The 144,179-nt window shown below is 38.9% G+C and overlaps 2 protein-coding genes and 1 pseudogene across 4 annotated transcripts in view; 1 reads left to right on the top strand and 2 right to left on the bottom strand.

Moving 5' to 3' along the window:
- Positions 1 to 55,409, bottom strand: part of HSPBAP1 (HSPB1 associated protein 1) — a 57,414-nt gene extending 2,005 nt beyond the window's left edge. The window contains exons 1-6 of one of the 2 annotated variants that reach the window (XM_032869519.1): positions 55,103 to 55,409; positions 41,519 to 41,704; positions 30,937 to 31,118; positions 16,226 to 16,362; positions 11,917 to 12,088; positions 8,919 to 9,002 (exon numbers count right to left, since the gene is read on the bottom strand). In XM_032869519.1, the coding sequence (XP_032725410.1) occupies positions 8,919 to 9,002; positions 11,917 to 12,088; positions 16,226 to 16,362; positions 30,937 to 31,118; positions 41,519 to 41,704; positions 55,103 to 55,166 (825 nt within the window). In that variant the 5' untranslated portion in view covers positions 55,167 to 55,409. Of the gene's footprint in view, positions 1 to 8,918; positions 9,003 to 11,916; positions 12,089 to 16,225; positions 16,363 to 30,936; positions 31,119 to 41,518; positions 41,705 to 50,757; positions 50,925 to 55,102 lie in introns of those variants that run through there. The other variant, XM_032869518.1, reaches the window with a different exon arrangement.
- On the bottom strand, positions 31,916 to 32,013 carry LOC116874809 (annotated as a pseudogene).
- Positions 55,410 to 56,243: 834 nt separating the features above from the next.
- On the top strand, positions 56,244 to 123,510 carry SLC49A4 (solute carrier family 49 member 4). 2 transcript variants are annotated; one of them, XM_032869513.1, is made up of 9 exons: positions 56,248 to 57,020; positions 64,819 to 64,912; positions 81,781 to 82,046; positions 88,279 to 88,408; positions 93,241 to 93,349; positions 99,793 to 99,860; positions 103,266 to 103,393; positions 115,981 to 116,163; positions 123,195 to 123,510. In XM_032869513.1, exons 1-9 carry the CDS (start codon positions 56,678 to 56,680, stop codon positions 123,308 to 123,310), a joined length of 1,437 nt encoding a protein of 478 aa, XP_032725404.1. In that variant the 5' UTR covers positions 56,248 to 56,677; the 3' UTR covers positions 123,311 to 123,510. The 2 variants fall into 2 exon arrangements, with proteins under 2 accessions (XP_032725405.1, XP_032725404.1); XM_032869514.1 differs by lacking the exons at positions 115,981 to 116,163; positions 123,195 to 123,510 and adding an exon at positions 107,002 to 107,036 and having other exon boundaries at positions 56,244 to 57,020.
- Positions 123,511 to 144,179: the final 20,669 nt, after the last annotated feature.

The raw sequence follows: 144,179 nt of genomic DNA, 5'->3' as shown, positions 1-144,179 counted from the left end.
ATCTCTGTCTGTCAAATAAATAAATAAAAATCTTAAAATAAAAACATGAAAATATGTTTAACCTCATGAATAATCAGGGAAATGCTAATTGAGAAACTGGTGAAATTGGCAAAAGAGAGTCTGATAATTCCAAGTGGTAGAAAAATGTTCATTGACAGACTCACTGATGGTGGGAGTGCAAACTGGTATGGCCATCTGGAAAACATGTTGGTGTTATCTTGTAAACTTGGGTATTATACCCCCTGCAGACCAGAATTTCTGCACCCAGAGAAATACATACTTTTTAAAAAAGATTTTATTAATTTATTTGGGAGAGAGAGAGAGAGCATGAGAGGAAAGAGGTCAGAGTGAGAAGCAGACTCCCTGCCGAGCAGGGAGCCTGATGTGGGACTCAATCCCAGGACTCCAGGATCACGACCTGAGGCGAAGGCAGTCACTCATCCAACTGAGCCAAGAAATATATATTCTTTAGAGAAACTCTTGCACATGTGTACAAGAATATCCTATTTATAAAAGCAAAAAATTGGAAACAACTCAATTATCCATCAACAGAACAGAGAACCAATAAAATGGTGTACACTGATATAAGAGAATATCATACCACAGTGAAAATGAATGAAATCTCCATGATAAGACACCACTCCACACTAGTATGGCTATCATAAAAAAGACAGATAATAACAAGTGTTGATGAGGATGTGGAGAAATCAGAATAGTCACACATTGCTGGTCAGAATGTAAATGGCTTTAGAAATAGCCTGGCAGTTCCTCAAAAGGCTAAACACAGAGTTGCCAAATGTGGTGGTTAATTTTATTAGTTAACTTGGTTAGGCTAGTTGTTTGGTCAAACCCTAGTCTAAATGTTGCTGTGAAAATACTTTGAAGATGATTAACCTTTAAAATCAGTTGACTTTAGGTAAAGGAAATTATCCTCAATAATGTAGGTGGAACTCAGGTGAAGGCCTTAAAAGCAAAAACTAAGGTTTCCTAGAGAATAAGGTATTGTGCCTCAAGATTCTAACAGAAATCCTGAATGAATGGGTTTCTAGTCTGTTAGCCAACCTACAGATTTCAGACTCCAGACTGAAACTCAGACCAGAGTCTTTACGATCCATTATACCAAAGGATCCAGAAATTCCACTCCTAAATGTACATGCAAGATAATGAAAACATATGGTCACATAAAAACTTGTACATAAATGTTAATAATAGCATTATTCGTAACTGCAAAAAGTAGACACAACCCACATGTCCACCAGCTGATGAGTAGATAAACAAAATGTGTATATCCATTCAATGGATTATTCAGCCATAAAAAGGAATCAAGTACTGATACATGCTATAACAAAGATGAATACTGAAAACATGTAATACTGAGTGAAAGATGCTGGCCACAAAAAAACCATGTATTACATGACTCCAGAACTGACAAATCTAGAGAGACAGAAAATAGGTTGGTGATCACTTAAGGCTTACAGAGGAAAATCAGAGAGCAAATACTCATATATACAGGGTTTCTTTTTAGGTTGATGAAAATGTTCAAAAATTGATTATGGTAGTATTGCATAATTCCTGACTATACATAAAATTTCTGAACTGTACACTTCACTGTTTTTCCACTGAGTATTCAAATGTATTTATTTGGGAACCTAAAGTCCATTTTCTTCTTAACAGGATTTTAGAAAGCTGCATTTGTTTAAAGCAAGTGAAATTTTAAAGAAGTAAAACTCCTAGAAGCTCTCAGAACCTCTAAGAATTTTTTTTAATTGAAATATAATCAACACAGTGTTACATTCCTTTCAAGTGTATGACATCAGGATTCAACAGCTCTATAGGCTTTGCTGTGCTCACAAGCATAGGTACCATCTGTCACCATCCAACATTCCTACAACACCTCTGACTAGATTCCCCATGCTGCACCTGTCATCCCTGTGACTTACTCATTCCGTAACTGGAGGGCTGTACCTCCACTCCCCTGCATCTAGAAAGGAGGGGGGTGGTGAGCAAAATTACACCACTACAAATATGTTACCTACATATTATTTTATAGGTATAAATACAATGAAAGACATAATAATGGAAAAATTATTAGAGCAAGAGGAAAGCCTTTAAAAATTAACAAAAATATTTTTTTAAGTTTGGAAAAAGTACCAATAAAATAAATTCATTTCAATACTAAAAGAATAAGGAGGAATACTGAAAGAAAAGGATTAAAAAAGGCACAATTGAGGGGCACCTGAGTGGCTCAGTGGGTTAAGGCCTCTGCCTTCGGCTCGGGTCATGATCCCAAGGTCCTGGGATCGAGCCCCGCATCAGGCTCTCTGCTCGGCGGGGGGCCTGCTTCCTCCTCTCTGTCTGCCTGCCTCTCTGCCTACTTGTGATCTCTATCTGTCAAATAAATAAATAAAATCTTTTTTTTTTAAAGGCACAATTGAGAAGAACTGAGAATATACTTTATCCTTTGCAATACATTAAGATAGAATCTGTACCACTTTAACAGAGAAAAAGAGAAGAGATGAATATTGCGCCAGCTGGACAGAACTAGAATTTCTACTTTTTTCCCAAATCTATGACTTGTGACAAGAATACTAGAGTCAGGATTTAGCTTGAGTTATTATGTGGAATATGGTTGGTTTTAAAACCTAAGGGTTTTTGGAGTTAAATTTGGCAACAAGAAAAAATTATGGTTCAGTGCTTGAAGAGACAAGGATCAAAGCAACACGTGACAGAGGAAAATATAGTCATTTAGATCCTAGTCTGCATTCCAGTTATTTAAGGAAGAATGAATGTCTTCAAACTGTGATGTACGCAGAAGTTAAAGGAGGAACGAGAGTCCTGGTTTGGTGAAGGACAGAAATCATCCACTTTAATTCAGCATCGAGTCCTTGGGCACCAAACTGGTAAGTACTACCTCATGACTTGTTTATACTCATTGACACCAATCCTTTGGAAAATTCTGTGAGAAACATAAAACAAGCTTCTAATAAGACCATAGTGAAGGCTTTCAGACTCTTGAGGCCAGGTAAATTCAAATCTAAATAAAATATGAACAAGTGGCATTCTACAGTACATTAAGAAATGATATATCGGGGTGTCTGGGTGGCTCAGTGGGTTAAAGCCTCTGCCTTCAGCTCCGGTCATGATCCCAGGGTCCTGTGATTGAGCCCCGCATTGGGCTCTCTGCTCAGTGGGGAGCCTGCTTCCTCCTCTCTCTCTGCCTGCTTCTCTGCCTACTTGTGAACTCCGTCTGTCAAATAAATAAATAAAATCTTAAAAAAAAAAAAAAGAAATGATACATCACAACCAAATGGGATTTGTTCCAGAAATTAAGGATGGCTCAATCAATACTAAGAAATCCACTGATTTAATTTACTCAAATACCAGATATTTACTAAAGAGGAATATTATATGATCATCTCCATCAATGCTTAAAAGGCATTCAATAATATTTAACATCTTTTCTGGATTAAAAAAAAACAAAAACCAAAAAAATAATGAATTGAAAGATACTTAACATGGTAAAATATATATACAATTCACCCCAAAATCCAGCATTTTACTTAAAGAAAAATCACTAGAGAATTCTCTCTAAAATCAGAAAAAGACAAAGATGCCCACTATCTCCATTATTATTTATTACTGATTTAGAAGTATCAGCTAATGTAATTAGACAAGGGAAAATAAGATACAGGAAAATAAATTGGAAAGGAAGAGGTAAAAGTATCTTAATTTTCAGATAATAGGAGAGAAACCTGAAAAACCAAGGAAGTCAATAAAAAATCACCACACTCAAGAAAATAATTCAAATTAACACAAAAATCAATAGCTTTCATATATACAAACAATATCTACTCAGATGATATAATGGAAGAGAAGACGCACCTCACTTAACCACAGCAGCCAAAAAAGAGGAAATGCCCGGGAATAAACCTTTTTTTAAAGAAATGTCCAAATCCAGTGTGAAGAAAACTTTAAAACACTCCTGGAACAAAGACAACTAGACTTGGACAAAAAGAAAGGTATCTCATTACTGGTTAGGACAATTCAACACCATACAGCTCATATTAAATTTAATATAAATGGAATAAAAATATCAATTGTTTTTTCCCTGAAGGTGGATGTATTGATCCTAAAGATCATAAAAAAAAAAAAATTCAATAAGAGCCAGGAAAACACTGCAAAAGAAAAGGTTTCTTGCCCTACAGACACTAAAAATATCCTATAAGACCCCTCTAAGTTAAAAAGGGTAGAAGTGTTGAACCAATGTGAAGAAAGGCCAGTGGAAGAAACAGACCCAAGTACACAGAGATATCTGGTATATGATTAAGGTAATATTTCAAATCATCACAGAAAAGACAGACTTTAAAATAAATGATGTCCCTGACAATTCTATTGTCATTTGGTAAAAAATAATAGATCTCAACCTTACACATACACTAGTAAAAACCTTGAAATGGATGAGAGACCCAAACATAAAAAAATGAAACAATCCAAACTAAAAGAGAGCATTGGTGAATTCCTTTACGACCTGGAAGAGGGAAAGGTTTTTTCCAGCTATGATTCAAAAATCAGAAGTAAAAAAGTTCAACAGTACATCCTGTTGGTGAGGCTGTGAAGAAAAGAAGCTTCCTTAAATGCTACTGATAGAAAGGCAAAATGGCACAAGCACTGTCAAATTTGGCAAAATTTGGCAAAGGCTAACAAAATTAAAGCTGGCTCACTTTTAAGACTCTCCCCAAAGACACTCTTCCAGCAAATATAAAACAACATATGCACAATGCTATTCACTAGCATTATTTCTAATTATAAAAGACTGGAAAGAACACAAACATCCAACCACATCGGAACCAGGAAGTGAACAATGGTGCACCCATACAGTGGGATACTACACAGCTGTTGGAAAGAAAGTGAAAATTGCTCTGTACTATGATTCACCAAATTCAGAATAGTATTGTAATGTGAAAAAAGCAGGGTGCAGAACACTAGTTTATTACTTTCTGTGTAAGAAAGGAGAGGAAATATGAGTATGTGTGAATAAGCACATGAAACATAAAAAAGTTTCTATTCTTATTCACATATAAAGTCATACATGAATATATTTATTCATTTACTTAATTATTTACATATATGTTTACAAAGAAGACACACTAGAATGATGAACTAAAAGAATAGAAACAGAGCCCTGTGGTGGGGGGTAGTGGGGAGAGAGGGATGGAGTGGAGGGGACAGAGATGAAGAGAAAACTTCTCTATATAAAGGAGACTTTTAATATCATTTTAACAATTTAATGTTTTACATATTCAAAATATTAAATGAAGTCAAATTATGAAAAAAAGTAAATCCTAATGCTGAAAACAAAATGAAACAAACAAACCTACCAAAAATTAGTAACATAGCCACAAGTGAAAAGAATCCCTTCACAATGAATTCTGAACGCAGTACTTTGTAGCCACTTAGTGGGATATGGTCTAATCATAAAAAGGATTAAAAAGAAATCCTAAATTTTATTTGCAAGTTTTATTATTAGTAATAATAATATTGGAATTTTTAAATTGTAAATGTAACATCTTAAAAAATATATGGATGGACAAATGTTTATAGCAGCAATGTCCACAATAGCCAAACTATGGAAAGAACCTAGATGTCCATCAACAGATGAATGGATAAAGAAGATGTGGTGTATATATATATGTATATATGTATATATGTATATGTATATGTATATATATATATACGTATATATGTATATATATATATATACATATATACGTATATATATATATATAGGAATACTATGCAGCCATCAAAAGAAATGAAATCTTGCCATTTGCGACAATGTGGATGGAACTAGAGGGTTATTATGCTTAGTGAAATAAGTCAATCGGAGAAAGACAACTATCATATGACCTCCCTGATATGAGGAAGTTGAGAGGCAACGTGGGGGGTTTGGGGGGTAGGAAGGGAATAAATGAAACAAGATGGGATTGGGAGGGAGACAAACCATAAGAGACTCTTAATCTCACAAAACAAACTGAGGTTTGCCGGGAGTAGGGGGCTAGGGAGAGGGTGGTTGGGTTATGGACACTGCGGAAGGTATGTGCTATGGTGAGTGCTGTGAAGTGTAAACCTGGCGATTCACAGACCTGTACCCCTGGGGCTAATAATACATTATATGTTAATAAAAAATTTTAAAAATTAAAAATTAAAAAGGAAAAAAAAATATATGGGTGGGGCACCTGGGTGGATCAGTTGGTCAAGCATTCAACTCTTGATTTCAGCTCAGGTCATGTTCTCAGGGTTATGAAACTGAGCCTCATGACAGGTTCTGTACTGGGCATGGAGCCTGCTTATGATTCTCTCTCACTCTCTGCCCTCCCATCCAAGGGGGGGGGATATATATATACACACATATATTTATATTATATATTTATATATATATTTATATTATATGTTTATATATATATATTTATGTGTGTGTATATATATATATACATAAATATGTATCAAATAAGTAGATGTTAACTGTTAGGATTGATCTTGATTTTCAGTTTAAGAGAAGAGATAAAAATACAGAAACAAACAAGAAAAAATCTATATTAACCTTAAATTAGAATTATAAATATGCCCATATCTATCTATCTATCTATCTATCTATCTATATCACATTCTGGTTTTATTATTTAAAGGTCTAGAAACAGCAACATGCCAATAGTAATGAACAACAGCTTTAGAGCCCCAATCTCAGTTTCTAAATACCATTCCCCACTAAAAGGAACCATGACCACTTGGAGAAATTATCAGCTTCCAAGTTGGAGGCAGGGAAAGTCCAAGGCAATCCTGGGGTATCCTCTTGTACCAGAGAGCAAAGATACATTCCAAGACAAATGATGACATATCAAAAGGGCACAGGCCCGCTTGAAGGAGTTTACCAAAAACACAGAAGAGAATCAAATTCAGAATGACCTTGGCAAGCTGGAATGCACACCCCAAAGAACACAGTATAAGCTGAGGGAGGGGAGTGTGAAGTGTGGGATGTGGGTTTAAAGAACCAGCTTTAACAGCTTCACGAAGGAGGGCAACCTGACACGGGAGCTGACTGGGTGGCAAAAAGCAGGGATACTCTCGAGCTGAGTATGAACCCAAAGCTAGATCAGATTCCTAAAAAAGCTACTGCAATATTATAAGCAGCAAAAAGAAATTGAGGATCTAAGTCATGCGAGGGAGAAACCTTTATTCCATGAACTGAGGCCTCCTGGTATTTATACATTAAGAGGGATGCTCTTGACATAATAGTTCTTCCTCTTCATAGTAGTTTCCGTTTTTAAACACTTCTCATGTGGCAGGCGCTGGATTAGATGCCTCTGGAGTGCGGAATCCCTGTTCTGCAGGTGCAGAGACCTAGGCTAGATGAGATGAACTGATCATCCAGGTTACACAGCTAACAAAGGCAGACCTATAACTTAAACCTGCATTTAGTTCTGAAGTCTATGATCAAAATGGTGAAAAGTCTGAAAAAAAATTTAAGAAGTCATATAAAAAACATCATTAAAGAAACTGAAGGTTTTGGGGCACCTGGGTGGCTCAGGGGGTTAAGCCTCTGCCTTCGGCTCAGGTCATGGTCTCAGGGTCCTAGGATCAAGCCCTGAATTGGGCTCTCTGCTCAACAGGGAGCCTGCTTCTCCCTCTCTCTCTGCCTGCTGCTCTGCCTACTTGTGATCTCTCTCTCTGTTAAAACAAAACAAAACAAAACAAAACAAAACAAAACAAAACCAAACCAAAAAACAGAGGTTTTGAGTCTGGGAAAGAAAAGTTTAAAGGGACACATGGCAGGTATCATCAAATATTTAAAAAAACAAAAACAAAAAAATTCTGTATAGTTTCAGAAATAATGAGTATAGTTACAAGCAGGCAGGTGATTCTAACAACGAAAAGAGCCACCTTGAGAAGCGAAGTACTGTCAGGACTACTGTAGACGTGACTTTGGACTAGGACTGGACTGTATCTTGACATTTGTTCCGACTATAATTCAGCATGCTACCAGCAGCTAAGTAACTAACCAGCTGAGTCCACTGATCTCCCACCACACTGCTCATCTAACCCACAAAGGCCACACCTCTTCTCTAAGCCCAGACAGTGCAGCTTCCTGTCACAGTCTCCCTGAGGCTCCACCTATGCCAAAGCCCTCCCCAGTACCCACGGATAAGGAGAGCCCAAGGGGAGGAGGCAGCAGCCACACGGAGAAGAGAGATGCAATCAGGATTTGGGTACAGGACAGTAAGATGCCACCGAAGCCTCTGCCATCAAAGCCTCTGGTTAAAGAGGCACAGATGCAGAGAAAGCCTTGGTTCAGCCTCACTGGGCAGCCATGTTAATTGTCAAGTAGAGCAGGCAACCAGGATTACACAAAGTGTATTGTAGGGAAAAGGCCTCCTTCATTTCCCAGCAGAAATGAAACGATAAAATCCTAGCATTCAAAGACTCTTCTATGAGAAAAGGCAGAAGCCAGGACTGAGAATTGTGCAATTAGTAACAAAGGCCCTGAGCCAAGAAGCAGTTATCTTCAGCCCATCTGGATGTGGACAGAACCAGCAATGTGGGACAGACACGGCAAATCCGGACAGCCCCACACCGCTCTCCTAACACCACCAGCTAAAGGAGAAGACTGCACACCAGCATAAGGGCCCACTGTGCACCCTTAAAAGAAAGAGAATAATGCATCACTGAAAACCCTAATTCCGACCTAAATACCCATTAACAGAGCACTGAATACATAAATTGTAGCATATCAAACCAAAATAGTATTGGAGTGTTGGTTAAATTTAATCACTAACTTTTACAGATAGGATATATATATATACATATATATATATATATCGTAAAAGCAGGGATTACATTTATTAAAAAAAAAAAAAAAGTACCAGCTCAATCCATGAGTTTATACTGACAGTGACAGGATCAATGGATTCTACGTAATGCCACCAGTGTCTGGGAACAAACAGAACCTGAAAAGCAAACAAAAAGTAAGTTAGCACAAGAACAGCACATTTTGTTTTAATGTCAGAATCAGACCCTAATCGACAACGCTAGGAATACATATGAATTCATAGCAATATTTCTGTTGGAAAGGGAAATAAGGAAAAAAACCCCACAACCCCTTTCTTTTTTTAATCAGCAAGTTCATGTGTTCCATAAAGGATGTTATTGCCAGCTTCCCCAACTTCTACTCTCCTTAATCCTGGGCCTGCACTGCCTGCATCTAAATCTTAGTAAAGGACACAGGTTCTAATTTTTCCGCCTTTCCACTGCAAAACAGTTGCATGCATTCTGAGAAAGGGTATAGGGGAAACCAGAGGAAGTAGTTTCTGTCTTCTCACAGCGTAAAATCTAGCCACTGAAGAAACAACATGTAGAAAGGGGGCACTAGGTAGATGACTCAAAGGAGCCAAATCTGGTGCCAGGGAGCCTCAGAAGTGGGAGACATCGGCATGAACCACGGATGGCAGGGGCAGCCTGGTGTGCATGAAGTGTGGTCTGAACCAGGGTTAGGGGACGATGTAGAGACAGCAAAGAATGAGGACACACCAGAAGGGAGAGGTAGTGCCAGCAAGGGAGGTGGGACTGCTGAGGGAGAGCAAGTAGGTCGGTCTTACTGTGGCAGACGGGGCAATGGGAGATAAGTTGAGAGGGTTAGGTTAGGGCCAGAGGAGGGCCCTGAATTCAGAATAAAGAATCTCCATTTTATTCTGTAAGTATTAAGGAACTGCTAAGTAATTTTTTGGGGGGCGGGGTGCAGAGGGAGAGAGAGAATCTTAAGCAGGCTCCACACTCAGCATAAAACCTGATACAGGGGGCAATCTCTTGAACCTGAGATCACGACGTGAGCTGAAATCAAGACTCAGATGCTTAACCGACTGAATGACCCAGGTGCCTCACTAAGAAATTTTTAGTAGGGGGATAGTTAAAATAGCAGTATCATGGGAGAGTCTGGGAAGGACAGGAGATTCTTACAGTGGTCCAACTAGTAAGTATTAAGATCTAAACAGGAAGGTATAGAAAATAAAAGCAACAGCCAGAGTCAAGAAGGACTGCATTTGTCCAGACTCAGTATGAGATTAGTACCCATGGAAGTTTGAGCAGAGCAGACAGGCTGATCCAAGGCTTTGGGGCTTCAGATTTGGAAAATGGGTGGCACTTGCTTTGAGCAAGGTGAAGCTAGGAGATAGGAAGAGTGCACCTTTTAGGAGAACGGAGCTCTAAGAAGGGCACTGCACTTAAGTCATTAGGAGTTCATGTATGTTTCGTCTGATAAGACAGTGGTAAGAGACGGATCCAGTTGTCGGTAGATTAAAGAACAAGCAGGATGTAAGGAACACTGATACCACAGACAGAACCACGTGTTCAAATCTGGCTATTAAAATAGAAGAAAAAATGAATTACCAAGCATGTCACATCCACCAGAATGGCTATGATAATAACAGGAATAATGGAAAAGAACAAGTGTTGGTGAGGAGGTGAAGAAATCAGAGCCTTCACACATTATTTCGTGGGAATGTAAAATGGTGTAGCTGCCATGGAAAACAGCTGGGCAATTCCTCAAAAAGTTACCACAGGACCCAGCAATTTCGCTCCAAAGTATATAACCAAGGGAGCTGAAAATACACCTTTACCCAAAAACTGCTTTTCCAATGTCTACAGCAACATTCTTCATAATAGCTAAAAAGTAGAAACAACTCAAATGTCTATCAACAGATGAATGGATAAGCAAAAATATATGTGTAACAATGTAATATGTTCAGCCATAAGAAGGAATGAAGTACTGATAATATTCTGTTAGGATTATATTATATGAAAGAAGGCGGATAGAGAAGGCCACTTGTATGACTGCATGTAAGTGAAATGTCCAGATTAGTTAAATCTGTTGAGATATAAAATAGATGAGGGGTTGTTAGATGCTGGGGGACAGGTGCCTGGGGAGCAACAGCTAATAGGCTGAAGCAAGTTGCTCAAGTCAAATGATTTGAGTTGGAGTATTCACACGGGAAGGGAGCCAGAAAAGGGCCAGTGAGAAGGGGGTAAAGGAAAATAGGCAGGGAATAATTGAGGGAATAAAATCTCCTTAAGAGACTAAGAAAACCTTTCATGTCATTAATAAAATATCAGACAGCAAATGCCAATGTTGTAGAGGTGGTTTTCCCTACTGGACAGCAGCACTAAGAACAAAATCTTTGGAAATGTTTCAGACACAGTCCTTTATAAAAGGACCATCTATGCTTGCCTAAAGCAAATCAATCTCAGTTCATTCTGCCTTTGTTGTCTCACCACCTGGATGCATTCCCAACTGCATTTTATGTGTCTGGGTTCTGGTATAGCTGAAAAGATAATAACTGTGAATAGACGTTCCAGGGGTGTTCAAGTACCCATGCCTTGACACTTTCTCTTAACCTGGTTAAAAATGACTGTGAAGGGCACCTAGGTGGCTCAGGCAGTTAAAGGTCTGTCTTTGGCTCAGGTCATGATTTCAAGGTCCTGGGATCTGGCTGTGTCTGGGATCCCTGCTCAGGGGGGAGTCTCGTCTCCTATCCCTGGCCGCACCCTGCCACTGGCTCATGCTCTCTCTAGCACTCTCTTTCAAATAAATAAATAAAATCTTAAAAAAAAAAAAAGATTGTGAGTCCTTGTTTTCCTCCAAAGTCATTATCCTCTTCACCAGTAGAAAGAGCTATATTCCCTCTTCCCATAGTTCCATGACCTGCGAAGCTGAGAAGTTTGTGTCCGAAGCCTCCTAACAGCAGAGAGCAGCAGGGAAGAAAATAATTTTCATTCATGTTGGTGGGAGGCATATGGTATAAGGACATGAAAGAAGTTCTAGCTGAGGCACGCACTGACAGGCAATCAGTGTTTTAAGGCCCCCATTACCTGTCCTGGGTTTAGTGTAACCGTATGTCTTCGAGCTTTGCGGAACTGAGGAAAACGTTTTAAATCAGGATTGACAACATTGATTTTACTGAACACACTAGATTCTTCATAAGGGATTCTAGTTGGATAAAGGAAAGGAGTGTCTTCAGGAGGAAAGAGATGCCATCTTTTCCTAATTAAAAAAAAAAAATAAGGTAAGAGTTAGTACTCTGAACTTGAGACAAAACATCTAAGAAGGCAGGAGCTAAGTCTCCATTTTCATTCAGTCCATAAAGGAATACAGGGGAAATCTCAGGGGTCACTTGGCCCATCTCTCAGTAGCGGAATCTCCTAGGCAGACGCCCAGTGGAGATAAGGCGGCAGCCAGTGGATTATCTCCTAATGCCCTGAGGCAACCTTATTGCTGGGACAGGATATGGTTTGTAAGATCATTTTTTAAAAAACATTATTTTAGTTAAATTCAATTAGTTAACATATAGTGTATCATTAGTTTCTAATGTAGAGTACAGCTATGCATCTGTTGTGTATAATAGCCAGTGCTCCTTAATGTCCATCACCCAGTTACCCCATCGCTGCACCCATCCCTCCACTCCAGCAACCCTCAGTTTGTTTCCTATGGTTAAGAGTCTTTTATAGTTTGTCTCCCCTCTCTAATTTCATCTTATTTTATTTTCTCCTCCCTTCCCCTATGATCCTCTGTTTTGCTTCTTGAATTCCTCAAATCAGTGAGATCATATGATAAATGTCTTTCTCTGATTGACTTATTTCACTTAGCATAATACCCTCTAGTTCCATCCACCTTGTTGCAAATGGCAAGATTTCATTTTCTTTGATGGCTGAGTGGTATTTCATTGTATGTACCACATCCTCTTTATCCTTTCATTTGCCTATGGACATCTGGGCTCTTTCCATAGTTTGGCTGTTGTGGACATTGCTGCTATAAACACTGGGGTGCAGGTGCCCCTTCCGATCATTCCTTCTTATCTCAAATCAAAGTCTACCTCTCATAAGTTGTTTCTGTCCCTGATTCTAGGGCTATCCTGAATGATCCCTCCCTTTCAAATATCTGTGTTCTTATCTTCTGCAGAGCAGCGCCCATACTGCTAGCCACCAAAGAGTTTCCAGACTCTTCTCCCAGTTTGGATTGTAAATTCCTTAAGTCAAACTTGTGTTAAGTTAATCCACAAGGAAGAAAGAGGCACACATGATGCCACCCAACTAAAAAGTGGTAAAATATTAGAATTTTCAAAAAGAGAAAACTATAAAATGTTTCAGTACTTAAAATTTTTTGAAAACTTGAGGTGGATAAATCTTGAATCACAAGACACCAGACACGCCCATACTTTAAGTCAACAGAGGGGGGACATCTGAGGCAAGGAAGGGGAAGTGTGAAAAAGGAAGACACACAGACAAAAATACACAGCTGGGGAAGTGGAGAGAGAGAGAAAGAGAAAGAGAGAGGGGGACAAGGAGGGGAACGGGGCAGGGAAAGGGAGAGGGAGAGATCTAGTTCTGAGGAAAGGCTTAAAGCTCTCTCATGACCCCTTGCAGTCACAGTGGGACCACTGTCTGCCTTTCAGTTGGCTGCTATTTTCAAACGAAGAAATAGACACTAAAGTCTTACTTTGCCTTAGAGATAACGCTGCCCCATTTCACCGTAGTTACGACCAGTTTGGGAGATTCTTGGCATTTACTGTGTTTAGAATGTCAGAGCTGGAATCTCAAGAGATCATCAGGCTAATTCTATCTCCAAAGTAGTGGGAAAGGGACCCAGTGCTGGTTCAGTGTCATTCACTGGACTAGTGTTAGTGGTGGGCCCGGAACTATGTTGCAGAGCTCCTGACCTCTTCAGATCCCAGCTCCTACCTCTACCTCATGGCTGTGTTCCTAGAGGAACACATGATAGATGTGAAGATAACAATCGCATACAATTTGTTTTGCTCCACTTAAAATATAATATACAGTCAACCCTTCAACAACAAGGGGTTTGAATTGCATGGGTCCACATACATGTAGATGTTTTTTCATAAATACAATACAGTACTGTATACAGTACTGTACTGTATTTCTTATGATTTTCTTAATAACATTTTCTTATCTCTAGCTTACTTTTTCTCTTTTAGGATTTTGTTTATTTATTTATTTGAGAGAGAGAGAGAATAAGTGAGCATGTGAACAAACAGAGGGGCAGGAGAGAGAGAAGAAAGAATCTCAAGCAGACTCTGGGCTGAGCACTGAGTCTGATGCAGGGCTGGATTCCATGACCCTGAGACCACGACCTGAGCCAAACCAAGAGTCAGATGCTCAACCGACTAAGCCACCTAGGAGCCTCTCACTTCCTTTATTGTAACAATATAGTATATAATACATATGACATACAGAATATGTGTTAATCAACTATTTATGCTATTGGTAAGGCTTCCAGTCAACAGTAGGCTATTAGTGGTTAAGTTCTTAGGGAGCCAAAATTTATATGCAGATTTTCAACTGTGCAGGGGTCAGTACCCCTAGCCCCCTCATTACTCAAGTGTCAACTGCATATGCATCCTTCTCTTATTAATCAGAAAAGGTGGTCAATCACAAGGTCATCCCCTGATCAAAAAACGTTTCATTGTCCTGCATGCTGAAAAGAGAGTAAGAGGTTATTTGCCTGAAAGTAAACTTCTGACTCCAACCTCCCTTTCCTACCTAACCCCTTTGTTTCCAATGCACAACTTACACTGGACAATTCACAGGGTGCTTTCTCTATACACCACATCCTTTTCTAGGGCTCTGCTCTCCCATGTCTTGACCATTCACCCATCTTTCAAAGCCCATCACAAATGGCAGCTCCTCTCTGAAATCTTCCTTAATCTTTCTAGCAGGAACGATATCTCTCCTACTTTTCAGTCCCACAGCTCTATGAAACCTTCCTCAAGAGTGTGTTCATTCTGCCTTCTATCACACTGCCTGTGGGCTTGCCTGTACTCTAACTACAAACTCCCTCCAGGCAGAGAAGTGTCTTACTCATTCAACTCCATTCCCCCTGTAACACATGGTGCCTACTCCATGAGTATTTACTGAGGAATTATTTTACTATTCCAGAGCTTATGAGACCAGAAAATATGCTCTATTATACAGTTAAAATACAGCTATATTGATTTTATGGCACAGAAAGAACCCAGGTATTTTTTGGTAATGTTTTCCCAACTGAATTTCTTTCCCAATTCAGAACACATCGGAAACAGCTGCTTGCAATGATACCTCTCTTACCAAGTTTAAGGTTCAGACTATCAACTTCCTAAGGGCAAGGACCAGGTACTTGTGGATCACTGCGGCATCCACAACACATTGTGTACCTGAAATAATGTACCCGAAATGTCCTAGATCCTTTAATAAGGACTTGATGAATTCAGAAGTGGACTGTCTTACACTATTTTATAGTTTTCAAAATACATCACCTACGAAATCTATTCACACACTTATTCACTGTTTCTTTTGGATCCACTCATAATCCTTTTCATGTCTCAAGGGTCTGAGAACTTAGAAATGGCCATTTCTCCTTTTCCCTCTGTACTGTCCTATAAATGTTCCAAAAGGCCAGGAAAGGAGACTCGAGCATCACTAATTGGGAGAAAATAAGCTACACTATAACATTCTGAGTAGATCCTCCAACTAGCAGAAACATGTAAATTCTCATGGAAATCCTGGAACCAGGGACTATCAGAAGTATGCCTGACAGATGGAGAAGAACTTACCTAAAGTAATAACGTACTGCATTGTGTCAACATGTAGGCACAGACTAAAATTTGGACTTGCAAGGGGCCATAAATACCATCTTATTCAGTGGTTCCCAAACCAGGCCCCCTAGCATCTCCTCAGTGGCCTGAAGGTAGCAGCAAAGCCTCTTTCTTTCAACAAACTGCTCCACTCTTGTTTATTTAGATTTGAAGAAAGGGTCTTCCTGCTTTTAAATAGAATTTTGAAAACTACAAATGCAGATTCTTACATAACAGAGCTAAGCAGACAGCTGTCTAGCTGGACTGAGAGTGGAATTCTGGAGCTCTAGGATCAGGATTCTGAAGGTAATCCTGATCATAATTGAGAGACACACATGGAAACCATCATTTGACCTGTTCCCCTTACTTCAAAAGGGAGGAAACTGAACCAGAGGCCAACAGATTGGTCTTGGTCATGAGGCAGGCTGACAGGGTGGAGCTGCGACTAAACCTTGGGGTCTGCCACCTGTCTGATCCTCATTCCTCTTCCCGTGCAACACACACACACACACACACACACACACACACTCACGCATTCACCGGTGCATTACCTTCCTTGGACCTGGAATACTAAGTTGCAACCATAGGAGTCCAGATGACAGGGTGTATGGGCCCCCATGGAGCCGATCCACAATGTACTCTCCCGTCCATTTCTTCCAGGAAACCCGAAGTCAGACCATATCACATCCTGTTTTGAAAATAAAGTTACAGTCTGTCAAGAACCAACTAAATGTGCTGTATGGTAGTGTTACACATTTGTACTTGCACATTTGGTTTTTGGCAGTTGGAATACTCTTTTATAGAAAATGCTATAGACAGAGGAGGTTAGGCTTCCAGAGGAATCCAATAAATCTTTTAAAGCAATAGATTTAAACCAATAGAAGTACCTCACCATGAGTAGTTTTTCAACAAATACTGACTGTTCTAGAATCTTGTGATGAATCAGTGAATAAGAAAGACAAATATGTCCAGCCAAGCGAAGCTTACATTTTAGAGGTTGGAGAGAGAAAATAAACAACAGACATAATTATGCCTATATCTAGAGGAAGAATGTTTCACTCAGGCAGCAGGAACAACAGTGCAATGGAAACAGAAGTTTTTTTAAAGTCTCTGATGACACAAATAGAATGTTATGTCATGTATCCTAAAAGTTAAAATGTAACTCATTAAGGAGTGCATTTGCATGAGCTTCTGGGGATGTATGGATTTACTAAAGCACTATATATTGTACACTTGAAACTCATATTACACGTATGTTACCTAACTAGAATTTAAATAAAAACTTAAAAAGATGTAAAAAAATAAAAATATAAAAGTTTCTGAAGCTCAACTCAGGAAGCTGGAAAGCCGTACTTTCTCAAAGCAGTGCAGATATTTCTAGGTGTAACTAGTGTATTAACTTTTTACAGTCTAGACATTAAGCCTTCTCCTAGGTTAATGGAGTTATTTAAAACTATAGATGCTGGAACCTTATTTCACACCTACTAAACCAGAGCCTCCAGGTAGGGTCTGCATATCTTTTGAAATATATATCCATAGATGACTTTTGCTATGCTCCCCAAAATCACGAACTCCTTAAGTGAAATGAACTTTAAAATAGATAGCACAGTGCTCCCAACTTGGCTCTCCTTATGCCTGGTTCTGTGGACAAATCATGCCCTAGTCAACTACTGACCTATAAATACCATCTAGTCCAACAGTTCTTAAACCTGGATCCTTGGCATCCCCTTAGGGGCCAAGAGGTAGCAGCAAAGCTTCTTGCTTTCAACAAACTGCTGTGTTCTTCTTTAGGTTGGAATAAGGCGCTACCTGCTCGTTTGTGGTTGTTGTTGTTGTTGTTAAGATTTTACTTATTCATTTGAGAGAAATAGACAGAGAGAGAACATGACCAGAGCGGAGGGGAAGAGCGAGAAGCAGACTCCGTGCTGAGCAAGGAGCCTGATGTGATGCAGGGCTTGATCCCAGGACGCTGAGATCATGACTTGAGCCACCAAGGAGTCCCTATTTGTTTTTTTAAATTGTGAATTTTTCCTATTGAGTTTTAAAAAATAATACAAAACAAAAAACACTTCCATGTGCAGAACCTGGGCCTAAATGCTGACACTTCTTTTATCAGTATCTTCCATCTACCTCTTCTATTTTTAGAGACAAACCATTAACAGCCCTAGTCAAAGAGAAAGAGGATTTTAGAGTTTTGAGGAAGACAAGAAAAAGCATTTTCATTTTTGTTTTGAGTAATGAAAGTAGTGGATGACGGGCATATTACTAATGTCTGTTACAGAGGGGGAGTTCTTACAAGGTCAGTGCTGTTGTAAATGCATTCACATATGACTCCCACACAGCTGCTCCAAGGAGTGGCAAAGATCCTGGCCCTCTTGATAGAGCCCATAAGCTCCGCGCAGGGAGCTCACCTCTGTATTCCCCATGCCTAACATAATACCTGTCTCAGAGTAAGTGCTTAAAACATTTGTTCCTTGGCACGGAAAGAAGAATCTGTTGGCTTATTATGGGTAATGGTTCTGGTCTTGGTATGATGTTCAGTGTTTAGAATACATAAACTAACACAACACAGGGCTATCTTTCAAATCTAGTAATAGAAGACAGTCCCATAAATCACATAATGTGGCAAGTGCTCTGACAGAAGTGAGCAGAAGGTGCTCTACAGTCACTAATGAAAGGCTCTTGGTCCAAGCAGGGAACTTAGAAGAGGCTTCCAATTAATTCTGGCCCTTGCTGAACAATCCACTGGGCCTCAGTTTGGAATTTAACTAAAGGTAGCAGAAAGACTTGCAATATAGAAACAAAAAAACCCCAGATATTTGCCTTACTTAAGAAGAGCCTTGTGGAAGTGATTCTTAATCTTAGAGATAAACTCCTTTAGGAAACTAATGAGTGGTAACACCCCTCTCCTCAGAGAAATGCACACATATACACAATTCACATATACTGAGGGAGTCACTTGGAAGACACTCTGTGAGAAACTCTGCTCTAGAGCACTGCTTTAGAAAGAATCACAGAAGAAGATTTACCTATGGGGGATAGGGGATGTGAGAAATTGGCAAGAGGCTTTGACTGACAGCAATGACAAAAAAGGAAAAATTATTTGGGAATGATTAGATCAGGGTGACCTAAACTACCTAAAATTCAGCTGCAGATTGGTCGGGAAAACCAAAGGCTGAAAAAAAAGGAAATTTGACAGAAAATAGCATTTAGTGTACCTATTTTGTGCCTCCACTCCTAGACTCTTAAGAGCTGAGGCTTTTCTGCCAATTGTGTTCAGCTACTTATAGAGTCAAATATCTGAAATCAAAGTGGGCACAGAAGGAATCTACCTTGAGTCTTGCTGGAAACAGTGAAATGAATAAAGGTGATTGGTGGGGTGATCTACCCTGGAGTCTATTCCCACATCCACCTCAACAGTTGGAAAAGCCTAGAAATCATCTATATCCATAAAATTCTATTTGACACCATCGCTGAAAAGAACAATCAAGTGTCTGGTTGACTGTGTTAAAAAGAAAACTGCAGACTAAGGATGGAGTTACTTGCATAAGTGATAGGCCAAGTCACCAAACCAGGGCTTAATATTTAACTGTAGTTCAACCTCTCCCAGAAATGGGGTCTTAACTAGTAGGTCAGGAATTTTCTGGTCAGCACCAATGAGGTAATCCATCACATGGGCCGTCTCCACACCCACCCCCACAGGAAGCTGAGGTAATCTGCTTGATAAAACTCCATGCGCCCTTTCCACTAAGGGGTGTTCTTACCTGAATCAACCCTTTTTTAACCTTTGCTAATAACTTCTTGTCCCACCCTTCTTTCTATAAAAACCTTACATCTTGTAGCTCTCCCCTACTTGCTAGATGGGATGCTGTCTTGATTTCTTCAACAAAGCCAATGTGGGGGTGCCTGGGTGGCTCAGTGGGTTAAGCCTCTGCCTTCAGCTCAGGTCATGATCTCAGGGTCCTGGGATCGAGCCCCACATCGGGCTCTCTGCTCAGCAGGGGGCCTGCTTCTCCCTTCTCTCTGCCTGCCTCTCTGTCTACTTGTGATCTCTCTCTCTGTCAAAAAAAAAAAAAAAAAAAAAAAGCAAAGCCAATGGGCTCTTCGAATCTACTTGGTTGAATTTTTTAAACAACTGCTCACTATAAAATATCTGCTTTCATGTAACTCACAGAAGGTTGTAGATTTGCTTTCTATAGACAAGTTTATTTTCTCTTCTGCCAAAAATTGCTGTCTTTAAATTATCTGAAAAACTGTCATGCCTCTTCTTTTTTTTAATACCTAAACTCAGTAGCATTAACTTTCCCCTCCAGTTGTTATCTTCTCAACTACCTTTGTCAACAGCACTCTTAAGCCTGACTCCCCAACCCCAGACACAGCCTACATGAAACCCTGTCTACGGGCAGCACTGCATGACCTGGACATTATACCATTCATGTACCGTCAGACAGTTTCAGCAACGGAATTATGCCATAGCTCATCTTGGCTTGCCTGCCTTTTTCTTATGGAACGGTGGCCTAGCTATACTAGCCATATCTCTTCAACCTTGACTTACTAACATGGTTAGTAGGAAAAAGCCATGGGATTCTACATTTATCCCTCTTTTTTAAAAAAATATTTTATTTATTTATTTGACAGAGATAGATCACAAGTAGGCAGAGAGGCAGGCAGAGAGAGAGAGGGAGAAGCAGGCTCCCTGCTGAGCAGAGAGCCTGATGCGGGGCTTGATCCCAGGACCCTGAGATCATGACCCGAGCCGAAGGCAGAGGCTTAACCCTCTGAGCCACCCAGGTGCCCCTACATTTATCCCTCTTAAACTAAATCTTATTTCATTTCTGCCTGGCATTTTACAATGTTTAAATCAACTTGTCTACAAGACTCCGAGACCTTATCCCAAGTCCTAACTTCTCTCCTATTTAAGACCAGACCCACCATTTCAATTGCTAACAGGTTATCACCACCTGGTTACTGAATTTTTATAGCAGGCCAGACCCCAGTACTAACATTTCATGTGTATTATCTCTTTTAATCCTTATGAGATTGAAGGTCGATATACCCATTTAACTCATTTTTCTATGTGGAACCCAAGGGATGTAACTGTCCTTTTGACAGTACTGTTAAAAAAAAAAATGCATAAATTCTTGTCTGTCATAACAAGTGGGAGGAGGGTGCTACTGGTATTCAGTGGACAGAGGTCAGGAAGCAGCTCAACACAACAAAGAAAGGTTCTGTATCTTGCACAATTTTCATACTGCTGAAAAATTTGATTTTAATTCCCTGAAAGTAGGACTCCAACTCCACTTCACATATCATCAAAAGATCTTTGGCATGGTTTTCATATATACTGAGTTTTCCTGAAACAAAAATACTCAGTAAGTCAAGAGAGGACTATGCTTTGTGTTCTGTGCAGCTTTACTGGGAGTTGCTCACCATTTTGAAAACCAGACCACCAACAGCACTGCAACGCATAGCTTTTGGGCCAGCAATATATCCACCGAGATCGGTCTGTGCCTATATTGTCTCATAGTAGTGACTCTACAAGTATAGAAACAAATATACTTATTTAGCCTCATTTAAAAATGTTAAGTATACAATTTTGGAAATATTCTGTGGGACTTCATCTTAATTCTTCAAAATTGAACCTTTCCTTGTAGGTCACAAGTAGGTACAAGCATCTGATTAGTTCATTATGACTCCTAGTATAGTCAGGCTTGAATAAATACACATTAAATCATATATTTCCGCTTAAATTCTCCTGTATTTTATAGCAGGGGCATTTCAATTGTTTTTAAAAATTATGTGTGAAGCTATGTGTGAAATGCTGCAAATGGCATTCCGGAACAGTGAAGGGGACGCAAGCTCTGGTAGGAGACCCCTGCCTCACCATCTCTATGGCTCTCCTGGTATAGACCACACACCTCCCTGCCTTTGCTTCTGCTGTTCCCTCTGCCAGCAGCTCTCCCACACCCCAGTTCACATTTCTCTTTGAAGACCCAATGTAAATGCCACTTCTTTAAATACTTCCACTCCCCCTCATGCAACCGCGTCATTCTCTCTTGGTCTCTTCCTTCCAAAGAACTTTGACTCTTTTTGCCTCTGACCCAGTCTCCTCACTACAGCAAGAGCAATATTTTAAAAATGTTAAGACCTGTCACTCCCTTGCTTTACATTTAGAATTAGGTCCAAATGCCCTCAGTCATGGGCCTGTATGACGAGGCCCCTCTTACCTTTCTGATGCCTTCTACCCTCTGCATATCTCATTGGCCAGGCTTCAGTCACAATGGCCTTTTTTTTTTTCTTTTGCCCCCAAAAGGGTAAATTTTCCCTTCTTCAAGCCTTTGCATATGCTATTCACTCTGCTTAGAAAGCTCCTGACCCTCCCTTCACAGGCTAGCTTCTCATTTTTTAGGAATCAGCTTAAATTTATCATCTCCTTGGAGAAAGCTTCCCAATATACCCTATGTAAAGGAAGTCCCTCTCCTGTTGTTCTTAATTTGGGCCCATTTTTGTTTACTTCATAACACTTAGGACAATTGACCATTACTGGTTAGAGTCACTGGTCTGTCTTCTCCACTAGAATACGAGCTCACTGAGGAAAGGGGACCAGGGCTCTCTGCGACTATCTAGCCTAGCACAGTACCTGAAAAACAGGCATTTGTAGAATGAATAACCACTCACATTTTACAGTCTTTTTCTGTCTTTTCATCACTTAACATACCTCACTAGTTTCAGCAACTGGCAGAGTCCAACATAGCAGAACCTAAATCTAGTTTCCGCATTTAGTTATCCTTACCTTTGGTACTTTAATGTTTTTTACTGGCTGGCACACTTATTACTCTGTTTTGCTCTGGAATTTTTTTTTCCCCTTGGGCGAATATAAATCTGGTAGGTATGGTCCTGGGATTCCTTCAACATTCCAGGCCAGTGCCCAAGTCTAAACAATTCTAACACAAAGCAAATGACAATAGTCCTTTGGGGCAGCCTCACCTAGAACTTAGCAAGCTCCTTCACAGTCTGCAATATCAGAAAAGGAGCATCGCAGACCAGTGTGTGTCAGCATTGGCCCTGGTTTCTGGAGTAAATGGAATGTGGTATCCATTCAAAAGGATGGCATATGGCTTTGGAGGTGAGGAGGAGGAGGAGGAGGAGGAGAAACCAAATAAATAAATAAATACAAATTTTAATGAAACCTGTCTTTCCCCAATAATCCTATTCTGTAAGAGACTTTTTCCCAGGTTTGTAGTTGGCTAGTCCTAAACCCCGTATCACAGAAATGCATTACTGAAAACATATTCTTAAAGACATTTTGGGGTGGGAGTAGGGAGAGTTCTACGAACTGCTTTGAGTAGATTATAAATTTAGTAGGCTTCCCCAGGCTGGCCTGGAGAGCTAACCGCCAAGATCAGCATCATTTCTCCAGGGAAAAAGAGAAAAAAAAATGTTCTCAGTCCAAATAATTGATATACAAGTAAAATGCATAGATCATAAGCAATGAAAATGACAAAAGACAATAAAACAAAGAGTCAAAAGGTCTAGATCATCAACTCTTTAATTAAAGAGGAAGATTAGATTTACTACAGAAGTGCTAATATAGGCCTGTTATAATTTGGTAGTTTGTTAGATACTCTAGTGGGGAGGGTCAGTTCTAGAAGAAAATCATATCACATTTTACCCCGGCACTTAAAAGAAGTTAACCAGGAATCCAGTCTTGCTTTTTTATCCTCCTCCAACCCCAGGTAATCAGCCCCGATTCCCAGCTGCTTCTCAGAATCTATCTAGGAAGTTATTGGCAGTTAAAAGATGCCTTAAGAGAAACAGGTGGAAATAACACATTATAGTGTTTCAGGATAAGAATAAATGTAGCACAGCTTCTGTAGAGAATGAGCATTATAAGCAAAATTTATTGTTCACTGGTAGTTGAAAACTGGCTGACCAACAAAAATGAACTTTGTTTATAACACAAAAGTAGGGCAGGTACTTTATTCTCCTCTTTCCTTCAGGTGGCCCTGCCTTGTGATGTAAATATAACAGCGATGGGGATCAGTTTTGAAAATTGTTTAATTAAAAATGTCCCCAACACTTTAAATAGGAGGCTTTAAAGCTCTGGTTGAATTAAAAAAAAAATTTCAAAATGTATACACTTCAATATTCTAGATGATGCATAATATTCTAGAACTATTAGTATGTTTAAGTGATAAAATAATGTTAGGAACAATACTGAATTCTAATAGCACATTTTATACTGTTCTATCCTAAGGTTTGATTTCTGCATTCTACTTCAAAGTCCCATGGGAGGCCAGTCTTATTTTATTTAGGTTAGTGTCTCCAGGGCCTCACACAATGAGTACAACAAATGCTCAAAAATTGCTGAGTTACTGGGGTGCCTGGGTAGCTCAGTCGTTAAGCATCTGCCTTCAGCTCAGGTCATGATCCCAGGGTCCTGGGATCGAGTCCCACATCGAGCCCCACATGGAGCCCTGCATCAAGCCCCACACTGAGCTCTGAACCCTGCTCCCTGCTCAGCAGGAAGCCTGCTTCTCCCTCTCCCACTCCCCTAGCTTGTGTTCCCTCTCTCGCTGGGTCGCACTCTGTCAAATAAATAAAGTCTTTGTTAAAAAAAATTTGCTGAGTTACTGGTCTAGGTAACTAGATCTGTTTTTATGCTGAACTTGAGTAACTCCTAAATCTGTTTCAATTAACAAGTTAAATAATTATTCCAGGATCAAACACCATCTTGAAAATGTTGTACAAGTAACCAAGTCTGCCATAATTTTAGCTTTAATCAAAGAACTGAAGAAAACTAGTAAATGCTTATAACACGGAATAGCGGCTTTTTTTTTTTTTTTTTTTTTTTTAGCTCACCATGTAAACACTGCCAAAAAATAATCTATTCTTAAACTGTTTCATTCTACAAGAAGGTATGTTTTGAGTTAGGGTACTCTCAGAGCCCAGATTCGGTATGAGCTAGTTAGTGCAAGCTCTAGGCTCTGAGAACACTCCAACTCAAAACTATTTTTTCTTTTACCTATAAATGCTGTTTGGGTGATTCATAGTCATGGTTAATTTGATTCTATTTGTCACATAAAAAGTTGTCTCATTCTATTAATTCTCCATGCCTAGATAAAAAAATACAGAAAAACTGATTATACATAATTCCATAATGAGTCTTTTTGCCTTAAAAAAGGCACGATATTGGTTAAAACAACAAAAATGCAACTTTAAAACAGTACAATTAATTATAATTACAATAAAACTTTTAAAGGATAAATACTTCAGTTTAAGTTTTAAACAGACCCTTAAATGTACATTATAAATTACTAAGTACTTAGGCTCTTTCTTCCTTAGGAAACAACCTTAGGGTAACATAAACAGAAAAGAGGTAGTTTAGCTTTCTACACACAGATAGGCTTGGATAAACACCCAAATTCTTATACTCCAATTTGCCTCATCAGAAAGCATCACTGACCATCAAACCCTTTTAATCATTACTAAACCACCTGGCTCAATTTCAAGATACTCTCATAACTACGTTATAAAGTCCAAGACAGGTCAGAACTAATCTTCCAAGTATTGCATTTTGCACAATTCTGTGTCCTGGTGACTTAACATGGCTCCTGACTCACAGCAGCCAATCTGAATCACAACACTAAATGGAACCTATCTGGGAAACATTCTCAGGGCAAAATCCTTTTTGATATAGGTTGATTCTAATAGCTTCAATTATGATAATTCTTATTGATAATTACAAAAGGTAAGACCTATTATTCTTATCTAATGAGTGAAAGAAATTTTATGTGGTATTGTCACAAATACCCTACCTTTCTTGGGAAGTAGAGAACAAAATGTTCCAAATTAAGTTTTATTTAGATTTGTCAATGATGTGATAGACAACTAAAAAATAATGGGACTAATTTCATTTGCCAAACATGAAAGCCAGTTAAGTGTCAAAATCACAATTGTTGGCCCCCTCTAAGGCTATACGATATTTTTTAATCATATCAGTATATTTACCAGTGTATTTACCAGTATATATAAATCTTATATATTTATAAGCAGATAATTTTAATTTGTGGAAGAAAAGGGTTAATAGATGGAAATTTTAGAGTTTATAAGTAAAAAACTTATAAAACTAGTAGAAACCTAAAGAGAGCTAAGAAATTCTTATCAAGATTGACAAATGCTATGATTAACTAAAAGCCACAGAAAATTTGACAAAGGTGAAACTAGGGGTATAAATTAAAGCATTCCTTGAAAGATGCTAAGAACCAAAGAACTATCAAAACAAGAAATGGTAAGATAGGACAAAAATTCTCTTCTGTAACCATTCAAGTACCTATTATGTATTCAGCACCATGTTAGCAGTTTAGGGGAATAAAAAGTTATAAAACATAGTCCCTGTTCCCAAGGAGCTAATATTGTTAGAGAAACAAGACACATAAATTCTATGCCATGCATCATTTAAATAACAATTCAAATAAAACATACAGACATGAAGGCAAGGGATGGAAAGCCATGGGTACGGTGGTTGAGAAGGCTTCATAGCCAAGACTGAATCTGAGCCAGACCCTAAGAAGTAGAATTTTAAGAGACAGATGTTGAGAAGAGCATAGACCCTAAGAAGTAGAATTTTAAGAGACAGATGTTGAGAAGAGCATGAGCAAAGGTCAGAAGATGAGACAAGACAAAGTGGTCCAGCCCTCAGCAAGGAGACAATAGGGACATACGCCTAGGGGACAGGTCACATCAGTCATATTGGGGAGAGTTTTAAATGCTATTCTTATACAATTTTAAGTCATGAAATTTTAGTGAACATGATTAATATATTTCAAAATTTAATTTGTAGCATGACTTAGCATGTATCTTCATGAGAAACTGTTCTAGAATTGATTGAAGGAGGAGTCAGAACTGGAGAAATAGTAATATCAGAAGTGATGTTGTAAACCAGAAGTTCTCAAGGTGGTCCGTGGACCCCCCTGGGAGTCAATGAGACCCTTTCAAAGGATCTGCGAGGTTGAAATTATGTTCATAATACTATTAAGATGATATTTGCCTATTTCACTGTGTTGACATTTGCATTGATGGCACAAAAAACAATGGTGAATGAAACCACTGGTGTCAAGACGCTGGAACCAAAATGTACCAGGCAGCATTGTATTCTTTTGTTTTTAAAACAGCTTTATTGAGGTATAACTGATATTTAAAGTGTACAATTTTGGTGAATTTTTTACATATATAGACATGGGAGAAACTATCACTATAATCAAGATTGCAACATTTTGATCATGTCCAAGTTTCCCTGTGATCCTTAGTAACCCCTCTCCCCCTTGATATCTTTTGGTCACTATACATTTATTTGCAAGTCTACAATTTTATATAAATGGAATCATATAGTAAGTATTCCTTTTTCATGCTAACACTAACCAAAGGCAACCTAAACAAAGTAGACTTCAGAACAAGGAAAAACCCAGGAGAAAGAGGATCATTTCATCATGATATAAGATTGATGATTAAGAGGACATAATAATCCTAAATGTATATGAACCTAATAACAGTTTCAAAATACATGATACAAAAACTGACCAACCTAAGCTGAAAAAGAAACATATATACAGTTATAATTGGGAAATTTTCATACCTTTCTCTATACGATGGGCAGAACAAGCATACAGAAAATTAGTAGGAATGCAAGAGACTTAAACCATTGACTTTAGTGACATTTATAAAACACAACAACAGCAGCATATGTATTACTTTCAAGTACACCTGGAACATTCATCAAGAATGACTATATTCTGGACAGTAAACAATAAATTTCAAAGGACTGGAATCATATAAAATATGTTCTCTAACCACAGTGGATTTAATTTAATTTAACAGAAACCAACAACAGAAGATAGCTGGAAAATCCCCAAATATTTGGAAACTAAACATTATACTTCTAAATAATCCATAAGTCAAACAACACATCACAAGGGGAATTAGAAAATATTTGAACAGAATAAAAATGATTTTGGATATTGGTATCAAGAAACACAAGAGCTTGAAAGCTTCTTAATACTTAAAATACTTCCCTAATGAGAATGGTGACATTAACAAATGTCACTTTTTTTTTTAAATGAAGTATATGGAAATGTGTCAACATTTGGAAGATCTATATAACTCAGCAAACCAGTATTTTCCAAATGGCCAATGAGAGGCATTACAAAAGAGCCATTCTATGCAAGATGGACCAATGGATTTTATTGTAAAAGTACAAAGAGTTCATTGATTATGCATTCAGATTCTGTATTGCAACAAATAAGCCTTTAAGAAACTACCTCTTGTCAAGTTTGGTGGAGTATTTCTTTTTTAAAGATTTTATTTATTTGAAAGAGAGAGAACGAGAGAGCAAGACCATGAGTGGGGGAGGGGCAGAGGGAGAAGCAGACTCCCTAATGCAGGACTTGATCACTGGACTCCAAGATCATGACCTGAGCCAAAGGCAGTTGCTTAACCAACTAAGCCACTTAGGCATCCCAAGTTTGGTGGAGTATTAAAAAAAAATTCACAATTATCTTAAAAAGTTTCTAAAATAGTCCTATTTTTTTCAGCTGCATATGTGTGTGAGGCAACATATTCCTCATATACTTCAAACAAACCAACAAATTTTAACAGACTATACAAGGAAGCAGATAGACTATAGCTGTTTTCTATGAAGCCAGACATTAACAAGTCTTGCAAAAATGTAAAAACAATGCCAGTCCTCTCAAAACAAATTTTAAAAAAATTTGAATATAGTTATTTTCATAAAAATGTTATGTTCACATATAATGATTTTATTGAGCCTGGTGGTGGGTATTGTGGAGGGCACGTATTGTATGGAGCACTGGGTGTGGTGTATAAACAGTGAATTTTGGAACACTGGAAAGAAATAAAACAAAATGAAATGAAAAACAAAAACAAAACAGAACAAAACAAAAATAAATGAATTAATAAAAATTCATCTGTTTTAATGTTTAACTACCCACCATTTTATACCAGATGGAAGAAAGCTTAAAACAGGAAAGTAATAAGACTAGGTGAATGAATGAATTATGGTGGTGAAAGGAAAACGTCTTAGGTACCTGTGATGTAAGACTTGGTGCTCAGAAATCTCTGAGATAAAAAATGATATAATCGTAATAAATTGTGTTATTCATAGAAGAGTTCCCTGTTCTAATCCAGTGGATTAATCACCATAATGTGAGCTGACAGAAAACTCATTCAAATGAAAACACCAGGTTGTATAAGGGCTCAATTAGAATTCCGGCACACTACCAAAAGGCACTTACTGGACAGGACACATACCTGCCCCATGCTGTCATGCCTGGGCTGAGATGAAGTGACTGAGAGTCAGGGAGTCAGATGGGAGATTCAACCAAGGCAGAGCGAGCCCAGACTCGGCTGACATGGAAGTCCTTACCCCCAGCTGCGGGGTCCCTAAAGAACTGGATGTCTTCAGACCCTGTGTATGCATACAGTGCGGCAGTTAAAGCTCACAGGACAGACTGCTTGGGTCACTCTTTACTTAGCTGCAGAATTTCAGAAAAGGTTTACTTCTTTGTGCCTCTTTTCTCTTACAACAGGGATAATTATTATATCATATGGTTACTTGATGATTATAAATGTAAAGCACTTAGAAAAATACCAAGGATAAGAAGTACTTAATAAATATGACTATTACACAATGTTTTACCTGAAACATGGAATACAAAAGTACTAGTCTAATCTACAGGATAGGTGAGAGTACAAGAAATATAATAAAAGACTCTAAAAGTTAACTATGATATCTACAAGTTCCAGAGTTAAAGACTCATAAAGTGGTCACAGATAATGTTATAAGAAAAAAAATTATCTCAAAAGTATCATTTAAAAATGAGTAAATAGGTTTGGTATAGACTTTGGATTCAGAAAGCATCTACAGAATGTTTTCAAAACTGATGCATTCTTTCACAGTTACAAGAAGAATATATATTCAACTAACAATTCTGAGACAAGTGATACATTTTTCCTCTTTTTTTTAATAAAAAGGAAAATTTAAGTAAGCATTTAAAAAAATTTTTAAAGCTACAAATTATTGATCATTGTATTATAATAACTACGTAAACCTCATCATCTATACCTTGACTTGAAGTGAAAACAGAAAAACACAGGCTGAATGGAAAAGGAAATGGGTGATGTGGATTAAGGAGTGCTAGGCAGTGGGCGATCTATGCGATGCTGAATCACTATGTTGTACACCTGAAACATTACAATGCATGTTAACAAACTGGAATTTAAATAAAAACTTAAAAACAATTTTTTTGGACTGGCAGCCTATGTGAGAGGGAAGTCCAGCGAGGGGGTGATGGTGACGAGCAGGAGGAGAGCAGTCCAGGGGGCTCGGTTCTGGCAGCACAACAGCCTGCAGTGATGGCAGAATACTTCTCTGGACAAAGGGTCAGGGGCAGGATAAAGGACTCTGGAGCCCTGACCTGATTGTGGGTAAGGCAGAGTCATCCAAACAGCTTCCTGGAACTACTCCCATTCCTGCCTCATGCCTAAGACACACACAGAAACCATAACAGGGAGTTTGCGAAATCACCTCATAAAATAAGCTGGCAGTTTGGGGTAGAAAACATTTAAAAGAGGATATGGTGGTGTGCAAACTCTGCTGTCAGTTGTGTCAACACATGACAAAGAGTTTCCACATTCTTACTTTTGCAAGCACTCCCATACTTCTGCAGGACTTCTGCAATCAAACACCAGGAGCCCAGCACTCTCTGCCTCAGGCCATTAACCTGTACTAACCCCTCAGAGCAGGAAGGGATGGCAGCAGCAGCCTGGAATGCTTCCAGGATTTCGCCAATGCTTCTTCAAGTAATAATCAGTGCTGTACTTCTTCCATCTGCCTCACTAACAGAATAAAAACATATATGCAGGTCAGGAGGAAATAAAGTTCTATACACAATCTACGCTTCCATATTCATATACTCCAAGCCGGGCACTGTTTAAAGGTGAACGAGGGAGTGTGTAAGAAGTTTGGTGTGTAGGAAAACAGTGACAAAGCTGCTCATCCGTGTGAACCAAACATTACACTTCACCTGGGCAAATCTTTTAGCTTGAAATAAAATACTTAAGACTCACAGTGACTACTTTTGAGAGAAGATGACAGTGAAAGAATAAGGTACCAGAGAAGTTCTAATTTGTGATCTTTTCTCAAGAATAAATTATGACCATGATTAAAAGGAATGCATTGACTTACCTGGAAAATATCTGCCTTGTCGTCAAATAGGCTGACAAAATATTTATAGTCGGCATAAGCCCAGAATTTGGAATGAACATAATCTCTAAATGGTCCAGACATAGTAGGCTGGCCACAGTTCCAGGTCAGGAACTCTTCAAGTGTAGCTTCCACATAATTACATGTTGTTTCAAACTGCGGAACTGCAATGGAGAAGAACCCAATTTTAAATGTACACTGAACACAATTTCCAAATACTGTTTTTTTAAATGAAGATAATTTCAACCAAAAAGATGTTCACTATCATTTAACATAAATTAAAAATTAATTTTGTGCTTGCTATATAATTAGAACCGTCTACAACACTCACAATACAAAATGATTTAACATAAAGGTAAAAAACAAGGTTTTAACTTGACAATTAAACAGTACCCTTAGTATAGCCTGATTCAGTAATCCAGCAGTATATTTAACTTTTTAAAAAGATTTTATTTATTCATTTGACAGAGAGAGAGAGACAGAGAGAACAAGTATGGAGAGGGACAGAGGGAGAGGGGAAAGCAGACTCTCCGCTGAACAGAGCAAGACATGGGACTCCATCCCAGGACCTTGGGATCATGACCTGAGCTGAAGGCAGATGCTTAATTGTTTGAGCCACCCAGGTACCCCAGTGGTATACTTTAGATTATTAATTTTCCAAGACATTTTCAGAGGTCTGTGAGATCTAAACTGTTTTCACAATCATACTCTCATGTTTTTCATTCTCATTCTCTTATGAGTGTACAGTGGAGTTTACCAGAAGCTACATGACATTAGTTGATGTCACTGCTGTGACTGCTAGTAGAATACGTATTCATGTACTTGTATTTTAATGATGTCTCAGTTTTAATTTACAATATGGTAAGCATCGCTAGATAGACTCCACACTGACAAAAGCTCATTGGGAAACTCAGTAACTTTTTTTAAAGGTATAGCATTTATTGCATTTCCAAATACTACAGAAAATATGGAATGCTGCATTAAGTTGTATGTCATCCCTGTGCAGGGGCCATGCTAGTCTTCTCTGTACTGGGAACTCAATAATTTTTAAGTGCAAAACGATCCTGAGACCAAAATTTTGAGAGCTACTTCTTCAGATTAAGAAGGAAAAAAAGCAAAGACCTCTTCTGAAAATTTTCTGACTTTATATTGCACACATACCATAAAAGCTCCTCAGAATCATTAAGTGGCCAATGGCAACCTAAAGTCTGTTCATTTTTTTAAAAGATTTTATTTACTTATTTATTTGACAGAGAGAGAGAGACAGCGAGAGAGGGAACACTAGCAAGGGGAGTGGGAGAGGGAGAAGCAGGCTTCCTGCTGAGCAAGGACCACGATGCAGGGCTGGATCCCAGGGTCCAGGGACCATGACCTGAGCCGAAGGCAGACACATAATGACTGAGCCACCCAGGAGCCCCTAAAGTCTGTTCATTTATTCATTAACTCATTTATTTCAGAATTGTTTATAAAGTACTTAACTGGTAACTAGCACTGTGCTCAGGCTTGTAGGAACATAAAAGAGAGATGTAAGAATCTTGGGTCGAGAACATATTTAGACAAAGATAAAGCTTTAGCTAGAATAATAGGAAATTTGAGGCATTACTTAATTAAATGCAAAATTTTGTGCCACAGACACATAGGAAAGGCAAAGACCCAGAGAAGAGGGTTGATCAGGAAAGCTTAGAGAGAAGACTACCGTCTATCCAGAATGGTTCGTTACTATGGATATGACTCATTTATGTAAGAATTGTTCTTCCAAATAGTGATAAAATGAATTTTTTTTGGTAAAAAGCAGAATATTTTCAATGCACACTCACTGGGAGGTTAATATTCAAGAAATCTGATTATGATCAGCATGAAATCCTCTTAGGAGATATAGATGTTCTGCATGTAAATCAGTTAGCACAATACCTGATACACAGCAGATGCTCAATAACAATTAGGCACTAATTCTAATCCTTACATTTACTTTAAAAGTTAGTTGAGTTAGTAGCAAGAGGAGAAAGGTATTCAAACTCTTCTTTCAACAGCTTTTATCTTTTCCCTCCATTTCTGCCTGAACTGCCTAGGATTATCTTGACCATCTTTCCCCCACTCCTCTCTTTTTCCTGTAACTCAGAATGGCAGAGAAGTAACAGAGGGGAGGGTGTATGTCAGAGAGTCATCCTAACTCATCTACTTCATCAACTTGTCATCTGACTTTGAGAAGCAGGAAGATTTTACAGGAGTACTTTTATCTAAAAGATAAAAATCTGCAATATTTAAAAACGATTTAAATTTGACAATTTTTGAGAAGCACTCAGAACAGTGCCTACCACTCAGTAACCCATCTCTCTCTCTCTCTCTCTCTCTCTCTATATATATATATATATATATATATATTCTTAATATTATCAACATCATCGTTAAGAATTTACCCCACCAACAGGGGCGCCTGGGTGGTTCAGTTGGTTCAATGTCTGCCTTCGGCTCAGGTCATGATCCCGGGACCCTAGGATCGAGCCCTGCGTTGGGCTCCCTGCTCAGCCGGCAGCCTGCTTCTGCCTCTGCCTTTGCCTCTCCCCTCCACTTGGACCCTCTCTCAAATAAATAAAATCTTAGGGGAAAAAAAAAAAAAGAATTTACCCCAACAATATAGGAATACACAGTTTTTTTTTTTTTTTTTTAAACAAACAAAAACCCATGTGGCAAGAAAGCTGCGTGGTTCTGGGAAACAGGAGTCATTTTATAGTCATTTCAGTAAGCTCCAATGGAAGCCTGAAGTCATTACACTGTCTTAAGAGTTTTCACTTCATAAAATTCAATCCAACTGATGGAACTGAATACTAAAGCCATTACTTGAGACATTTGTCCCTGGGGGGTACAGTAGTAGGCCAGTTTTCACAGGCATGTCTGCATTGCAGCCTTATCAGGAGACTTTGTATTCTGTCACAGCAAGTTCTGTACTTTAAAAAATGAAAATCTAAAAGGGCAAAAATTACATGTGAGAACTTTAACTGTCAGGAGAAAATTACAATGAATGGAATGAATGGAAATGACAGACTTCTTTACATTTACATAGTGATTTCAAAATATAATCTTGAATTTTTCCTTCCTGGAAGTAGCAGCACCAAAGGTACTGTTTTCATTCTGTTATCATGACAATTTCTTTCTGGGTAGTACAGTTGTTCTTAGTTTATTTCTTGCAATGCAATTATTCCTTTCTAACTTCATTATTATTGTTCTTTCATTTAACATTGAAGTAGCCTAGGCAGCTACAATTTTCATCCCACTTACTGTCAAAGTGTTAGGTAAGAAGAAGCTCAACCGAGCTCAGGATTTGGAAGTTGTGTTTAAGTATAAGTTGAGTTTGCTTCTAACTCTCATAAAAGGGAGTTCTAAAGTGGGTTTTCCAGAGTAGGGAAACAAATATTTCTCCATTTTGTTAGACTTCATCATTTTATTTTATTTTAATTTTTTAAAGATTTTATTTGTTTATTTGACAGAGAGAGAGCACAAACAGGGGGAGCAGCAGGCAGGGGGAGAAGCAGGCTCTCTGCTGAGCAGGAAGCCCGATGTGGGACTCTATCCCAGGACCTGGGGAACATGACCTGAACCATAGGCAGCCCCTAAATCAACTGAGCCACTCAGGTAACCCTAGACTTCATCATTTTACAAGCAAGAAACACTGCATGGAAGGCAGGTGTGCTTTTGACCATCCCTGCACCCCCATCTACAAATGCTTTAGGTTATGTCTACCCCTATTTTTCCCAAATTACTGCCATGTCACTGGGCCCATATGATCCAAATGAATTTGATCCAGAATCATCTCAAAGAGGTGTGAGATGTTATCTGCTTCCAAAAATAAACTAAGAGATACATATAATTCAAACAGTATAATTACTAATACTATTATCTCAAGCATTCTAGAAAAACTCAAGCCAAGATACAAAACAAAAATAAGAAATACATTCAATAGGAAGGAAACAAGGTTATCACTAATTGTAAGATCAGATGCCTGTCTTCCTAGAAAACCCAAAAGAATAAACTAAAAAATTACATACACTAATAAATAGTGGGATAAAAAATAAACATACAGAAAATGGCTTTTAAAAATCTAGTCATCACAACTAGTTAGAAAAATATAATAGGTAAAAATATTTTTACTATTAAGTGACGGGGTGTGGACCTATTCTTATTGATTTTGAGGGCGGTTTCTGCACCTCCTGGAGTTTGATGCTTGTTCCCTTTGCCATATTAGGGAAATTCTCTCCAATAATTCTCTCCAATATACCTTCTGCTCCCCTCTCTCTTTCTTCTTCTGAAATCCCAATTATTCTAATGTTGTTTCGTATTATGGTTTCACTTATCTCTCGAATTCTCCCCTCGTGGTCCAGTAGCTGTTTGTCCCTCTTTTGCTCAGCTTCTTTATTCTCTGTCATTTGGTGTTCTATATCACTAATTCTTTCTTCTGGCTCATTTATCCTAGCAGTGAGAGCCTCCATTTTTTATTGCACCTCATTAATAGCTTTTTTGATTTCAACTTGGTTAGATTTTAGTTCTTTTATTTCTCCAGAAAGGGCTTTTATATCTCCCGAGAGGGTTTCTCTAATATCTTCCATGCCTTTTTCGAGCCTGGCTAGAACCTTGAGAATCGTCATTCTGAACTCTAGATCTGACATATTTTCCTTTATACCAGCTATAAAAAGTTTATATTTATAATTAATATTTTAAGAAATTTGGAATATGAAAACCCCAAATATTTTCACTGAGAGATGAAATGGACTTTCTAGGTGATAATGACATGTTCTAGCATAGGCAGATAACAGTATTATCACAAGGTAGATTCTTTCTGAATTAGCTTACAGCACTTATTGAATTTTCACTTAAAATCCCAACAGGATTTGTTTAATATGAGTACATTATTTAACTCTAAAATTCATTTAGAGGAATAAAATTCAATAACATTCAAGAAAATACTGAGAAAGAAGGGTAATTAGGGAGGATGAGTTGGTCTTTCAAATATTAAAATACGTATCAGTTGCTAAAATAGTATTTAAATAATGTTTTACTGGCTTCCAAAATGATAGCTCAATACATAATCCAAAAACAGATGTTGGAATCCGTAAGAATACAGTAATATAATAAAGATGATTTCAAACTCAGTAGGGGGAAAAAAGAATTATTCAGTATATGGAACTGAAATAAAAGGTATTGTTATTTCCAACTTAACCTAAAAAAGTCAGTGAATACCATACAATAAAATAAACATGGAAAGGATAAAGAGCAAATGTAAAGGGGAAATCAAGCTATTAGGAGAAAATATTTGAATATTTGCCTATTTTTAAGATACAGAAAGAATTTCTAAGTAAACAAAATAAGAATAAAATGTTAATGAGAATGGACTATATATAAATACCAGTCCTTCTTTTTTCCCCAAAGGATGAATCTCAGCTTGAGGAAAGGAGTGGCAAAACAGGCACCCTCACATGTTTTGACAGGGGAGTACATTTAAACCACATTCTGCGAAGCACTTTGCCATATGCACCAAAGGCCTTTCATTCTTTTATTCCACAAATATCTGAGTGTCCATCTGGTGCTCAGCCCATGGTGAGGGCTGACCTTGACCCTCACGAAGGTGGCCTTCTTGGAGGGGAGGAGAGACTTGAAAGAGTTAATTACTTACACACTAACCACGTGATTCTAAGCAAAGTGCTCCTGGGAAATACAAGGTGCTGGGAGACAACTGAGTGGCTGCCCCTGATTTGGGAGGCAGAGGTGCTGTGTGATCAGGAAAGACTTCCAGGAAATGACATTTGAGCTAAGATCTGAAGGAAGAAGAGGAGTTAACTAGGGAAAGCTGCAGTAAGGGGAAAAGGGAAAGGAGAAAAGAATGGCTGGACTCTATATGCAAAGGCCTTGAACAAAGGAGAAGCAAACTTCTGGAAATACAAAAGCTGAAAAAAAAGATGCTTGTTTGGACCGAGTTCAGGGAGAGGGATAAAGCTGATGAAGCAAAGAGAGACTTCTACACCACACAAAAATTTTGGCCTTTGGCATAAGGGTTAAGCCACCTAAGCGTTTTAAGCAGAAAAAAAGGATGAGACTTGTTTTTTTAAAAAACTGTCTCTGGTTTCAATACAAAAAATGGGCCGGAACGGGGGCAGAGCGACCAGGGATGAGACTACTGCAGCGGGTTGGTGAGAGAGAGCAGGGCAACCCTGCCTAGAGGATGGCCATGGGGCATGAGAGAAGCAGGTGGATATGCTACATACTTAGGGTTAAGTCACAGGGTCACCAGACACTACTTGGAGGGGCAATCATATGACTCAGAGGTTTCTGGGTAAGAAGGCTCATGCATAGTGCTGCTACTCGTGATAACATTCACACCCTTTGACCCAGTCATTCTTCTTCTAGGAATCTATCCCTGGGAAATATTCAGAAACCTGAACAAGATTTATTTTCAATGATGCTCACTACAGTCTTATTTATAAATTTGAAACTTCTAAGCAATCTAAATAATCAAAACAGGAAAAAAATTCAAATTCATTATGATACTAGCATACAACAGAGTATTAGCCATTTAAAAATCACATTTAACATGAAGAGAAACTGCTCAGGACATGTGAAGGGAATAAAAAAGCAGGCTGTGAAAATTAATATAACTTTATTTTTAAAATACAAAAAGCCTGTGTAACTAGTGTATTTTTAAAATACAAAAAAGCCTGTGTAACTGGTGGTCCTCTCTTGGTAACAGGACAAAGTGTTTTTAAATTTATTTGGATCTTCCCATTTTTTTAATGTTCTCTACAATGAAGAAGTCATACTTTTATTTCTTAATTATTGTTATTTCTAAATAATATTTGTTAAGCATTTACAATGTGCTAGGCACTGTCCTACATGTTTTATGCATACCAACACACTTAATCTTGAAAACATTCCTAAGATACAGAGAAGTAAAGTAACTTGCCCAAAGTCACATGGTAAGCCAAAATATGAACCCAGGCAAGCTGATTCAGGAGTTAGTACTCTTATACCACTACCCTCTACTGCTTGTGGAAGTACTGCAATTGTACTGAAAGAAATAAATTTAAAGAGAACAATTAAGACACCCACAGAATAGAAGAAAATATTTAAAAGTCCTAAGTCTGATAAGCATATCCAGAATATATCTAATATCCAGAATATATACAGTCTCCTACTTACAGTGGTTCAACATAACGCTTTCTCGACTTTATGGAGTGAAAGTGATACATATTCCGTAGGAACCATTCTTCAAATTTTGAATTTTGACCATCTCCCTGGCTAGTGATATGTACTGATACTCTCTTATGATGCTGGACTGTGGCAACAAGCAACAGCTAGCTCCCAGCCAGACCATTACAAGGATAAACAACAGATACACCTACAACAATTCTGTATCCATATCATCATTCTGTTTTTCACTTTTACTACCATATTCAATAAATCACATGAGTCACCCAATACTTTATCATAAAAAAAGGCTTTGTGTTAGATGATTTTGCTCAACTGTAAGCTAGTAAGTGTTCGGAGCACATGTAAGGTAGGCTGGCCAAGCTATAATGTTTAGTAAACTAGATGTATCCTTTTATTTTAGATTTTATTTATTTATTAGAGAGAGAGAGCTTGAGCGGGGGTGGGAGGGGGGCAGAGGGAGAAGGAGACTCCCTGCTGAGCAGGGAGCCCGATGTGGGGCTCCATCCCAGGACTCTGTAATCATGACCTGAGCCTAAGGCAGACGCTTAACCAACTAAGCCACCCATGTGTCCAGTTAGGTGTATTAAATGCCGTTTTGGCTTGAGATATTTTCAACTTATGATGGGTTTATCGGGACATCATTAGTTGAGAAAGACCTGTAAAGATCTCTTTTAAACTACAGAACAATGACTCTTAGAACACTACATCAAAAACTAATGATGTACTGTATGGTGACTAACAGAACATAATAAAAAAACAACAGCAACAAAAAAAAACCAAAACACTCCACCACAGCAAGACCAAACCTACCCTCCCCCATAAACCAAAAAACACCTCAATTAGAAAATGGGCAGGGCACCTGGGTGGCTCAGTTGGTTAAGCCTCTACCTTCGGCTCAGGTCATGATACCAGCATCCTGGGATCTTATCTGGTATGCGGCTCCCTGCTCAGCGGGGAGTCTGCTTTTCTCTCTCCTCCTCCCCCTCCACTTGTGTGCTTGCACTCTCTCTGCTCTCTCTCTCTTTCTCACAAAAATAAACAAATAAAATCTTAGAAAATGGGCAAAGAAGTTGAATAGATTTTTTTCAAAAAAAGATACAAATGGTCAATCAACGCATGAAAAGATGCTCAACATTATTAGTCATTAGGGAAATGCATATAAAAACCATAATGAGATAACACTTCATACTCCACCAGGACGGTTGGAATAAAAAATAGGGTAAATATTGACAAAGATGTAGAGAAATTAAAACCCTCATACAGTGGGATAGGAACATAAAATGGTTCAGCTGCTTTGGAAAACGTTTTGGCAGTTCCTCAAAATGTTAAACACAGAGTTACCATATGACTCAGCAATTCCCTTTCTAGGTATAGACTCAAAAGCAATAAAAACATATACCGACATAAAAACTTGTACATAAATGTTCATAGTAGCATTATTCATAATAGCCAAAAAGTGGAAACAACCCAAATGTCCATCAACGGATGGATGGATAAACAAAATGTGGTATATATGTATAACGGAATCTATTCAGCAAAAAAAAAAAAAAAAAAAAGAAATGGAATACAGACATATGCCACAACCTCGATGAATCTTGAAAACATGCTACCGGAAAGAAGCTAGACACAAAAGGCTATGTATTGAATGATTCCATTTACTTATTGATACCATTTATTTAATGAATAAATGATATATAATGATATGATATATAAACGATACCATTTATTTATTGAAATGTCCCAAATAGGCAAATCTATAAAAACAGCAGACTAGTGGTTGCCAGGGGCTGGGGTAAAGTAGAATGGGAAGTGACCTGACTGCTTAAAGAGTACTGGGCTTCTTTAGGAAGTGATAAAATGTCTGGAATTAGACAGTGATGATGGTTGCACAACATCGTGCATATGTTAAAACCACTGAACTGTATACTTTAAAATGATAAATTTAATGTTATGTGAATTGTATCTAAATTTTTTAAAAAATCAGTAAAAACAGAGCAGTTGCTCACAACCGCAGAGACCTTTCCCTCTATCTTTAATGCTTAAGTATTAGCTTGAAAGTGTCAAATCACTGTGCCTCATCTACAAAATAGGCTTATAATAGTACCATTCAAAGAGGGTTTGAAGAAGAATAAGAGAATTAATATGTATAAAGCACTCAGAAGTGTGCCTAACACAAAAGCTCTCAGTAACTGTTAGCAATTAGGGGTCGTATTTTATTTGGAGTCTAACCAGGTGTGTGAAAAAAATTACAGTTCCTCTTTATCTCCAAATTGTCTAATAACCTCAGAGGATGGGAGATTTATTTGACTAAAACTGAGAAAGAAAAAGCACAAGCTAAACTTTTACGTGCCTTTTGCTCATCTAGCACTTAATTTTAAAGCACCGTAAACATTTTGGTCTGTGATTAGAATGAGATGCTAAAGAGTGCTAGCTATTAAGCCTCCTCTACCTGCTGTGAGTATAAGGGGGTTCTAGACACCAAAAACCAAGTAACTCTTGAAAAATGTACAAGAAGGTCAACATGAGAAAAAGTTTAGAGAAGCTAGTAGGGAAATGGGGTAATTTTCTAGCTCCTTCTGAGTTATTAATAGATACTCATAGAGCCACTTCACAGCAATGCTTCAAACATTATGAAATTCTAGACTACCAAACTCTAGACACCAAATTACAAAATAGAAGTTAAACACATTCTAAAGCCAGAAAATGGTTATAGACCCCCTCAGATCAAAAACAGCACTCTTTCTTTTAAATTAATTATATTTAGAGTTAACAGTAACTACATTATCTGACTACAAGGCAAAATATCAAAATGTTACAAGTCTCCAGGGAAGAAGAAGAGGCTGGCAAAATCTAACTGCTTAAGAGGGTAAGAAAGAGCTTTACACATTTTCATATTTATGCAGTACCACAGAGGTCAGGCAGCTGATAGAGGAGAGAGATAAAATTACAACCAAGAGTAAACACTATAAATATAATGCCTCAAGCCACAAACAAAAGGACACATTCTATATGAGTCAAAAGTAGAAGGGACCATAAACTTAGTGATCATCTTTCTCAGTCCCAGGGGAACATAGATAATAACACACTCACAAATATTAAGTATCTACCACATTCAGTGAACCATGATACCTGAACAAATACAACTTATAAGGTTATCAACAACTATAGAAGGTTATCAACTATAGGCTTAGTCTGAAAAAAAATCTTAACACAGACTGTCCTTCTAAAACTTCCAATAAAACTTTCCATCTGCAAATGGCCAAAAACAGTATTAGAAACAAAGGGTTCTCTAGAGTTAAAGAAACTACTGCTAAGAACATGGGAATGCTACTGAAGACACACTATGATGACTACTTGTAGTCCTAACCTGTATCTGTTCTTTTCATTCCCATCCTGAATCGTATCTGCTTGCCAGGAAGGACTTCAGAAAGGTGTTTAACAGTCCAGTGTTGGGCTGGCCAATCGAAAGCCATGTTACAGAAGACTGCAGGTTGTTGTAAAGACATTAGAATTTCTTTTGCTTTCTCTGGTGTAAAAGGTTTGACACGTTCACCTAGGGGGAGAGAGAGAGAGAGAGAGAGAACTATAAAGTTATTTCATATAACACGAAGGAAAAATAGCCAATATCATTCCTATTACAATAAATCTTTCTAAGCAATGATACTACCTTTTACACTTCATTTACTACTATTTACATAAATATTTGACCTCAACAACCGTAATTCTTAAGTGATTTTTCTCATATTACATTTTAAATGTTGGAAAATATTTACAATTTTCAACATCAAAAAATTCTTTTAGAAAAAGCTTTCCAACTATATTTAAATATTAAAAGACACAATTTTTTTGAAAATTGTATTTCCTAAATAGAGGGTTATATATGAAATACTGATGGGAACTACTCTAGAACTAGAGTTGCCGGAGTCAGGAATAATTCCACTTGCCATGTCATGTGTTTACCCAAAAAGACTATTGAATTCATACATCAGTCAAAGGGGTAAAGGGGGGATTATTTTCATTTCAAGATTTTAAAAGGTAAAAGATGTACTAGGGTGGGTATCAGTGTTAATCCTTGACTTCAATTGCATTACAAACAGTATAAGGGATATGGGATATATACAAATACTGTGATTTACTGATTATTTCAATAAATTTCACAGAATCATAGACAGTAAATCCTGGATAGGATGGTAATGATAAGTACGTGCTAAATAAAAGAACAGGTAAGTTTCTCCTTAAAGACATCTTAAAATGAAAGTTTTTGGGAAAGTAAAAAAATGCTTCATACTCTGAATCCAGATATATATGTATAGCATCAGCAAATACTCATGATTCTCTAGATTTGATTCTCTAGAATAGTCAGCTAAACCCTCTAATTCATTATCTGTTTTACAATTACACTTAATTCAAAAAAATAAAAGCTCATAAATAATCCAAATTCTCCCATCATCCAACTTTCTTCTAAACTTTTTGATAAAAGGAAGAGGGATGGGGAGGGTGCCATCAAGGAACTTGAGTAATTTGTACTTGTCTGAATGTAACCCTTGTTTTTTTTGTTCTTTTTTGTGTTTTTAATTTGAAAGACAGAGATCACAAGTAGGCAGAGAGGCAGGCAGAGAGAGAGGTAGGGAAACAGGCTCCCCGCTGAGCAGAGAACCTGATGCGGGGCTCGATCCCAGGACCCTGGGATCATGACCTGAGCAGAAGGCAGAGGCTTTAACCCACTGAGCCACCCAGGTGCCCCATAAGGCTTATTTTTAAAGAAATGAAAATTTAAGTCAATTTAGCTCCTTTTCTCAAACAAGGGCAAACACTCAGAATCATTCCGTAAACCCTTGATGAAAGTAAGCAAGACGTGTGAGGCCAGCCTGTCACTGTCTACACAGTCAGGGCTCCCAAGTGAGCAGACAAAGGGGGGGACACTCAGAGGGGAAAGGCAGTAGAAGAGCTGGGGGCTGTGTGGGAGCTGTGTGGGGGCTGTGAGGGGGTAGGGAGAGAGAAGGCACCCTTGGGTATCTCCAAGTAAACGAAGCCCCAAGCTCATCTTTAAGTGCTGAAGAGCCTATAAATGAAATAGGACCAGGAACAAAATTTTCTATCTTTCCTTGAGATTCTTGCTTTCCACTTGTTTGATAAATTCACATTAGGGGTATTGACCCGTACTCGCCTATAAATAGAAGTACAAGGTTACCTGGATCACGACCCACCAAATCTTCCTAGACTTGGAGTGCCCGGATTCTGTATACATGAAAAATGGACAAGCTGAGTTTTTTATTATATATCTTTTAAGTTTTGCTAGACTGTGAGAAGCTGCAATACATTCATGATAATCCTCTGTTGTTTGTGGCACATAAATTAGTACTATCCTTTGGCAAACAACTGTAAAAATGAAGCAGAAGTCTCAAACAACCACCCATTAACTTAGTAACTCATATTATAGGAATTTGCTTTTAACAAAGTAATCACCAGCTATATGCATATTCATTTATATTATATATGTATACACATACATCTAAAATATCTACAACCATAATATAAAATATCTACTACCATAATATAAAAACTGAAAATATAAACAGCCTAATGTCTAAAAGTAGAAAAATATTTACTGAATATTACTAAATACTATGTAAATTTTTCCCATGGTACATTATATCCATTAGCAATAAAAATGAGGGCTATGCAGAAATGTGTGGAGATGTAGAAACTGGAATTGACTCAGAGAGCTACTGTATTAGCCCAGTAAGAAGTGTTACTGTAAGGCCCTGAACAACAAGGTGGGGGCAGTAAGGAGGACAGAGAAGGCAGAGATATAGAAATACTAAGAGAATAATATCAAAGACTATTACAACCAAAGACGTGGGATGGGAGGTATATGCAGCCATAAAGGAGACTGAGGTTTCCAGATGCTGTGACTTGAGACTTGACATTTAAAAAAAAAGTAAGGAGCAGCAGCTCATTCCGGTGAGAAGATGGAGTTTGGTTTTCAACATCATCACCATAATAATACATTTCCTCATATGTTGCTTTACTATTTGCCGTGTACTTTTGTATATGTTAAAACTGCTCATCTGATCCTCTAAGAAACCTACAAAACACAGGCAGAAAAGGCATTTTGTTTCCATTATCCAAAGGAAGAACAGGAAGCTCAGATATCGAAGTCCAACACACCAGTGATGAACTCAACTACTAGGTCAGGTTCCCTGATTCTAAGAGCAGTGCTCTTTCACTGTACCATCCTATTTCCAGAGAATTCAAACTGGGGGACCTACACAAACACTGCAAATTCAGGAGAGAGTATAATCTGAAAAGAGAAATTAGTTTCGGAAAGCTGAAGACCCAATTCATGGATAAGAAGTCCATGTGCACTATCAGGGAGAGAGGAATATTTTGCTTTGTGCCTCTGTGGGCAGTGGGTCGTAGGATAATACCTGTAGTACAGACTTGCTATTACCAACCTTATCCCATACCCACTCTCTCCTTCTTACTAACAGAACTCTGCACAGTGGGTGTGGCTGATAATTACAATTCCTAGCCTCCTGTGCAGACAGAGTGGCCAGAGATATATCTGGAAGTTGCCCAGTCAGCCTCTTTGCCCTTAGCCTTCTCTCCTACGTTTCGTCTGGAAAACAGACATAATGGTTAGTCACCTTGCAAGATCAAAGAAAGGCCCAGGGGATGCCTGAATGGCTCAGAGGGTAGAGCACTTAACTCTTGATCTTGGAGTCATGAGTTCAAGCCCCACATTGTGCTTTAAAAAAAAAAAAAAAAGGCCCAGGAAATCGCAAACCTTAGGTGAAAGAATGCAAAAATGTCCATCTTTGTGCCACTAAACCAGTATCAGCAAAATTCTACCTCCTAAAGCCCTTCACATAGAAAATTAATTCTTATAGTCAAGACTGGTACTAGTTCATAACTGCTTTAACACCTGGCCTTCTGAGGCTATTGTTTTCAAGGACTACTATATTCTCTCTATAAAATATCTGTGACTTACACTGAATGAATCATGGCTGGTCTGACCCTGCAGCACTCTTTCAGTTCTATAGTTTTAAAATATCCAAGCTTTGAAAACTTTGTTTCTAGAATTTTAAAGGGCAGAGAATAAGAGAAGCACCAGTCCTTCTGGGGTAGGGATTTATTTATTCTGCTTATTTTAATCAGAGCCAATAGAACTGGCTTTGAACATTCCCCAAAGAATTCTCATACTTGGGTAAAATATATCTTGCCACCCTTCCATCAATAAATACATGGTCATTAATAACACATGAGTAGTGTTTTCACACTACTTTTCGAATAGCTTCAAAGAAATATTTTTTCCTCTAACATGATGCCTTTTAAAAATGTATTTAATGATCTGATTTAAAAATCCCAGACATCCCAGAAGTTATTTAATAAGAGACCCTAAAAACTAAAATTTGCTGAGAAAGCACCTGGCCCAGTGATTGGCATACAGTAAATGCTCAAACATTTGCTAAATGAATAAAAAGTACTATAAAGTGTATGCATAAGAGAGCAGCAGGATGCTCACCATAAAAGAAATTAGCATATTTACAGAATCTCATACCTACGAGTGAAATAAAACAATCAGCTGGTTGTGAGATAAAAGTAATTTGGTTTCTGATAGCTTAATCAACAATGAACTGGGCCATTAAATTAACAAATTTAAGTGTTACAACTTTCTTTAAAGAAGAATGCAATCTACATTGTATTAATTAAATAGCCTAAGGAAGTACTCAGTCACTCCAAGCCAGGAATGTTTGCAAAGAGCTATAAAAATTCTGAAGCAACCTTGACAGCCTTTAAAGAATAAGTGTATTTATTTAGGTCTAAACTTGCAGCAAGGAACAATTTCTAATGAAATGACTTAGAAATTGCTGAAAAAAAAGATTAGTGATCTAGGTGTTGCAAAATAGTCTTTTCTCTCTCTAAATGTAGCATGTTATTCACACAATTTATTACCAGCTTTGGTTTCAACTAATTCTTTGGAAATTGTGAAACATGATTAAAAAGCAAACTGCCTTTTTCTCGGCAAGTTTTTTCTTTAATTAATGCAAGCTACAAGATAATTTGAAACCTAATTTCTCTGAATTTGTTTGCAATCTGCCTTCTGTCAATTAATACCTGGCTTGGATTTGTATTTGAGATTTAGAATCCAAGATAATAATAAGGAAAACTTACTAAGTTTACAGAATTCATTCCTAATACGGATAGAATACAACAATGATCCTGAAACTGAAAATAACTCATCTTGCATGTCAGGTATAATTTTAATAGAAATATTAATAAGTATAAAATTTCAATTAAATTTCACTAATTTTATTAAAATCTTATTTAAAAGTTTTAAGAAGGGGACAGAAGAGCAGGTTACGTGGTAAGCTAAATTATTTCTAAATATATACATGTAAGCCTATGGTGGTTTCATCAATCTTAACAACTCTATATACACATAAAAGAAATTTTAAAACTTCTGGAATGGACAAACCATAAGAGACTCTTAATGTCACAAAAAAAACTGAGGGTGGCAGTGGGGAGGAGGGGTAGGGAATGGGTGGTGGAGTTATGGACATTGGGGAGGGTATGTGCTATGGTGAGTGCTGTGAAGTGTGTAAACCTGGCGATTCACAGACCTGTACCCCTGGGGCTAATAATACATTATATGTTTATAAAAAAATAAAAATAAATAAAAATAAAGCCAGTTAGAGCTGGGGGAAAAAAAAAATAACTTCTGGAATGGTAGATATTAGGGTTAAAAATAATGAACATCTGGGCCATATCAGGAAAACACTGATGGAATTATGCAAGTCCTACTTAACAAAATGACTATATTCATACTGAAGACTGCGTGGTAAAACTTACACCAATGATAATTTTCATTTTATACTCATTGTTTAAAAAAAGTCAATATACACCAAGAAAATTCTTCTGAAAGTTAATATAATGCTTAAGTAAAACGATAATTAGTCATAAACCCTTTGAATTTGAAGGTCTGGGAGGTGGTGTGACTGATGAAAGAAACCATAAACAGAAGTGTTGAGGCTGTTATGACATAATCTTTCCAATACCAACGCTTGAGTGACAGTGAACACCCAAGCAGGTTCAGGTTGGGAACAGGAGACAGTTATGTGCTAGACACTTCACATCCTCTTCTTCCCATCTTCTTACATTTTTAACCCTTGCCCAGTCAAGCCAGAAAATTATCTTCTCCTCCTCAGTTTAATCCATTTATACCAGAACTCATAAATAGTACTTATAGTATTTACAGTACTTAGTTCAAAAGAAATACTGGTCCTAAACTTAAAGTAAAGAAAAGTAAATCTATATTTCAAGTCAAGTTAAAACTAGAAAGAATAGCGGTGTCTGGGGTTTCAGTCGGTTGGGCGTCTGCCTCCAGTTCAGGTCATGATCCCTCAGTCCTGGGATCAAGCCCTGCATTGGGCTTCCTGCCTAGCATGGAGTCTCCTTCTCTCTCTCCCCCTCACCCCCCTCGTGCTCTCTCTCTCTCTCTCTCACTCTCTCTCTCAAATAAAATATTTACAAAAAAAAAAAACTAGAAAGAATAGTGTCTCAAAGACTAAAGTTCTTTAAAATTAAGGCTCTAAACTATCTTCAAAATTTCTACCAAAATGTTTCCATTTAGCTCTTCAGAATTCCACTAGGAAAATTTTCTGTATTTCAAAATAAAATAGCTATTTAATCTAAGCATTTATCAAAAAATTCAACAGCAGTCTTAAAAAGATATTTGCACACTCATATTCATAGCCACATATTTATAATAGCCAAAAATGGAAGCAAGCCAAATGTCTACTGACATCATACAATGGAATATCATTCAGCCTTAAAAAGGAAGGAAATCCTGTCATATGCTACATGAATGAATCTTGAAGACATTATGCTAAGTGAAAAAAGGCAGTCACATAAAGACATATACTGTATTATTCCACTTGCATGATGTATCTAAAATAGTGGAATTCATAGAAACAAAGTAGGATGGCAGTTACCAGCGGATGAGGGGAGAGAGAAAAGAATTGTTGTTTACTGAGTACAGAGTTTCAGATTTGCAAGATGAAAAAGTTCTAGAAATCTGTTTCACAACAATGTGAATATACTTAACACTACTGAGTGCTTTTTTTTTTTTTTTAAGATTTTATTTATTTATTTGACAGGGAGAGAGATCACAAGTAGGCGAGTGGCAGAAAGAGAGATGGGGGGAAGTAGGCTCCCTGCTGCGGAGAGCCCGATGCAGGGCTCGATCTCAGAGACCATGACCTGAGACCATGACCTAAGCCGAAGGCAGAGGTCCAACCCACTGAGCCATCCAGGTTCCCCACCTACTGAGTACTCTTAAAAATGGTTAAGATGATAAATTTTACATTACTTGGTTTTTACTGCAGTTAAAATAATTCAACAGTATATTTTTTCTGTTATTTGTCCTTATCAAATACAAAGTATTTAGCTATACATGATTAAATATACACTCTAACATGGAAACTGTGGAAACTGTTTATACAGGATTTTGCTTTTCTTTAAACGCCCCTGCCTCCTTCTGCCATTTTTTTTTAATGGGAAAAAAAATGACATATAGAGTATGGCGTCTCCAACTGAGGAGGAGTAAATCCAGTCATATAGAAATGTCAGCTCTTTAAGAAACTCAAGTCCCTACAACTCTGGGATGAGATTCTTTTTCCTTAGGATTGTCAACCTTAAAACAGCCAGTTATTTTACCACCAAAATGCACTTATTTGGGAATAGCAGGGTAATTACAATTCAGGACAAGCACACTGTGGTTAGGAGGGAATTGGGAAGTTTTAAACAAAAGTTCATTGGAAAAAAACAAGAGTTGGAAGTTGTGGCGGTTTCTCATCGGCCGCAAGGGGTGGTTAGTACGTTGTTGCTGGGGCAAGGAGGGAGCTTCCTTCTCTCAAAAGTAGGAGATAAATTCCTATAAGAAAACTGTCCTCCCTTATCAAGTTACTTCTTATTGGCCTTCTTCATGCTGATGATAATGTTCACTCATTTCGAGAAAGACTAGAAGAAGAGTCACTAAGAGTACATTCTTCTCTTCATAAAGACATAAACCTGGCTACAATTAAAACCAGAGACCAAGATAAAGAAATATAACCTCAGTCTGAAAGGCAGAATCAGATTCAAAGAATTGCAACTTTTAATTTCACTGACAAGCTTCAAACAATGTGTGATCCTCTAACATCTTACACTCAGAATTTAAGTTGATTCTTAACATTAAGTAGTTTCCTGTTTGTTGGTTGGTTTTTTAAGTTTTAGAGTAGTGCTAAGTTTATAACAAAAATGAGAAGGTAAAGATTTCTCCTTCCCACATATGCAAAGGCTCCCCCATTATCAATGTCATTCACAGGAATGATAATTTTTTTTTAACCAGGATAAACCTAAACTGACGCATCATAATCACCCAAGTCCATAGTTTATCTTAGAGTTCAGTGTTAATGTTGTACATTCTACGGATTTGGACCAAAATATAATGACATAGATTCATCATTATATCATACAGAGTATTTTCATTGCCCTAAAATCCTCTGTGCTCTAACTACTAATCAGGACCTGAGCTGAAATCAATAACCAGATGCTCAACTGGCTGAGCCACCCCAGTGCCAAGGAAACAGAGCATCTTTATTAAATAATAAAATATAATGAACTTTAAGCTGTAATAGCAATAACATGGTTTATTTTGCATTTTTAAGGTCCCGTTTATTTTCTTTTTTTATATAAGTACTTTTTAAAAAAGATTTTATTTATTTGAGAGAGAGAGGGAGTAAGAGAGCAGGGGGAGGAGCAGAGAGAGAAGGAGAGGTTGATTCCCTGATGAGCAGAGAGCCCCTACACAGGGCTCAATCCCAGGACCCTGGGATCATGACCTAAGCCAAAGGCAGACACTTAACCAACAGAGCCACCCAGGTACCTGTAGGTCCACTTTATTTTCAAATAAGGATTCTAATATATTTGATTATCAATATGATCATGTTTTGCTTTTAATAATTTTCAAGCTGTTACTTCAAACAAAAAATACCTCATTCTTGAAGGCAAGATAATTCCTTTTCTATCCCTAGAGCTTAGCACAATGTTTGGCATAAAATGACGTTAAATAAATGTTTTCTGAATTCATACCTCATTTTTAGCAAAATATACAAAATATTGAAGCTTTATTAAAACTAACCACTTGCATTTGCTACTACTGCATAATGTGCACTTGAGCACAATCAGAAACCATCTCAAGACAAAGGAATCCATAATGGAACAAAGGTCCACAGTTTTATGCTCACCTCTACCGGTCCCTTTCCTACTTTCAGCATGTTAGTTATCACCAGTTGATTCCTAATCACCCTTGCCCCTACAGCAACCATTCTAAAGCTTCTTCAGTCTCAAATCCCCAATACCTCTCTCCACTTCCTCACTCTTTAAGGTGACCTTGCTCTATTTTTCTTAGAAAACTAAAACCCATGATTTCCCTCTTCTTCACTTCATTTCTGGTTGACCTTGCTCTTGTTTAGTTTTTCAAAGTACACCATCTTCCTTCTTTTCACCTGCATTCTCTGCTACCAATTCTACTCTAGTAGAACCAGTCTGTCTCCTCACCTTCCTCCGCGCCTTCTGGCCCTTATGTGACTCAGGCTTTTCTCCATTCACTTCTACTCCGAGCCTTGACGGCCAGAAATGGCCTCTTCCATTCATCTCCATGTTCAAACTATTCCACACTTTCAAATTACTCCAGGAAGTACAGACCAATTCAATTTTCATTAGTTCTTTCTTCTCTCAGCCCTAAAGCACTGAAGGTGTATAATATTTACTTTCTTTTTTTTTTAATTTTTTAATTTTTTTTAATATTTACTTTCTAATTAATTTCTTCCTAGTTGTGGTTATGTCTTATACTATAACTCTTTATCTATATCTTTTCCCCCCAAACTATATTGTAAACTATAGTTACAAGCTATTTTAAGGCAAGAGCTATCTTCTCACTGTATAAAATAGTCTTCTGTTTCTAATATACATTCCAATATTTTTTGATAATGGAATGGTAATAAGTTTGCTCAAAAACTAACTTTCCTATGACTCCCACAATATTCATCATTATCCTGAATATACTGACCCTTTCACATCATGTATTTAATGTACGCACTGTTTTTTTCCTACCCTTTGTTCACATAAGCCTTATGTAATTTAAAGCAAAGCCTTCTCTTCTGGTAGGATTTTCTCTATTTAACTTACTTTGTAATGGTAATAAACAGTCACCCCAAACTGGTGATTCTGGGGAGGATGACAGCTTAAAATTTAATTGAAAGTTCCACAGATAGGATACTGAGAATCTAATACAAAAATACGAAGTCACCTGCAAAAATGTATATGCATGCTGAATTTTTCAGGGGAGCAAATCCACATTTTCATTCAGATTTTTTCCCCTCCTTAGGACTTCTAGATTAAGAATCACCAGTTTCCTCTGGGGCACCTGGGTGGCTCAGTCAGGTTAAGTGCCCAACTCTTTATTGTGGATTGGGTCATGAGCTTGAGCCCTGCATGGGGCTCCATGCTGGGCAAGGAGCCTGCTTAAGATTCTCTCTCTCCCTCTCCACCCTCCCTCACCCATGCTTATGTTCTCTTAAAAAAAAAAATTCACCAGTTTCTTCAAAAAGTTAAATACAGAATTATCTTACGACCTAGAAATTCCAATTTTAGATACATGCCCAAGAAAACTGAAAACATGCTAACACATAATTGTGCATATGAATATTCACAGCAACATTATAGCCAAAAAGTGCAAACAACTCAAATGCCATCAACTGATAAATGGATAAACAAATGTGGTATTACTATACCATGGGAGAGCACTAGGCCATAAGAAGGAATGAAGTATTGATACATGCTAAAACACAGATGAACCTTGAAAAGTGTTATGCAGGGGCGCCTGGGTGGCTCAGTCATCAAGCGTCTGCCTTCGGCTCAGGTCATGATCCCAGGGTCCTGGGACTGAGCCCCACAACGGGCTTCCTGCTTCGTGGGGAGCCTGCTTCTCCCTCTCCCACTCCCACTGCTTGTGTTCCCTCCTCACTGTGTCTCCTTCTGTTGGAAGGAAGGAAGGGAGAAAAGGAGGAAGGAAATATTATGCAACGTGAAAGAAGCCAGACACAATAAGCCCCATATCATATGATTCCATTTATGTGGAACATCCAGAGTAGGCAAATATCCACAGAGACAGAGTAGATGAGTGACTGCCAGAGGCTGGGGAGAGGGTCTAATTGAGAGTGGTTTAATTTCAGTGTGATGAAAATGCTCTGGATTTAGAGTGCTAATGGTGGTATAGTGGTATAGTGGTATAGTGGTAATGGCTGCACAATTTTGTGAACATACTAAAAACCAATGAATTGTATATGTTAAAAGGGTGAATTTATGGAAAGTGAATACTAAATCTAAAAAACCCTCCTCTTACCCAGCTGCATGCTCGATATCTTTTGCATCATATTTCCCTACCTAAACTTTACACATTCACATATTACTCTGAACCACCTCCTTTTCTTTAGGTTCCTAATTTACATGTAGTTTCTCAGGCTGGAAAATTCCAGAGTTCTTTCTAATTTTTTTTCTCTCAGTTTCAATATCCATCAGTCACCAATGCCAGGCCTTTGTATTAATAATAAAAATGGTTGCCACTAATGAACATGTAATTCCTGCCAGACACTACACTAGATGATCCACAATTATCTTTAACTCTCACAATCATCATACATTTTACAGAGGACAAAAAGCGAGGCTTAAAGGGTTCCTGTTCTTTAGTCTTTCTCCCTCCCATCTATCCTCTACCCTTCAGGCAGTGATCCTCCTAAAATAAATCTGATCATATTACTCTCTTACCTAAAGCTCTTTAAAGACCTCCTACTGTCATAAACTCCAGACTCCTTTGCTTGGTATAAAGTGCCCTTCACTATCCCACTTCCCTCACCACTTCTAATGCCAGCTTCTTTTGGTCCCTGGACCATGCCATGCTCTTTCTCCTCCTGCCTTTGAATTGGCAGAATTCCCTTATTCATTCACTCAACAAATATGTATTAAGTGTCCACTTTGTGTCTGGGCATTGTACTTGCTGCTTGAGCACATGTGGTGAACAAAACAGATATAGGTCCTGCCCTCACAGTACTTAAGTTCAAGTGAAGGAAACAAAAATTAACAAGTAATTTCAGACTTTGCAGTAAGTGCAATGAAGGAAGCAGGAATATCCCTGGTAAGGAGTCAGGGGAAAACTAAAATGAGTTTTAGTTGTTGGTCTGGTAAGAACTCAAGTGATGACATACTGTGAAAGCTGAAGATTAAGAAACCAAGTACGTGAAAAATAGACAAGAGGAGAGGGAAGTGAGTGACAACAGATGCTCCTGGGGATATCAGCAGAGCCCAGACCAAGGATTTCTATAGGCCATGGTTAAGAGTTTGGATTTTATACTAAGTGCAATGGAATTCACTGAAGCATTTTAAGTAAGGGAGTGTCAATTTTGAGGAATGGAGAAGGGATTGGAGGGCCACAAGATACAAACAGGATCGCATGGCCTAAAGATATAGCAGTGGTTTAGCTGAGAAATGTGGATGATTTGGACAAGGGCCTGATAGTTAAGGAGGGAAAAAGTAGACAAATGAGATGCAGAATTGAGCTGACTTGCAAGTCATCCACTGAAAGTGAGAAAGAGATGAAGAGAGGATATACAGAGTTTAGGGAACTGTCATTGGAGGAAGTAAGCTTACCAAGGAAACAGCAGCAGAGGATCTCAGGCCCATGCTGACTGAATATTCAAGAGGTTGATCATTTTCATTTTATACTGTCATCAATTTGCCCAGGACGTTTTCCAGCAAAATTCAGCCATATAAGTGCAGGTGCAAAGGGGACAAAAGGTTGGGTCCATCAAGAGTATGAGTTCTGCCAGAAGAATAAAAGGCAGGGAAGGACAAGGAAATGGTGCATCTTCAAGGGAGAGACCATAAAATAGAACATGCATTATAAACTGGATAAGGGGGTACAGATGGACAGAAAATGTAAGACTCCACGGATGGGAGGTATAGATGAAGTTCAAGAATTGTATCCTTGGGGTTCATAAGGGAGTTTATGTGGTCAGACACAACCAAGTTATAATTGTTTCTTCAACTGGGATTGGTCATTTCCTGCTCTAGACAAACATGACTATTTGATCTCCAACCACAGCCATCCTGTTTTTCTGCTCCTTGTCTTCCCATAACCTCCCAGCACTATCATCTAAGTTCCTTATGAACTCATTCAGTCTTAAAGGCTCACCTCCAACTACTCCTTCCTTGAAGCATTTATGTTTTCCCCAGGGGGATCTCTCCTCCTGGTGACAGCCCTCACCCAACCTGTACTGCTGGTATTATTCATGCTACCAGGTATTAACCATTCTTTTCCTTTCTAGGCCCCTTTGCTCAACTGGGAAAAGACATTATTATAAACACTCAAAAGTCTCTAGATCTCTGGCAGCAGTACCCAGAACTGTGCCAAACCCGGAGCAATCACTCAATAAATGCTGAGGTCTCTGGTATCTGGGCCACCCAATCTCACTGGTGACCTAAGGCAGGATTCCACCAAAATCTAACAAAAGCTCATAATCTCCGTTCATAAAAGCCCCAGATACTTCCATTTACCTCAAGAGTGGGCTCCACCTTCACAAATTTAATTTTAACCCATTCAAACCACCCTCTTGCGTTAATCAGCCCCGGTAGGATGGGAGGATACAGGGCCTGAACGATGACTGGAAACCTGGATGCCCCAATTTGAGAAAAGCCACGTTCACTAAAAAATAACAATTTTCTTCAGAGTTTAATGCAGTGCAGGAAAGACGTGAAATAAGAGCTAGACCAAATGGCCTCAGGAGAGTTGCCAGGAATGAACTGGCACAGGGTTGTACTCATGGTCTGACTTCAGCCTGGCGCCTACCTTTCACCTCTCCAGCTCCAGCCGCAGGGGCCGTTTCAGTGGTCGCCCCCGGGGTGGCTGCCATGGCTAGCTCCGCCCCAACCCAAAAGGGGAGTGGAGTGGGAGTGGGTTCAGAGGACCGCCAAAATCCCGACTTTGGAGTCGCAGGGTAGGAAGCAGCCGCGGTAGCAACTCCGGGTCTCCCCCGGAAGCACCACGCACCGTCGGTCACGTGACAGGCGCCGGGCGGGGCCACGCAGGTTTGTTTTGATTCCCCGGTTGTTGAAATGTCAGCACGTGGTCTCGGCTGTAGCGCTTTGCATCTTCCCCAGACTTTAACCTTCTTTCATCGTAGTCTTTTCTAGGATTAGTTTCTGCTCCCCGTCTTTTTGCAGGCAGGTCGTTCCTCTCTGCCTTGCCACTTTCCTACACCCAACAATATTGGAGTTTTAGGGGATGGTTTGCATAATGTGGGGCTAGCGGCTGTGGAATGGGGCTCTGCCTCCGCTAACTCTGCAGCCGCGCTTACAAGGAGAGCTCGGGCTTCTCTTCCACCCTTCTTGCCCTTCTGGCAGCCACCTGACTCCATCTGGTTTTTGTGGCTTCTGGGGAATACGAACTTCAAGCAAACGTCCTTTAACTGTGTTCTCTGTGACTCATTTTCCGACCCACACAGCCAAATCGTTTGACCTATGGTTTCAAGGACAGTAACCGACAGCTGTCAGGCGTCTGGATTTATATAATGAAATAAACAACCGGCTGCCTGATTAAGAGGCCAACAGCCCCCCACCCTTCTCACTTACTTTTCGTCTGGTCAAAATTGTAATGACTGGAGATGGATCTAAGTCGTTAGGGGCAGAAATCTCTTAGCCTTAACGTATTAATATATTAACATATGCCTATTAATGACAGGCAGGGGGTAGAAAGATAGCTATATCTTTTTTTATATACATACGAATGTCATTGACTAGTTTATTATCTCATTGGGTATGTAAGACAAAATGTAGCTCATAAAACTAGGCAGTACTCACTGTCTGTGAAAAATAAATTATTTTTAAGGGTCAAATCCAACAGCTCAATCTTATCCTATCTCCCCCTTTAATTTCTAAAGTTAACAATCCAACAGAAATAATAAATGCAATATAAAAGCAAGCAACAGCTTAAGTGACCAGAGGTATCCGAGTTGTTTATTGGACACGTGATGTAAACTTAGGCACTTCCTCCAGCAATCCCAACCTCCTCTTAGCACAGCCCTTTTGGGAGTTTCCTTTTCCAGGGCTTAGTCGCGCTCCTCCCGCCTTTTTGGTTCTTCTTCGTCCTCCCTCAGAGACTGGGGTCTCCCGCCTCAGTTTCTTCTCCAGTACCCGCGAGGTGGGTGCCCCAGTGCGGTACCCCAGCCTCTTCCCAGCTCGCGGCACCTGCCCCGCCTTCCAGCCCCGGGCCGGCTCGCGCGGCGCAGGCGCACCGGCCGCGGCCCTGAGGCCGAGCGCGACCTCAGCAGCTTCTGCCTCCGCCTCCTGCAACCGTATCCGCGCGGGGCTAGTCGGCGGTCACCGAGACCGCGCTGGGCAGAGGCCCCGCGGGCCGCGCGTCGCCATGGGCGCGGGCTGGAGCAGCGAGGAGGAGCGGCAGCCCCTGCTGGGGCCCGGGCTCGGGCCTGCGCCCGGGGCTGTCTGGAGAAGCCGGGAGGCGGCGGCGGCGGCGCTGCCCGCGGCGGCCCCGGGGCCCGGGCGGGTGTACGGGCGCCGCTGGCTGGTGCTGCTGCTCTTCTCGTTGCTGGGCTTCGCTCAGGGCCTGGTCTGGAACACCTGGGGCCCCATCCAGAACTCGGCGCGCCAGGCCTATGGCTTCTCCAGCTGGGACATCGCGCTGCTCGTGCTGTGGGGACCCATTGGCTTCCTGCCCTGCTTCGCGTTCATGTGGCTCCTGGACAAGAGAGGTGAGGGGCTCCGGGCAGTGCAGGCCAGTGCGGTAACTCCCCCGGCGAGCCAGAGACCGCCAGCCGCCGCCCTCGGTTTCGTCTTAAGGGTTATGTGAGGTGACCGAGTGTTGCTGGTATCCCATTCCAGACCAGGAACCCTCCGTCCCCAAAGCGACAGACATGGGGAGGCTTCTTTGCAGATACTGTATTTATGTTTACATCACTGTTGCCCATTATGCAACAGCAGAGATTAAGTGATCTCTAAATGTTCATGTTTTTGCACGATGTGGACATGAGAGCATTCCCGGGCACGTGCTATTTATGATTTTTACACCCGACCAAAATGACTGATGCTTTGACTTCAGAGGGATTTGGAGGTGTTGAGGGTGAAAGGTCAGAAAATAGACTGATGATGCCCAGATATGAGGAAGTATTGAGTTGGCTTTGCATAATAGATGACTCCAGCCCAGGGCTTTCGGGGAAACTATATCTGAGTGATTTGATTTCTCTAAAATGGTGCATGGCAGCTTTAGAGTGTGTGTTTATGACTAGGTCGTTGTGTCCGTTGAGATTTATGACTCTCAGATAAAGCGTGCCAGGTGAATGAAGACTCTCTGAGGAATAATGTTGGCAGACGTTTCTCCCTTTACCACTTGCCAGTGCGATTCTGTTAGGAGAAAAAAGAGGTCACACAACTAAATGATAAGGCATTGAAGTGTATCACACAGGTATGGGTAAATGATTCATGATCACTGTGATGTAGCTGCTTGAAAAGGAGGACAGTCTGAGGCATAGAAGTACAGCATCAACCAGAAAGAGTTTGATATACTCTAGTGTTTAGTCTGAGCATCAATTTTAAGACCATTGATGAGCTGGAGCACATTAAAAGTTGTGTGACAGGAATAATGACATAAAAATCATAATGTGTAAGATTAAGGGAAACAGGGTGTGTCAACCTTCACAAAAAGACTTGAGGCAGAATATGAAATATGCGAAGGCCGAGTAAAAGAGGAATTAGACTTACTGTGTGTAGTTCTAGAAGGAAGAACTAAATTGAGTGAAGCTACAAAAGGATGTAACTCAAAGCAATAAAGGAAGAACCTTCTAAGAACAAAAAGGTGTCGAGCCGTGGAAGGTATGTCTCGACTGGCATAGAACTTCCAGATAGAGTAAGTACTTTTGCAGAAGATGTGTGCTAGATGCTGAGGAAAGTTTTCTTGTACTGAATGGAAGTTTTCTTTTCTTTTTCTTTTTTTTTTTTTTTGAATTTTTTAAACGTTATTTATTTATTTATTTATTTGAGACAGAGCAAGAGAGAGAGTATGAACAGAGGGAAAGGCAGGGGGAGAGGCAGAGGGAGAGGGAGAAGCAGACTCCGTGCTGGCTCCATCCCAGAAACCAGGTATCATGACCTGAGCCGAAGGCAACTGGTTAACTGTCTGAGCCACCCAGAAGCCCCCAGATTGGAGGTTTTTTGTTTGCTTTTAAGCTGAATTATAGATGGTATTTGGATTTCACCAGTTTTTCCACTAATATCTTCCTCCCACCCCCGTTCCAGGATTCAGTGTAGGGTTCCAAACTGCATTTAGTTATGATTTCTACTTAATCTTCTCCAGTCTGTGACAGTTCCTCTGTCATTCCTTACAAAGTTGGCTAAATTTAGGGGAAAATGTTATTTTGTTCTTTCTTTTTATTTACATTTTTGCCAGGAGCATTTTCCAATATTATTTTCTAAATTTAACCAACCTTGTTTTTATGGTAGAAGAATGTTAATTTTTACCTTTTTTATTATAATTGTATGAACTATCTGGCTAAATTAGGGACTACCTGTTCACTTTATAAAATAAGTTACTTTAGGAGTTCTTCAATAGTTCCTATAGCCACATAGGGAATTCAATTTTATATTCACCATTGGTTGAAGCAAAGGAAAAGAAATTTTAAAATTCTCTTTTAAGAAGTGGTTTTCCTTTTCAGTAGGAGAAAGCTAATATACTTTCATATATTGGCTGTCCTGCTGCAGATGTCCTGTCTGCATACATAGAAAGTAAGTTCCAACATTTTAAAAGATCTTGCTCCCCAGAGGGTAGATAGTTGTCTGGTCTTCCTGCTGTCATGGGTCCCAGCCAGCTTAGCATAGAAGACTGGTTATTTCCCTAAGATGGGTTTTGTGCCCTCTTACCCATTTTCATTTTTCAGCAGAGATTAAAAAAAAAAAAAAGAAGACTAGCTAGTGAGATAATAGGAGAGCCAAGAGCAAGTGAGCCCTAGAAGCCAAGTGAAGAAAGTTTCAGGGAGATAGTACCTAAATGTGTACTAAGTACTGGGAAGATAGATTTCACAGAACCTATATTCTAATGAGGAGATCTAGGCAACAAACAAAATTAAATATTTAGTATGTCAGATGGTGATAAATACTATGGAGGACTATAAAACAAGGCAAGAGAGAAAGAGAGGAGGTCATGATTGAAGAATGGAATGCTTGAAATTGAGATTGTCGTGGATGCAGTCATAGTAAAGACAAGGTCAGACTATGAACAAGAGAACAGACTACTGAGGTATAGAGTAGAGGACATAATCATAGAACAAGAAGTCAGGACTGGGAGGTAGGGATGTTGAACTGATCATCTAGTGGATATCAGGTTTATGAAAAAGTAGTGTCATAGGGTAGAATAACGAGCCACAACATTTGCAAGTGGTGAGGGTGAATACCCTGGAGATAGATGTGTGGTAGTTTCTAGACAGCTGCAGCAAGGACTTTTGAGTATGAGAATTAAATATAATTAGATCGATGGCTGTTCTGGCCATGATGGAATATTGGGAACTGGATTTCAGTGTAATTTTCAACTAAAAACAAAAAATTAAAGTATATGAAAGTATATGAAACAAAGTTTTCAGACATTGGACAACAGGCAGGATAGGTTGGTGATCCCTATGAATGTTTCAGCCGACTACCTGGAGAGAATTTCCAGGTATCAATGTAGAGATGGGAAGCCTAGACTGAGTATTACAGTTTCCCTAGGTTGAGGAGACACTTAAGAATTGCAAGAGACCAACTTAACTAGAATACTTAGGGTGGAATACCAGAGAGGGAAGAAAGCTTTACAGAAAGCTCTGGATCTATACAGAGTTTCTCTTGAGTCTTCAGCCGATAACTGGTCGGCAGATACTTGTGAGCAAAAAAGAACAGGTGGAACAATTCCCAAAGTTCACACAAGGCTTGGAATAGTTCACAATCCCAAGACCAGAAAGGGAGAAACCTCAAAATGTGTAAGAGGTTGGGTTGAATACTCATAGGGGCATTGCCTCAGTAGTAAAGACAAAAGAACCCTGGGCTAAAGAATGCTCTGGTTTCACCTAATAAAGTGTAAAACTATGCCTCAGAAAGATCAAAAGTAACTCAGCTATATCTCACAATATCATTCACAAACGTTTGAAAAAGTGCAAAAAAAAAAAAAAAAACCATCATCCAACGAGGTAAAATTCAGAATTCCTGACATTGAAATAAAAATTTACAAGCATGCAAAGAAGCAGGAAAATACAACTCATAAAGAGGAGAAAAAGCAATGAATACAAACAGATCCCAAAATGACACAAATGATAAGTTAGTAGACAGAAACATGAAAACAACTACTTTAGATATTCTATGTATGTTCAAGAAGATAGATGAAAGCATGAACATGTTAAGGAGAGACACAGGAAACATAAAAAGACCAGCATTAAAAGACCAACATTACGTTTCTATAGATGGAAATGCAATATGACAAAAAAAAAAAAAAAAAGGTGTACTGGACAGGATTTAATAGCAGATCAGACATTGCAGAAGAAGAGATTAGTGAACTTGAAGACAGCAATAAATACTATCCAGAATGGAAGCGAGTGGGGCAAAAAAGATTACAAAGAAACAAACAAAAACTCCACCAGCATCAGTGAGCTGTGGGACTGTTTTAAGTGACCTAATATACATGTAATTAGGAATCTAGAAGAGAAGAGAAAAGGGAAGGGCATAGAGTAAGATGAGGGTGGGTTCCTCAAATTGGAGAAATAATGGCAAAAAAATTCTGTATTTATAAACCCACAACTCTAAGAAATACAAGAATTCTAGCAGAAGAAACATGAGGAAAACTACACTGAAGCACATCATAACCATATTGCTTAAAACCAGAGAAAATCTTAAAAGCACTGAGAAAAGAGACCAAGGGAGCAGAGAGCTACAGTGATCTGGAAATGCTGGGGAAGCAGGGTCATGGGCGGGGGGGGGGGGGGGGGGGGGGAGTTTTGGTGGGATTAAGAAGGTGAAGAGAACTTTTGGAGAAGGGCTTGAGAATGTAGGGATTCCACTGATTCACTGATTGTGAGCCTTCCAGGAGGCACAGTGGCAAGGTTTCAGGAGTTGGGGAAGCTGTAGAGATGAGTTCAGATTAGGGGACATATGAAGCCACATTTGTACAGGGATGACCTGTGAATCTTGGGTCTCCCACGACTGATGTAGATGGGAAAAACAGGCACAATGTTATTGTTTCTGATGGTTTCCAAAGCAGTTTGGGGTGGCAAGGCTGTGGCTTTTGGGGATATGGAGACTAGAGGTCTCCTCACCAAGAACAAATAAGAGCTTGTCTTCTTTCTGATTGATGGAAGAGCCTGAGAACAGTCTTACCAGATGAACTTTATAGCTATAATTAATTTCCTATGCATCCAGTATGGATTTGTGTGTGTGTGTATGTGTCTCTCTCTCTCTCTCTCTGTGTGTGTGTGTGTGTTCCAGTTAACTTTGCATCCTGATTTTTTAGACAAACCTGTTATAGCAATGCCATTCCTGTGCCAAATATGTTCCCAGCAAAAGGAATTATTTCATCCATGGGAAGGAAGCTTCCTGCAGTGTCTGTGCCTTATTCTTTTATTTTTTATTTTATTTTTATTTATTTATTTGACAGAGAGAGATCACAAGTAGGCAGAGAGGCAGGCAGAGAGAGAAGAAGGGAAGCAGGCTCCCTGCTGAGCAGAGAGCCCAATGTGGGGCTCCATCCCAGGACCCCGGGATCATGACCTGAGCCGAAGGCAGAGGCTTAACCCACTGAGCCACCCAGGCGCCCCTGTGTCTCTGCCTTATTTGAATAGAATTTATTTTTATTTTCAATCATGTTTGGTTTTCTGAAATTGTTCTAATACCTTTTATCAGATGGTTTTTTGCATTCACATCCTAATACTGTAATCACTTGGGATCTATTTATTTACATAAAAGTACTAGATGTCTCATAGGCTTATTTTCCTGGAGTCCTCCTACCCCTCCTTCCTAAAGTCAGTTGATTTTATTTTGATTACATGAAATTATAGAGTCCTGCCTTGTTGAGATTCAAATGAGATAAAACATTTTATTTAGAATTGAGCATCATCTGGGGTGGGTTAAGTAATAATTGGCAACAATTAAAAATAAGCAAGAAAGCCACAAGCTGTAACTGTGAGGCTGCTTTAATAATCAGCTTTTCAGAACTTCTTTATTATGAAATGTATATATTTAGCTGTTATATTATCATTTATTTGATAAAAACTATAATTGCATAGAAAAGTGTGCCAGCCTTAAGCAGTAATAATAGAAAACTGGGTTATTTGGACTATATGGTCATAAACAATGCCTCACTGCTTACTTAGTGATTGCTTACCTTAATTATAAACCAAATTCTTAGGAAAAAAATAAATATCATGTAGAGGGTAAAGCCTTATAGTCCCAAATCTATAACCTTTTAATCAGTATCTCATAGGACACCCCATATACCCTTATAAGAATAACATTTTGCGAGTTTAGCATATTTATGACCATGGAGTATACTTTTTATTAATTATACTCTATTTCCCATGGCTATAATGTGGGTTTAAAATTTGCATTCTGTTAGTAGAAGCAGTAAATGAGCAGTATGTATGCATTACTTCTTACTGAGAAGCACAATTTTCTATGATATTCCTTCTGCCAAATTCTATTAATCATATCAAATCATATAAGAATATTATAAAGCTAACTCAGTTCGTATCACAAATTACCCTCAATGTGGCATGTGTGTGCCTGATCCAGATCCCGAGTTTATTTTCCTTGCTATGTTTAATCTGCATAATTATAGTTTTGTTGACTTTCAATTTCCTTGGTTAAGAAACAGAATTCAGCTGAGTGAATTTAAAGTTCTTACTGGCTTTATTCAACGATTCACAAATCGGGCAGGATCTCCTCTAGCATAAAGAAAGGAGTTCCGGGGCGCCTGGGTGGCTCAGTGGGTTAAAGCCTCTGCCTTCGGCTCAGGTCATGATCCCGGGGTCCTGGGATCGAGCCCCACAGGGGGCTCTCTGCTCAGCAGGGAGCCTGCTTCCCTCCCCACGCCCCGCCCCCGCCTGCCTCTGTGCCTGCTTGTCATCTCTGTCAAATAAATAAATAAAATCTTAAAAAAAAAAAAAAAAAGAAAGAAAGAAAGAAAGGAGTTCCAAGGGCTGTACAAAATGAAAGACTTTTACAGGCAGAAGGGACCGGGAACAAGAATGTTATGCTAGCAAAAAGTAGACTGTTGGGGCAAAGTCATTTTCCTTTAGGGGCTTGGAGGGAGTCTATCAAGCAGATCGCCTCACTAGCACTGATTGATTAGAATAGTGTTCCATTTCTGGGAGAACCAAACCTGTAATTAAGTCAAGGCAGTTTGGTGGCATGAGGCTTAGCATGAGCAATTCCATTTTGGGCCTGTTGTCTTATTTTAACACCTTCAAGTAAAAAAGCCCTTTGAAAACCAAAGTGCTTAACTATCTCCCCTCTGTCAAAAAGAGCCCTGGGGAAAAAAGAATAATTTAGATTTAAAAATTTGCATTCAGTCTATTCACTATGAAATGGTTTCAAGGAGGCATTGAATTTGGGAGAAACTGGAAGAAATGTTGCCGCTTTTCCCACATGCTCAGCATGAGCCACCTGTGTGATGTGACTGCCGCAAATAGATGGCATTAGTGTAGTAGTGACAGAGGCGTGGCTTTCCAGCAAGTAGGAATGTATAATCCCATTATATTACTCTGCCATAGCTAGAATATTGTGTCTAATTTTGATTACCTTATTTTAGTATTTTTATATTTTTTACCTTGTTATCCATGTGACCGACCACTGGCACACATTTTTAAAATAATTGATTATATCTGGGACAGAAAGGGAAACGCTACTTGATCCATATTATACAGTCCTAAGCCATGCCTTTTTTTTTTTAACAGTATCATTCTATAAATTGAAAGCCATCTGGTAAGTCAAGAAAAATAAGAAGACCATTGTTGTATTCATAACCAAAGGTTTCTAAAGGACCACCTCATATAACAAGCATTAGCTTGTCCTGATTATTAGATAAAATACAAAATTGGCCAATTGTCATTTTTCAAGAAAATTGAAAGCCATGACCTTTCTACCTTAAACTATCTAGGGGCACTTTAGAGTTTTTGCAGCTTGCATTTGAAAATAGGAAATTTCATATTGGAAGTATTAAACTAAAATACCTAGTCCTTTAAAATTATTTTTTGTATTTTTTACTGTTATATGTGAACAAAACATTGTAGCCATTCATTTTGAAAAACTGCACCTAATGGAGCTTCTTTCTTGATGTGATCATTCAAGTTTTCTATTAATGTTAGAATCATTTCATTTTCAGCATGGAGAATTTTTTTCCCTATGTGTGAATTTTTAGCAAAAAGTTAAAATATTAGAATATAATATAACTGTAATTGAGTAAAAAAAATCCTTGCTCTTAACACTGGACTTCATAGGAAAAGAATATAAAAATTACCCAGATTTTTTTTTGTTTCCCTCTAGGTCTTCGGGTAACTGTGCTTCTGACATCCTTCCTTATGGTTTTGGGAACTGGTCTAAGATGCATACCTGTATCAGACTTAATGCTTAAAAGAAGGTAAATCCTATAAATAACTTACGTTTTTCCCCACGTTTTTCTTCTTTTGTTATGAGTATATATGTTTGGTTATAAGCTTTTAGTAAATGGTTCTATTTTTTTAAATAATATTTTTAAAGATTTTATTTATTTGAGAAAAAGAGAGAGAGCACACAAACAGGAGAGGGGGGAGCAGGCTCCCGGCTGAGCAGGGAGCCTGACACGGTGCTGGATCCTGGGACCCTGGGACCATGACCTGAGCCAAAGGCAGACGCTCAGCTGACTGAGCCACCCAGGTGCCCCTAAACGGTTCCATTTTTAAGAGGATCAGTAGAGGGTCATAGTTATATTAGCATTTATTTTTTCCCTACATGATTAAATCAGTGGACATTTCTTAACTGTCATATGGAAGATGACTGCACTAGTTTCTGTGTAAATAAAAAAAGAGCAAGTTAATCTTCATGCTATATAGGAGCTGTAATAACCACAGGAAAATAATGGTATAACATAAGGAAGAATGATGTAGCTAATGCAGCAGAAGAGGTACAAAATTGTCCTGAGAGACTGAGAGAAGTTTTGGTGGAGGGTATCAGAAAGAGTTTATGAAGGAGGTGATAATTAAAGTAGGCACTGAAGGAAGAATAGACCTGGGATTTGATAACAATAGGGAAAAAATATTGCAGAGTAGAGGAATAACAGGAACAAAGACATGGAGGCGGGTAAGCATAGGCCTCTTTGGGATAGTTAGCTAGCTGCATTTGTGTACAGTTGCATGTCCACTCCTGGGTCTGTGGATTTATTCTCAGAGGCTACAAGGTATACAAAGATTTTAAAGTTTTGTTTTCCTTTCAGTTAGAATATTAAAAATCATTTTACCACTAATAATCTGTAATTAAAAGATACTTTTATTGACCAGAATGTCATTTTCTTACATTAGTGTTTCTCAAACTGGGTCCTTGGATGTGATCTTGAAGGTCATTGAAAAGTTTTTCCTCTTTTAAAAAGACCCATAAATTATTCAGGTTTGGGAGACACTCATCTATAGGTTAAGGTATAAAAATGGGATGTAAATAGATGAGTTTAGAAAAGGTTATCCAGATTATGAGGGATCTTGATGCCATTAAGATGTAGAATTGTGATTCTGCGTGTATCTTGATGTAGAATTGTGTTTTCCTCACAGGGTAGTTGTGAGCCACTTAATTTTTAAGTGGCTCACAGCAGCAATAGGCTCTAACCTGTGTTGGGTAAATTACTGGTTTGAGGTATGTGGGATTGATTACAGAAAGTGGAGGTAGCTGGGAGGAGACTAGGAAAGAAGTGAGAGCCCAGACTGGAATCATTTTCTGTTTATTCATTTATCAGTTCACTTGCTCAACAAAATTCACTGAGCTCCTACTGTGTGCCAAGCTCTCTTCTGGACATGGGGAACACAGCAGAGAATACCGAAGACAGATCCTTGCCTCTTGGAGTTTACATTCTGGTTGGGGAGACTGGCACTAAACTAGATAAATAAATAAAATATGTACTGTGTTATGGAGGAAAAAATAAAATAAGAAAGAAAGATCTGAAATGTCAGGGGAAGGATGGTGAAATTTCAGAAAGAATGGCCAAAAATGAACAACCAACCAAAACAAAAAAACACCTTACTGGGAAGATAACTTTCGGGGGTAAGAACCCAGAGGAGTGGACCATGCATTATCTGGGGGCCAAGCATTCCAGGCAGAACAGCAAATGTAAAGTGCTGGAAGGAAAGAGCTCTCCTGGTAGGCAGGCTGGTGCGCCTGGAGCCAAGTGAGACATGAGAGGCTTCGTGGGAAGGGTGATAGGAAATGAGATCAGCACAGTTATGGGTGGTGGTGGGAGTGTGAGACAAGATCCTTGAAGACCTTAGCTATTTCTGAGCTAGGAAACCACTGGTGATTTTGAGCTGAGGAGAACCCTGGTCACAAGCTGCTTTGTGGAGAATAGATTGAAGCTGGAGGTCAAGGGCAGGAGTAAGAAGACCAGTTGGGGAGCCAGTGCAATAAATCAAGTGAGAGATGACGAGTTTCTGGAAAGCTAGTCTTCATCTCCTATCCTTTTGAGTGAGGTTTTAACAGGTAAGTTTCATTATTGTGTTTGAGATGTTCTTAATTTTTCAAACATATGGCAACCAGTTTTAAAATACAAATTTCAGTAAGCTTAACTTTAATAATGCATTCCTTTAAAAAGCCCATTAATGTTTTTATTAGCTCTTCTTCTGTTTTGAGCCATCCATACCGTTCTCTCTAGTCTTATTTCCCTTTATATCCTTTCCAGATATAAAACTCCAACAGTACTAAAGAATTGAGTCACCATCTTAGTGAAGAAGGTGATATGGAAAAGAAATAGAGCTCATAAAGAAATGTAAACAAAGATAGAGTAGATGAAAGAGAATTGCTAAAATAAAGAGTTCAGAGAGATTGAATCTTTGATAAAAAGAGGGTATAAATTTAATTTTCAATCTTTGCGTGTTTGTCTGCACGGAATGTAGGAATGTAGGAATATTATCCCTTTAAAATGAGGCTTCGGGGGCACCTGGGTGGCTCAGAGGGTTAAAAGCCTCTGCCTTCGGCTCAGGTCATGATCCCAGGGTCCTGGGATCAAGCTCCGCATCAGTCTCTCTGCTCCATGGGGAGCCTGCTTCCTCCTCTCTCTCTGTCTGCCTCTCTGCCTACTACTTGTGATCTCTGTCTGTCAAATAAATAAATAAAATCTTTAAAAATAAATAAATAAATAAATAAAATAAAAAAATTAAATGAGGCTTCGTTTTATGTCCATGCAGTATTTCTTTTAAGCAGTAGTATTAACAATGCATATGCAGCTGTTAAAATGAAAATGCTACAATTAAAATCTGTGTTTTTGACTAGTAGGTTCAATAGATCACCACTTTTAGGTTTCCATCTCCATCTGATAATCAGCGGGAAGGGCTAAAGACCTGTAACATCCATTTGGCCAGCATTGAAAAGTATTTGGCAATCTGCGTTTTTGTGCCCCTGTTTTGCTTGGCACTTTTTGAGCCTCAGACCCAGCCTTCTGGAATAGTGTCCCTGCACCCTTGGCTTCCTGTATTTTAGCTTCAGTGGGTCTCCAGACATGAGAAAAGCAGCTTCTGACGGGCTCTTTCCTCAACCAAGACTCTTTTCACCACCTCTTAATGGTGTTCTATCACTGCATGGTATCAGTATTTCTTTTACCTGCATAGTACCAGTAAAAATTCAGGAAATTTTCTTTTCTTTTTCTTTTCTTTTCTTTTCAGATTTTTATTTATTTGACACAGAGAGAGAGCCCACAAATAGTGGGGGCAGCAGGCAGAGGGAGAGGGAAAAGCAGGGAGGCCGATGCAGGACTTGATCCCAGGACCCTGGGATCATGACCTGAGCCAAAGTCAGCCGCTTAACCAACTGAGCCACCCAGGCACCCCAGGAAAATTATTTTCTACTTCTAGTAACATCATGGATGAATCAGGAACTCAGACTAATGGACTATAAGGCATTTCTTCTATGATCAAGAAACAAATCATACCAAAAGTATTTCAGATGGCATTGCTGTATAGCACTGCATGACATGGCTCTGTAGCATGAAGTATGATATTGCATGTCCAGTAAACCATTTAAAGATATCTGGAAGGTGAACTTGCAGTAAGTTTTATCTGCTTTTAATTGTAGATGTATCCAGTGATCCCTGTAACACATGCCATGTTATCTTCTAATTAGATGTAATTTTCATTAATATAAATAATAGGTAACATTTACTAATGTGTTATATAGTTAAATAGGATGGTTCTAGTAAACATAGATTTTTTTTTTATTAAGAGATATATTCCACTGTGAAAAGCTTGCAGCTGACAAAATTACATTTAAAATGACCAACCATACCGGGGGGGGGGCTGGCTAGTGCAGTCAATGGAGCATGCAACTCTTCATCTCATGGTTGTGGGTTCGAGCCCCATGTTGGGTGTAGAACTCCTGAAATAAAATCTTTTTAAATTAATTAATTAATTTTAAAAATGACCAGAAAAATTTGTTTAATCAATGGTTTTATGATAATTGCTTAGCTATCTGGGAACAAAAAAATGAAGAAAAACCTTAAATCTTTTCTTACCACTTAAGTAAATTCCAGATGGATCAAAAATTTAAATGTGAAAAATGAACAATTAAAGTATTAGGTAATGAGGCTACTTTTTAATAATCTTAGAATGAGGAAGACCTTCCTACTAAAAGACAAGTCCCAGAAGCTATTAAAGAAAGGTTTCATACATTTAACTAAATAAAAATTTAGAATATCTGCATGATTAAATATACTATAAAACAAAGTCAAAAGACAAGTTAAAAGCTGGGAAATATTTGCAGCAATAAAACAAATGGGTAATTTCCTTAGTTGAAAAGAATTTCTTCAAATCAATTAAAAAAAGCAACTTAGTAGGAAAATGAGTGACAGATATGAGTAAGTAATTACAGAAATTAAAATACATATGTCATAAACTTAGGGAAAGATGCTCAACTCTCCATCATAATTAAAGAAATGAAAATGAAAATAGCATGTAGATGTCTTTTTTTTTTTTTTTTAAAGATTTTATTTATTTATTTGAGAGAGAATGAGTGAGAGAGAGCATGAGAGAGGAGAAGGTCAGAGGGAGAAGCAGACTCCCCAAAGAGCTGGGATCCTGATGCGGGACTCGATCCTGGAAGTCTGGGATCATGACCTGAGCCGAAGGCAGTTGCCCAACCAACTGAGCCACCCAGGCGCCCGCATGTAGATGTCTTTATTGGCAAAGATAAGAAAGTGTGATAACATATGTTGCTTGGGGTAGGAAAAAAGAGGTCCGTTGATGTGTGAGTAGTTTGGGACATTCCTATTTGGAGGACATTTTGGCAGTATTTATTAGATTCAAAATGCAGTGTCCTTTAACCCAGTATTTGCACTTTGAGAAAATTAGCCCATATATGAAGTTCTACCAGTTTGCAGGGATAACCATGTTTGTGCAGCCTTGCTTGTAATAGTAGAAGGCTATTGTCAGAAGGCCAGTGTCTTTGGGACGTCTGGATGGCTCAGTTGGTTAAGCATCTGACTCTTGATTTCGGCTCAGGTTGTGATCCCATGGGTCCTGCGATGGAGCCCTATGGCAGGCTCTGCATTCAGTGGGGAGTCTGCTTGAAGATTCTCTCTCCCTCTCCCTCTACCCTTCCCCCCAATTCTCATTCTTTCTTTCTTTCTTTCTCTCAAATAAATAAATAAACTTTAAAAAAAAAAAAAAAGGAAGAAGGCCAGTCTCTTCATCAGAGGACTGGTCATGGCAAAATGTACAGTGAAATAGTATGCAGCTATGAAAAGGAAGTAAAAGTTCTGTACATGCTGCATGGAAATATCTCCAAGATATATTGTCCGGTTTCATAAGAAGGCAGTGTACATATAATGTAACATGTTTAAAATGTTCCTATTAAAAAAAAAAGTAGGAGGGATCTATGTATGTGCCAGTATATGGCAAGGACTGTTTCTGAAAGAAACCATTACCATTAGTTGTTTCTGAGGTCTGGGGAACTAGAAGTCAGGGGTGGAAAGGAGATTTACTTTTTATTTTGTACTCTTTCCTACTCTTGGGAATATTTTTACCATGTGCATATATTACCTTTTTGACTGAAGACATTGGTTAAGTGAAACTAAAATGATCATGTGAGAGTTTCAGTAATGAGAACAAGAGAAGGAAAGGCAAGGGTTATACGCAGATTTCTCCAGTGTAGAAATAGAAAGCTTATGACGTAAAAGTGAACAGTTGGTAGATTTCAAAACTAAGACTCTTCTTTGTAAAATACATTAAGATTCAGATTTTCCTAGGTCAGTGTTTTTTTAAAGTATGGTCTGCACACTACCTACTTACTAAAAATACAGATCCTGGGCACCCCCCTTCCCCACCTCACAGTTCCACTTATGTAGTCTCTGGAATGAATCTCCAGAATCAACAATCTTAATAAGCTCCTTTAGTTAATTTTATGCTTGTTTAAGTTGGAGAACTACTGCCCTAAGTACTAGCATCCTAACTTTAAATGGTAACTGATTAAGCAAATTGCATTGTGCTTGCCCATCCTACAGTATAATCATATAATATACTTAATGTCTTAAAGCAAGATTAAGATTTAGCCTTTATGGGGCGCCTCGGTGGCTTAGTGGGTTGAGCCTCTGCCTTCGGCTCGGGTCATGATCTCGGGGTCCTGGGATCGAGCCCTGCATCGGGCTCTCTGCTCAGCGGGGAGCCTGCTTCCCCCCCACCTGCCTGCCTCTCTGCCTACTTGTGATCTCTCTCTCTGTCAAATAAATAAATAAAATCTTAAAAAAAAAAAGATTTAGCCTTTATTCGATAATTTTATTTGCCCTAATTTGACTCTTAAATGTCAGGGGTCAAGTTTCACAACTATTTCTGCATGGTGGTAATATGGGCTTCACATGAAAAAGATTGGTAGGGGGGATAACTCATCTTGATTAGCATTAAACAGAGTTATAAAAGGGAGTAGAAAGGTATAGAAAATACTTTTTTCCCTTTTTGGTTGTCCTTAGGATATAGTTATTTCTGAGACATTTCTTTCAAGGGCCCATGCAGTAGCTATATGAATGTTTTTATTTACTTTGTTTAGATTGAATATTATATTCATATAGAAAGTACATAAACATAGACGTATACTTCAGGAAAATAATCATAAAGCAGGCAAACATGTACCCATTACCCAATTTAGAATTCTAGAACTCCCCATGGGTCCCTCCCTGATCATACCCCTCTCCTTCCCTACTGTACATAATTATAATCACACATGTTGATAGGGTTTTCGAAGTAGGTGGAGTTGGAAGTTAGGAAGAATATGTTCAAAGTCTATCGCAAATCTCTTTTTCTCCCAAATAAAGATTTGCTCTACATTTTTTTTCTCTTAATACCAAAAAGAACAAACAATTAAAACCTTATTTTATCTGCATCAAAATCATCATACAAAATAGGCTAGAAGTAGACGTTGATAATAATTTAGTGTAATTAAAAACATGTAAGTTAGTCAGATTGTTAAATCATATTTTATTAAATAGGTTTATCTAATATGTGTTTGGGAAAATCATTTAGCTATTTGGTTGCTTTACATGCATCAAAATATATTCCAGATGGATTGATGAGCTGTGCATTTAAAAATGAGACCATATAAGAGAAAATTAATCTTATCCCTAAAGAGATTACTTTTTTCCCAGCATAAAAATAATGAAAGACATCACAGAGGGAAAAGCTGATAGGTTTGACTCCATAAACATTTGAACCTTTAGGCTTCAAAACAAATTAAAGTCAAAACGCGAACTGGGAAAAATGTGTTGCATGAATGATAGATAATGGATAAAATAATATAAAACTATATAAGCAATTTAGGAAAGTGAATGGAAAACGGGTATAGTAGGCATAAATAACGAATGTTGGTTCCCAGATTTCATCCTTTAAATTCATAATTCAACGGTCAACATTGATTGACAGCCCATATATTAGTAAGGTATAGGTTAAGCTATGTAATGAAGATACAAAGATACACGGGCTCAATGAGAAAGAAGTTTATTTTTCTCTGAAAAAAGCCTAGAACATAGTGGATTGCTTATAGGCAGCTCTGTTCCACAAGGCCCTCCAAGGACCCAAGTTTCTTTTCTCTTGTTGCTTTAACATCTAGTAGGGTGATTCCTTGTCCAAGTGGTCAAAGCTGGCTCATAATCCTACTCTCATTCTAGCCCACAGGAAGGGGAAGGTGAATGTCTAGGGCAATGACTACATCGTTCAGTGATGACTAAGAGGTTGTATATGTCATCTATCCTCAGATCCACTTGTGCAGACGTAGTCACATGGCCATGCTGTCTGTAAGAGGCTGGAAATGTAGCTCAGCCGCCATGTACCCAATTAAAACTCAGATAAATAATGTAGATAAATATATAAAGCATTCATTCAAAAAGAGAAAAATTGCAGTACACCAATAGGAAAGAAGAGCAGTAACCAAGGGAGAAATAAGAATGCTCCCATCACCAAAGGATATCCATGTCCTAATCTCTGGAACCTGTAAATTTGTTACATTACATGGTAAGGGAAAACTTTGGTTGCAGGTGGAATTAAACTTACTAATCAGCTGACCTTAAGGAGATTATCCTGGTTTATCCAGGTGGTCCCAGTGTAATCACAAAAGTCCTTAAAGGAGAAACAGAAGAGGAAATCAGAGAGATGCAGCATGCTAGGACACAAATCTCTTGCCAACTTTGAAGACAGGAAGGGGAGGAAGGGGACGATGAACAAGATTTGCAGGTGGCCCCTAGAAATTAGAAAAAGGCAAGGACGTGGATTCTTCTAGAGCCTCTAGAAAAGAGCATAGCCATGCCAGCACTTTGATTTTGGCTCAGTGAGACCCAGGGACTTCTTACAGTTTACAGACCCAGGGACTTCTTACAGTTTACAGAACTGTAAGATAATAAATTTGTGTTGTTTTAAAGCCATTAGTTCTGTGATAATTTATTATAAACGCAATAGAAAACTAAATGCCAAGTTTTTGAGTGCACATATTTGTGTATTTTTTAAAAATAATGACAGTGCTGGTGAGACAGGCACTGTCGATCACTGACAGGAATAGAAATTACTACAAATCCTTCTGAAAATAATGTGAGAGTAGGTTTCCTAAAGCCTAAAATGTTAATATCCTTTGACCCTAAAGAAGTAATCTGGAAAATAGCAAATATTTATGTTAGAAAGATTATCACAGCAGGATTATTATGTTAGCAAATAAATAGCAAACATTAGGAAAATGGTTAAATGAGCTTTTATACATTTATACAGTAGACTGTCACAGAGCCATAAAAATTATGATTATAAAGAATCTTTAATGAGAAAAATGCTTATGACAGGCTATAAAGTTAAAATAATTTAGTGCATAAAACTGTATATTCAATATGGTATCTAGTTACCTATGTTTAGGAAAATAATCATAAAACAGGCAAACATGCTTCTCTCAATATGCATTGAAAAAAAGTAAAAAAATACATTAGTAGTGATTGGGCTATTTAATTGAATTATTGAATTTATGGCTATTTTCTGTATGCATTTTTCTAGTATGAGTATATATATTTTTAAACTAAAAGGACAAAATAAAAGTTATAAGATAAAAAACCTATCAGAAAAAATGGGGGGAGGTAGACATCTATTTTTTCCCCTCTTCCTGGCCAAGAGATGATTGCATTTGGCCTTAATAAAAACCCTGTGACATAAAGTACCTTTGGAGAAATTGAAACAGCAAGAGAATAAGCGATTCACCAAAGATTACACAGTTAATAAATTTAGCTCAGACTAGAAACTGAGTTTTCTGATACCTAATCTAATACTCTTCACTGTGTTTTTTTATGTGCTCTCTGTAACTGGTACTTGATGTTATTATGAGTTTATTTAGGGCCAAGACTATAATATTCATCTTTATATTCCCTTTAGTGTCTAGCTATAGTTTCCTTGGCCATAGTAGACATTGAACAGATATTTCTAGTCAAATCATAATTAGCCCAGATTATTAAAGGATACAGAAGTGAAATAGAGTTTCTTAAAGAAAACAGACTATAGCAACAGTCTCTAAAAGGTTTCTTCCTTTCTACTACTATCTGTTTCTTCCTTCCTAACTTTCTTTTTCCTATAATTAATTCATAGTATCTCTGACCCTTTTTTTTGCCCTATATTTTCTTGGACTAGATAAAGGAAAACTATTTTTAGCACTCTACCATTTTCAATACCCAGGAAATGGTGTAACATACCAGTTTATTCTGATGCAGGATAATTAGGAATTGGGAAAAGTTTGTGAACCATTGGCATATTGAATCTTAGAGGTATTTTTTTGGATTACAAATTACGTCATATTAAAAATACGTAGAATTTAAGTTAAGAATGCTGGAGTTGGGGCACCTGGGTGGCTCAGTGGGTTAAAGCCTCTGCCTTCGGCTCAGGTCATGATCCCAGGGTCCTGGGATGGAGCCCTGCATCGGGCTCTCTGCTCAGCAGGGAGCCTGCTTCCTCCCCTATCTCTCTGCCTGCCTCTCTGCCTACTTGTGATCTCTATCAAATAAATAAATAAAATCTTTAAAAAAAAAAAAAAGGATGCTGGACTTACAGTGAGGAAGTATCTGCTCAGTTTCTAAACCAGTTTTCTAATGTTGTCACCAATGCTAGTCATAATAAACTAAAGGTTTCTAAACTAGGTCTATGTAGAGAATCACAATATTCCAGCTACTTGCATGCCTCTGGATCTGTGAACCTTGAGTTATCTTAACAGTCAATGATTTTTATTTATACTATCAACAGAGAACCTTCAGAATGAGACCATGTTGGAAGAGTAGAGAGATTTGTAAACCAATTAAATAAGCCCTGATTTTGATTTCCAGTCCTGGTGTAGACATTAGCTAAGTTATATTACTTTGGAGCTCCCCCCGCTCCGCCCTTACTTTTTGGAGAAAAGAAAGTTATAAAATTATAAGTGTGATTTTAAATGTAGTATTAGCCTTTCTGGAACTCAATTTTCATATCTATAAAATGCAGAGGTGGGTTATCTAGGTGAGGCTTGACGTCTCTTCCAGCTATAAAAATTCTAATTCTAAAACCTATTCCAAGTAGAAAATAGTTGAGGAATCATAGGTATTTGTTCCAGGATGTCAGAAAGCAAAAGGTTAGGATACTGGAATATCATTAAATACAAACTAAAATGTCAAGTACATTAGAAAACCATGAACTGTAGATCTTCAGTGTGAACTTTAGCTATTGGCATTTGTTTGAAAAGCGATAGTATATTGAATGATATGAAATGGAATGCAGCTGTGCCCAAATGCCATCCCACACGCTGAGGCCTTGGCCATTGGGGTGGGGGCGAGGGGCAGGGTACTAACTGAGGGCTGAAGGTGAAGGGGCACAGGGAGGGCAGGACTTCATGAAGCTTCCATCAGTCCATCATGTCCAGTCCCCATCCCCCCTCTTCCCTCCTCCTGCCAGGCCTGCGGAAGGCTAACAACCCCGCACCCCCACCCCACAGTGCTAGTGGGCAGCACTGAGACTTCGGCTCTCCCATCTCGGCTACGGAGAAGCTCCAGGTCTTTACTATCCTCTCAGCCTGCTTGGGAAATTACCCTCTTGCCCATTTTCCTACCTGGCCTGTGGGGGTGGTACAAACACAGAAGTAGGGAGAAGCTAGGTAGGAGTTAAAAATGAAAAGGGGAAAAGACCAGAGGGCGAAGGAGAGAGGGAGTCAATCAAGGATGCAAGGAGAGGAGACTGGGATGAAGAAAGAGGGCAGCACACCGGCCCCCTGGCAGATCTGTCACAGCTTGGCCTGCAAAGTTGGAAATTTGCAGTCCCCTTACTGTGAACATGTACTGGCCATCATCAGGCGTGAAGCAGGAGTCAGAGCCCTGGAGATAACAAGTTCGCTTTCCAGAGAGCCTCCTTTCTGCTGCAGGGCTTAGTGCCCAGGGGCTGCCTTTGTTCCTAACTGCTGCCCACCCTTCCTGGGTCCACTGGCTCAAGATGGGAATAAAGCGAATAAAGCTCTGGCCATGCTTGGACCACCCTCAATGTTGACTTGTTTGTTTGTTTGTTTGTTTTAAAAGCTTTATTTCTAGAATATTTATTAATGACCTTGGTTTTTGTATCACTGAATTTGGGCTTTTTAAAATTTATAAATGGGGGCACCTGGGTGACTCAGTTAAACGTCTCCTTTCAGCTCCAGTCTTGATCCCAGGGTCCTGGGATCGAGCCCTGTGTTGGGCTTCTTGCTGGGCAGGGAGTCTGCACCCCCCACCGTAGTTCCTCCCCGCTGCTCGTTCTCTCACTTTCTCAAAGAAAATCTTTTTAAAAATAAATAAAATAAAATTTGTAAATGAAGCTGATGTACGTGTTTAGGTAACTGAGAGTTGTTTTGTTTTGTTGGTAACTGAGAGTTTTATAGCGTTACTTGTGTATTTCAGCAACACCGCTTTGCTTGAATCAGTCTGTGTTCTGGGCACTAGAGAGCATCCACACTTCGTGAGACACTGGTGAATTTAGAAGCCATTTCCCTTATCTGCAATGAACTTTCACTTGCAAAACAAAACCGAAACATATAATGATGATGCAGAAAAATTGACATTAAGTTATGGGATCTACTTCCCTTTACTGAAGATGTGAATCACTCTTCTTGACAGTCAGCCCAGATCAATAGGTGTTAATTTTTGAAAGCCAGCTTCTTTCCAGTGCTAAGAAAGCATTAGGACAATCACAATGAGTGGCATTTAACTTTCAGTATGTGAAGGCAACACTTTTCGATCCAGACAATTCGTTTAGGCTGGGTGTTTTTTCTTGTCACACTGCCAAGCTTATATACCTAATTTTTGTTCTAGCATCTGTTTCTAACTACTAATATAGTCTAAATCCCAATTTCCATTTCCTCACGAGTCTTAACTTCATCTTCAGAATTCTGCTGAAACTGCTTCTCCTCAAATCAGGAATGACCCTCCTTGTTGCCGAAGCCAGTGGTTACATTTTAGTTACCAGATGATCTTTCTATATGACTTGACACTATCAGCCATTCACTCTCCTCTCCTCAAAACCCTTCTCTCTGCTGTGGTACAAGTCTTTGCTCATTCATTCATTCATTTTTGCCTCTGTAATTGCTCCTTCTCAGCTGTCTTTCTAAACTCCTCTTCCTCTATTTAAAAAATATTATTATTTTCCAGTGTTTTTTTCCCTAACCCCAATATATTGCTTAGTTCAGACCTCTTTGTTTAGCTTCTGATCTATATTCAACTACTTACTTTACTTTTTTACAGAGTTACGGATGCCTTCCCAATATGCAGTCATTCACCTAGCCATATCTGTTGTATGGCTAAGAACAGTCTTCCAAACCATCCCTTGTTCCATATCCCCACTATTGCTCTTGCCAATACTGCCAAAGGGTTCTTGTCCTGGGCTCATGCCTGAGAGTATCCCACTCTGGCTTTCCTTCAGCTTTACTGTTTCCTATGTGCTGAGGAATGTGTAGGGCCAAGGAGATGTGCCCACCCTGGTCATCATGTTCTAGCTACACAGGACTTCGGATGTCCCTGCAACAGGCCTTTTTCTAAGTCTCTTCTATGAGTAGACCCCATTCCTGGTGTGTACTCCCCAGGCTCAAGGAGTCGCCAAAGGCAGCTGTTTGGAAGAGAGGAAAGCTTGCTGTCAGACCTTCAGGTCCCCATGCATATATGCGACAGTGTTGTAGACCAGAGCCAGAAGTCAGAAGAGAAGGAGGATATGCAAGGTCCTCCATTAGTACTCTTATCACTGGCTCCACAGGCATTAAGGGCAGGACTAATTGTTACCTTATTTTTCTTTATATTCCTGGTACATGCTGATAGGTGATGGTTCAACTACCCGTAAGGACTTTAAGGGCAAGGGCTTTAATTTTATATTCTCATATGCTTATGCCTATCACAATGCCTACCCAATACACGTGCTTAGTACATGTTTGTCAAATAAGTTAAATAACACAGCTTGTATTGAACCATTTATAATTATTCCATTTCCTTTATTGTCATTGTAGTTTATTGTAATATTTATATGATTTTAGTCTTATGACTGCCCTTTTTTTTTTTCCAGAAAAAAAAAACAACCTCTAATTTTGTATTATCATTAAATGGGAAAACTAGATTTTAGATATAAAACTGAATTTTATTTTTAAATATATTTTTACAAACTAATTTCATAAAATAGGGTAAGTTAACAGTAGGTAACAGAAAACAGGGTCAGGCAAACATGAAAATCTTGATATAGCAGGACAGTAGTTCTTATAACTAGTTATATTAATAACTGCTACACCCTGAGGGACTCTAGAATACAAGTATGAGAAAGGGCAAGGCTATCTGGAAAATGTAGAGATGCTGGGAAGAGCAGGGACTGGGTTTCCCTGCCAGGTTTCCCATGAATTCAGAGGGGAACCCCAAGATCCTATGGGTCCAGTTCCACTACTGAGTTCATTTGTGAGCATTGTGTTTGTGCATGATGACTTTTAATATAAAATGCACACAATCATTAGAATAATTTTAAATACTGAATCAGCGTGTTTTAATTCACAAGCTGACTTCACTATGGTAATTCATGTTTTAGGTTGGCCGCCCAAGTTCAGTGATCTTGTGGACTTAGAACCCATCTGAAATGTCCCTAGTGCTTCTATAGCTACTTCAGATACTATTTTTATCATAAGCTCACACATTCTGTGACTCACATTTGCTGCTTAAAAAATAGTCTCTTCGGGGTGCCTGGGTGGCTCAGTTGGTTGAGCGTCTGCCTTCGGCTTAGGTCATGATCCCAGGATCCTGGGATCGAGTACTACCTCATGAGGCTCCTTGCTCAGCGTGGAGCCTGCTTCTCCCTCTGCCTGCCAGTCCCCCTGCTGGCGCTCTCTTGCTCGTTCTCTCTCTCTAATAAATAAACAAAATCTTAAAAAAAAAAAAAAATCTACTCGTGATTCCACGGAGAGGTAAAACATAGTTAAGCCACAGCAACAATTTGAGTTTTATGCCTCAATCCTCTCAGGATTCATAATGTTTTATCGTGTTTTGTTTTGTTGATAGTTTGTTTCTTCTGTGTTCACTCTCTACTCTTAACATTTTTAGGCCTAATAAAATTTACTCATTCCAGCGCTTCTCCTCCTAGATGAGATGAGTCTTTCAGGAACACCTCACTAAAGGTATTAAATATCAAAGCAGTTACTCTACATGCCATCATGCAGTCTGTTGTGCCATCACAAATCATGAGTAAAACCCCTCAGTGAAAATGGAAGAGTATTTCTGTGATGAAATGCTCTGTTACAGCTTGGGATCTACTGGTGTTTGGAGTAGGAATTTGGTTTCATAAACAGTTTAAATTGTTTTTGTCATCTAGAAAATAGTTCCCCTTTCACAAGAAGATTTTGAAATGTCTTCAGTCTTAATTTAGTAGTAGTAATGATTCTTGGAGCTCTTTTTGCCTTCACAATAAGTTTTCCAACATTTACAAAGATTTGAGCAGCCCTAATACACATATTTCACTTCCCACTCACTTACGCCTCTGCAGTAGGGCCATACCTCTTCTCATATGCCTGTTTAAAAAACTCTTTCTGAGTCTCTTAAGGTGGCAATTATTTAAAAGGTGGGGGGGTTGACCTCATGGTAATTGAATAGCAAAATGGGGGAAAAAGTACTGTCACATATGTGTCACATACACTGTTCCTTCCCTTTCCTTTGCCTCCAAGCAGGAGTGGTTGACTTGCCTCCCTTTCTTGGATATGCTTTTTGGACTTCTGGCTTCTCTTCCCCTTCAGGGTTCTCTTGAGTGAGAATGTGTATGTTGGAGGTGGAGGGAGCAATGGAAGAAGAGGGTTTGGTTGGCAAGGAACAGGATAGAGCACTAAATAGAATACTGAGAAGAGATGAGCAAGAGAACTACTGGAATAGAAGCAAGAAACTACTCTTTATTAACCCTTGCAATTAAAGCCACAGAGTATTAGGACTGGAAGGAATGCAGTGCTCCTGTAATTACAGTAGTTTAACCTAACAGGTACTCAATAAGTGGGTATTGAATGTAGACATATCTCATTTTGCGGGAGAAGAAATGGAATCCCACAAAGATCTAGTGCCCAGAACCGTTCAACTAGTTAGTTGCAGAACTGGACCAGAACCCAAGTACTCCAATTCCTCAACCACTTCCTTTTCTACTAGAAGATACAATAATGATGGTTTTCTTTTTTTAATTCTTTTTAAAATTCCCATCACCTGGCACAGAGTAGGCATGAAATGTTTTATCTCATTTTATTATTATTTCTTTCATCCTGACAAGTGCACTCCTTAATCCCCATCACATATTTCCTCTACCCTCCATCCATCTCCCCTCTGGTAACCATCAGTTTGTTCTCTATAGCTAAAAGTCTGTTTCTTGGTTTGTCTCTCTTTTTTTCCCCCTCCCTTTGCTCATTTGTTTCTTAAATTCCACATATGAGTGATATCATATGGTATTTGTCTTTCTCTGACTGACTTATTTCACTTAGCATAATACTGTCTAACTCTACCCATGTCATTGCAAATGGTAAGAATTCATTCATTCCTTTTATGGCTGAATGCTATTTCATTGTACTTTTTAAAATACCATTTTATTTTAATACATTCTGAGCTCAACCTTATTATTTTTTTTTAAAGATTTTATTTATTTATTTGACAGATAGAGATCACAAGTAGGGCAGAGAAGCAGGCAGAGAGAGAGGAGGAGGCAGGTTCCCTGCTGAGCAGAGAGCCCAATGTGGGGCTCGATCCCAGAACCCTGAGATCATGACCTGAGCTGCAGGCAGAGGCTTAACCCACTGAGCCACCCAGGCGCCCCTCAACCTTATTATTTATGTGAGTGGCTGGTAGCACTTACTAGGTCTGTTTATGAGTGGCAATCTGGTAGAAAGAATATGGATATTGGAGTCAACCTGGGTCCAAATCTCCACTTTGCCCATTAGCACTTGGGCAAGTACCTTAATCTTTCTAAACAGAGACTTTAACATCTCAATAAATAAAGCTAATAATAGCTACTACATAGGGTTGTTGTAACAAATGAAACAAGGTTATTTGGCGTGTTTGGTTTGGTGTGTGACATAATTCAGAAGTTTCAGTAAATATTTGTGAAATGAATAAGGGGTAACTGTTACTGTGTTTGGTCTCCCTCATGGGGAGTCGACATGCTTTACCTGCAGACGTGTCCTGTTTTTTACAGATATGTGTCCTTAATGCCAGAGTTAAACTGCAGTTTGGCTAGCTTCTTCTTGTATAGAAATGTCTGCTTCAGCCTCTTCACAGCCTTCCAATTTTTTAAATTCCAGACTAATCCACGGAGGACAGTTGTTGAATGGATTGGCAGGCCCAACGGTGATGAATGCAGCTCCATTCCTCTCTACGACGTGGTTTTCTGCCGACGAACGGGCCACTGCAACAGCCATTGCATCCATGCTCAGCTATCTTGGTGGAGCATGTGCATTTTTAGTGGGGCCACTTGTTGTTCCAGCCCCCAATGGGACGTCGCCTCTTCTTGCTTCAGAGACAAGCAGGACCCACATTAAAGATCTCATAGAGACTGTATTGTATGCAGGTATTTTGCAGTTTATTTTCTTCCCGCTCTACTTTGTCTTTATCCCAGTCCTCTTTACTCAACCCTATATGCCAGATCACTTCTTATGAAATACTTACGAGGACCAAAATGTACATATGCATGTGTGTGCTTTTCTTGTCATGGAATATGAAGATGCCTTTTTAAAACTTACCCTTTTCAGGGAGTTATTAAGTTTAAAATGTATCATTGCTGCATGGAAGTTTATTTCTTAATTTTACTCTTCCCATCCGTTTACAACTAAGCACTGTAGAACACAATGTCTAGTGTCTTTTGTAGATAACTTATGAGAACAGAAAACTAAATATCATGGTTCACAGTAAATATTTGTCAACCATCTATTGGTAGCCGTTAAGCCCATTTTCTCCCTTGCAATTTCCCCCCTCCTCTCTGACCTGGTAAACCCTGGTCATGCACAGTCTACTCTTCTCTTCGTTTCCTATCCTCTCTATGTTTACCCTATTAATAAGGGATAGACCCTTCCAAAACATTTTCTTGGCCCTTTCCCTTTATTTCTAGGGCTAAGCCCTACTCCACACTTACATTACAGTCTCTTACACACTCCCTGACCCTGTATGCCTGTTTGTTATTTCCTTCTGCATTCAGAAGACTCTTTGTAAGTTCACATATATACTAAGCACTGTGCTAAGCACTGGGAATTGGTAAGATCACTGAGAAGACCATTGCAATACAAATGGATACACAGAGTTTGAGAGACATAATTTGCCTGAGTTTGGAGAAAAGTTGAAGAGGTGTGGAAGGCTTCATCAAGAATGTGATCATTAAAGTTAAGAATTTCATAGGACTTCAGCAAGTGTTCAAGTGAGATAGGGCATTCGGTATAAAAGGAATAGCCACTTCAGGGGCAGATACGGTATGAGAGAGCTCAGTATGTCCAAAGAACTGCACACAATTTCATACGGCTGAAGTAGTGTAAATATGTGTGTGCTTGGGTGTAGGTGACAAGTGGCCGAAAATGAGGCTGGAGAGATACAGGACCATATTATGATGAACTTTGTATTAATTTATTCACTTATTCATCGAACACATATATTTTGACCTCCTATGTATCTGTCCCTGTGCAAGGCACTGATGTAGACATGGTTCATGCTCTCACAGAACTTACAGTGTCGCAAAGGAACAGACAGGAAAACAGTTGTAAAACAGGGTGGTAATTGCTATCGCCAAAGGTTGACAGTTGCTCTGAGACCTCAGGAGGAGAAAGCTCACTTAGATTTCAGAGGCCAAGTAGAGCTTCCTGGAGATGCAGCATCTATGGTGGAGCCTGGGGGATGAGAGGAAGTTAGCCAAATACTGCGGGCAGAGGAAGAGCATACTGGAAAGAGAGGGAGCCATGGAGGAGAAGCCTTGTAAGGGATGAGAGCCTGGCATATTTAAGCAATTCAGAGCCCACAGTGGCCTCCGCTTGGTGAGAGTCATGACAGATAATTAGCTAAAGAGGTAAGCCAGACCATACAAGCGTTCTAAGCAGAGCTGATGGGTTTGAAATTCACTAGATTGCAGGCAACAGCCACACTCTGAAGAATTTTACACCAGAGAATTATACAATGAGATTTACATTTCAAAATATGTTTTAGAGGGAATGAAGCAAAAGCAGAGGCTATGGCATATATAAAGCCTTTAAACTGCACTGCCCCCACCAACAACTCCTCTTAAAGAGAAAAATTTGAGGGACACCTCACTGAACTCAGTTGGTGGAGCGTGCAACTCTAGATCTTGGTGTTGTGAGTTTAAGCCCCACATGGGATGTAGAGATTACTTAAAAATAATATATTTAAAAATATAAAATAAACAAGTTTTTCTTTGTTTAAAAAATAAAGAAAAATGAAATTTCAATGTAAATAAGTAAAACTGAAAGCAGTGTCACATAAATTTTAAACTTTATTTTGGTCACATTGTTCTTTTTATTGAAAACTTATACAATAATAGTGTCTTTTAAATGACTGGATTTTAGGCACTATTGGGCAGGTATGAATGCTGTACACCCTTCTGGTTCATGGTTCCAGTGAAGCTGAAGCCTCTACTCAGAGCTTCCCAGTTATTGCTTTAGTGCTTTCATATTTGCCAACCTGCTTTCCTGAGATATTGTCCTATGACCCTTCATTCCATTAAAAACATTTTGCTAGAATTGCCACATTAAAAGATTAATGACTCTTTAGATTATTTAGAAGGCATCATAAGAAAAGTAAACTACAGACCCACAGCTCCTGAGCAAAATGCTGGTAAACCAATTCTAATAACATATTAAAAAAGGATTATATACTATGGCCAAACGAGATTTATTCCTAGAATGCAAGGTTGGTTTAACATTTAAGATTCAACTAACGTATATATCAATAGAATAAAGGAGAAAAAAATGTGTGAACATCTTAATGGGGGAGGGGGAAGCATTTGACAAATCCAACACCCTCTTAAGATAAAAACATTCAACAAATTAGTCAGTAGGAGCTCCCTCAACCTAACAGACGGGATCTATGAAAAACCCACAGAGAAGAGCATATTTAATGGTCAAAGACTGTTGGCATTTCCCCTGAGATCAGGAATAAGACAAGGATGTCTGCTCTTGCCCTGTGTAAACATTATGCTGGAGGTTCTAATCAGGGTCACTAAGTAAGAAAAAGAAAGAAAAAGCCTATAGATTCCAAAAAAGAAGTAAGATGATTTCTGTTGAAAATAGCTTGATCATAATAGAAAATCCTCTGAAATCCACTATAAAACTACCAGATCTAACAAGTTCAGCAAGAATAGACAAGTTCATCCTAAAAACACAGATTTTAGGTGCAAGAAAATGTGTTGTATTTCTTTCTATACATTAGCAATGAACAATCCGAACATGAAATTAGGAAGACAATTCAATTTACAGTAGCCTCAAAAAGAATACAATATTTAGGAATAACTTTAACAAAATAAATATAAAACTTGCTTTCTGAAAACTATGAAACACTGTTGAAAGAAATTACAGAAGACTTAAGAAATGGAGACATCCCATATTTGTGAGTGGAGAAGTTTAATATTGTGAATATGGTACTATTCCCCAAATTGATCTTTACATTCAGTACAATCCATCTACCTTTGTTGCAGAAATTGATAAAGCTGATCCCAAAATTTATATGGAAATGCAAGAGACTCAGAATAGCCATAGCAGTCTTGAAAAAGAACAAAGCAGGAGAACTCATACTTCCCAATTTTAAAACTTACTACAAACTCAGCTTCACTAATTAAGACAGCAGGGTATTGGCATAAGGATAGGCATAAGTCAATGGAACAGAAGTGAGATTCCGAAAAATGAACCATTACATTTACGGTCAACTAACTTTTCATAAGAGTACCAAGACAATTCAGGGCACCTGGCTGGCTCTTAGAAGAGCATGCAAATCTTGATCCTGGTGTCATGAGTTCAAACCCCATATGGGGTGTAGAGATAAACTTAAAAAAAAATGAGTAAGAAGACAATTCAATGGGGAAAGAATAGTATTTTCAACAAATGTTGTTGGAATAACTAGATGTCCATATATAAAAGAATCCATTTGAACCCCTTCCTTACATCATACATAAAAATGAATGCAAAATGGATTATAATCCTAATGTAAGAGCAAAAACTAAAAACTCTTAGAAGAAAGCATAGGAGTAAATCTTTGTGACCTTGGATTAGGTCTGAAATCTTAAAAGCACAAGGGGCAAAAGAAAAAAAAAAAACAGATAAACTGGATTTCATCAAAATGAAAAACTTTTGTGTATCAAAGGATACCCATCAACAAAGTGAAAAGACAACCTACTTTGGGAATGGGAGAAAATAGTTGCAAATCATATATCTGATGAAGGACTTATACCCAGAATATATAAAGAACTCTCACAGCTCAACAAAAAGATAACCATATTAGAAAATGGGCAAGGGACTCAAATTTCTCCATAGAAGATATACGTATGGCCGACAAGCCCATGAAAGATGCTTGTCGTCATTAGTCATTAGGGAAATACAAATTAAAACCATAATGATACACACTTCACATCCAGTAGGATGGCTGTCATCAATAAAATAGGATGAGTTGCCTGGCTGGCTTGCTTGGTAGAACATGTGACTCTTGTTCTCGGTCATGAGTTCAAGCCCCACACTGGGTATAAAGATTACTTAAGAAAATAAAATCTTTCAGGGGGCACCTGGGTGGCTCAGTCAGTTAAGCGTCTGACTCTTGGTTTCAGCTCAGGTCATGATCGCAGGGTTATATGATTGAGCCCTACACTGGGTTTTGCATGGGAGCAGAGTCTGCTGGACATTCTCTCTTCCTTTCTGTCTCCCTTTTCCCCTCCCCCTACTTGTGCTCGCTCGCTTGCTCTCTCTCCTCTCTCTCTCTCTCTCAAGTACATAAATTTTTAAAAAGTAAAAATCTTTTTTTAAAAATGGGAAATAAATGTTGGTGAACAAGTGGAGAACTTGGAATCTTCATATATTGCTAGTAGGAAAGTAAAATGGCATAACCACTTTGGTTCTTCAAAGTGTTAAACATATATTATCATATGACCTAGCAACTGCATTTCTAGGTATATACCCAAATGCAGTAGAAACACATCCATGCAAAAATTTGTATGCAAATATCCATAGTAGCAACATTCATAATAGCCGAAAAGTGGAAATAATCCAAATATCTATCAATTTAAGTGGATAAAAAATGTGCTTTATCCATTAAATGGAATATCATTCGGCAACAGAAAAGAATAAAAGTATTGATACATGCTCCAACATGGTTGAACCTTGAAAACATGTTAAATGAAAGATGCAGGTCAAAAAGACCACGTGTGATTCCATTTATGTGAGATGTCCATTATACTCAAATTTAGGGAGACTGAAAGACTAAAGCGTGGTTGCTTGGGGTTGGGAGATTTGGGGGTTGGGGGGGTTGGGTAATAGGTACAGAGGTTTTTTTGGAGAGGATTAAAAAGTCCTAAAATTTATTGTGGTGATGGTTGCACAATTCTGTGAATATACTAAAATCACTGAATTGTGCACTTTAAGTGTGTGAGTTCTGTGTTGTGCAAATTCTCTCTCTGAAGTTGTTTACAAAAGTGCCAGTAGAGAGAGTACGAACAAGGCAATCCCAGAAGAAGAAATACAAATGGCTGATAAGTATATGGAAGGTGCTCATTCATTGTTGTTAATTAGATGATCTGTAAATTAAAACAGTTCATTAACTTCTTATTGCTCCTCAGACTGACAAGAACAAAGACATTATCTATGGTTAAATGTCTTATAGGAATATTATACCTTTTGCTAAGAATATAGCCCTAGAATTATAATTAATATTATCCAACTGAGCAGACTCTAGAAATCACTCAGTCCAATCCCTTTATTGACAGCAAAGAATAAAGGATTCATTCAAATTAAAAGTTAATTAATGGCATAGGCAGTCTCCACTCCAAGTTTCCTAACTTTTCTTTTGGGAGTCACGCTTTTCTACTAAATTGGATACAACAAAAGCTGGGACTGAGAAGTGCCAGAACTCTGGAGGGAATGATCAGGATTTCTAGGATCTTTTTCTTATTAATGGTACCAAATTAATGTTGTGGATGTTCATTTTACTTGTAATTGTTTAGTATTTTACAATAGCTAGGCTTTTTATTCATTAAATTTTGCTTTCTGCTTCTTGGTTTCTTATTTTTGGATGCTTTCCTGTTTTGTTTAAAATTCCCCATACAGCCTGTAAATTGAGTCTGTCCTACACTGTGTTTTGGAATATCCCATTTTTTTGATGGATAATCTTTGGAAATATGTTTTGGAATATCCAGTCATTGATTAAATAAACCTTCTCCTATCCTGTTACTATAGTTTCTGTTTCATACTTTCTTTCTGAGTACCATACTTACTAGACAATCATCTTAGATCTGTTTCAAAATCTGATACTACAATTTTGTGGTTTCTCATGTTTTTTCCAGAGAATAACATTTGTTTCTTCCTCAAACTTCTCATCTATGTAATGTACCGTAGTATAACTTCTTACCTGTGACCTGCTGAAATTTATATCTTTAAATATCTATTTTTTTTCACAGGACAACTAATTTTGCTAGGTACTATATTTTGCTTATCTTTTTGTGCCTAGATCTTAGTAAACGATTTGTTAGATAAATACTTGAAACATTGAACTTTTATGTTGTCTAGTTAACATTTTATTCTTTTTTTTTTTTCCTCCCCTGTCCCCAGAATTTGGAGTTGTCTGCTTACTATTTTCCGCAACACTAGTTTATTTCCCACCCCGGCCTCCACTTCCTCCCAGTGTTGCTGCAGCTAGCCAGCGGCTGAGTTATCGGCGGAGCTTTTGTAGATTATTAAGGTAAATATACTTTGAATTGCTGAGTGGTTTTGACTAGTACCTTCAAGATAATTTCACATTTATTTAAGATAATTTAGCATGATAATTTTTCAGCAACCCATTAATCAGGTTACAAATAACTGATAAAATACTGATTAAATATTTTAGAGGGGTTTCCTATCAGAAATCTATTTTTAATATTTGTTTATTTGAGAGAGAGAGAGAAAGCACACACACGTGCATGGTGGGGGTGGGGTGGAAGGAAAGAGAGAAAGAATTCCCAAGCCAACTCCAGGCAGAATGTGGAGCCCATTGTGGGGCTAGATCTCAAGACCCATGAGATCATGACCTGAGCCAAAATCAAGAGTCAGATGCTTAACTGATTGAGCCACTCAGGCAACCCTATCAGATATCTATTTTTTAAAATCACCAAAAGCAGGGGCGTCTGGGTGGCTCAGTCAGTTAAGCATCTGCCTTTGGTTCGGGTCATGATCCCAGGCTCCTGGGATCGAGCCCCACCTTGCCTTGGGCTCCTTACTCAGTGGGGAGTCTGCTTCTCCCTCTCCTTCTGACCCCCCACCCTGCTCATGCTTACTCTCTCTCAAATTAATAAATAAAAACTAAAAAAAAATTTTTTTTTAATAAAAAAATGGTCTTCTTTTTGTAGAGGAATCCAAACCACTTCATTGCTGGCCAAAGTGATAACTCAGATCTGTGGGAAAAAAATTTTTTTAATGTTTATTGGACATTTAATTCTGATTTTGGGTAACTAGTTCTTTTATTCCTTTTTTGACTGATAGGAAGAAACCTCCTATAAAATTTACTATGTATTTGTTGAACATATCCCTTAATATTGTCCACTTAATTGTCTAAAAAATTTTTTTTACACAGCGTTCATTTTGCTCTGCTGCAATAAATTGCAGTTGCCATTCATTGTAAAATTTGCAGTGTATTTTCTTCTACTCCCTAATTTTTTCTTCATAAATATTCAAATAAGCAAATTACGAAGTTATATCTGTGTAGAAAAGAAGTAATGAGAACTGTGTCAGTTCATTGACACCAAGATCAGTGACTGGTTATAATACTAGAAACAACACATACTACACCCAGCACATTAAAATAAAATCTTACCCTATGCAGCAGTTAAACTGAAATGTAGTCCTACAAAAAAATAAAGTTGTGGTTAATAGGGAAGTACTTTTCACCGCTTCTGTTTTTAAATTTGGTTTAAATTAATTACAATGAAATAAAATGAAAAATTCAGTTTCTCCATCGTACTACTAGCCACATTTCAAATGTTCAAAAGCCACATGTGGCTGGTGCCTACCAAGTTAGCATAGCTAGGTAACATTATTTTTCAAACTTTGGTTCACAGCCACCTAATTTAGTAGGTAGACCATCTTTAAAAAAAAAAAAAAGTAGAATGAAATAAGCTAGAATGGAAATATTGTATCACATGTAGTAAGGGTACATAGTTTTTGTTTCAGAATGTATGTATGTATGTATATGTGGGGAGATCACAATGTAAAAATATACTGCTTTGGAATACAGCAAAAAGTTTTTAAAAATCACATCTCTGTAGCATGTAGAATATTGCCTTCCACATAATAGGCAAATAAAAATATTTGTTAAATTGGATAGTGACCAGTGGCACATACGTGTAGGTGATTGTTCAAAATGATAGTTTTTTTTTTATTTAATGCTATTTAAGTTCTTCCCTGCGCAGCACCAGAGTTTAGATAGCAATCAGGAAAGGTAGATTAGCTCATACTATGCCAGGCTAATAATTTGGACTAGTCTGTGGAAAATGAGAAGTCACTGAAGAATGAGTTGTGTAAAAAATTGTTCTGACAAGGAAAAACAATATAAAATTATCACTGTGACCACAGTAAATGCCCTGTGTTTGCTTCTAATTACTCTAGAGTCAAGATCGCTATTCTCTGTTAAAACCATAGAGTATAAGATCTTTCCTCTCTATAAAACACCCTTTTCACCAATGCCTAGCTTTCCTTCATTTCTTCCATTATTTGTTATGTCTGCAGAATTGCCCCTAGGGGAAGCCTCTCTAGGGGAGTTCTTTAGACCTGCCATGCCCCCCGCCCAAGCCTATCAATGTAATTTTCTCTGGCCCTTCAAAGGATGCCTGAATAATTGTAGATTCACATGCAGTTGTAGGAAATAATACAGAAGGATAACATGGGCTCTTTATGCGGTTTCCCCCAGTGATAACAACTTAAAAAACAGTTGTACAGTATCACAGCTAGAAAATTAACATTGGTAGTCACAATAAAGAACATTTCCATCATCACAAGGATCCCGTTTTTTGTTCTTTTGTAGCCACGTTTACATCCCTTCCACTCTACAGGCAAACACGGATTTGTTCTCCATTACTATAATGTCGCTTCAAGAACGTTATATATGGGCGCCTGGGTGGCTCAGATGGTTAAACGTCTGCCTTGGGCTTAGATCATGGTCCTGGAATCCTGAGATCGAGTCCCGCATCAGGCTTGTTGCTCAGTGGGGAGCCTGTGTCTCCCTCTGCCTCTCTCTCTCTCTGTCTCTTATGAATAAATAAGTAAAATCTTGAACAAAGAAAAAAGAATGTTATATAAATGGAATAGTATAGTACTTAAATTTGGGAATTGGCTTTTAAAAAAAGGAGAGAGAGAGAGAGAGTCAAACCAGAAAACTGACTCTTAACTGTAGAGAACAAACTGAGGGTTGCTGGAAGGGAAGCATGCAGGGAATAGGTAAAATGGGTGATGGGTTAAGGAGGGCACTTTTAGTGATGAGCGCTGAGTGTTGTGTGTTTAGTGATTTATTTTATAATTTAGTGATGAATCACTAAATTCTACATCAGAAACTAATATTACACTGTTAACTAACTGGAATTTAAGTAAAAACTTTTAAAAAAGCCTGTTTCTCTGGAGAGTCAACTAGGTTGTTTTGTGTATCCGTAGTTACTCCTTTTTCTTGCTGAATACTATGGTGTGGCTGTACAGTTTAACTGTTCACCTGTTGAAGGACATCTGTGTTAATTCTAGGGGTGTTTTGGCAATTACAAATAAACATTCATATGCAGGTTTTTGTGGGGACATAAGTTTTCATTTCTCTGGGATAAATGCCCAGCACTGCAATTGCTGGATTTTGTAGTGGTTGCATATTTAGGTTTTTTTGTTTGTTTGTTTTTTTAAAGCCTGCCAGCCTATTTTCCAGAACGGCTATATCATTTTTCATTACTGTAAGCAATACACAAGTTATCTAGTTTCTGTGCATCTTTACCAGACTTTGGTGTTATCACTTGGTTTTTGTTTTAGCCATTTTGATAGTTATGTAGAAAAGTACAATCTCTGTAGAGGACAGTTGGCATTATCTATTGAAGTTACAAATACACATATTCTTCTGACGTGGCAGTTGCCCATATGTACTAGTGCACATGTGAAATGATTATTAAGAGCAAAGAAATAAATATATATATGTGTGTGTGTGTATAATATCTTTATATATTATATGTGTAATAAAATACAGATCTCTCAGTGAGGGCTGGTTAAATAAATTGTGATTTAGCAACATAGTAGAGTACTACGCAGCTCTGAAAGAGAATAAGGAAACTCTTTATTGACTATGGAAGAGTTCTAAGACTTATTAAGTTAAACTGAGGGTTTTGGAGGGGTGTGGGTGGGGGTTGGGTGAGCCTGGTGGTGGCTATTAAGGAGGGCATGTATTGCATGGAGCAGTGGGTGTGGTGTAGAAACAATGAATCTTGGAACACTGAAAAAACAAAAATTTTAAAAAAAGTAAAATTCAGCAAATGGTTGTAATATGGTACCATTTATATAGAAAGATTGGGGAAAGAATATATACACACACACACAGTTGAGAATATATATATTAATATGTACATATCTATAATATATATACAAATTTATATAAAGAGTATACAAATTTTTATATATAATAAATTATATGTAAGTACAAATTTATGATAATATATAAACTCTTATATAAGAATATAATATATAGGGGTACCTGGGTGGCTCAGTGGGTTGGGGCCTCTACCTTCGGCTTAGGTCGTGATCTTAGGGTCCTGGGATCAAGCCCCACATTGGGCTCTCTGCTCAGTGGGAGCCTGCTTCCCCCTCTCCCTCTACCTACCTCTCTGCCTACTTGTGATCTCTGTCAGGTAAATAAATAAAATATTTTTTTAAAAAGAATATAATATATAAATTTATATAATATATAATATACGCATTTGTATATATATTTAAGCTTGTATATTACTAACTGTTTCTGGGAGTTACCCAAGAAAGTGCTAACGCTGGTAATTGTGGGAAGAGAGGAATGGGGTAAGAGGGACATGTTTTCCCCATATTTTTATACTTTTTGGTTTTGAGCCATAACATTGTATTGCCTATTAAAAATCATTGACTAATTCAGAGTTTAATAGCAATAAAATAAAAATTAAAACTGCTCTCTGAAAATAATAAAACTAGCAAATTATGTATTTCTTTTTAAGCTTTGATTTTTTTCCCCTCCACCTCATTCAATGGAGAATAATTTATCCTTTCAAGTAAAAGCTTTTTTTAACTATACCTACCTATTTACTCTATGAAATAGTGTTGGTAATTCATTTATATAATGAACACTGACAACTTTAAACAATATAAACAAAAAGGATTTTTGTAAAAAACAAAAAATTTAAAGAACTTTGAATTTATTAAGAAATTGACAAATATTTTCTATTTATGATTCTGGTGTTCTAGTTTCCAAAGGACTTACATTTTTCATGAGTAAGAATTTAAAATCAAGATTTTGAATCTGTAATAATATTTTCTTTTACTTCTCTTTTACAGCAACATGAGATTTTTGATGATTGCTTTAGCGTATGCCATACCACTTGGTGTATTTGCTGGTTGGTCTGGAGTTCTGGACTTAATTTTAACACCAGTGCATGTTAGCCAGGTAAACATTTTATTTCTTTATATGTTGTAGGTATTTTTAGTTCATTTAAATTATAAATATTGTCTGTATGTCTTGGTTTAAACTTCAGGCCTGGGTAAAACATTATCTGATACCATTTTTGCAAAAGCAAAATCCTTAGGAGATAGTTAAAAATAATACTGATTTTCTTCCTGGATTTTGTTAACAGCCATGAACTTTACATTTATTGCCTGCTGTTAATGATATTAAAAACAGAAAAATAGAGGAGGAAAGCTTCGTTTTGTTGACTGCATCCTAATCTTGCTTCACAGTTTATAAAGACTTAAGATCCCATCGTCATATATATGGCTACTTTGTCATTTTAATTTCTCACTCTCTCTAGTCTCAGAATCTCATTTCTTTAAAAGTAACCATTTCACTTATGTGCTTCAGGCCGTGTATTCCTTCTTCTCACTTCCAGGTAGCATGGTAGAAAGGAGCAGAGGGCTTCGAAGGGGCAAATGGAGCAAGTCCAGCACACGGACATGCCATCCCACTGTATGAATGAGCAGCGATCTGTCCATTCTGCTTATGATGAACATTTGGATTGTGTACAGTTTTTGACTGTCACAAACAAGGTGTAGGAATGTTCTCGCACACTCTTGAGGCACCTCTATAAATATTTCTGTTTGGATATCTAGCTAGAAATAGAATTACTGCTTATGGTATATGCCTGGTTTAATAGATGATCCCAAACTTCCCCAAAGTGGTTGTATCAGTTTATAGTCCTACCAGCAGGAGGTGATGTTTCTCATTGCTCCACATCTTCACCAACAGTTGGCAGTGTTAGTCTTTTTAAAGTTAGAAATGCTAATGGCTGTGCAGTTAAATGCCATTGCAGTGATATCTTCTTAAGTGTTTGTTGAACATTTGAATATCCTTTCTTGTGACACACTTGTTCAAGTCTCTTGCCCACTCTTGGACTGCCTTTTCCTTACTGATTGTAAAGAAGAGAGCTGTGCAGAAGGGGCCTCCCCAGAAGACTATGACTATGTGGGGTCCTCAGCAAGTCTTGGCTGAGAGATGGACTGCACATATAAAGGGCAAATATCCCAGAGGCTTAATGGAAAAATGGCTAGGAGGTGTAAAGCAGAACAAATAGATTAGAGGGCAAGCAGTGCTGGGCTCTTAGATTCTCACTCAGCTGGAATGGTAAGACCTCATTAATGCCTTGTTAATACACTTGGGCTTCTTCTGAGACACAAGAATCTAGGCCAGAGTTTAGAATCAAGAACCGTACTCTAAATAAAATAATACACTTAGACCCACAGTACACAAGCCCTGACAAAAATTGGCTGAGGAGACAATTTGGAGATTGAGTCCTACCAAGTGAGGGGAGCTTATAAAACACTTTGGTTTCTACTTACCTACCTTAATAAAACAAAAAATTAAGCCTGTACAAGTTCAAGGTGATCAGTTATTAATTGAACTGTGGACTAACACAAAATGCAAAAATGAACAATTTTAGAGAAAGATAAAAGGATCCAGAATCTTTATATTGTGTCATCCATGGCATGTACCCTACTGTTAAAAGAGAAAAAAAATTAGACAGACAGGAAAATGTGACTCGTATTTATAATGAGGAAGTACTGAATAGAAACCAACTCAGAGGTACACGTTGAATGTAGCACAGAAATGCAGGAGAGAGAAATCTTTGCTTGCTTGAAGTTTATTAATATATATATATATATATATAAAATAAATATACCATACATACCATATTGGACAGTGCAGATCAGAACATTTCTGTCATCATAGAAAGCACCGTTGGATAGGTTTATCATCATTCCTTTCACATTTAAACCTAGAATTGAATTTTGTGCTTGTTATAAGGTAGGAGTTAAGTTTCTTTTTTTTCCCATGTAGGTATCCATTAACATGGTATCAGTTTTTGAAAAGATCATGCTTTTCTCTTTGCTCTCTAGTGTCATCTTTGTCATATTGAAGTGCCCTTATATGCACAGATGCATTTCTAAACTTTTTTCCCTCTAGTTTATTTGCCTATCTTTTATCACTTTTATCTACCCAAGTGTCTCAAGTATTTTAGTGTTATAATAAACTTTGGTATTTTGTAGAATAAATACACCCCTTTATTGGGATTTTTGCTAGAAATTTTTGAATCTCTAAGGTCAGTTCAAGAATTAACTTCTTTGTAATTAACTTCTTTGTGAGCCATATATTACATTTATTAATATATTCCCCTATGTTATCTTCTATAGCTACCTTGTCTGGTAAAATGGCTACTAGCCAACTTGTGTCTATTTAATTTGAAATTTAAATTAGTTGTGGGGTACCTGGCTGGCTCAGTCAGTTAAGCATCTGCCTTCAGCTCAGGTCATGATCTTGGGGTCCTAGGATGGAGCCCCATGTTGTGCTCCCTGCTCAGTGGGGAGTCTGCTTCTCCCTCTGCCCTTCCCCCTGCTCGTGCTCTCTCTCTCTCTCTCTCAAATAAATAAAATCTCTTTAAAAAAAAAGAAATTTCAATTAGTTGAAATGAAATAAAATAAAAATTACTTTCTTAGGTTCTATTTTCTCTAATTTCCTTTGGAGACTCTATATGTTATACTTTCACATTATATGCCCTATGTCTCTTAATCTTTTTTCTGAATTTTCTATCCTTTCGCCTTTCTCTGCTTCAGACTGGCTGTTTCATCTAGCCTTTCTTTCAACTCACTGTTTCAGTTTTCAGCTCTAATATTTTTGTTAAACTCATCTGTAAGTTGTTAATTTCACTTGTGTTCTGAAGTTATAACATTTTTATTTGATTCTTTTTCATAGTTTACAAATTTCTATAGAAGTGCTCAATCTTTTACTTTTTTGAATTATTAAAAATAGTTCCTTAAGTCTCATAATTTCTTGATCTGGATCCCCTGTGGGTCTGTTTATATTTGTGGTATCCATTTATGTTTTCTTACCGCCTTATGAGGTGTGCCTTTATTTTTGACTGAGTGCCAGACATAGTATATAAAAAATTGTAGAGCTCACTTAAGCATCAAGATGATGTTATTTAACCCTAGAAAGAACTATGTTTTTTCTTACAGGACTCTAGGAATCCAGTTTTAGGAATTGAGATAACTGCGTTTCAGTCCCACAAAATACTATTCTATTTTGAGTGTGTGGTATCTTATATAGCCCTTCAAAGTCACCATCTAAAGGCTGAGGTTTCGGGGCACCTGGGTGGCCCAGTCAGTTAAGTGTCTGCCTTTGCCTCAGGTCGTGATCCCACATCCACGTCAGGCTCCCTGCTCAGCGGGGAGCCTGCTTCTCCCTCTCTCTCTGCCGCTCCCCCTGCTTGTGCTCTCATGCACTCTGTCAAGTAAATAAATAAATAAATCTTTAAAAAATAAAAATAAGGGTTGGGGTTTTTTTTACAAGGCCACCCACCCTACAATAGGCCCTAAAGTCAATTTTTTTTTTCTTTCCGAGGCAAGTATTCCAAGCATGCTCAGTTCCAAGAAAGAGTGTAGCACCCATTTATTTATTTTTTCATTTATTATATATTTATTCAGCCCTCTATTTAAAAATTTTATTATTTATACATTTTTTGGGAAGTATAATTGACACACAATGTTACATTAGCTTCAGGTGTACAACATAGTGATTCAGCAAGTCTGTACATTATGCTCTGTTCACCACAAGCGTAGCTCCCATCTGTCACCATACCACACTATTATAGTACCATTGGCTATATTCCCTATTGTAGCACCCATTTAAAAATTCTGATTTTGCAGATTTTATGCTTCTCATTATAAATCTCGAGACACACTTTCAAGTGTCTTTCTCTGTATAAACTCTGAGAGAGAGACAAGGAGTCACACCAGGTATTAAATAAAGTGAAATTTAAAATTAAATGAGGAAGAACAAGGCACTTGGATGGATCAGTTAAGAGACTGACTCTCAGTTTCAGCTGAGGGTCATGTTCTTGGAGTCATGGGATCGAGCCCTGAGTCAGGCTCTGCACTCAGTAGGGAGTCTGCTTAAGATTCTGTCTCTCCCTTTCCCTTGCCCCCCACCTCTGCACTCACTGTCTCTAAAATACATCTTATTTAAGAATTAAAGAAAAATTATAATAAATTAGTGGGTAGAATATTATTAACTAGAGCAAATGTCATGAACAAAGGAAGCAGAAAAGCACCACTGGCCTGAAAGAAGCAGGATTACTACAGTTGGATGCACAGTGGTTCTTCGCCTGACACAGGGCCCCACTCACCCAGGGGATAGATGGAAATGTTTGGGAGGGCCTAATAGCAGCATTAAGTGGGCCTTAGACAATGGATACTAAATGCTGTGCAGGGAGAGGGGCAGTTCTGCAGAACAGAGAATTCTCTGGCCCCAAATGCCAATGATGAAAAAAAAAATGTGGAGATAAATTAAGCTTCAGGCTGTTCTCTTTCTCCTGAGAGTACTTATCTTTGTTCTGGCACCAAACACTGTTAAGTAATTGTATTACTTAGAGTAGGCTAAGCTGCTATGAGAAGTAGAATCCCAGAATTCTGAGGCTTAAGGAATTTAGTTCTCATTTACATCATAATCTAGGACGGTTTGCATAACAATCCAGGACATTTGTCCACAGTTCGGATAGCTCTTTTCCTCCCACTGATTTAGATACCCAGGCTGCTTCCACTCTGCAACAATCCTGTCGCCTAGGACCCTGTCATTGTATGCATGGTTTAGGCTGGTGACTACATCCCGATTCTAGTGGTCGGAAAGGGAAAGGAAAAGGAAGCCGGGAGGAGCTTACAGCCGTCGTCCAGGTTCTCGCCTGAAGGTGGCACACTTTCATTCTGCCCACTTCCATTGAGAACTTGTGCACATAGTCACATGTGTTTGAATGGCCGCTAAAACATACAATCCACCTGAGTGCCTAGGTAGAAGGGAACATTTTGGTGAAGAGGTGTAATGAGAAATATGACTAGGAAAATAATAAATGGTAGAATTTAGTTTGGGCAGCTCTCAAGTGGCAGGTCAAGTTAGGACTTGGCCCTGTAACCACAGTGAAAGCCAGTAACTATTTCTGAGCAGGAAAGTGGAATGATTTGGATAATTATTCTGGCAATAGTGGGCAGAATAGATTGTGGAGACCATTTAAGAAGCTATTACAGGAATCCAGAAGTAAGAAATAAGGTAATAAGCAAGCATGGTGGCCATGGGAAGGGAAAGAGGAGACAAAATGCACTGATACTGTTAGGGACACATGGAATTCCAATGGTAACCAGTAACATGTATTGAACATGTTAGCTTATTTAAGTCTCAAAAAAAAAAAAAATCCTTGTTATCCTCATTATAATAATGAGGAAACTGAGACTTAAGAGTATGAATTGGGGGGGCGCCAGGGTGGCTCAGTGGATTAAAACCTCTGCTTCCAGCTCGGGTCATGATCCAGGGTCCTGGGATCGAGCCCCCCTTTGGGCTCTCTGCTCAGCAGGGAGCCCGCTTCCCCCCTCTCACTCTGCCTTCCTCTCTGCCTACTTGTGATCTCTCTCTGTCAAATAAATAAATAAAATCTTAAAAAAAAAAAAAAAGAGTATGAATTGGGACAGAAGCCAAGTCATAGGAGGAGGTAAAAATACGTGAGTGATGGGTGAATCTAGGCAGTATTTGTAGATTGCTCGAGAAAGTTTGGCCATGAGGGGAGGAAAGACTTAAAGACATTATTAGATAGATGGAGAATCATCATCAGGTGGTAATAACAGCCTTTACTGAGCACTTCCTATATGCTGACCACTGATTTAAATCCTGTACACAAATTATCTCATTTAGTCCATTCTGTGGGTAAGAAGACATAATTTGTCCAGGGTCATAAAGCTGCTAAATGGCAGGGTTGGAAATGTTTTCCCACGAGTGCAATGAGCTATATATTTGAAACCACCTCAAATTGTCTTTCAGTAGTCTCCCTAGGTGCTTAACCCCCATTTCTCATGCTCTCACTTGCTTTCTCTTCTGTGAGTTTTCTCTTCTGTGACTCTTGATACATCTTTAATTGTTGCCAGATGTTTGAGCACCTGATTATTTCCCAGTAGTTTCCTGTATGTTGGTTATATTTAAACCTCTTGGGTCAGCGACCATCTTCTGTCCTTTTCCTGTTTTCTTAAGGGTTCTAGTACAATGTAGCACATACTTGAAAACATTTATTTGTGAAACTGATTATTTTGTTGATTTAAATATTCTGATAAAAGTTAATCAAGAATATACTTACTTAGATAAATTGGATTAGTCACACATGAATCCTTTTATTCATTTTCTTAAATAGTATTTTCTAGATTTGTTGCCATTTAGTTATTGATAAAATATTGAATTATGCCTGTACATAGAAATGCATACATATATATTGAATTATGTATTGATTAGAGAAGATCTTTTTTTTATGCTTTCTTAATTGCAGCCTCATAGTCTTATATTAAATGTGTCTGCCACTTTCTCCACAGGTAGATGCTGGCTGGATTGGATTTTGGTCCATAGTTGGAGGCTGTGTTGTTGGAATAGCTATGGCAAGGTGAGAATATTCTACGTTAACCCTGTGAGTGGGCTGAACCAAAACCAAAAAACAGAAAAATGGCTGCTTTTGATAAATGTTAAGATTCAGGGAAAAATAAAATAGGCAAAGGTCAGAGAAGGGCACTTGTTCAGACTATAAGAAAATTCATATGCAGTAAGAATTTGCTGCTACAAGAAACCTTTCTCAGGAGTAATCTGTCCTAAAATGTTTTTGGAGGATGGAGATGTATTTCCAGTGTAAGCTGCGTCTCTCCCATATTATTGGAGAACAGGATCTACAAGTGAAACCCAGAGAAAGGCATTACAATAATAAAGACAAATTGATTACTTACTGAGAATAGAGAAGAATTGAAAAGAACCATTTGTAAGAGCATCTCTAGAACTTTCCATGAAAAGGGAGGATCTGATTAGCAGAAATTTATTTTCAGTCTTTTTTGGCAGGTACATCCCTGTTTATTCCCTTTTGATGAAAAATGTGCATAAAGACTTCCAGTTTCACCAGACTCCCTTTGATCTTAACCCATTATGACAACACATTTTTAGAATGAGTCAGAAGAAGGAAGAAGTCTCATTTCTTTCTTAAAAAAAAAAAAAAAAAATGGAAATATCACTTATCCAGATGACTGCCTGTAAAACTATTCTTGGTGTTTCCAAGGAGATAATACTCATTCACTTCCCAAATCATTTACCTTGTTTCATCAAAAACAAAATTAGGCAATCAACTTTACCAGAAAGAGAAGAATCTAATTACATATTTGGGGAGATCAAATAAAATATGTAAATCACCTCAGTTTCTAAATACTTAAACATAATTGACACAGGATAATATTATAGCTAGACCTTACAGTTTACATAGTGTTTCTGGGATAATGAAAGAATAAATTGACACTGTAATTTCTAAATCACTCTAAGGTTTTTACAAGTTAGGGAAATATAAGAATAAAATCTAAAAGCTAAAAAAGAGGAATAGGCAGGGAGCATTTGTAGGAAATCACTACATGGATACTGAAATACATTGACCTGTCACATTTGACAGAATCTTATCTAATTTTTCTAATTAAATCTCTAAGCCAATTATAGTGAGTCATCATTAACCAAATCCTATTCTGAGCACCACATAGGTCAAAGAGGGAACTAAGATGTATTAAAAATGACATCTCACATGTACCTTTCTCTTTATATTTTTTCTGTAAACCCTTAATTTTATCTGTATAGAAATAGAGCTAGAGGAGAAACTGAGAGTGAGGACATTTCTGTTTTTAATTTGTTGAAATGGAAGTTCTAAAAAAATACTACCCTTACTTTGGGATCTGAAATCAATTGTAGCTATCTGCTAGGCCTAGAATCAATTTTAAAGTTATGTTCATAACACCATTTGGGGGATCCCTAGAACAGAATCTCCTTATAGACATTAGTGCTTAGGTGATTTTTTTTTTTGTAATTATGGTACTAAAGGCCACTACCAAATGTCCTAATAGCTACACTATTCAAATGGTATTAACCCATTTGAAAGGACTAGGTCTACAAAAATAGGTAAGAGCACAGTGGTTAGCTTAGTCTTGTGTGATTTGGCCCTATCAGTGTCCTCACTGCTCAACTTTTTTCGGTTCTGATTGTACCAGAAAACTATTTTATTCTCTCATACCTCGCCATCTGCCTGTGAGACAAGTACATTCTTGCAGCATACCAAAACATAAATCAAAAAAGTGTTTGGTGGGCGTGAAATTATAACAGTTTTTGGATTTTCTTGAGGGAAATTTCTACCAAGCTGTAGAACCTTTTTCAGAGTACATAAGAATTTTCTGCTAGTGAACTTTCATAGTCGAGAACAAACCTAAGTCATTGGGCAAAGATGCATCCATTTTTTCCACCAAAAGATGGCATCAGCTGTCATAGGAAGCTATTTTAGCCTAGATAAGACTTACAGACATGATTAGCCTTATCACATCAAATAAGCATGAAACACAAAAGATAGTATTGAAAGTTCCAAGAGGGACACTAATGTAATTACAATAGAAATTAAGATCAATTTTAAAGCTTCAAAGTAGAAGAAACATGGTAGATGTTATATTTGGGATGGAATCGCTTTTTCTACGATAGAAACAATTCTCAAGGACAGAGTAAGTTGTATGTAGGCACAGCCAGAGAATTGTGCCTGTACAGCCAACAACTACAGGTGAGGAAAAGTGGTCGGCAAATAGAAAAGTTGTGGGTCTTAACTAAATAATAAGCATCTCTACCATTTGCCTTTTTATTTCATGTTAATTCAGAGAAAAGCAGGAATTTTGAAAGCTTAAAATGCTATGAAACATAAGTTACAACCTTTATAGGATAGTATTCGTTATTCCAGAGCTACATTCTTGCTTTCAAGAGCTTACAGTCTAATCGGAAGACAAAAAATAAACACATGCAAAAACAAGAGAAATGCCAATAGAGATAAATGCCGTGAAGAAACAGGGTATGGAGATGGGATGAATGGTGAGGACTTCTTCCATGAGTGTGGAGTCTTATTGAACTTACTGAGACCTGAACGACCTGTGGAGTAAGCCGGAGTGAGTCATGTCAGGAATGGGAGGAACCAGCATTCCAGGCAAACAGGACAAAGGCAAAAGCTACATCTTGCTGTGGGAAACAACCCTCGCTTGTACAAGAAACAGAAACAGGGCTGCCCAACTGGAGAATAGTTAGGCAGAAGGAGAATGGAGGCAGAGACCAGATTATATAGGAGCCCAAGGGGCTCTAGGGGCAAGCATTTCTATTCTCTGAGTTTGAATTTGGAGAGAGCCATCTTTGCCAGTTTATGTCAACAAGTTAGCCTGTTTTCTAAAACTAGAATAGTAGGTGCTCATTATAGAATTTTGGGAAGTATAGAAAAATATTTGAGGAAAGTAAAAGTAGCATTTAAAATCACAGAATCCAGGGGTGCCTGGGTGGCTCAGTGGGTTAAGCCTCTGCCTTCAGCTCAGGTCATGATCTCAGAGTCCTAAGATCGAACCCCGCATCAGGCTCTCTGCTCAGCAGGGAGCCTGCTTCCCGCCCCTCTCTGCCTGCCTCTCTGCCTACTTGTGATCTCTCTCTTTGGCAAATAAATAAATAAATCTTAAAAATAATAATAATAAATAAAAAATAAAAACACAGAATCCATCCTGTCAGTTACAGATCTTGAGCAGAGATCACATTTTGTGTGTTTTGTAAGAGGAAAAAAATACCTGCCACAAAGTAACATTTATCACATACATACAAAATAAAATGTACCAGTTAAAAAAAGTTTTGTTACTTGCTTTAAAAAGAACTCATGGAAATTTCTTCAAGAAAGCATTGTTTAATGAAAGTGTGTCATTAATTTTTAAATAGTATCTTAAAAATCTGGGTAGGCTTATAATAGAACGTTGTTTCTTTTCAGGTTTGCAGATTTTATCAGGGGTATGCTGAAACTAATTCTTCTCCTCCTGTTTTCTGGGGCTACCCTCTCATCCACGTGGTTCACCCTGACCTGTTTGAACAGCATCACACACCTGCCTTTAACCACAGGTAAACAGAGACTATTTTGAACTTTGAATAGATATTTTCAGTTCATGAAAATATATATAACCCAAAAGTAGGAATTTTTCTCGTTTTCTATTCTATAGAAATAGAATAAGTAATTATAGTTATAAAACTATAAAAATTATAAAACTAATAAATGTACAAAAATATTTCCCAAGTCCAGGCATCAAACTATCTTTCCAACTAAAAAGAGTTCAAGGACCACCTAGGTGACTCAGTGGGTAAGCCTCTGCCTTCGGCTCAGGTCATGGTCTCAGGGTCCTGGGATCGATCCCCACGTCAGGCTCTCTGCTCAGCAGGGAGCCTGCTTCCCCTTCTCCCTCTGCCTGCCCCTCTGCCTACTTGTGTCTCTCTCTGTCAAATAAATAAATAAAATCTTAAAAATAAAAAGAGTTCAAGAAATAATGAAAAATAGTTTCACTGGTATTTTACCTATGGAAAATAAGTATAATCTTTAGTCTAAAGTTATATATAGCATGGAAAAGCCTATATTCTTTTAAAATTCATATCAGAGCATAATTCAGAGATTTTTATCTTCTTTATAGCCATTACATCATTGTTAAGAAATAAGGAAAATGAGTAAAGGCATAAAGCTTTAATGTTTGAAGTATATACCAGTAAAATTTCTTCCACCAACACCTATAGATTATTCAGTCTTCTTATATCGTTAATATAAAACAAAACTTACTGGCAAATACCTATTAGAAGTATATTATAGGCAGCTTACTTAGCTCATCTGATTGACCTGAAATATTTATAGTTGCTATTGCACTGTTATTAATAGTATCATTTTGGGGGTCTGCATTAGCTTTCTATGGCTGCTGCAACAAGTTACCACAAATATAGTAGCCTAAAATGACACAAATTTATTGTCTTACATTTGTCGATTAGAAGTCCAACCTGAGTCTCAGTAGGCAAGAGTCAACCTCCAGGGAAGAATCCACTCCTTGCCTTTTCTAACTTCCAGAGGCTGCTGACATTCCAGGGTTCGTGGCACCATTCCTCCATCTGTAAAGTCAGCCATGGGTCAAGTTCTTTTCATACAACACACCTGCACCTTTCCTCGAAGTCACATCTTCATCTGAGCTCTCATCTTCTGCCCTGCCTTCCACTTTTAAGGATCCATGTGATTACCTTGAGTGCACCCAGATAATCCAAGATAATCTCCACATTTTAAGGTCTAGTGAATAGCAACCTTAATTCCATCTGCGGCCTTACTCATACATAGACTAAAGGGACCTTCCTCTCATGGAGTCCCCATAAAACATACATGCCACTGGGCAGTAGGTCCCTGTAGAGCTACTTTCAGACTCTTGTGTACTCTTATCCATGCAAGTGCTTGTTACAACAAATAATCCTACAATCCTCCAGTCTACCCTTATAACAAATAAACCCGTAATTAAACACATAATCCAATAGGTGGCTATTACTTGCAGATGGATTAAAAAATCTGCATCTTTAGCAGAATTCCTTTTGTTAAAGGAAAGGAAAGGGAGAAGCAATAACAGAGCTCTCTTGGTCTATAAAATGATCTGTCATAGTATCCCAATTTGCATGTATGTGCTCTGTAATAAAATGACCAGCAATTTATATATCAGTTTATATATCAATTTATATACCAAATTTTTCAAAGATAGCCTTTATTTTAGATATCCGTCTGCCCTGGAGTACCACAGCAAATTCACAAGGGCATCATGGCTTATTTTAAATTTCTGAAGGAAACAGGGATATTCCCTATCTGTCAGACCCTTTGTGAACCTCTAGTTCGAGAGAGTGAGTGCCCAGTCTCATCATTAGATCCCTGCTGCATTCTTTTTGATAACATCATATCTTTGAAAAGTTTGGTTTCCCGCAGTGGCTGTGATAAAAAGTAAATACCGCACAAAAATCAGGAACAGGATATAAGGGTGGGTGTCAGTCTGATTCTCAGGTTTGATTCCAAGATTTGAGAAGTCATGCAGTGCCCATCAGATTGCCCATATCTCATTAGTAAGTGATTGTGGTTATTTGAGAATGCAATAAAAATATATTTCTTTCAATATATGGGTATTATTTTTTAAATGGCCACTAAATTGTTAGGACATACACATTTATTAAATGGTTTGGCCCCAACTATGTAATTAACAGAATGGTTATTTATTTCTCTTGGCCTTGGGCATACTGAGGCACTAAGTGTGCTGTAAAGGCAGGTTTGGAAAATTTCTACCCTGTACCATCCTGCCAGGAATCCCTCTCTTTAATTTTTATTGTTTTGCCTATAAAACTCAGTCATCCAGAGTAATAGCTTTTGGATAATGTGTACTTTTTATATACTAACATTCCTACATTAAGGTTTTGGAACAATTTTGGCAAGTATTCTGAGCCAGAATTTTTTGTTTTATTTTATTTTATTCGGGTATGATTTCATAATTTAGCAGTTGCACAGCATTCTGGTGGAATAGTTTTAGTTTGCAACCCTTTTGAGTACGTTACACTCAGATGTGTGTGTGTGTGTGTGTGTGTGTGTGTGTGCATGTGTTACTGTATGTCAAGTACGTATCTGTTAGATTCTACAAGAACAAAGTTGTGGGTACATAATGAACATATATTTGCCCTTGAATTAAGTGTAGAATATTCATTGTAAGACATTACGTTCATGAAATTTTATGTGTTTTCTATTTGCTATGATAAAAGTAACAGTTTTATCTCTGGTTGGGGGCATCAAGAAAATTTATTTTTTACCTCCTTTTTTGTCTAGATCTGTAATAATGAGCGTGTTTTACTTTTACTTATTTCTTTTATATTTTACTTGTATAATCAAAAAAATGTGTTGAAAAGTATACATCTTTTTATTTTTATTTATTTTTTTAATAATTTTTTTATTTTTTTATAAACATATAATGTGTTATTAGCCCCAGGGGTACAGGTCTGTGAATCGCCAGGTTTACACACTTCACAGCACTCACCATAGCACATACCTCCCCACCACCCTTTCCCTACCCCCCTTCCCCTGGCACCCCTCAGTTTGTTTTGGGAGATTAAGAGTCTCTTCTGGTTTGTCTCCCTTCCGATCCCATCTTGTTCCATTTATTCTTTTCCTACCCTTCAAAGCCCACACGTTGCATCTCCACTTCCTCATATCAGGGAGATCATATGATAGTTGTGTTGTCCCATTGACTTATTTCACTGAGCATAATACCCTCTAGTTCTATCCACGTTGTCGCAAATGGCAAGATTTCATTTCTTTTGATGGCTGCATAGTATTCCATTGTATATATATACCACATCTTCAATCCATTCATCTGTTGATGGACATCTAGGTTCTTTCCATAGTTTGGCTATTGTGGACATTGCTGCTATAAACGTGCGGGTGCACATGCCCCTTTGGATCACTGCGTTTGAGTATACATCTTTTTAAATCTTAAAGGAAAGTTGATATAGGTGACCCTGGTCAGGACTATGTTTTTCCAGTCTGTCCTTGAAAATAATTATGTTGGACAGAAAGGAAAGCAGGATTCTAAATTAAATTAAGGCCAGAACTGAAAGGTTGAATCTGATGTAGCCATCTTCACAACCACCGAATTTATAAATTCTACTGTTCTTTCCAATTGCAAGTCAGTTTTTGAATGTCACTTAGAAACTCCTGAAAGAAAGAAAAAAAAAAAAGAAACTCCTGGTAGATACTTCTTTAACTTATACTGCATTAAAAACTAGATTTTCACATTCCTTTCCTGAATGATCATGGTGGGTATTTTTTTTCTCTTTCCTGATACTTACCACCTAACCGTTACCCGAGTGTGTCTTATCTCCCCTGCCAATCTCAAAATCTGGAGCATGGACTTGTGCGTTATCATTTCTGACTCCAACTTTCACCCCACTACTTAGCACAAGCCCTGAATGATGAATGAATGAAGTGTATATTATCTCCATTTTGAATCTCAGTAGATAGGACTTATTGCCAGTAATAGCAACCGTGGTCACTCTGTTACTCAGCACTAGCTGTAAGCAGGCAAAAGGGCACATTTTAATGGAACCAATGGAGAATTTGAATAAATCTGTCACAGATACTCTTACTGCCTTTATAAAAATCTGACCTAATTCCTTTTAAGTAAAAGAGGTTTCATGAAAGGGAACTTACAACAAAATCTAATTATAGACAAATCTAGACCTTTAGACTGATATTTAAAGCCAGTAACGGCAAATTCATATTTCTTTTTTACCAGAGTCATTCTTTTTTTTTTTTAAGGAGGAAAATATCTAGTCTTTCCCCCATTTCTAGTAAATTTAGTATTCCTGTTGTTACTTTTAAATAATGGAAGAATCTACATGAAGAATGTGAAAATATATGCATTAATTATAATTATTGACATAATAAATTAAAGCTAGTTAATTTTGTTAACCATGTGTTATAAGTGCTGGTACTATTAAAACCATCTGTTGCAATATTTTTTGTGATCTACTGATCTTGATATTATTGTTGCCATCTCTATGGAAAAAAAAAAACAGGATCATTCCATTCTATCTAGAGGTGCACTGTTTTGATACACGTACTTGCCTATATACATCCCCTTGGAGGCTATCAGTAGTATGCTTTTATTTCTTTGAGGAAACTCAGTATTTAAAATTGCATTATGTCTTTATTAATTCAAGTGTCTTCAATACGGCAGATAAATTAACTCATGACTAGATAATGTGAGTTTCAAAATCTTGAAGCTTATTCTGTATACAAAATTATGAAAAGACATTTTTCACCTTATCTGAAAAGTAGGTATCTAGTCCTGTTAGCCACAACTCACACAGTCATTTTTCACTGAACAGATAAACGCTTGGAAAATGGCATTTTGAAAAATGTTGGCACTTTGGTGTTGAGTTTGCTGAAACAATATAATTTGCGTTTTAGCGGAAGTTGCCTTAGGAGGTTCTTCATCTAATTCAAGTTACTGGAAGACCACAGCAGCAAGGTCAGAAACAGATAGTGAGTGGGGAGTAAGGGGGGACAGATAAGCTAGACATGAGCCCCATGAGAGTGATAGGTGACTACAAGCTGACTTCAAAAGGCATTTGAAGAAAGAAAACATATACGGTTGTATTGAAAGGCATGTGACATGTATAAGCTAGAGAGTGATCCTCTTAATAGGAATGAGAAAATTCAGAAGGAGGTGATGAGCATGATCAAAGATATGCACACTTTTTTTTTTAAGTGGGCTCCACGCCCAGCATGGAGCCCAACGTGGGGCTTGAACTCACACCCCTGAGATCAAGACCTGAGCTGAGATCAAGAGTCAGATGCTTAACTGACTGAGCCACCTAGGCACCCCAAAGATATGCACACTTTTAAGGAATTAAGGGATTTTAAGGAAAGAAAGCTAAGTGACTTCATTTTTCTTTCCACCTTTATGAATGGACATGACTGTTACTTACATTTGTGACTGTCGGATCAAGAAGGAAAAAATAGAATGTGGATTAAAAGAAGGGAATGGATTTGTGAAAAATCTTAAATGTAAGAATCCTGAAATGTTGATAGGGCCTATTGGGCAAGAGCATATAAAGTTTATCCACGGAGATTTTCAAGAAGAGGAACAAGTCTCTAAGCAGACCCTGTTTCTGGAAGGTAGAGGGCTTGACCAGGTGATCAGTCAGTGTTCCATGATATAACCATGTATCACCTTATACAGAACCATAAGTAATTCTTTGGGAACTTAAAAGTCACTGATAAACCTATACCTGTGATATCTGATAGCACAACCCATCTCAACTCTGGGCCCAACATTTCAAAGGATTATTAGTCATGCTTCATTTCTGTGAGATACAACCACTTGGCCTTCTAGCTGGAAGAGACTCTGAACATAACTGTCAGCCTTTATAGGACTAAACTAAGCCAACAAAGCAGCTAAACAAAGGATATCCGCAAAATAATAACCTACAGAAAGAAAATCAGCACCATTAATGATTATTGCAGCAAAATACACCCTATCCTCTTTTGGAGCTCATATTTCATGAGTACATGAAATATACAGTAGCATATTTTAATCAGCAGCAGATCATGAAGGCCACAGCAATCATTTTTAAGGAGAAAACGTGAGGCTGAGAGGAGAAGCACAGCTCAGAAATATAGAATTGTATCCCATATATTCGGCACACCCAGAACCGATGGAAAAAACTGTGCCATTAACAAACACTGTGAATGTTTACAGTTTCTCTTTTTACATGTGTCTTTATTTCCTGAAGGAGCATTTTCATTTGCAATATCAAGTTTAATTCAGATTGTAGAAATATTTTTAATAAAGGTCTAATCTAATAATTCCCAGTTATCTTTCCTCACTTTATCATAAAATAAAATTCAGCCAGCATGCATAATAATAAAATTTATCCAATAAAGTATATTAATATTATAAACCAACTTGATTCTAATCCTTAAAACTTTTCATGGTAAACATTTATTGTACTATTTTATAATCCTTATTTCTTACTTGTCATACGTCTTAATAAAACTGTAAATAAATTCTCTGTAAGTCTTATCTACCTAGAGGTACCTTTAAAATTTTTATTTTTAATATCCTAGTTAAGGGCACCTGGGTGGCTCACTTGGTTAAATGTCTGCATTCGACTCAGATCATGGTCTCAGGGTCCTGAGATCGAGTCCCACATCTGGCTCTCTGCTCAGCGGGGAGCCTGCTTCCCCCTCTGCCTCTGCCTCTGCCTGCTGCTCTACCTACTTGTGCTCTCTCTCTCTCTCTCTGGCAAATAAATAAAAATAAAATCTTAAAATATCCTAGTTAAGTTCTCTACCTAAATGTATTTGTTATTGATCTTTGAATGAACCTTAGTTATCATCTGATACTTATCTCTTCAGTAAATGAATCTCTTCCATTACAATCCAGATGTATGTCCATCTGACGGCAACTGGAATACCGCCTCAGAGAGGAAGCTATTCCCTGTCCCATTGTTTGTCGGTTCTGGGTCCTGGGAAATGCTTCCTCCTATTGAGATAATGGATTTGGAGCAACACAGCTTACAGGGCAAGTCAGCTCCTCCCTCTTCCACTGACATCCTCAAAATATTAGCCCTGTCATATCTGTCCTTTGCCTTAATCTCAGCATCCATCAGTTCTCACAAGCTGTCCTCATCAGACATGGATTCCCAGCACTGGCCAGCACAATTAGCCTCTTCTATTTTTTTTTTTTTTTAAGATTTTATTTCTTTATTGGTCACGGGGGTAGAGAGAGAGAAAGCATGCACACAAGCACGGGGAATGGCAGGCAGGAGAGGGAGAGGGAGAAGCGGGCTCACCGCTGAGCAAGGAGCCAGATGTAGGACTTGACTTCAAGATCCCAGGATTATGACCTGAGCTGAAGGCAGATGCTTAACCATCTGAGCCACCCAGGTGCCCCAAGTCAGCCTCTTCTAAACCTACTATAGCTTGTTGGGGTTTTCCTGAAAACCTGTTTCTATTAGAATTTAGCATACTTTTCCTGCTATCCTCAGTACCTGATACTGGAGGCTATTATTGCTCATGATTAGACATAGCTTTAAAAAAAAAAAAGAATGAAGTATAATTATCTTCTTAGCACTGTGCAGGTAGATGGCTGCTAAGCCATAGATGTGGATCATGTTCTTTTAGATGAGCAAGAGCTTTTAGATATGCAAGAGCATATAAAGTTTATCCACGGAGATAAACTGATGAGGAGTGGTATGTCCTATTTACAGTTCCAGCATAGCAGCTTACGTATAGTAGGTGCCTGATAAATGATTTTGAAGAAAGGCTTATGTTTTCCCTATTACATACCTAAGCACTAATTTTTGAACCCACTTTACATTTATCGTGACTAAAGTTCATCGTCTTGTTTGTAACTTTTTGGTGCTCTATTTTTTATTTTGTCATCTGTCTTAATGTGCAGTGACTTCCAGCTTTTGTCCTCAAGACAGATTTGGGAAGTGTGCCTTTTGTGTCAATACCAATGAATAAAAGAAATATCAAGTCTTGTTTTTTTTTGTTTTTTTTTTTTTTTCAATCTGACACAGTGGCTGAAAACCCACTAGATTCTGTAAGCTTTAAATATATTGTTTTTTTATTTTTATTTTAAAGATTTTATTTATTTATTTGACAGAGAGAGATCACAAGTAGGCAGAGAGGCAGGCAGAGAGAGAGAGAGAGGAGGAAGCAGGTTCCCTGCTGAGCAGAGAGCCCGATGCGGGGCTCGATCCCATGACCCTGAGATCATGACCTGAGCTGAAGGCAGAGGCTTAACCCACTGAGCCACCCAGGCGCCCCAAATATATTGTTTTTAGCAATGCTAATTTACATTGTTTCTAAATAAGTCATTTTGACTTTCAGAACTTTGGTCACTTCATCTATAAAATGCCTTACCTGCTTCAAAGAGTCAGTAGGATGATCAAATATGAAAATATATTTGAAAGCAGTTTTTAAAGTGTTTTAAAAATTATATAAATCCAAGGTTTGAAGTTGTTTTGTTATTAATGATATATTGAGAATCTCATTAAATGTTAAATGAAATAGTTTTCTTTTTTTTAAGATCTTATTTATTTATTTATTTGAAAGAGAGAGAGTGCAAACATGAGCAGAGAGAGGGGCAGAGGGAGAAGCAGACTCCCTAGGGAGCAAGGAGACCTTTGCAGGGCTTGATGCTAGGACACAGAGAACATGACCTGAGTGAGCCAAAGGCAGATACTTCACCGACTGAGCCACCCATTCATTCACCCCCTGAATGTAATAGTTCTTAATTTGAAGTTTTGTCATTTGTTTTGTGACACCTAAGGTTCAAGTGTTTGGGTTAATAAAAATGTATTTTAAACATAGTTTATTTCCCTAAAGTTTACTAATTTAGTTTGTCATTGGGAGCAAGAATGGGGTAAGTAGTACTTTCAGGGTTATGACCCAATTCATGTTCTTGAAATATCCATTGTAACTAAATTTTGTACTACACAAGACTTTATTTTTCACAGTTTGAATTGTCGAATTTCAGAGAATTAACTTCTCTGAAAAAAACCCTGCATCAGCATTGTGTTTGTTCTGCTAAATTACCTTGACTTTTTAATTGAAAGGCAGTTTATTATAATTTTAGTATCAGCACTATAGAAAAGTCAAAGAAATATTTAACAGTCATGTAGTTTGAACCCTCTCTGATGAGCAGGAAATTATCTTGTCTGCCTGACTTTTAATAGATGACATTCACCCACTGGATCTGCCAAACCAGTGTATAAAGATACTATATCACCCTCTAAACTGAAAACTCAAATGGAAGTGAAATTCAAATCAGCCTCTGCTTTATGTATGCGTGTCCCAGAGCCCCGCAGAGCCTATGAAATCAGTCCTAACACAGCTGCTTTTCCCCATTCTGATTATGATGCTAATTTAACCCTTTCCTGTATAAATGATTTTGATTCTTTATGGAATAACAGGTGATTTCAGTACGTCCATCCAGTGTAAAACACCGTCTTGGTCATCATTTCTATATAATACAAAAAGCAAACCCCGAGAATGAGAGAATTGAATGAGTTGAATGAAAATACTTGCTTTTTGTTTACTAGCCTGTGAAGTTATTTCATCCATCTCAGCCCATGTATCCTATGTGTAATACAAAATGAAGTGGGAATATTTGTGCCAAGGATTCTGCACAGGGGCTGGATTACGTGGCTCCCAGGGGGTTGGGGGGAAGTCTGTGGGTCAGACCACCCAGTGATAACTATTTCTGAATCTGTGAGCTAAGAAACTTGCATGAGGGGAGTTGGATCAACCGCTATATCATTAGCTTACAATCAAATTCTCTTTGTTGTTAAATAGGTAAGATGTGCACAAAGTAAATAATCCAAATTCAATTAGTAGTAAAAAGGTATACGATAAAAAATGTCTATCCTCCTATGGCTTCCAGTTTTTCTCTTTAGGTGTAACCCTGAATGTCCGTTTCTTGGGTATTTTCCCAGAGAATTCTATAAATTTACAAACGGGTGTGTGTGTGTGTGTTTGTGTGTGTGTCCATGTGTCTGTCCTTTTTAAAGAAATAACACTGTCTCACACCTTTCTCACTTACATACCTTAGATGTCATTAATATCACTATAAACAGAGTTACTGTCAATTTGAATGGTTGCAATAATACACCTTTGGGTGTTTGATAAGTTTCCAAATGACCAACCCCCCTATTGGTGGACATTTAGCTTGTTTTTTATGTTTCATGCTACAAACAATATTGCAGTGAGTGTTCTCTATATTCTTGTACCTTACTAGCTATAGGGTAAATACCTGGAAGTGGAATTGCTGGGTCAAAGAGTAAGTGCATTATTTATTTTGATAGGCATTTTCAAATGACCTGTCAGAAGATCAGCTCTTTACAGTTCCATCAACAAGGTTTAATTTACAACAGAAATTGTGTCTTTCCCATGATAAAGATTTCCTCTTCCCTTCCCGGAATTCAGATACCTAGGAGACCAAAATCAGAAGATTTTTAATGAGCATGCAGTGAAGCCAAGGGAGTGGGGTGGTGTTAAGGGGTTTTCAGACAGGGCCGCCTGTCTCACCAGGCTCTAGTTTTCTGAGACATCCTGTCTCTCGCTCGCTCGCTCGCTCTCTCTGTCTCAGTACCATGCTTGATTAAAAAACAGGAAAACCAAACCTCTCCTTTCAAGACTTCAAACTGATAGTCCTCTTTCTGTATGTCCTCATCATTATAGTATCATTCTTTCCTTCTTTTACCACATGCAAATATACCATACAGATTATGGTAATTTTTCAGTTATTTTAACTTGCCTGCTTACAAATTACATGTGAGAGTTCATCTCTTTCAGAAAGAAAAATGTCAAAAGGATTCTTAACAGACGTGTTCCCTAAAAACAGCTCATTCATTGTGTTAGTGGGTTGTAAATCCTTAGAAGTAGCATATCCCAGTCCTTAAGAGTTTGATTTTTGCTGTTATTTATTTCAATATTTTCATATTTCACATTCCTAGATACATCCGTGTTTGGGTCAGTAGCCATCTCTGCTCTAATTACCACTGACTGACTGATAAATTATTAATTGTTTGTAGGTAGATTATGATATCAAAGCTGCCAGTGACATTCCATCCCTGCATTTCCTCATGTGCCACTGATGAGTCACGTGTAAAGGGGAGTGTGTTGACTGATTTATGTGATCTGTGTCTGGCAAGTACATAGTGAGCATGAGGTTCTGTTTTTAAGAATCTTGAAAATTACTACTACATATTGTAAGTGGTACTTACTTTAACTATCAGATGCTTCCCATTTAATTCTGTGAATAGTTGGGTCACTGCTTTAGCCCGTTGTGTGTTCTTTATTCTCTGTCATCCTTTTGTTCTCTCTCTTCATGTGTACCTTCTAGTCAAAGAAAAAATATGATCACCACCATTTGTGTTATAGAATTATTAAATATTTTATAATCCTGGAAGACTAGTATATTTGGAAAAAGAAGTGGGAGTTGAGGTTACTATACAGAAACTTTTTTCCTTAACAAATACTTTTATTTAAAATATTTTTCTGAGAAAAAATTAAAAATAAGTATTTTCCTGGGAATTTCCCTCTACTTGCTAGATGAGATGCTGCCCAGTTCATGAATCATTTAATAAAACCGATTAGATCTTCAGAATTTTTAAAAACAAAAAATAAGCATTTTCTCAATAACCTTAGGCTTAGAATAAATTCTACTCATTATTATATCTTTGGCTATGATATACATACTAGTCTATAAAGGATGTGTTTTAACTTGCTGTAGGATATCATTTTTTTCCCTCACTGGTTTTTTTTTTTCACCTTAAATTTAAGGTAATGAAGGTTTGTATGCAGACAGTAGCTGTGACATAGCTATTTGGAGTAGGGTACATTTCCCTAGACATTCTTCTAAGAATAAGAATAATGTCCTTATTCGAAGATTTCACTATGGAATCCAGTTAATGGGCTTTTTATTGCTAACCTGAGATCCTAACCACTACTGATTACATCTTTGGGTGAAAATTTTTTGTGTTTCCAAGAAACTTAATGTATTGTTTTAAAAACTATTGACATAAAACTCATTCCAAAATGAAGATTAACTCTATTTTAAGTGTGTCTCCAGGAATTACATACTGGATATTTTTATTTTTTACTTGAGGGAGATTCCTAACCAGTTCTTTTAAGTATGTAATTTTCAGTAACACTTAATGTTTCTTACACTTACTCTTAGATTTTAAGTTCTCTTTAAAATTGTAGAATGAGTTTAGATTTCAAATTAAGTTGCTATACTTTATCTAAACATCTATCAGCCAGGAGTGTGACTAAGGGAGAAGAATCCTTTTAATTATTACTATAGTGGTAAAATTTTTTCCGTGCTTTGGAATAATCCATACCAAAAAGACAAAGCAAATAAACTGGTTATCTATCATCCAGCAACAAAACTTTCTCCTATCTACTCCACAAAACCTGAGCAAAGAGCTGACAGATAATGATACTTTGTCAAACTTTATCAGCTACCATTGAAAATATGTGAAATTCCAGAGTTACTACTTATGAAAGAGAATACCCAGAAGATCTCTCCGCTAGGACTCCCTGCTGCTGCCATGAAACTAAAATGTTTGTGTTTTTATTTTAGTGACATTGTATGCCTCCTGCATTCTCCTGGGAGTGTTCCTGAATAGCAGTATACCTATATTTTTTGAGCTTTTTGTGGAAACTGTCTACCCAGTTCCAGAAGGAATTACTTGTGGAGTTGTCACTTTCTTAAGTAATATGTTCATGGGAGTACTTTTATTTTTTCTCACATTTTATCACACAGGTAAGAAATTTGACTTTTTATCTCCTAGCTGAATGTGTTATGAGAGAGGTTTGTGGTGCTGATGTATGGGGAATTTATATGGAGAATTCTCAGCAAAGCAAATTACTTTGAGCTTTCACGTGCCAGTTTAAAAAAAAAAGATCCTCAGTTGTTTTTCTTGAAATGCATTCTGAGCCTTGTCTAGTGCGCCCTCGCTCCCTAGAGGTTCTGGTTTCATTAACAGGGACTGGGTCCTGCATTTGTATTTTTAAAAGCCCCTCAGGTGATTCTAATATGCAGTTTCCTTCAGAACCACTGGGCTGTTGCTTTTTAAAAGGTACTTAGAATCTACTGTCTTAACATAAGATATAAATTAATGTCTAGGGTATATTTGTAGTGTAAAGCCTTAAAGATGAGTGAGGTCACCTAAGGAGTGTGTAGAATGTATAGAACAGCTCTGTCCAATGAAACTTTTTATGATGATGGCAGTGCTCTTTACCTGTACTATCCAAAACAGTTCTGCTAGCCACATGAAACTAGTGCAAATAAGGAATTGGACTTTTAAAATTTCATTTTAATTAATTTAAGTTTAAATAGCTACATGTGGCTAGTGGCTAGTGAATTGGTTAGCACGGGAAAAGAGTGAAAGAAGGTTGAAGTGAGAACCCAAGAGTACACATTTGAAGAAAAGGGGCAAGAGAGAGAAGGATGGGGTCCCGAACTCAGCTGGAGGAGTTAGGCTTGGACAAAAGGAGTTAGGAGAGGAAGCAGCGTGTGTGGGCAGAGAAGCAGACACGTTTCCCGGGAAGATCATTGAAGGAGCTCTTTGATGGCACTGACTTCTGCTTACAAGCTATTCTGTTAAGAGCTGGTGGGAAGATAGTGGAGAAAGGGCTTACAGAGAGAATGGAGCATTAAAATTATCTTTGAGGAGTGGAAGGAGATGCTATGGGAACAGCTGGAAAAGTTGCCGGGCAGGTTGAAGGCAGGCCAGTCTCATGCTGGGGTCCGTGGGTTTGTAGTGACTCCGTTTTGCATGGTTGTTGGGTTTTCTCTGATATTCTTTCTTCTCCTGCCCAAAATCTGTCTTACTGTTTCGGAAAATTTGAGTATAATTTTCTGGTATTCTTTTTTGCATATTAAAATAAGTACTTATACTTGGGATTCTTAAATGTAAAGCTTTTATTAATTTCTATTAGGCTTAGATCCTATTTTATTTCCTCATCTTAATTCATTATTACTACCCTTTTTTCCTCTTTGCTGTTCTCTTAACTGCTCATCAAAATACCAGTAAATTCAGATAATTTGTACCTGGAAGAATCTAATTTGTAAGATTCAAATGTAAGAAACATTCTAAAATGTGACAATCTAAGAGTCCTAATTGCTTATAGGAAACTTTCCTACAGGTTTTATAATAGAAATAATAGCCATGATAACTACCTTGACTGGAAAGTAAATTTTTTAAAACTTTCCAAAGCTGATAAAACAGTCTGGCCTGGGTTTTGAACAACTTTGGACATGGCATTTTTACTTAACAGCAAAAAGCATCTGAATGATGTATTAACTTCTTAACAATCTAACAACAGACTAGATTATTTCCATCAATCAGTAATGCAGGTATTGTAGGTTCTAACCTTCCTAAACTTGGTCTGAGTTGAGTTTTTCATATGAAGGACAGAGATTAATGAAGTTAGCCCACTGGTTACAGTCCTCCTGGAAACATGTGTTCCCGTCAGGGAAAATGCCATCAAGAGGTGTTGGAATAAGGTCAATGCTTCCAATGTGTTTTCTAAAACAGAACAAATAACTCTAAATAGAGTAAACAGTTACTACACATGAGCTTTAATCCACTTCCGTATGTCACATTTGCAATTAAGAGGCTCAGTACCTCTCTATTTTTGCATGGTAAAGTGTGCAGATGGCAGCGTTGCCCCTTCAGGTGGTAGAAACAATTTTCCAGCTCATGGGCACAGCTTTGCTAAGTAGTCCCTGCAGCCTGGCTAGAGTGTGTTTTTTTCTGTCTGCTGGAAATAGAGTTTTGTCCTCCCAGCATATAAAAGCAGTAGATGCCAGATAATGTTATTCCCCAATAAATAAACCTCTTGCATGTGGTCTCTAAAGTACATCATATATTTAATAATCCATTTAAGGCAGAGAATAGCCCTCCACTGTCTGAGTGTGGAAGAGCCCAGTGTACTCCTAATCATTTTGCTTGGCCAGTAGAGTGTCTGTGTCCCTCCGCTGGTCCACCCGCAGCTTTCAATCTGTTCAACAGAGATGAGCATCAATCAGTGTTCACCACCTCCCCCCCAATTTTGCAGATTCCTAGTGACCAGATACAAGCAGATGTTTTTGTTTCTCTGGCGTAGGTAGCGGCACAAACATGTGGCAGTATTTCTGCTAATTCCTATCTCACTGATATAATCAAGGATCTATCTAGCTGGGGGGAAAAAAGCTTCCCTCTTTTTGGTTGGATTCCGATCACGTGTTTGTATATATACATATCTGTGTCCATGTTAAAGGCTTTTGCCTTATCTCCGTGATTATTGTGGAAAATGAAACTTTAACAATTAATTTTAATCCAGCAAGGTGATTTTCAGGAAAAAAAAAAATCCCAGTACATTTTGACATTTTAGAGAGTTAATCAGAAGGTTTATGTGAAAGAGCCTAGGCCAGGTCATCCCTGGCACTCACGAAATATTTGTCTTGTTTCCTTCTAGATAATTTGCTGCTTTCTAGTAGGAATTTAAATATCTAGGCTTCTATTTTAAGGGGATGCTTTTACCTGTTTATGTGTGAGTGTGTGTAATAAATGCATACAAATACGCCCACATCTCTCTAAGGCCAAGATTACCAGAACAATGACAGCCTTGTTGAGGCTCTTCCATGTAGAAATGATCTACCCCTGCCCCAATGATCCTGCCCCAAAAGTCCTGCAGCAGAAGCCCTCACACCTTGTAACTGAGGTTTGAGGACAGGCAACAAATCTGAAAACTCTGCAAAATTATTTCCTAAAAATAACTTTTAGCTCCACAACTTAGTACGCTAAACATTTCTTGGGATAATTGGAATTCCCTTCCATTACAGCCAGTATTCAAACACCATAATTCGGTCATGTTAGAACTTGAAAAACTCACCCAGAAGCTAGTTATGTGTCAGGATTCAATTCTGTCAGTTACATGATTAGAAGGTCTGCTTTTTAATCATCATGAAGATCTGTGGTTTCATGGGTCATTTCTCAAAGAAGTACTAAACTTCCGGACTAGCATTTATTTCCCCACAGTGTGCTTCTTAGTGGGTGACTGTCAAGAGATAATTTCTCAGGGCTGTACAGACTAGCCCCAAAATGACCCCATTAGAATGACTTGCCTAGCAAGAAAGCCTCCACTGGTGATTTGCTTGCAGATTATGGCCATTGCCATCATGGATGGTAGACATCACACCGGCTTCGATGCCAGTGCCGCTGGCTTCTTGGGACGCAGGATCCCCCATGTCCTGTTCTCTTTCTGTTTGGAGTACTTGGGACAGTATCAGAAGTTTCTTAGAGTTTTTCTGTCTTGGGTTTTTCAAGGTTACTTTAAAACACACACGCGCACGCGCACACACACAAACTGTTACTTGCTCCCTAATACAAGCCTGTTTGTAAAACTGAGTTGCTTCCAGTAATGTTTGCTTGGAGAATCTCTGAGTTATTCCAAGCAGTACAGTGATACTCTATCCTAATAACTTCGCATACAAAATCAGTTTGAAGATGCTGTTATTTTCTTGATATGCTCTGAAATATATTCTAATGTTCTCTTTTTTGTTTGTAACTTGTTCTGAAGTTTGTATTGTTTGCTATTTTTTGTTCTAGAAGGTTTTGGCTAAATGCACTAAAGGTTTTTACACCTCAGGCCTTTCACTTTTAAGTAGCTGACCATGAATTTGAGGCCACATGGTGGCTCAAAAGATTCAGGGGCCTGGCTGAAGAGTGAGGCTTTGACTGTTGGTTACCAGAACAGGTTCACCAGATGTGGACTAGTAAGGAGAAATTTTGTATGTAGGGAGTAATTACATAATGTTATGGTCAGATCTGTTGGGTAGTTAATGGGAGTGAAGGAATCAGGGCATTACACCATGAAATCATGAGGTCATGCGGCTCCTTTTGAATGCAAATGGAGACAGTTTTGTTAAATCATCCTAATTCTGGTTAAATCCCCAAAGAAGGTAGAAGGTTGGTTCTGGAGGGTGGTATCTGGGACCAGACAAGTACTTGAAGGTGGTAGAAACTGAAGGCATGGCATCATTAAAGAGAAAGATGAGGTTAAAAAGTGTAAGAGTACTTCTGGAAGAAAAAGGTAAGAGGATGAGTCAAATCCTGATTAGTTCAGTCCCAAAAGAACATCACCATTTGGTGCAGAGTCTGCTTCACCAAGTAAGACACAGTGCCTGTCCGAACTGTAAAATTAGCAAAGACTATTCTGGATGCACTATATATAATAAATGACAAAGAACCAGTAGAAGTACAGAGTGGGGCAGATTTAAAGTATGGATTTGTATTTTCTCTAGTGAAAGACCAAAAAAAAAAAAAAAAAGGGAATATTAGAAAACCATGCTGTCTTTAAAAAGGTATAACGGTTGGGGCACCTGGGTGGCTCAGTTAGTTAAGCATCTGCTTTTGGCTCAGGTCATGATCCTGGGCTCCTGGGATTGAGTCCCATGTCCGATTCCCTGCTGAGTGGGAAGCCTGCTTCTCCCGTTGCCTGCTACTCCCTCTGCTTGTGCTCCCGCACGCTCACTTGCGCTCTCTCTCTCTCTCTCTCAAATAAAGAAATAAAATCTTAAAAAAAAGAAAAGAATATAATGGTTAAGAATAAGAAAGTTTCATTGAATCAGAACCCTGTTGGTTCAATTATGTAATATGACACCAGGCTCATAAAGGATAGCAGGTGACTTTGCTACTGCAAAGTCATATGAAACATTTAAGCAAGCCATTTCCTGCTTATTAGAGCACCTAAGCTGTGAATGATGTGAATGTTTTGCAGTGGGAAAATGTAGAGATGTGTATCTTTTTGCCTTCTGAAAAGGCCAGTAATTTCAAAGAACAGTTGTAGTTGCTTGAGCCAAGTGAACTTAACTGAAAAATGGATTTGACTTCTCAGAGTGGGGCACAATAGTAAAAATCATCCTGTAAACCGTAACCCTTTTCATCTGAACCCAGGGAGAAGGAATAATTTTATAACTCTGATGAAATAAAAGGTCTCTTTGGCAATGTTTGGTAAATTTCTGGGTTTCAGGGGAGCAAGGACAAGTTGGGTGTTGCTACATGTATGTTGCTCTAACCCCCCATAAAATACAATCTCTTTGAGATTTAGAAAATGTCCTTCTTGTAGAGCACTTTGTCAAGCCATACTTTTTTTTTTTTTAGCTATTGCTTAAAATTTGACCTTAAAGTCAAAATGCTCACTTTTAATACAAATAGTATGCTGTTCTATTTTACTGTCTTTTCTCTGCTTTATTTTATTTTATTTTATTTTATTGCTTCTTTTTGCCTGGTTAAAATTATTATCTGAAATCCAGAAGCTGTATGGTTAACATAAAAGCTGACAATTCTGGTGTGTCATTTCAGGGAATATTGGAATGAAGACAAGATTCTAGGGGCACAGTCTTCCTCGGTGTTTAGATTATAGTCAATCCAAGTAAAGCACAGGAAACAGCTTTGCAGAGAAATACCACTGAAATATATGTCTTTGTTATATGCTATAGAATAGCATGTCTGCCTTTTAAAATGTAAAAATTGAGATGTGGGGAGGCTGCTTTTGTAAGCATATTACAGAAAAAAGGTATTTCAGCACCTTTTCTTACCAACTTGGTTTTCTGATTTCCATTTCAGAGCATAAATTGCTCTTTTAGCCATATGAATTATGGATTGAACTAAAGCAGCAGTGTAGAAATCTTTAGGATGATTTTTGAAGATTAAGCCAGTATTAGTATTCTATAGGAGTGCAAAAGGAAAATATAAACCTATAGCAGAGCCCAAAGGAAAGAAAACGTATGAGGGAGCTTTTCCCCCTAATTTTTTTTCCCTCATTTGTTTTTTTGTTTAAGATTTTATTTGTTCATTTGAGAGACAGCACAGGCGGGGCTGGGGTGATGGGGTGGACAGAGGGAAAAGCAGACTCACCGATGAGCAGGGAGCCTGCCACAGGGCTTGATCCCAGGACCCTGGGATCATGACCCGAGCTGGAGGCAGACGCTTAACTGACTGAGCCACCCAGGCACCCCTGTTGTTTGTTTGTTTGTTTAATTGAAATTGCTTAATGGATATTAAACTAAGGAAATTACCCCCTCCCCCCCACCAACACAACCCCTTCATGCTAAGATGCTGCTCACTTTGCACCCAGAGCTTCAGGATTGCCTGGCAAGGAGGGCTGGTAGAAGGAGGTAGAAGAGATGCACAGCCCCAGGGCCACTGGAGGCAGGCGGCCACAGGGAGCTGACGTGTCTTGGTAGCATGAGGCTGGGGCTGGCCTGTGGGCCAGCCCCGAGTTCATGAGCCAGCATTTTTTAATAAGCATGTTCTTGATACTATTAAACCGAGTAATGACAGAATTGCCTGTTTAGATAATTCCTGTAGGTTTTCGGATAATTGGCATTGTACATACATTTATGCTAGTAAGGGGAAAAAAAGACAACTAGAAAGAAATAAACCAAAATATTCACAGCAGTTTCTCTGAGGGTAGAATTAGGATTAATTTGTTATATTTCACTTCAGTTTTTTTAATGTATTTTCTAACATGTTTTACGGTGATGACTGCTTGCTGAGAACTAGATATTTCTATCCAAGAAAATCTAAAAGTGTTGTCTCCAAATTCAGGTGCTTTTCTTACTTGTCTTTCTAAACTGTCAGATATTTCTAAACAGAGACAAGAGTAACAGTGATAGAGGGCATTTAAAAATAGCGAACATCTAAAGGTGATTGATTTCCCCCCCCCCTTTGGAGGAATAGATTTTTACAGGTGGTTCTGCTGCTGACATCTGAATGCTTACAGTTGCGTGTTTTTGTCTTCCAGAGTTGTCTTGGTTCAACTGGTGCCTTCCCGGGTCGTGTTTGCTCAGTCTCCTCCTCATTCTGTGCTTCAGGGAATCATATGACAGACTCTATCTTGATGTGGTTGTCTCAGTGTAATAGCGCAGACGTGAAGGAGTTGAAAGAGGGACTGGAAGTTGTACCACACGTTTGCTTGGAGTTGCACACCTAACAGGAGAAAAAAAGGAGAAGAGAGAAACTTCACTCAGCGGTGTTGTTAGGTTACAGATGATCGCGTTCATTTCATGACTACTAGGTAATAATAACGCGGGACCGGAGGGATTGTAGGGGATCGAAAGACTATATATATAAAATGGCACACTCGTGCCTGGTTCCGGGGCTGGAAGTGTGGGTAGCTTACACGTAAAGCACTACCTGAATGATGTCCTCTATGTTTTGTGCCAGTGCTAAACTACTGATTGATTCATTGTAATTATGGAAAGAAATAAAGGGTATCTGTCACATACCTTACCTAAGTCACATATCAGAATAGGAAGAAATGCCACTAACTTCTAAAGAAGTTTAAACCCTCGATCAGATTTTAATTATAAAATAGCCACGAGGTCTATCGATGATAAAAATTAGCCACGTGTACACTACGTTTTTTCTAATAAAGCCATTTCTTATATGACTCCTTATTTTTAACCAGGTCGGAAACCTTGGGCCATCTTTATTACGGTGAGCAAGTGCTTCCCAGTGCTTCAGAACACATACTTTGTGTCTCGATCTCAACTTGTCCTTGTTTCTGTGAAATGCAATTTCATCTACTAGGCTCTTAAATAATTATATTAAAGGTGACTAAATGTTCAGTATAGTCGTATTAAATATTGTATAAAAACTGTAATTCCATTCTGATTGGGCACTTGTTAAAAGTGAGCTGAGAAATCCCATGGAACATTCTGTGTCATCAGGCTGTATGTTGAGAGAGAGATGGTGGCAGGGGGTGTAAAGCCCAGCACCAGCTATTATTTACTTGGGCTGCATTTTATTAAATGACCCTTGTTTGGAAATAACCATTTATAACATTGAAACTTCCAAACCTATTGAGTGATTTCTGGATTACATTCTTGTATTTCATTCAATTCAGGTTGTAAAATACTCCATTCTCTACGGAGTCCGCATGTTTGAGAAGGCGATCTTTTGTCAGTGCCTGTTTTCTTTGTGTGGATGTTAGCTTTCTTAAAAATGACGGTTACTCATTGGACAGCTCTCAGACATATATTTCATTGTGACATAAGATGTGCTCCGGTGGGATTATGGTATTACCACTGTTGACATTTACATCATTCCCCTTACCTAGGAAAACCAAACGTTTTCCCAGAAAGACAAGAACAATACTTTCTTTGTCTTCATTATTCTCATCTTCCTTCAACCACCTCTCTTTTTTTTTTCCCTCCCTTGAAATTATATCTTGATTATCAGCTAAATATATATTTTATTTGTCTTTCTCTGAACAGAGTGCAAGCCGACTCCTTCTCCTAGCCATGGTGGTAGAATATGGTTAAAGAGGGCTGCTTAGTCCTCTGCTCTGCTCATCTCATCATGTGTGCACACATCCTCACACACGGTCCCAAAGCCTGCCCCCCCTTCATAAGTCCAGGGTCATGTGGGAGCTCACCCCGGGCTCAGAGGAGGATCTAAGCCTTCTTCTGAGATCCTAAATCATGCTTCTTGAAAAATAAGGAATTCAGCCTCTGTCATCCGTCACCTTAAAATCACCACCCTTATAACCACCCTGCTGACTTAGAATCAAGAACCGAAGGAACTAAGGAACTTGCTAAGAGAAGAAAAAACCCATGAAGGCTAGGCTTAGCTCCAGTTACCTCTGTCATTCCTCAGTAAAGGAAAGCAAAATTCTTGCAGGTAATTGAAAGCCAGCCACTGTGGATATGAGCGGTCCCTGAGCGGTGCTCAGGTAACCATCACCCCTCCCTCTTAGAAGACAGATAGGAGAGGGAGGAGTTAGGAAGTACTCAGTTTTAGTCAGAACTGTTGTGTTTGAGGACACTGTATATGAAATTTTTCTATAATAAGACATGATATAGAACATTCTAATTATAGTTAATTCTACTTTTAATACCAAGTAAAGAAAAACACTTTAAAAATATTACCTAAATGACGAATTTCATGACATCCCAAGTGGGTAGTGATGAAAATTCCTACATCGTACCAGACGCCAACCATGTTTTTAGCACACGTGAAATGCTTCCATCTCATTTATTCTATCTGCTTACCCCTCTGGCAGATGCTTGTTCTAATCCAAACTGCAACTGTTTTAAGTGATCAAAATTTCATATACCAAACCTGATAGAACCAAAGGGCTTTGGAGGTGGGGAGAGAGGATTACACATTATTCATTTCCCTGAATATTTCAAGTCATATGCATTTTTTACTTGTTGTTATTTCTAGCGTGCATCAAAATAGACCAGCTGTTGTCTTTGTACTTTCTAAACAAACACTACAGAGTCCTAATGAAATTTTATAACAAAAGAAGTGTGAACCCTCCACTAAGCCAAGCTCCTCATTTTAGAATTTATAGGAACAATCCCACAGAGGCTAAGGATCTCGCTGACGGTCACAATCCTAGTTAGTAACAAAGGTATAACCAACTGAAACCCACACCTTGTGACTCCCAAAGCAAGGTTTTCCCCTACCTCACAAAACCGCAGTTTAACTGGGACATTTCGGGGGGGGTCATGACTACTCCTCCATGTTAGTACATGGTGGGGCTTGGAACAAATCATCATTTGGAGTATGGAAAGTACAGAGATCTAACAGAGGTGACTGGTTTTTAAGTAAGATCATTCTGTTTTCTTCATCCTGTTGGTGCTCTAACATCTCTGAGTCTTAGCCTGCAGGGATGTGATATAAAAAGATTCTGATGAATAATTCAATCCTCATAAACCAAGTCAACAGCATTAATTGGTAAGAACATGTATAGTATAAGTTCCCTGTGGCTTATCAATGAATACTTCACAGTTTATGGGAAGAAACATTTTTTAATATGGTCTGTGGTCGAGGTATAGGCACAAGATAATTACGCACACAAATGCATTTCACTGGAGGATGGAGCTAATAAAATAACAAGAGGGAATCAAGTTAAAGTAGGATTTTGTATATTTAAACATATATAGCTTCAGGGCCAAGCTTTATCATAGATCATATATTTATGCTTCATTATTGAGAATGTTTACAGCTTGTTTTTATGAAGCCCTTCTAATGAGGGATTCAAGCTAAGAGATTTTAAATTGAAGAGATTAAATTCCTATCTACTTTAAATTGGTTTTTTTTCCTATTATTTTTACTAAAATCTAGGCATTCATCTTGCTGTTTACGTAAGTGGAAGCTACGTTTTAAACTGAAGATCAAATACAAATGCATAGTAAACTTGCTTTAAATTAATGTTAAAAATCACATTAATTCCATACCTGTGCCTAAAATAATAAGTATGGGAATCATGGTGATTATACCATTTTATATAGCAAGTGCAAAAGAAAACTATGAGGAAATTTGATGACACCTATTTTGTGAATCTAGGAATCCCCCTTGAATTTAGAATTGTACAGAAAGGAACAAATTAAAGTTTATTTCCATACTATCAAACAGTTCACTAGTCTGTTAGGAAAATATAAGCAATATTCTGGGGATAGGTAGTGTTAGACCATCCCAGAAGAACAAAAGTTGACGGGGGGATTTTGGGGTGCTCTTTTAACAGCGTCCATGGGTACTTTGTACTCGGTAGAGGTAGTTGTGCGCTCGGGAAGGGGACACTTTGACCACCCTGAGCACACGTGTCCTCTCAGGGGTCTGAGACTCTCTAGGTCTCTTCCTTGCCCTGACTTCCTGGCACAGGCTTCACCCTGAAGCCCTCCCTGAGCTCCGAGGCGAAAGCCCAGCCTCATGCTTAACTACGACCAAGGCCACACGCCTGGGCTTCCGTCTCCTGAGCGGGACGCTAGCATGGGTCAGTCCAGAGAGCTCTAACAGTTCTTCCCACAGCAAGTTTCATAAGTTAGAATATACCCTGACGTGGAAATGACAAAGGTCTCTCTAACAGGCTTCTCTAGCTATTCCTTCTTGCTTTTTAGAATATGGACTGATTCGATAGCCTTATGGAGTCTTTCTTTTGTGCCTTGGAAATCTGGAAGGCCTCCGATGATATCTTTTCATCTCAACCCATGCTCAAAAAGTGAGAGCAAAGGTTGCTCTGCCCTCGCTGTTCTGTTCATTCAACAAGGGAAAATTACACTTTTTTCTCTTAAACAACTGAAAAATGAAAGCTGAAATTCATTTCAGCAGCTTGATAAGATGTTAGAAACTCATCAAACCATTTGAGCTCTCAAGCACACATCACAGTGCTCTCGGGGCTCCCTCTTGGCTCTTCTCATCTGCAAGGGAGGCTTCCACAGTCTTGACCAGAATGGCAAGCAGGACTTGGGAGACACTTTTCATTTACCTAAATGTTAAAAAGTGAAACTTCTACTTTCTACAACTTAGTTTAGGCTTTTTCTAATTCCAATTGATTTTCTGCCCTTGGAATCAAAAAGATGATCTTATCCAAATACCTCATTTTACAAATTCACAGAGAATCTTTGAGGTTCACTGCCAAGCAAAGTTTTAGCAGGTAACCTGAGTCCTAGACCAGCATTCTTTGCATAAGTGGTCAATGCAGTAACCAGAAATAAAATTAAGTAATTTTTTCATTTCTTTTAAGTTTTTGAAAATTAAACAAGGAATGCATGAATGCATAGCCATTGTAAAATACCCAGTACAGAAATAGGGTGGTCTATCTCCATACAAACACGTGCTGACTATCCATGCCCCTTTTCCAAAGTATTCCTTACTAATCCTTTCAGAAATTCTTCTATGCATTTTCATACATATTTATAGAAACTTGGGGATTTAAAATTAAGTCATCTAGGGAATTAATTCTTTGACCATGTTGGCATTAGCTTTTTTGGGCAGAAGCAGGAGTTTCTGAGATCCTTGTTTCTCTCCCAGATGCGTCTGTACCAAATGGAGGAGTAGTTAATAGAGACATCTCACAAACCTGGTGGCAGACCATCAAACTCTTATCACATCCAGAAGTTTAAAAGTGAATTCTAATATGCAATATTCCTTTTTTCTTACTGGAAATGGACTCTCTCTTTTGATGTCAACTAGGGCCCACGTACTGTGAGAGAAGAAAGTGAATGACCCACGCCCGAAATCCAAATCTATTTTCTTGACAGGGTTTCCTCAGCCCTGTCTCAGCAGAGACAACAGTGTAGAAAGCAAAGACTCAAGAGAATAAACTCTGTGATTCCATTTTTATTTTTATTTATTTATTTATTTATTTATTTAAAGATTTTATTTATTTATTTGACAGACAGAGATCACAAGTAGGCAGAGAGGCAGGCAGAGAGAGAGGTGGAGGCAGGCTCCCTGCGGAGCAGAGAGCCCAATGCGGGGCTCAATTCCAGGACCCTTAACCCACTGAGCCACCCAGGCGCCCCTGTGATTCCATTTAAAAAAAAACAAAAAAAACAAAACAAAAAAAACACTAGCTAATGAAGATCCTGGTGATCCTATTTTCCTGGTCGCTTTCCTTAGCTATCCTGACTCACACTACCCGTAAAATGGATGCATTGTAGTGGGCAAGAGCGAAGCTTGGTTTGGTCACCTCTTCCTTCTTTGCCCTCCTCTCCACCTGGCTTTCCCCTTTCCGATTGCATCAGATTTTCCGATTTACCAGCATTAGGGAGGAAAGCAGGCCAGTTCCTAATGAACTAGACTAGAGACACCCAGGACCCCCTGGTCCTGGCAGGTGTCCCAGGCCTAGTGTCTTCAGCTGTTTGACCTTGAGCAAGTCACTTTATTTCCCATTGAACGCATTTCTGAATTAAGGGAGCGAACAAAGATATCCCTAAGATCTCTTCCTGCTTCCATTTGTGCAGTGGCCCTCCTCCTGTGAACACATGGACTATTCCGCTGAACACATTTGACCAGAAGAACTGGCTTTTTCATTGTCTGTGGGAGGAGATAAGCTGCAGGTGCTGTTTATTTCCCCCAAAGGACTTTGTATATGAAATGCGGGGCTTATTAAATGTATCAAATGCAATAAGAGAGAAATCTGCCATCTGATTTTGAGACAGTGGCGTTCCAGAAGCCAGGTCAGAGCACTGCATTTGCTGTCTGGAATCAAGCCAAACCAGGAACCCATCATTTGGCTTGGTTTGATTCATTGTGAGTCAGTGATGGGTTTGCACCTGTAGAAATCAAACTGTCAGATCAGATGGTAAAGCCCATCCTCAGACTTATATTTCTAGAGTCATGGCACAATCAAGGATTGATTGTAAGTTGTTTTGCGACTCTGTCATCCTGGACAAGGCCACATTCTGTCAGGAGAGCTGTGCAGATTACAGAGTGAGAGCAGAGGCTCACCTTGTCAAGGCCAGATCTATACACAGGTGTTTGTAAGCAAGGCTTCATTGAGGCCCTGATGTGAGCACAACAGCTGGTGGAGAAAGAGACTGAAAGAAGGGACCAGGCTGGGAGTTTAGAGGCCTGGGTCTCCATCTCTGTCTCCAGGGCAGCTGCTAGCACCCTCGGGGCCTTTGGCAAACCACCCGTCCTCTTGGACTTCAGCTTCCACACCTCTAAATTAAGAGGGTTAGAGTATATGTTCCTTTTGGCTGAAAAGTTTTCTACACTTAGTGGTCACACGTCACCAAAAGTAGAAGACCACAGTAGAGTGCAAAACCTATCCCCCAATATTTCCAGTTGTGCATTATCACCCCCAGATAAATGAGGAATTCTACAAGGCCCTTTTAGCTGTTAGTGATGTATTGCCAGGATCTGGGCAGTGGGAGAAACTCAGTCTGTCAATATACCCACTTATTTCTTCAGTCATCCTTCTATTTATTCTGGATATAGAGTAACATTATGTGTGCAGTGTCTGCCTGTGAAAGAGAATCAGAAAAACCAAAGATGTTTCCATCCTTCAGGACCTTTTAGATGTATTTTAAAAACCAAAATACTGGGGCACCTGGGTGGCTCAGTGGGTTAAAGCCTCTGCCTTCGGCTCAGGACATGGTCCCAGGGTCCTGGGATCGAGACCCATATCGGGCTCTCTGCTCAGCGGGGAGCCTGCTTCCTCCTCTCTCTCTGCCTGCCACTCTGCCTACTTGTGATCTCTGTCTGTCAAAAAAATAAAATCTTAAAAAAAAAAAAATACTCTCCTGAACTAACAATTAAAAGAAGGAATGACAGTTTCCCAAATCCTTAATTACTCACAGCAGGAACCTAAGTATCTTTCTCATACCATCATTAACCATAACTGATTTCAAGGAAAGGATATTTGGTTCCATTGAAATTTTCATCACAGACAGAAGCTTCATCTCTCTGGGAGCATAGCATCAATTTTGGCATTAGGAATCCCAACCCTCACCATCACGGCCGGGTCACTTACTAGTCCTTCCAGAAGTTGGGGAGATTGTTGGCACCTCTGTCTTCCTCTGAAGACAAATTTAACAAAAGCATGAAATCTTCCAAAGATTTCATAAGGCCTGGTAAGTCTCCTTTCTAAGGGAAGTTTGAATTTTAACAAAGAACAAAGACTAAACACCAAAAGGAAGGATTTCTGATGATAGGACTTGGGATTTCAGCCTGTCAGATAGACAGAGAAGGGTTAGTCTGAACACTGGAGACTTTCTGGCAGCCCTTCAGGTCTCTCCACCTGCGAGTGAACCTAAGCACACTTGAGCAGCACTAGTGAAGCCCTGGCCTCTGAAGACCTTCGGGCTTTTGCAGAAACCCAAAGAATGCTTTAAAGGCGGGGTGGGGGGGGAGGTGGCAGGTTTTAGTCCTGCAGATAGTTTTATTTACTACAAATGTCCCCAATCTCAAATTTATCTCCCTGTCCACCAGAAATGGATCATTTTGGAGGCTTATAAAAATTAAGTTTTGGGAAAATTCTGCCTCCCTTCTACTAGATTGCATCTACAAGTCCAAAACAAAATCGTGTCCTTGACCTACACTCATAACGTGCTTTTTCTGTTTTGTTGTGATTCAGAGAACATGCCAGGCAGAAGTCAGGAAGAGTGCTTGGTCCCACATCACCTGCCAAGGGCAGGAGGGGCCTGCCCAGTGGAATTTAGCCAAGATTGAGGGAGTGTGTCGGGGTGGCCCCTTTCTTCATAGTTCTTTCCTGAACTCGCCAGTTCACATTTGCTCTTCCTGATCAGTATGTTATTGCTGAGAAATTGTTTCAGAAAGTGCTAGAGATGTCTCAGATGCAGCCATCCCTCTTCTCCGTAATCCCACTGTCCTTTTGGCTTGTGCCGTAGAATCCTTGTTCCATGTCCCAAGGAAAGTAGTTACCCTTGTTCTTTCCGTGGAAAAAACATCAGTTGATATCTTAGCCCTGACACCTCACCCTCTTTTATCCCAGAATAGAGAAGTCCTTCCATATTTGTTGTCTTTTTCACTCAAGCTTAGTGTCGACCCCCATGCCGGGCGACTCCATGCTACCCTTCTGTTGCCTGTAATCATCCTTCTGCCTAACTGGGAGAAAGGTTTTTCTAATGAACCAGCTACTGATCCCCTTCCCATCTAGTCTTTTATCAATATTGCTCTACCAATAAGTTCTTTGTTGGCTAGGTCCTGGAATTTATTTCATGTTTTTTTAAATTTTAATTTTTTCTTACAAAATTGCTTCTTTTATCTTAGAGCAGACTATGATCTTTTTCCTTCTGCGTACTTTATAAGACAATTTGAACATAATGGAACATCCTAAAATAAAGTCAGGCAGGGATTTCATCATAGCCAATATTAAATGCCAGGAGAGGCAGATCATGTTTAAAAAAAGAAAGAATATCAGGGATGAAGGAGGCTGGATCTCGTAATCCAATGCAGGGCTCTTACTGCCTGCTGAGCACTGGGCTAGGCACTGAGGATGTAAAAACAAGACAGTGCCCTGGCCCTCAGACTCATTTTCCGATGAATCCATTCATAAAAACCATGTAGTTCAAAGCTAGCGACACCCCCGAAAGGCTACTATGTCTACAATTGTCTGTGGGGTCTTACTCTATTTGGAAGAATAGGTTCTAAATCCTGATTTCTAAATCCTGAATAGGTTTCTAAATCCATGACAAATCCACGCGTGTCCTAACCAACACATGGATATATGTAACCTTCACAGACTGTACCATACTCCCTTCCCTTTTGAAGGGAAAGGCAGGGAAATGTGTTTTGATGACTTGAGAAGAGGGGGAAAGGATTTAGGGAAAGCTAACAAGCTTCCAAAGATTTCTGACCTATTAGTGCTCTTTCAAACACAGGATTAGGCAGAGGGAAGAGCCTTCTAGCAAGGAGGAGACAAGGCTATGTAAGGAGGCCCAGGAGACCACCGTAAAAGAGTCAGTGAGACAAGCCAGGCCTAGGAGGCATGTGTTAACATATCTGCTGAGCAAAAGTGGAGAAGGGGGTTTGGAGGCAGAGTTGTGGTAGAAGCAGGTTCTGGAAAACAGCCCCGAAACTGGCTTATTCTCACTGAGTCATCTAGCCCAGCCTCCTGCCTCCAAGTACATCCTGCCTGTGGCACGTCTGGCCAACTGCTTTCTCAGCTCAAGAGGGCTGGAGATGCTACAGCTTCCCAGTCATCTGTTCCAGAGCCACTCCCCGTTTGCACTGAGAACTTCTTGCTTTCAAGGAATGGAGGCCAGAGTGGGGTGCTCAAGAAATAGAGTGGCAGAGGGGGACTGGCAGAACAGTCAAGGCAGAGGACCCAGGTGAAGAGGAATTGTAGTGGTGAGGAAAGAGTCACCACATTTCCCACTTCGAGTTAGTGCAAGCCCGCGGGAGCGCTAGAAGGGGGAACCAGCCATCTGGGAACCCCGCCCCCACAGATGCCCTGTCTGGCATAGGAAGTCTCCTGTTCTGCTCCGAGAAAGCAGTGGGAATGGAGATATCCAGCGCCTCCCAAGAGGAGCTGTGTTTTACTTGAAATGCTATAACTTTAACAATCCCCTTCCCTTCCATCCTCCAAGGAATGTTCTGTAATTGAAGGCATGCCTTCAGTACCTATTGTATTTCCTGCAGTCTGCCAGAATAGTGGCTTTTCATGCCAATTCTTGGATGCAAAGAAATCTTGAGTAGTCCAAGTGGACTTAGATCCAAGTAAAGTTCCCATTTGGACTTTTCCGTCCATCTCCATCCTCTTGGTCGCTCTCCTAGAAGCAAGCCAGAAAGCCTGTCCAACCAAAATCACTATCCCAAAGCCCGAACACGTTGCTGTTCTCCTTCTGCTCCTAAGCCACCATGGATTTGGTCTAATTTTATACCATTCATAGTTCTCTGGCTTATGTGGCTGTGCGCTATCTGACAGAGCAGGAAGGCAGGCAGAGGCCGGGGGCGCAGGTCAGACGGCTGCGGAAACAGCAGAGGCAGCTCACGGAGCAAGAGCCTGCAACAGTCCCATGGCCACCACCATCCACACTGGGCGGGGGATGGGGGGGGAGAGGCGTGGGGGGCCTAACGTACTAAATAGGCTCCCGACTCCCATTCCCCCAGGTTCCTGTAGATCACCCTGCCTTCAGCCTTGAGCCTCCCTCTTGGCCTTGAGTCTCATTCCCATCCATGCCCCCCGCCCATTCTCTCCAGTTAGTCCCAGGCTGCAGTGAAGTGACTGCCCTGATTCCTTTCATTCAGTCTGTGGAAAAACAAAGTCCTTTCCTGCTGGGATCTGGGTCCATCCCGAGAATGGTTTTTGGCTGAAAATGCTACAGTTACACACAAGAAGTTCTGATTGCCAGAGCAAAATAGCGTTCCATCAGGTTTCAGCCGACTCCGCACTTCTGGGGCAGAGCCTTAAGCTCCACTTAAGGAGGAGCATGGGTCAGGGCTGGGCCAGAGGACTGAGGATAAACCAGATGATCTCTTGTGATTCCTTCCAGCTCCAGGAACTGATTATTCACATGGCAACGCTAAGATCTAGGCAACATAAAGAGGCAGACTCTCTGGCATCGGGGGCCCGCCTCCTATGACACCCCACGTGCCTGGGCAAACTTCCTCTTCCCAGCACAGACATGGTGTAAATATGAACAGGTGCGGAGGGAGCTTAGACGCCACCCAGCCGGAGACTGGGGGAGAGGGGGCGGTTGCGTGCATATCTGCCGGCCTGGCTCTGTGACCCAGTGGGTCTATGCAACTGTCAAAGCATGAGAGCGTGTGGTAAATGCCCTCTATCACTCATCACAATTTAGGAAGTGTCCTGTGAGTTTTTAAACAATTCTTACCATGTAAAGATTGTATTACATTTTAATAAAAAAAATTTTTTTTGCATTTTACTTTTTTAATATTTGGGGTTTTATAGACTTTTATTTTATGGCCAAGTATACTTTTGTAAGGAAATGTTGAAGTCTTGAGTATTTTTATTCTATAGTTAATGTCAACTGTAAGCACTGATAAATAGTATTCATATGCAGTTTTCCCTCCTTTCCATCGGGTCTTTTTAAGAAACTTATGTTTTGGCAAAGCGCTTTATTTCAAACTCTGCTTCACTTCACATTGTGAAGACTGAAGATTCTGAAAAATAAAGATGCATTTAAAATCTCTGTGCTGTTACATTGTGGAAATGGTAATGCGCATTGCTTTGCCAAAGTGGTAATTAAGTGTTTAATGGTTTAGAACTCCCAGTTCAGGACGGGGTTCTAGTCATTACTCACCTTGCGGGAGCTTCCATATAAGCCTCCGCGCCTTTGGAGAATGCACATTGGAATGGCGATCTCCTGTTCCGTTCGGAAATACTGTTATGTTGACGTTACAGTTACTACCGTGCTGTGGTTTTGCAATAAATGTGTACTGAAAGCACTCGTGATAAAGTGGTCCGTATTTTGTTTTTAATCAAACTCCAAATGGCAGTAGAAGTAAAGCCAAAGCTCCATGAGCGTCTGGGCAGCGAGATACAGTAGGAAGATGGGAGCTTGGGAGCGGGACAGGCTGGGCTGAATTCGGCTCCTTCCCCAACAAGCCCTGAGCCCTGGGAATTCTTTCATCTCTTTGGGTGATCCTGCACTCTCCTCCATTAAAAAAAGTATAATCAGGGGCGCCGGGGTGGCTCAGTCAGTTGGGCATCTGCCTTTGGCTCCGGTCATGATTCCAGAGTCCTAGGATGGAGTCTGGCATTGGGCTCTCTGCTCATCTGGGAGCCTGCTTCTCCCTCTGCCCGCCGCTCCTCCTGCTTGTGCTCTCTTTCTCTCTGACAAATGAATAAAATCTTAAAAAAAAAAAAAGTATAATTAACATGAAGGAGTGGGGTAATCATACTTGCCTCACATGGATTTTGTGACGATGGAACAGAACAGCGAACTTAACGGTCATAAAGCCCCGGGCATCTTGGTTGCCTGATAAGTGTTGTTTGCCTTCTTCTTTCCTTTCCTCTTGTATGCCTCCCAAAGTCTTCATTTTAATTTTCACTTAAATTTTTAAAACATTCGAGGTAAAACTTGTTGACCATTTAGGTAAGGCAATCGTTATTAAATCTGTACAGATTTAATACTACCTCTGACTTATCATAGGTGTTAATTCCCAGAAAAGTTGATCACAGCTGGATTGAAAGAGTCTTTGGGAAATGTGACAATGTTGTTGACATAAGTACGCCAAACTATTAGTCTTCTGGAGATCCAAAGGGTTTGCCTTTGTGGAATTTGAAACGAAAGAACCAGCAGCAAAAATTATTGAGGTAGGTCCAGTTCCGTCAGGAAAACATGGAAGAACCTCCTTTTTCAGTTCCAAAGCAAGGACATCCCTGGTGACGTGGTGGAGAGCCCAGGCTTGGAAAGACTCGGAATGATGAATGTCCTTCAACCTTTTGGAGGCATGTTTATCTTCACACTTTCTGGATTAGTTTCCAAACAGTCCTGTTCTCCCCTCTAAGGTTCCAAAGTCTTTATTTTTAAAAATAGAGAAAAGCATACTGCTATCTTTACTTCTTACTGTAAATAATTTTAATTTAGAACAAATTACAGCTGTATTTTTATTTTCTCTCCTTAACATTATATCATGAACATTTTCCCATGACCATGGAAAAATTTATAAAGTATCTAATTTTATTGTTGGACATTAAGGCTGTTTCTGGGGAGATTTATTCTGGGGAATACATTTTGTATATTTGTCCTCGACCTAGTTTCTGATTCTTTTCTTAGAAAAGATACCTAGAAGGAGAATTACTTGGTTCAGGTATGAAGACTTTTAACTTCTGACAAGGATCCCCACAATAACTTAATTATTTATCCAGCTTAATGAAAAAAAAGTTTTACTTCTCTACACTCACTTCTGATACCAAACGTGTAGGTTTTTTTCACACCAAGCAATTCTCTATTTCTCATCAGATACCAACAGTATTTTTTTTTAATTTTAAAATTTTTAATTCTTAATTTTACTTTTTTACTTTTTAAAGTAAATCCTACCCCCAGCGTGGGGTTCGAACTCACGATCCTGAGATCACGAGTGGTATTTCTACTGACTGAGCCAGCCAGGCACCCCCAGACACTAACAGTTTAACTCATTTGTGACAGTAACTGCCTGAGTTAAGGTAGACTCCACAGGTTAAAGGCTCAGTCTCACAGGAGTGCTTCCCTATTCCCTACTTCAGACCCCCAACTGCAAGTCCAAATTGCCTGTCACCTCTGCTTCTGATCAATAAAAAGCTATAAATCAGCCATTCCCCTGACCCCATCCTCAGGTTTGATAATTCACTAGAAGGGCTCACAAAACTCAGGAAAACGGTTTGTATACTAGATGACCAATTTATTACAACTCGGAACAGCCAGATGCAGGAGATGAACAGGGCAGGGTGTGGGGGAAGAGGCAAGGACCTTCCAGGCCTTCTCCAGGCTTGGCACCACCTCCTGGCACCACCATTTGATCGTTAACCCAGGATCCCAGCTCCAAATGCCCTTCAGTCAGGGTTTTTAATGGAGGATTCGTTAGGTGGGCATGACTGATTAAATCATTAGTCATTAGCGATAAACTCAATCTCCAGTCCCTTGGCCCTCCCAGGCGGTTGAGGGGAGGGTCTGAAGTGTCCACCTTCTAATCATGTGCGTGGTTGGTTCCCCTGGTAACCATCCCCCATCTTGAGGCTGTCCAGGAGCCCCCAGCTGCCAGTCATTCATTAGCAGACAAAAGGCTTATCACATTAGAGATTCTGAGGGCTTTGGGAGCTGTGTGCCTAGAAGTGGGGTCAGAGACCAAAGGCTGGTTTCTTATGGTGTCACAATCCCCATTAGGGTCCACCAGCAAATGAATTTTTCAGGGAGTCTCCTTAGCTGGGAAAGGTGACAACGAGGGGTAACAGAAGGGTAAGTCACACTGCCCTCTCCTTCCTCTTCCTGCTCTTCTCTTCACTTCTCATAAACCGCACTCCCTGGCACCGGGGTGGGCCCTGGGTCAGCCTTTTAGTCCTTTCTTACATTAAAATCCTGGACCTAAGGATCTTGAAGATTCTGTTCAATTCTGAATTCCAGCAAGTAGGAGGCAGAAAGGAAGCAGCATATTAAGGGATGGAGGGAAGAAGGGAAATTCCCAAGTAGATAAATGAAGGTGGGAAGGCCTTATGTGGGAGACTAGTTTTTCACTAGCGATGTCCTACATGAGCTGATTCATGCATAATTTACCAGACTGGTATCATTTGTTCCCCCAAAGGAAGCTAGGTCACATTTTGGAATTTTGTTTATGAAGCAATTTTTGTGAAACTCAAGACCACGTTTTCCATATTACTTTGACATACTAGTGACGCGGATTGCAGGATCGACACTTCACCCTCCTGTGCTCCGCTCAGTAACAATGGGAATAATTTGGGGTGCGTGCTGGATACTGTTCTAAGCACTCTCCGTGCTTCTGTCCACCCAGCAAACCCAGAGCAGGTTCTATTATTAGCTCCATTTTGCATTAGAAGAACAAATTGCCCGAGGTCAAATAGCTGGTGAGCGGTGAGGCTGGGTTTGAGCCCAGATTGTGTGGCTGCAGAACTCCAGCCCTCAACTCGGTGGGAAGTAGGCCCTGGGTAACGCCTCCCCCCACCATTCTCTATCTAGCGCGGGCTTGCAAAGGAGTTTTATTCCCAAGAGCAGTGTATTGGTATTGCCAGACTTTGTTCGAGGCCCGTTCTAGACTCCATTTACTCTTCACAAAGTCCTGCAAGGGAGGTGTCATTACACGCCCACCTCACACATCACACAGCTGGGCAGTGGGGGCGGCGGGGTCTAGAATTAGAAAGTCCAAGGTCATCCCTCTGTGTCTGGGGCCTTCAGATCAGGGCACTCACGTGCCCTGGAGTTAAGGAAAACCAAATACTGCCTTTCCTAACACCCGGTCTGAGATCTGAGACCCTCCCGCTAACTTGAGGTCAGGGCTGGGTTCCCCTTTCCAACTTCCCTTTCAAGTTTGTCTTTCTTCCACTTTGCAAATGAAAAGCAGGTCTCTCACACTTGCACTCTGACTGCACCCCCGCCCCCCCGCCCCCCGCAAAAAAGTGGGAATGCACGTGTCCACAATACCTCTTCTAACCAGTTGTTCTGCACCCACGGTGAGGCCTCAGCGCTCTCCCTCTCTTACACAGTTTCTGTTACAGACGATGTGGCATTGTAAGTGAGGCTTTGACTCATGTTGAGATGCTCAAACTTTGGACGTATTACAGAGTGGGCGAGCAAGAAGGATGACAGTTGTCATTTAATAAACTTGGTCATGGGGGTCCTGGGTGGCTCAGTCGGTGAAGCAACTGACTCTTGGTTTTGGCTCAGACGGATCTCCAGTTGGTGAGATGGAGCCCCAGGCCATTGGGCTCCGCACTCAGTGTGGACTCTGCTCAAGATTCTCTCCCTCCCCATCGGCTTCCACCACGGCTTGCGCAAGCACACGCCTCTCTCAAATAAATAAATAAATAAATAAACTCTTTAAAAAAAACACAAAAACCCTTGGTCATTTAATCACTTTTTCATCCCCTAAATATTGTCAAAGATTGCCAAGTTCCTGAGAGAGTCCCAGGAAAGCAAAGCACAGAGAGTGTGAGAAACAGTGAAGGAGGCAGGCCCTTATCTCCGCTGTGACGCCAAGTATGGCAAGGCTGTATCCCTTTTCTAATTGTATCTTTCCTGGAATATTCAAGATTGAGGGGCGCCTGGGTGGCGGAGTCAGTTAAACTTCCGACTCTCAGTTTCAGCTCAGATTGTGATCTCAGGGTCATGGGATCGGAGCCCCACAGCCTCACATCTCTCTATGCTCAGCTGCGAAGTTGGCCTGAGACTTTCTATCCCTCTACCCGCACCCCTCCCCGACCGCTGCAGGCACCGCACTCTCTCTCTCACCCTCCCTCCTGCTCTCTCTCTCTCTCTCTCAAATAAATAAATAAATCTTTAAGTAAAAAAGAATACTCAAGATCGGAATAAAGCATGATGCTTTTGAAGCCCAGCCTCTCTGACTGGTCCCCATTCTCAGTCTTGAGGAACAGCTTTGAGAGTCCTCTCTGGCCACCCCCACCCCAGCCACCCACCCGTGCCTCTTCTCCACCCCAGTGCAGGACTCGAGAAGAGGAGAAGAGGATAAGAAGTTCCCCATGTACTTCAGACAGATCAATAGTAAGCCTTCAAATAAGACACACATGGTAAGAGCCAGTTAGTACTGTGTTTTCTTGGACATTTATTCACATTTTCTAAATGGCTTGTTGAGGTGTAATTGCCATGCAGTTAAGCTCACATATTTAAAGTGTACATTGTCTGTTTTGATACATGTACACACCCATGAAACTGTCACCACCATCAAGGTAAGGGAACATATCTCTGACTCCCTTTAAGATCCCTTTTTCCGGGGCACCTGGGTGGCTCAGTCGGTTAAGTGGCTGCCTTCGGCTCGGGTCATGATCTTGGGGTCCTGGGATTGAGCCCCGCATCGGGCTCCCTGCTCAGCGGGAAGCCTGCTTCTCCCTCTTCCTCTGCCTGCTGCTCTGCCTACTTGTACTCTCTATCTCTGTGTCAAATAAATAAAACTTAAAAAAAAAAAAGATCCCTTTTTCCCTTCACCCCAATGATCCACCTAACCCATCCCTAGGTAATCATCGGTCTGCCTTCTGCCACCATAGGTTCCGTTTTCTAGAACTGTGTGTCAGTGGAGCAATACAATATGTACTCTACTTTTGCCTGGCTTCTTTTACCCACAGTCATTATTTTGATATTCATTGATGTTGCTGTGATTATCAGTAATTCATTCCTTTATATTGTTGTTTATGTCCATTGTATGGATATACCACAAGGTGTTTATCCATTCACCTGATGATGGATAGTTGGGTTGTGTCTGGTCTGGGGCCCTTACAAATAAAACTGGTATGAACATTTGTGTATAAGTCTTTGTGTGGACACATATATTCTTTTCCCTTGGGTAAGTAGCTAGGCATGGAATGACTGGATCATATAGTAAATGTATGCTTAACTAGTTAAGAAATGGCCCAACTGTTTTCCAAAGTGGTTGTTCCATTTTACATTCTCACCAGCACTGTAGGAGAGTTCCAGGTGTCCCCCTACACTTGTTGTGATCAGCCTTTTTAATTTTGTCATTTTAATAGTGTGTTGTGATATTTATCTTGGCTTTATTTTGTATTTTCCCAACAATTAATGATGTTGGTCATCTTTCCACATATTTATTTGCCATCCAGAAATCTCTGGTGAAGGGTGTCTTCAAATTTTTTGCCCACTTGTTATCGGGTTGTTTGTTTTCTTGTTATTGAAATTCGGTTTTTTATATATTCTAGATTTGTCAGTAGTTTCTCCTAACCTGTTTATCTTTTAATTGTTTTTAACAAGGTTCTTAATTTTCATGAAGTACACTTTATTAACATTTTCTTTTGTAGATTGTGCTTTGGATGTCATATCAGATCCTTACTTAACCCTAGCTCCTAAAGATTTTCTCCTAAAAGGTTTATCATTTTTCTTAAATTTCATCCAAAGAGTCCCAAATACTGTAAGTCCATATTCATCCTTTACTTGGATACAAGTCCCCTCATCATCACGGCCAACTCTCTATCATTTTTATATTTTTATTTTTTTAACAGATATGTACATATGTATGTATTTATCACAGAGAGAGAGCACAATCAGGGGGAGCAGCAGGCAGAGCAAGAAGCAAGCTTCCCGCTGAGCTGGGAGCCCAATGCAGGACTCGATCCCAGGACCCCGGGATCACAACCTGAGCTGAAGGCAGACGTTTAATCGACTGAGCCACCCAGGCATCCCTCTCTCTATCATTTTTAATTCCTACTGTAGATTTCAGTGTGCCCACTCTAGCAGGAGTGCTTTGTGGAGCCCTCTTGAAATAATGCACTTGACAACAAGCGTAAAAACATGTTTTGTAAGCCTTCAGACTCTCACTCTTCTCTCTCTGCTGTTAATCTTTCTCATTCTAGTGATAAGTAACATCTATTCTACACCACTGCTCTCTAAAATTTTACTTGACATTTAATAACTGTCAAAATTCAGGGAACTCTATAATGTTTGATGTTAGTAATAATCATGGTATCTCAATCCCAAATAATTTTTAACTTAGATCTCATCTTTACAGGAAATTTTAAAAATTAACATTATAATTCACATATATATTTTAGTTGCAGAAAAGTAAGATAGTGTGAACAATAAAAGACTTTCCAGCTTAAAAATACATTACATTAGGATAAAACTCTCTGGGGGAAGTGGAATGATACACACCTTTAAAGGGTAAAAGGAACAATGTAAATTTTCCAATTGTTAAAGTGGAACCCTTCTTGTATTTTTAAAAATGCAGTACATTTTAGATTCTATTAGTTGCAGTTAAAAGAACGGTTTTATTCTTAAATGTCAGTATTTACAATATGCTGGCAATTACATTCTTTATGGATCTTTAAACTTGGATGGAAAATACTAGATGTCAATGTAAAAATTGTAAGTGTGTAACTAAATTCTTTAAAATTCTTTCAGAAACTATGTGGTAAAAAAAAAAAAAAAGGAATAATTATGAACCATTGCTCTACCCCACTGCACCTCGTATAAAAGAGGTGTTGGCACTGGCTGAGTGCAAGGCACACTCCTCAGAGGAGGGAGATATGTTCAGGGAACTGGATTTACCTCAGCACGAAGACTGTTTCTGCATAAGCCCCACGCAGGCAAAGGTGAATGTGTCAAATTCCTCTTTTCTCTGAAAGGGAATTTAAAGATAAAGATCAGAAGCCAAACCAATCTTTTACCCTGTGAGTGGAGAATCCCCTTGGTGGGGCATTTGGGTGGAGGGAGGAGATGGAAGACTTGGGCCAGAAGAGAGTTCTGAGGAGCACCATGGATACCCATGAGCTAGTGTACTCCCATGGTTACAAGAGTGGGTTACTTCAGCCATCTTAGCAAGATGGTGTAACTGGATATGTGGGCTGGAGCCTAGAGAGGGGGCAGCCAAGCCCCCATTCCCCCAGCTAGCCCGGTCTCTCCATGGAATCCCTGTGTGTCTACTCCATTCTTGTATTGTTACTGGCCGATCTAATCTTCATTCTTTAGCCCAAATTCCATAGAGAGCCAATCTTTGGATTGGTTTAGGTGATTTCCCTCTGGGATTTTGGGCAGAGTCCTTCACACCAGGCCACCCTGTGGCAGATAGAGTCAATCACTAGTCATCCTTAATGTAAACACCAGCCTAATGGGAGGAAGACTGGGGTGGGGGTGGGGGTTGTTTCAGAGATTTGGGACCAATAGCCTTGAGAGGAAGGACCATGACTGGAGCATCCATTTGAATGTCATTCTCTGGTGTTGAGATGGAAGTCCAGTCTTCTCCATGCTTGCTTGTCCCAAGCCGTTTCCACAAATTAAGTTGAAGAAATGGCCTTAATATCATTATTGTAGGAACATGGTCCTATATAGACATTAAAATAAAGATCAAGAAAACACAGGAACTTGGAAGTCCACAAAGATGCCCTAAGCAGCAGAAGGGAAACTGCTTCTTGCTCAGATCAAAGTACTAGAAGTAGAGGGTCAGGAAGGAGGCCTGGAGGAATTCAAGGAAACTCAGGCCTTTTCCTAACTCCTGAAATATAGAAAAGGGTGAAAGAAATGTGTGTATGTATTTGCAAACGACATATCAGATAAAGGGCTAGTGTCCAGAATCTATAAAGAACTTAGCAAACTCAACACCCAAAGAACAAATAATCCCATCAAGAAATGGGCAGAAGACATGAACAGACATTTCTGCAAAGAAGACATCCAGATGGCCAACAGACACATGAAAAAGTGCTCCATATCACTCGGCATCAGGGAAATACAAATCAAAACCACAATGAGATACCACCTCACACCAGTCAGAATGGCTAAAATTAACAAGTCCGGAAATGACAGATGCTGGCGAGGATGCGGAGAGAGGGGAACCCTCCTACATTGTTGGTGGGAATGCAAGCTGGTGCAACCACTCTGGAAAACAGCATGGAGGTTCCTCAAAATGTTGAAAATAGAACTACCCTAAGACCCAGCAATTGCACTGCTGGGTATTTACCCTAAAGATACAAACGTAGTGATCCGAAGGGGCACGTGCACCCGAATGTTTATAGCAGCAATGTCTACAATAGCCAAACTATGGAAAGAACCTAGATGTCCATCAACAGACGAATGGATAAAGAAGATGTGGTATATATATACAATGGAATACTATGCAGCCATCAAAAGAAATGAAATCTTGCCATTTGCGACAACATGGATGGAACTAGAGGGTATCATGCTTAGCGAAATAAGTCAATCGGAGAAAGACAACTATCATATGATCTCCCTGATATGAGGGAGAGGAGATGCAACATGGGGGGTTAATGTGGTAGGAGAAGAGTAAATGAAACAAGTTGGGATTGGGAGGGAGACAAACCATAAGTGACTCTTAATCTCACAAAACAAACTGAGGGTTGCTGGGCAGAGGGGGGTTGGGGGGGGGTTATGGACAT

This window comes from Lontra canadensis, unplaced genomic scaffold (genome assembly GCF_010015895.1).
Source record: "Lontra canadensis isolate GAN:19392208 unplaced genomic scaffold, GSC_riverotter_1.0 scaffold38, whole genome shotgun sequence".
Lineage (NCBI taxonomy): Eukaryota > Metazoa > Chordata > Mammalia > Carnivora > Mustelidae > Lontra > Lontra canadensis.
Note: the sequence above shows the minus strand (reverse complement) of the source record. Positions and strands in the feature narration are given on the sequence as shown.

What these genes read in the sequence shown, in the direction of transcription:
- SLC49A4 (XM_032869513.1), top strand. Translation starts at nt 56,678, where the DNA reads ATGGGCGCGGGCTGGAGCAGCGAGGAGGAGCGGCAGCCCCTGCTGGGG. An exon ending in GACTTAATGCTTAAAAGAAG is followed by an intron (nt 64,913 to 81,780) that starts GTAAATCCTATA and finishes TTTAAATTCCAG; the next exon opens with ACTAATCCACGGAGGACAGT. An exon ending in TCTCACATTTTATCACACAG is followed by an intron (nt 116,164 to 123,194) that starts GTAAGAAATTTG and finishes TTTGTCTTCCAG; the next exon opens with AGTTGTCTTGGTTCAACTGG.